At 46.8% G+C, this 111,251-nt stretch overlaps 3 protein-coding genes across 3 annotated transcripts in view; 2 read left to right on the forward strand and 1 right to left on the reverse strand.

The window, feature by feature from the left end:
• MIF4GD (MIF4G domain containing) overlaps positions 1 to 8,202 on the forward strand; it is an 11,680-nt gene extending 3,478 nt beyond the window's left edge. Inside the window, exons 4-6 of the mRNA XM_077251720.1 lie at positions 1 to 129; positions 207 to 299; positions 6,246 to 8,202. The exon at positions 1 to 129 is cut by the window's left edge and continues 27 nt beyond it. Coding sequence (XP_077107835.1) covers positions 1 to 129; positions 207 to 299; positions 6,246 to 6,473 — 450 coding nt within the window. The 3' untranslated portion in view covers positions 6,474 to 8,202. The remainder of the gene's footprint in view (positions 130 to 206; positions 300 to 6,245) is intronic.
• A 22,071-nt stretch (positions 8,203 to 30,273) lies between these two features.
• Positions 30,274 to 39,225, reverse strand: MRPS7 (mitochondrial ribosomal protein S7). Its single transcript, XM_077251722.1, has 5 exons — positions 39,087 to 39,225; positions 33,456 to 33,647; positions 31,773 to 31,836; positions 30,709 to 30,876; positions 30,274 to 30,629 (listed from the first exon to the last, which is right to left on the reverse strand). The coding sequence occupies exons 1-5, from the start codon at positions 39,140 to 39,142 to the stop codon at positions 30,408 to 30,410; spliced, it is 702 nt and encodes a 233-aa protein (XP_077107837.1). The 5' UTR covers positions 39,143 to 39,225; the 3' UTR covers positions 30,274 to 30,407.
• On the forward strand, positions 39,149 to 86,617 carry GGA3 (golgi associated, gamma adaptin ear containing, ARF binding protein 3). Its single transcript, XM_077251721.1, has 17 exons — positions 39,149 to 39,281; positions 43,315 to 43,399; positions 45,847 to 45,922; positions 46,163 to 46,261; positions 46,384 to 46,507; positions 60,001 to 60,104; positions 60,188 to 60,268; positions 63,250 to 63,387; positions 64,419 to 64,500; positions 66,263 to 66,379; positions 79,708 to 79,956; positions 80,171 to 80,223; positions 80,324 to 80,571; positions 80,673 to 80,893; positions 82,830 to 82,999; positions 83,288 to 83,398; positions 84,269 to 86,617. Exons 1-17 carry the CDS (start codon positions 39,242 to 39,244, stop codon positions 84,377 to 84,379), a joined length of 2,109 nt encoding a protein of 702 aa, XP_077107836.1. The 5' UTR covers positions 39,149 to 39,241; the 3' UTR covers positions 84,380 to 86,617.
• Positions 86,618 to 111,251: the final 24,634 nt, after the last annotated feature.

Consider the following 111,251-nt stretch of genomic DNA (forward strand, 5'->3'; position numbering starts at 1 on the left):
ATCTTCCGATCCTCACTCTTGAACCGACTACAAAGTGAATATCAGAACCGGGAAGAGCTGAGGGCTCGCTCCGTGCAGGAATGGGTCTGCTATGTCAGCTTCATCTGCAATATTTTTGACTATTTAAGAGTAAGTATTACAGAATCCTGTTAGTATTCTCTCCATTTTCTGATATGGTTTTTATCTCTGTATATCTCTCCCCGTAGGTCAATAACATGCCAATGCTGGCCTTGGTTAATCCTGTATATGACTGCCTCTTCCAGCTGGCACAGCCTGACAGCTTACAGAGGGAGGAGGAGGTATGAAGTCAAATAATTCACATAACTTGTGAGAGTAAATTTTCAGATTTGCCTGCCATTTTTGATGATGCTGCGTTTGGGGTGTGAAGGAGTTGCGTGCAAATTGTTAAAATTTGCCATAAAAAATGTATTAAAGGTTAGAGAGTGTAAGCATCTGACGGGGATGGGCATTCCATAGTTTTGCTACTCTGTAGAGACCCTTTTCCTACAATAACCCTGTAGCATAAAATTGCTTACATGTACATAGTTGTAAGGGTTCCTATGTGTAGAGGTGAGCTAAGTGCTCTCCACACGAGGTAGATGCTGGATATATTATGTAGCCGGTATCTGTGCTGCTCTCCATTTCTCACAGTGGTGTGGAAATGCTGTAATAGTTGGTGCTTATGCATACCAGGTCACCATCAGCCTCTCAATGCGATTGAGGGGCAGCGATGGCTTACCATGGCAGTCAGGGGCCTGCTGATGCACTCATCTCTGCCTGTCGCCAGAAGTGTGGTTTGTTAAATATTAATTGAATTATTCTTACTCTCAATTCTGTACTGAGCACATTGCTTCTTGCTGACATTACAAAAAGCTATTTCTGTGTAACTCAGAATATAAGTCAACAGCATATAAAGGGGAACACGTGGTCTGTGGGACATATAAATAACGTCTCTTATGAGGGTGTGGGGGCTGTCACCTCCTGCCTTCACCATCATTCTCCATGGACATCAGACAAGTCACACAAGGAAGGAAAAGCTGGTAGCCATGATGACTTCAGATTTCACACAGACAGACGGCTTTTACCATTCAGAACTTTGGGAAAGATGAGTAACAAGCGCTGATATTTACACATGGACAATCTGTTCGTAACTATTTCATCTACTTTTATGTTTTGCTGCAATTTGGTTTTTCTGTGGACAATTCAATAAACCACTACATTTTTTTAATGAGAATATCATGACATTTTTCTTTAAGAGTAATGCACCTGGTAAAGTCCTGATTAAATAAATGTGCGAAATCAGCATATTTAACATGGTTTCACACTTTCCTGGAAAAAATGCATTATAAAATAATTGAAAGATCATAAGTACCCCATATTGGTGTAAAGCTTCAGCTCAGGACCCAAAAAGTCCTCATACAACTCCATGGATGGTAAAATAAAAACATTACTTGTCTTGGAAAATGGCGACACAAACCAAAATTGTATCCATTTTTCAGCACTTTTTTTTGTGTGTTGAAAACGCCCCCCTCCTTCCTGGCTTATACTCGAGTGAGGGTCTCAGAAGATGGAGGGGGAGCAGCGGGTCACAGGAGGCAATAGCCGGCTGCTGCGGCTAAAGCCTTTGCCCACTGCTAAAGAGAAATGAATATTCACTTCGTTGGCAGTGAATATTCATTTTTCTGTAATATCGGGCACAGTAGTCGCATCTGCCGGCTTCCTGCAGCCGCCAGGCGGTAACGTATGCCCTCTACTTAAAGGGAAGGTGCCACCAGTTTTCTTGTAGTTTGTTTTTTTTGTGAAATTAAGCTTAAAATAGTAAATAAAATGTATTAATGCAATGTTTGCACTGTTTGCAAACATTTCTATATGAAAAATATTATATATTTTCTTACAAATATATATATTGACCACTAGGGGGAGCATTTTCCGTTCTAGACCTCAAGCAGCTATAGTAAGACTTACCAGCTTTACTGTTAGCTGGAAAATCTGGGCAGTAACTGCTGACATCAGCATTTCCCTCCCCTTTTGGGTGGTCTAATATCCCTGGGGCAGAATGAAGAGCAGCATCACAGGGCAGAGCCATTTTGTGTGTGACTGCCCTGTGATCTGCTATCACCAGCAGTTAGTGCATCAGAAGCACAGTTAGTTTATGTGGTGTGTATGGAGCAGCATTGTCTGTGCAGAGCTGTCTGTGACTCATCCCTCAGTAAGATAAGAAGGAGCTCCAGGTCTGCAGTGAATGGCCAGGCATTGTGGAGGGAGGGGAGAGATACATTGTATGGCTGAGAGGTGTCAGGTGTCACCGCTCTCTGCAGGCTGGGAATGGAGCTCCTGTGATAGAGAGTAAGTGGAGCTGGGCAGAGAGCACTGGGCTATAATAAAATGGCTGCTAGTCACACCTACAGCAGTGAGTTGTGCAGCCCACAGAGGCGTGCCCAGCTCACTGCTAACACCTCTCCAATGTTAAAGATAGGGTCAGCACCGGTCTATTATCTCCTATGTCCATGGGGTGCTGTAAAATGACACTGTTAGTGCCCTGCTACTGCTGCAAAACCAAGATGTCAGCCCCCAGTTCCTTCTTTAAACACATATAACACACGAAATCTGTTTCACATGCATTTAAGACTTGGTTATAGCAGCATGTTATGCTACATTACAGTGATTTATTAATGATCTACAAACGCGGTACCTTACCTTTAAGAGAAATTAATATTCACTTCTCTTAAGTAGAGGGCACATGTGACCGCCCGGCCTCTGCAGGAAGCCAGCAGCTGACACTGCGCACTAGTAAATATCAATGAATATTCACTGCCCTCCATGCACATAGTCCCGGCGTGGAGTGCAGTGAGTATTCTGGCAGCTGTGCTCTGCTTGTAAGCAGTGCATGACATCACTGCCATGCGCTGCTTACAATCCTAAATCAGCTGCTGGCACCGGAAGAAAAAGGACAAAGGTTTTGTTTTGTTTTTTATGAGGGCCATCCATACAAGGATAGGGATGAGGAGCCATGCATACAACTATAGGAATGAGGAGCCATGCATACTGGGATAGGGATAAGGAGTAGTGATGAGCGAGTATGCTCGTTACTTGGGTTTTCCGAGCATGCTCGGGTGTTCTCCGAATATCTTAGGCGTGCTCGTAGATTGTTTGTGTCCCCACAGCTGCATGATTTGCGGCTGCTTGACAGCGTGAACACATGCATGGACTGCCTGTTTGTTAGGGAATTCCCACATTTATTCAGGCTGTCTAGCAGTCGCAAATCATGCAACTGCGGGGACACAAAACATAATCTATGAGCACACCCAAGATACTCGGAGAACACCCGAGCATGCTCGGAAAACCCAAGTAACGCGCACACTCGCTCATCACTAATGAGGAGCCATGATTAGGAGTATCTGGATGAGGAGCCATGCATACCAGGATAGGGATGAGGAGCCATGCATACAAGGTTAGGGATGAGGGGACCATGCATACCAGGATGGGGATGAGGAGGCCATGCGTAACAGGATGGGGATGAGAGGGCCATGCATACCAGGATGGGGATGAGGAGCCATGCATACCAGGATAGGGATGAGGAGGTCATGCATAACAGGATGGGGATGAGGGGACTATGCAGACCAGGATGGGGATGAGGAGCCATGCAGACCAGGATGGGGATGAGGGGGCCATGCATAACAGGATTGGGATGAGGAGCCATGCAGACCAGGATGGGGATGAGGGGGTCATGCATACCAGGATGGGGATGAGGGGACTATGCATGCCAGGATGGGGATGAGGAGGCCGTGCATACCAGGATAGGGATGAGGGAGCCATGCTTAACAGGATGGGGATGAGGGGGCTATGCATACCCGGCTTATACTGGAGTCAATACGTTTTCCCAGATTTTTGTGGTAAAATTAGGTGCCTCGGCTTATACTTGGGTCGGCCTATACTCGAATATATACTGTATACTACCTGATTATTTTTGCTATACAAGGAATACCTGGTCTCTATTGTTTTCATACACTGGCAGTATTTTTGGAATAGAAGAAGAACCATCAAATGGACATAAAAGATTAAGGGTATATATACATGGTGTCTTTTAACTTTTATGCATCATGACTATTTTCTGTTTTTGCATTTTAATTTTTTCCTCTCATTCCAAGATCCATTACTTTTTTATTTTTTCGTTCACATATTAGCCTTATTAGTGCTATTTTTTTTTTGTGGGACGAATTCTACTTTTAAATTACACCATTTATTTTATATTGTGATGTACAAAGCCAGAGAAAAAATTGCAAGTGCGGCAAAACTGTAAGGAAAGGAGAAATACGCAATTGTTTTTTGGGTTTATTTAAAGCTTTAAATATATGGTAAAAAAAAAGACCTGGTAATGTGATACTCCAGGTCAGTACGATCACAGGGATGCCAAACTTGCAGGTTTTTTTCAGTGTTTAAAAAAAATCAGAAATTAAGAAAAAAAAAAAAAAATTGCTTGCGTTGTTGTGACAGGCAAAAAACACAATTCATGTTTTTTGTTTTTTTTTTTTGTAATTTCAGAGTTTACAGGTTGGGTTAATTTTCATATTTTGATAGATTTGACTTTTACAGACTCTGGCATTCACGGTGCTGTTACGACAGGCACAGGTATCAGAATAGACTCCCAGCTGTCATGGCAGCTCATCGGTGACCTGTGATTGCGCTACAAAGCGGCCAATGAGCTGTTAGAACAGCCTCCCTGCCAGTGCTCAGTATATGTTGAACAAGTTAGGCCTCTTTCACATTTCCGTTTTTTGCAATCCGTCGTTTTGGTAAAAAAACGGATCCTGCAAATGTGCCCGCAGGATCCGTTTTTTTTGCCATACACTTTTATTGACGACGGATTGCGGCGAATGGGCACACGTCGCATTCGTCGTGTAACGGATGTGTCGTGATTTCGCGGGCCGTTGTGATGAAAATACGTTCAAGGGAACGTTTTTTCGTCCGTCGAATCCGCCATTTCCGACCGCACATGCGTGGCCGGAACTTCGCCCCAGAATTCATAATGGGCAGCGGATGCGTCTGAAAACTGCATCCGCTGCCCAGGTTGTACACAATCTGCACAACGTCTGTCGGGCCGACGGTTGCAACAGCCCCATACCAACGGAAATGTGAAAGAGGCCTTAAGCGGCAGATGATGACTGAATATTATTGCCATCATCTGCTGGGAAAGATGCGGATTCAGCTTGTGAGCCTGCATCAAAGTCTGGGAGCAAAAATAGCATGTAACTGTACACCCTATTGCGGCAAGAGGTTAATCTGTGGTGAACCCGCTTGAGTTTTTCAAGTGCAAGAGACTTTTTGGTCATTTGCTGAGCACTTGCTTCGTTGTTTTTGGCCACTGTTGGTTTTTTGTGTGTTTGTGTTTTTTTATGCAGGTGTTTTTCGGTGTATTTTTTTTTTCCTTCGTTCAACAGTGAGCATCTTTTGAGCCCTTACATTGACTTGTATTGTAAAGTATAGGGCGTCTCCTGATCAGAAGACACATGAAGAATGGACATGTCGCTTCTTTAAGCCGCTTGGTGTCTTTTGAAGCCTGAAGCAGATAAAACAATGCATATGTTCATTTTGTTTTCTGAGTACTTTTTCTGGTGAGTTCCTGAGCCGAACCCCCTGAAAAAGCCATTGTGTGCATACCCTAAGAAGTAACTTGGCTGATGTGTAGTTTATGAACTTTTAATCCATACATAGTTCACCTGTTTAAGGGTTTTCTAATTACATAATTTTGGCATGTGAGGTGTCTACTTTTATTGGTTGGCATTTCTACAGTAGTAACTGGAAGTATAAATAATTGATAAGGTAGCAGAAAATCTCACTTAAGCCACATTCACACTCTCAGTATTTGGTGAGTTTTTTACCTCAGTATTTGTAAGACAAAACCAGGAGTGGAACAACCAGAGGAAAAGTGTGATAGAAACACGTCACCACTCCTGTATTTATCACCCACTCCTGGTTTTGGCTTACAAATACTGAGGTAAAAAACTGACCAAATACTGATAGTGTGACTGTGGCCTTATAGTTGGTACCAGGACATGCTTATTCAAAACATAGCACAGGGTTTCACATAAACTTGATTTTTCTTGTCAATATTCATAGTATAACCATACTTTAAAGGCACTACATCAGTTTTTGCTAAAGCAAATTAGCCATGGCGTAATTCAGCATTGCTTGCAACAGGACTCATACTCGTGTACATACTCACTGATCCATGTATTTGTCGTCAGGTGGACTGCTTGGTTCTCCAGTTGCACAAGGTTGGCGAACAGTTGGAGAAGGTGAATGGCCAAAGAATGGATGAGCTGTTTTCTCTTCTACGGGATAGTTTTCTGCTTCAAGGTGGACTGGGCTCTCTCGCACAACTTCTGCTGCTGGAAATGATAGAATATCGAGCGGCAGGCTGGAAAATGACGGATGCTGCACAAAAGTATTACTACAGTGAGGTGTCGGACTGATCCCATCAGATGAGGGTCACTTCACAGGCCAATGGAGTTCAGAACACATTGCAATAATTCAACCCTATGATTCGGTACATTTGTGTATCAAAATGCTCAAGCTTAAAATGGTCACTCATCTTATATTTTACAGACTTGTATTTCCTATGGGTTTTAAGCTTTTTAATATTTTTAAGATATTACTCTTCTGACAGAAAAGGTTTGATGTAAGATGAAATCTTTACCTCTGAGAAGACACATTGGACGATTATTCGCCCGTATGAAAGAGACATAATGACCATTCATGCGTAGCGCCTTCCAAATCATTCACCCTTATGCGTTCACATGTTGCAGCCATATAGTATTTCTTGCTGCAAAAAATCATCAATTTGACACAATTTTCCAAAATTGCAGCAGTTCTACCTCAATTGTGGGGTAAAAAAAATGTAACATGCCCACAATGTGTAAATACAACCAATCAGCCGATGTAATTGGGTCTATACATTATCGTTGTCCGCAACACATTGCCCCGTATAAAAAGGCTGTGTGCTGTGTGTGTACAGAACGATCATATGGCCGATTGTCCCTATGACATTTGTATGAGTCCTGGTGAAAGGACCCCAAACATTTACCGATCAACTTACATAGTTACTGCCTGTTATGGACATAAATCTGCCTGTGGAAACGAGGGTCTTAGGTTGTAGTGTTTTTGAAGGAAGGTAGCACAGTTTGAATGTCTTCTTCTTTTTCACTTTGGCGTTGCAAGACTTTAAATTAAGTTTTAGAAGTCTTTCCACATAGTTCATAAAAGAGGGGCCTTTATGCATTCCCAAAATATTTAGAATCTCTCATTACTTAGAACAAGACTTCAGAATTTCTTTTAAGAAACTTGTCACTAGGATTTTGCCACCTAATCTGAGAACAACATAATGTAGTGATAGACACTCTGATTCCAACGATGTGTCACTTATGGGGTTGCTTGCTGTAATTTTTATGCTATCACCATTTCCTCAGCAGGAGATTTATCACTTCAGGACTAGTAAACCTGCTTTTATGTAGTCCTCCTTATTTATGAGCTCTTTAAAACCCTGTCCCCACCACTGATGGGCATATTTCTGCCTATGCACAGTGTACACAGAAAGCTGCCAATCACTTGTGTGGGCACGGTTATAGAGATCTCAGCTTTTAAAAAAACGAGTACATTTGCAGCAGATAATATAGTGATTTTATCAATACTACAGCAAGAAGTCCAATAAGTGACACATTGCTGGAATCAGAGTCTCTGCCCCTAAATCAAGCTGCTCACAGATGGTGTAGCAAAAACCTGGTGACAAATAATCTTTATAGTATCTTGACCTGAATCAAACCTACCTGGTGGGTTGTCTCCTAAATCCAGAACTTCCTGGTAACCGTGACATACAGTAAGCCCTAAGATGGACATTTTACGTCGCAGCCATGATGGGTTACTGTACTTCTTGTATTAAGTTATTGTGTTAGGGAGGTTTAAGACATGAGTGATTTTTGCAGAGTGTATGTTGTGTAAGTGAATGGAATCTGCACACACATCTGAAGTTTGTACACAAATATGCACAATACCATTGGAAAATGGTGCGCCTCATAGCAGACTTTGCTATTTTAACTTTTTATAAACTTTTTTGGGATATTGTATACTTTTCTGCATAACCATGATTATTACAATACAAGCAAACAAGGGTGCTTTTATGAATTTTAATTAAAATATTTTTCAGGATGGTGTTTTATGTATATGTAAATCTATGCTTTTACTTAACTGGACATAAATACATCTGGTGCTTAGAAGGTATTAAATTTAGGCAAATACAACCTAGGATGAACAGGCACACATGACCAATTACACCGTATCATTATTTATTAATTAAAAACAGTGCCAAAATTAAGAAGCAGTGTGTGAAAAACTAAGTACACTCCATGTATCATTAACTTGTAGAAGTAAGACCGCTCTGGACCTGCTCAGAGCAGTCATAGTCCTGTTCTGTCTCGCTGTGCTGGGACTTGTGGTACCACTGACTTTTTTAAGCCTGTGCCATCACTGCTGATCTTGCTGCTTCGATTCCTGAAAGAAGAAAGTAGACTTTCCTGATCACTGATTTTTCCTAATCCACCCCAATCCCACTTTTTCCCACTCTCATCCTCCTTGTAATCCCCCCCCCTTTCTGCCACTGAGTGCTGATCAGCACTTGATCTCTCAATTTTTGAGTTTTTTTTTTTTTGCTTCAGTGATCAGTGACGCAAATCATTGATCAACGCTTGTGCGCTCCGTTTTCAAGGACTTTTTTTAGTCCCTATCTATTCCCCCTTCCCTTTTTCACCAGCTCCGTGCGGGAGTCTTACAGACATCAAGCGCTGATCAGTGACACAAATTTCTAATTGGCTCCCGTTCTTTCGGTTTTCCAGGACTTTTTTTTTGTCCCTGTCTATTTTTTCTCCCCCAAACCCCTTTTGCACCATTTCGATGTGTGCGTCCTGCAGCTGCCAAGCAGCTGATCAGATTCGCATCACTGATTTGCACCTGTGCTCACTTTTGGCAATGACTTTTTTTTTTTTTTTTTGTTTTCCTGTCTATTTTTTTTTTTTAGCCCTTTTTGCATCACATCTGTACATGCATCCTACAGCTGTTGAGTGCTGGTCGCTGATGCACATCACTGATTGGCCTCCGCTTGATGTTTTTTGTTTTGTTTGTGAAAAAATAATAAAAAATAATCTAGATTAGGGACAGTAAAAATACTGTATATACTCGAGTATAAGCTGACCCGAGTATAAGCTCAGGCACCTAATTTTGCCACGGAAAACTGGGTAAGGTTACTGACTCGAGTATAAGCCGGGTATGTATTGTCCCCTCATCCCTGTCCTTGAATGCGTGGCTCCCCCGTCGCTGTCCTGGTATGCGTGTGACTCCCACAACCCCACCAGTCACTGTCCTGGTATGCGTGGCAACCCCCCCCCCTGTTGCTGTGCTGGTATGCGTTGCTCCCCCCCCCCCCGACACTGTCTTGGTACACGTGGCACCCCCATCGTAGCTGTCCCGGTATGCGTGGCCCCTTTTTCCCGTAGCTGTCCTAGTACGCGTGGCTCCCCCCATCGTAGCTGTCCTGATTTTTGTGGCCCTTTTCCCGTAGCTGTCCTGGTATGCGTGGCTCCCCCCTCCCGTCTTTGTATGCGTGCTTCCTATTACAAGCAAAAAACAAACATCTTACTCACCCTCCAGCGTGCCCTCGCAGCATCTCGTTGGTGCCGGCTTCAGGTTGCTCTTCCTGTGCGGAGCGATCACGTGGCCCCGCTCATTAAGATACTGAATATGTGCTCCACGCCTATGGGAATGGAGACGCATGCATATTCATTACCTTAATGAGTGGAGTGGAGGGGTGCGAGAGTGTTAGAAGGTAGGCCACAGAGGAGAATGTTGCAGTAGTCGAGGCAGGAGATGATTAGGGCATGTGCAAGAATTTGGTAGAGTGAGGGTTGAGGAAGGGACGGATTCTGGATATATTTTTGAGCTGGAGGCAACAGGAGGTGGTGAGAGCTTGGATGTGTGGTTTGAAGGACAGGGCAGAGTCGAGTGTTACTCCGAGGCAGCAGAAAGTGTGATTTCATTTATTTTGATCAGGTAGGGAAGATATGCTAGATGGAGGAAAGATAATTAGTTCAGATTTGTCCACAATGAGCTTAAAGGGCCACTGTCACCCCCCTCCAGCCGTTATAAACTAAAAAAGCCACCTTGTGCAGCTGTAATGCTGCATTCTAACAAGGTGGCTCTTTTAGTTTTAGGTTCAAGTATACCCCCAAAAAAGCGATTTGATACTTAGCCACAATTCCTGTCTCTAGCCAGGGAGGCGGCTCCTCACTCCCCAGCTCGAAACGCTCCTCTGCCGTCACTCACATTTACTTGGTCTTTCTGCACCGCCCCCTCAGCGCTGTTTACGTTTTTAAACCGGCGCCTGCGCTGTGTAGTAATGTTCTGCGCAGGCGCAGTAAGCTCTGGCCGTCTGCCGTCCAAGCCAGGCTTGCACACTGCGCCTGCGCGGCAGTGCGGCCACCCACCTTTGGAATCCCAGCCCCGCACTGTGCATAATGCATAACACAGTGCGGGGCTGGGATTCCAAAGGTGGGTGGCCGCACTGCCGCGCAGGAGCAGTGTGCAAGCCTGGCTTGGACGACAGACGGCCAGAACTTACTGCGCCTGCGCAGAACATTACTACACAGCGCAGGCGCCAGTTTGAAAACCTAAACAGCGCTGAGGGGGCGGCGCAGAAAGACCAAGAAGATGTGAGTGACGGCAGAGGAGCGTTTCGAGCTGGGGAGTGAGGACCCGCCTACCTGGCTAGAGACAGGAATTGTGGCTAAGTATAAAAACGTTTTATTTGGGGTATGCTTGAACCTAAAACTAAAAGAGCCACCTTGTTAGAATGCAGCATTACTGCTGCACAAGGTGGCTCTTTTAGTTTATAACGGCTGGAGGGGGGTGACAGTGGCCCTTTAAGGAAGCAAGAGGAGAAGGAGGATATGGCTGATAGACAATGGGATTCTGGAGAGCAGAGAGGTGACATCTGGGCCAGAGAAGTAGATGAGTGTCATCAGCATATAGATGGTACTGGAAGCCATAGGACTTTATGAGTTGTCCCAGGCCAAGGGTATAGATAGAGAAGAGAAGGGGTCCTAGGACAGAGCCTTGAGGGACACCAACAGAGAGGGGGCGAGATGAAGAGGTAGTATGGGAGTAGGAAACGCTAAATGTGCAGTTGGTAAGGTATGTGATGAGCGAGTATACTCGTTGCTCGGGTGGTCTCCGAGTATTTGTTAGTGCTCAGAGATTTAGTTTTCCTCGCCACAGCAGCATCATTTACAGCTGCTTGACAGGCTGAATACATGTGGGGGTTGCCTGTTAGGGAATTCTCACATGTATTCAGGCTGTCCAGCAGCCGTAAATCATGCAGCTGAGACGACGAAAACTAAATCTCCGAGCCCTAACAAATACTTGGAGATCACCAGAGCATGCTCGGGGAAACCCGAGCAACAATGCTATTCGCTCATCACTAAGGTAAGGTATGAGGAGATCCAAATAGGGCAAGGTCTTTGACACCAAAGGAAGAGAGGATCTGTAGTAGGAGGCAGTGGTCAACTGTGTCAAAGGCAGAGGACAAGTCTAGAAGGAGGAGTATAGAGAATTGTCTGTTGGCTTTGGCTGTAAGTAATCCATGGACGTGCTGCTCAATGAGTTTGGAAGCAAATGGGAGCACGGATATGGGGCGATAGCTGGGCATAGTGCTCGGGTCAAGGGATGGCTTTTTGAGGATAGGTGTGATTGTGGCATGTTTGAAAGCAGAGGGGAAGGTACCAGAAGTTTGTGATAGGTTGAAGAGATGGGATTAGTGTGGTTTGGGGAGGAGGTGGGATGGGATGTTGTCAAGTGCACAAGTGGTGAGGTGTGATTTAGAGAGATGACCAAGCTGTCCTTCAGTGATTTTGGAGAGGGAAGTTATGGGGTTTGGGCATTGGTCTGGTATACAAAGGGGTTGTGGTGGTTTGACAAACAAAGACTTACCTTGTTTGGTCTATTTTATTTTTGAAGTGAGTGGCAAAGTTTTCGGCAGAGATTAGGGAACTTGGAGGGGGCAGTGGTAGGCGGAGGACGAAGTTAAGTGTTGAACAACTGTTTGGGGTTGTGGGAGAAAGAAGATATAAGGGATGTGAAATAGGCCTGTTTAGCAGAGGTGAGAGCTGATTTGAATGTGAGTGTTGTTTGTTTGCAGTGAAGTCGTCTTGTGAATGCGTTTTCTTCCAACGCCGTTCTGCAATTCTGGATACTTGCCGAAGCTTTTTAGTGATGTTATTGTGACAGGGTTGTCTATTGGTTCGTCGCACTCTGCTATGCATGAGAGGGGTGACCTAGTCGATGGCTGATGCAAGAGTGGCATTGTAGAAACTAGTGGCAGTGTCTGTGTCATGGAGTGAGGATATGGATGCCAGTGGTAGGAACCAGTTCATGATTAGTGTCCTTAAGAGGGACACGGGTCTGGTTTCGGACCAATATCAAGTTTGGTACGCACACAAACAATGCTAAAAAATGTCCCTCTTCTCCCAATCACGGTATTCAGCAGAGATATTTGCATCTGATAGGGAGAGAATCCCACCTTCCTTTATCTCCATCTTCTTCAAGTGATACTGATCCGCAACACAGACACCCCCAGGACAGAAAATGAATTTTTAGTCCAAAACATTGAGCAGGGGTTTGGACACAATGACCCTGGAGGTCTCTTCCAACTCTAACATTCTATGATTCTATAATGGACACCCAGCCATGGGAAGTTACAGTTACGTCCATATATATTTGGACAGAGACAATATTTTTCTAGTTTTGGTTATAGACATTACCACAATGAATTTTAAACAAAACAATTCAGATGCAGTTGAAGTTCAGACTTTCAGCTTTCATTTGAGGGTATCCGCATTAAAATTGAATGAAGGATCTAGGAGTTTCAGCTCCTTAACATGTGCCACCCTGTTTTTAAAGGGACCAAAAGTAATTGGACAGATTCAATAATTTGAAATAAAATGTTTTTTTTGTTCTTGGTTGAAAACCCTTTGTTGGCAATGACTACCTGAAGTCTTGAACTCATGGACATCACCAGACGCTGTGTTTCCTCCTTTTTGATGCTCTGCCAGGCCTTCACTGCGGTGGTCTTCAGTTGCTGTTTGTTTGTGGGCCTTTCTGTCTGAAGTTTAGTCTTTAACAAGTGAAATGCATGCTCAATTGGGTTGAGATCAGGTGACTGACTTGGCCATTCAAGAATATTCCACTTCTTTGCTTTAATAAACTCCTGGGTTGCTTTGGCTTCATGTTTTGGGTCATTGTCCATCTGAAGTATGAAACGACGACCAATCAGTTTGGCTGCATTTGGCTGGATCTGAGCACACAGTATGGCTCTGAATACCTCAGAATTCATTCTGCTGCTTCTGTCCTGTGTCACATCATCAATAAACACTAGTGACCCAGTGCCACTGGCAGCCATGCATGCCCAAGCCATCACACTGCCTCCGCTGTGTTTTACAGATGATGTGGTATGCTTTGGATCATGAGCTGTACCACGCCATCGCCATACTTTTCTCTTTCCATCATTCTGGTAGAGGTTGATCTTGGTTTCATCTGTCCAAAGAATGTTCTTCCAGAACTGTGCTGGCTTTTTTAGATGTTTTTTAGCAAAGTCCAGTCTAGCCTTTTTATTCTTGATGCTTATGAGTGGCTTGCACCGTGCAGTGAACCCTCTATATTTACTGTCATGCAGTCTTCTCTTTATGGTAGATTTGGATATTGATACACCGACCTCCTGGAGAGTGTTGTTCACTTGGTTGGCTGTTGTGAAGGGGTTTCTCTTCACCATGGAGATTATTCTGCGATCACCCACCACTGTTGTCTTCCGTGGGCGCCCAGGTCTTTTTGCATTGATGAGTTCACCTTCAACTGCATCTGAATTGTTTTGTTTAAAATTAATTGTGGTAATGTGTCTAACCAAAATTAGAAAAATGTTGTCGCTGTCCAAATATATATGGACGTATGTCCATGGATGTATTGTGCCCTCTCCTAGTGTATCATCACCCATCCCCTGCAGACTGTGAGCCCTCGCGGGCAGGGTCCTCCCTCCTTATGTACCCGTGTGCCTTGTTTTTGCTCATGTTTAATGTATTTGTCTATATTTGCCCTGTATTTCACATGTAAAGCGCCATGGAATAAATGGCGCTATAAAAAAGAATAATAATAATAATAATAAATGTAATGTCCAGCAGAAGGAAATGGATGTCAACCTTGTTTTTTTTTCTGTTTAGTGGCCAGTGTGAAGATGCGCCTACACGTTGCATGCATACCAACTTATATTCCTGTTCATTTCTTTCGGTTTAGGTGATACTACCATATTTGGTAATTTACAGTCTTTTCTTTATGCACAGTAATAGTGTTCAATAAGTATTTCTGCTCCAACAGTTAGGTCCAGAAATATTTGGACAGTACCTGAATCTTTATAATTTGGGATCTGCTTCTGTCTTCAGTCGCATCATCAATAAACTCTAGTGACCCAGTGCCATTGGAAGCCATGCATGCCCTTGCCATCACACTGATTCCACCATGTTTTACAGAGTATGTGGTATGCTTTGGATCATAAACCGTTCCAAACCTTCTCCATACTTTCTTCTTCCCATCATTCTGGTAAAGGTTTATCTTAGATTAATCTGTAATGCTTTTCCAGAACTGGGCTGGCTTCTTTATCTGGCCTTTCTAATTTTTAAGGCTGACTAATGGTTTGCACTTTATGGTAAGCCTTCTGTATTTGCTCTCATGAAGTTTTCTCTTTATGGTGGATTTACATACTGAGACACTTCCCAGAAAGTGTTCTTCTCGGGTGGATGTTGTGAATGGGTTTTTCTTCACCATGGAAAGGATTCCAAAGACATACTGATAGGGAATTTAGACTGTGAGTCCCAACGGGGTTTAGTCATGATAATTTCTGTAAAGTGCTGTGGAATATGAAGGCGCTATATAAGCAAAGCATAATAAGGATTCTGCGATCATCCACCACTATTGCCTCCTGTTGACGTCCAGGCCTTTTTGAGTTCCTAAGCTCACACATTACAATTTTTTTTGCAGAATGTACAAAAGTGTTGATTTGGTCATTCCTAACATTTCTGCTATCTCTTTGATAGATTTCCTTTTTTACACCCTTATGATGGGTGCAGGGCTGGACTGGGACTAAAATTCAGCCCTGGCATTTGAAGTCACACAGGCCCACTTGTCACATGGTGACTGTATAATATCTTTGTACACTTGTAGGCTACAAGAAGTGAGGGGAGTGTAACACGACTATATAACATATAATTACAGCTGTATCCAGCATTACAGCTCAGCCCCCATAGACTGTAATACAGCACAGCCCCCATAGACTGTAATACAGCACAGCCCCCATAGAATTTAATGCAGCACAGTCCCCATAGAATGTAATACAGCACAGCCCCCATAGAATGTAATGCAGCACAGCCCCATAGAATGTAATACAGCACTGCCCCATAGAATATAATGCAGCACAGCCCCATAGAATGTAATACAGCACAGCCTCATAGAATATAATTCAGCACAGCCCCATACAATATAATGCAGCACAGCCACCATACAATGTAATGCAGCCAGCCCCATAGAATATAATGCAGCACAGGCCCATGGAATGGAATGCAGCCAGCCCCCATAGAATGTAATGCAGGCAGCCACCATACAATATAATGCAGCACAGCCCCCATAGAATGTAATGCAGGCAGGCAGCCCCCACAGGATATAATGCATGCAGGCAGCCCCCACAGAATGTAATGCAGGCAGGCAGCCCCCACAGAATGTAATGCATGCAGGCAGGCCCCATAGAATGTAATGCATGCAGGCAGGCCCCATAGAATGTAATGCAGGCAGGCAGCCCCCACAGAATGTAATGTAGGCAGGCAGCCCCCACAGAATGTAATGCAGGCAGGCAGCCCCCACAGAATGGAATACAGGCAGGCAGCCCCCACAGAATGTAATGCAGGCAGGCAGCCCCCACAGAATGTAATGTAGGCAGGCAGCCCCCACAGAATGTAATGCAGGCAGGCAGCCCCCACAGAATGTAATGCAGACAGGCAGCCCCCACAGAATGTAATGCAGGCAGGCAGCCCCCACAGAATGTAATGCATGCAGGCAGCCCCCACAGAATGGAATGCAGGCAGGCAGCCCCACAGAATATAATGCAGGCAGGCAGCCCCCACAGAATGTAATGCAGGCAGGCAGCCCCCACAGAATGTAATGCAGGCAGGCAGCCCCCACAGAATGTAATGCATGCAGGCAGCCCCCACAGAATGTAATGCAGGCAGGCAGCCCCACAGAATGTAATGCAGGCAGGCAGCCCCCACAGAATGTAATGCAGGCAGGCAGCCCCCACAGAATGTAATGCAGGCAGGCAGCCCCCATAGAATGTAATGCAGGCAGGCAGCCCCCACAGAATGTAATGCAGGCAGGGAGCCCCCACAGAATGTAATGCAGGCAGGCAGCCCCACAGAATGTAATGCAGGCAGGCAGCCCCCACAGAATGTAATGCAGGCAGGCAGCCCCCACAGAATGTAATGCAGGCAGGCAGCCCCCATAGAATGTAATGCAGGCAGGCAGCCCCCATAGAATGTAATGCAGGCAGGCAGCCCCCATAGAATGTAATGCATGCAGGCAGCCCCCACAGAATGTAATGCAGGCAGGCAGCCCCCACGGAATGTAATGCATGCAGGCAGCCCGCATAGAATGTAATGCAGGCAGGCAGCCCCCACAGAATGTAATGCAGGCAGGGAGCCCCCACAGAATGTAATGCAGGCAGGGAGCCCCCACAGAATGTAATGCAGGCAGGCAGCCCCCACAGAATGTAATGCAGGCAGGCAGCCCCCACAGAATGTAATGCATGCAGGCAGCCCCCATAGAATGTAATGCAGGCAGGCAGCCCCCACAGAATGTAATGCAGGCAGGCAGCCCCCATAGAATGTAATGCAGGCAGGCAGCCCCCATAGAATGTAATGCAGGCAGGCAGCCCCCATAGAATGTAATGCATGCAGGCAGCCCCCATAGAATGTAATGCATGCAGGCAGCCCCCATAGAATGTAATGCAGGCAGGCAGCCCCACAGAATGTAATGCAGGCAGGCAGCCCCCACAGAATGTAATGCAGGCAGGCAGCCCCCATAGAATGTAATGCATGCAGGCAGGCAGGCAGCCCCACCCCCAGCTCCACAATCCAGTCATCAATCATTGATAAAAAAACAAACAAACACACTACTCACCTCTCTCCTCGTGCCCCGCGCTGCTCCGGTCTCAGCAGATGCAGTCTGCCCGCCCGGTCACACAGCAGGTGCGCGATGATATGACGTCATCCCGCAGTGTCAGCGGCAGGCAGAGTGGGGAATGATGGGAGAGGGGGCGTCAGCGGACGCTCTCTCCTCCATCATTGCATTCAACCGTACCGGTGTCTATGACGCCGGTATAGTTGAATGCGGGGCCGGGAGTGTGCCGCGACAGCGTGGGGAGTGTGCCGACAGCGGCACACTCGAGCGGCCCACTACTGCCATCGGCCCTTCTGGCATTTGCCAGAACTGCCCGATGGCCAGTCCGGCCCTGGATGGGTGTGTTTCTCTTCCATTGAGAGTGCCTTTGACTGCATGTTGTGTGTTCAAAGCAACAGCTTCCAAATGGAAATTTCACATCTGGAGTCAGCTCTAGTCCCTTCACCTTCTTAATTGATGATTAATTAATGAGGGAATAACCCATGTATCCCAATAAAGAGCTTTTAAAATAATTATCCAATTACTTTTGGTCCCTTTAAAAGAGGCAATGTATAAAAGAGCTGGAATTCATAAACCCTTACTACAATTAGGACGTGAATACTGTCACCTTAAAGCTGAAGTCTTCACATTAAGCCCATATTGATTAGAAAAATATATTCAAGATAAGTTATATAAACAGCTAAAATGCCAAATGGTTGTCTGAGGAATCTTTTGCCACCTTGAATGCACTTGAGTACACAAATCATCAAAATCTGCTGCTGGCAGCTCTCTTTACAATTGCTAATCAATGAGATCTCAGATCTGCTTGACTGGAGACAAGTCCAGAGACTCTGCATACTAAGGTAGCATGTTTAGGCAATGCAGGCTGTCACAGTAGCATGAGAAACGTGTGGTGTTGAAAATGGCTCCTGGGACACTTTAGAGAAATGGCTATACCTTTGATTCAAAAATTGATCCATTCTGTATTGCAAGTGAAAGTAGACATCACATCAAGCTTAAGACTTCAAACACAAAGCATCACAAGGCATTTGCATGACATTGGGCTACCAGCTAGACGTTCATCTATAGGTGTTCATTGAACTCACACCACAGTTCGCAGAACCATGATGGTGCAAATCAAGATGGCAATGGAGGTCTTCAGCAACAAATCCCACTTTTGCCTTGAATACAATGATAACCGAAGATTGGTCTAGAGACAGATAATCTTCAATAGTTGTAGGGCCGCACCCTAAAATAACAAAGTCTCTCAGGACTCAGGAGCGCACGTCCTTACTAGGGGGTCCACCCAGTCCACAATACCAAATCCAAACGAAGAAAGGACAGCGCCACTCCAGGGTGTGAAGAAAGCAATCTACATTTTAATCTGCCTCCTGCGGGAGGCAGATTAAAATGTAGATTGCTTTCTTCACACCCTGGAGTGGCGCTGTCCTTTCTTCGTTTGGATTTGGTCTAGAGACAGGTCACTGAAAAAGCAGTGACTTGTCATTCAAAGACCGAATGTAGGCAGAGGGGCTGGTGAAACACAGACAGAAAGGAGAAGACCCAGCGCACAGCCTGGCCCATGTGCACCAAAATCCCCCAAAAATGTAAAAAGTGATTAAAGAAGAATCACAAATCGGATTTCTATACCAAAGGCATCAGTTTAATCAGTATTAAAGCTATGTCTTTACATACTATTTCTATAGCGCCAACATATTCCTCAGCACTTTACATTTTAGAAGGGACTTGTACAGACAATAACAAATGCATTACAAAATCATGCTATTTCAAACAAAAAAAGAAAGAAAAAAGCCAGCTCACCGATAGATGTCAGAGGCACGGAACTTCGTCCTGACACGACGTAGTGGAATCCCAAAAACAAAGAAAAGTTGTTCCAGCTTCTTGATAAAATTTAGTTTTTAATCCAACATATCAAAAAGGACACACTCCTGGGACAATGCCATAACACGTGAAGAAAGCTACGCGTTTCGACCTGACGGTCTTTGTCACAGCTGATCTATTAGGTAGCCCATCCGATATAAGAAGGACTACTGCACCAATGGAAAGGTGAGGAGAAGTCACCTGACCCGAAGGTCCTGTGCAATATAAAATATATGACATCAAATTGCTATATGCATGCAATAGAAAAATTCAATAAAATCCAACAGATGCAGAAATGAACAGAAAACAGAAATGAACAGAAAAAACAAAAAAAAAATAAATAAATATATACATCGAAATACTGCTATTATCCATGTCAATAGTTATTGTGTACACTGGGATCCTACTATTATTTATGTTAATAGTGAAACATGAGTTCACTTTTTTTGTTGAGACCAAACAGAAATCTTGTACCTAGATTAAAAATCCAAAAGGCTTCCCGTGTGAGCAGAGCCCTATGCATATCACCTCCTCGTGGAGATTTTTTTATTTTTTCAATACCTATTACTCTCAGGGAGTCCGTATTGCGTGAGTGTGCTTCGATGAAGTGTCTGGCTACAGAGGAAATGGTACGACTATTCTTAATTGTGCATTTAATATCGTATAAATGTTCTGATATTCGATTTTTTAGTTTTCTTATTGTGCAACCAATGTATGATTTCTCACATGAGATACAGTCTATTTTGTATACTATGAAGCGTGTATTGCAGTTGATGAAGGTTTGAATTTTATATTTGTTCTCCATGTCGCTCATACCAAAAAATTTTGTTATGTTTAACCCCTTTCTGCCATTGGACGTACTATTCCGTCCATGTGGGGTGGGCCCTAATTCCCAAGGACGGAATAGTACGTCCAGCACGATCGGCCGCGCTCACGGGGGGAGCGCGGACGATCGCGGCCGGGTGTCAGCTGCCTATCGCAGCTGACATCCGGCACTATGTGCCAGGAGCGGTCACGGACCGTCCCCGGCACATTAACCCCCGGCACACCGCGATCAAACATGATCGCGGTGTGCCGGCGGTACAGGGAAGCATTGCTCCGGGGGTTTCAGGGAAGCACGCAGGGAGCCCCCTCCCTGCGCGCTTCCCTGAGACCCCCGGAGCAACGCGATGTGATCGCGTTGCTGCGAGGGTCTCCTACCTCCTATCCCTGCAGGCCCCGGATCCAAAATGGCCGCGGGGCTGCATCCGGGTCCTGCAGGGATTACTTCCGGGTGCCGTGCAGGTGCTGGTAAGCCTGCACGGCTGTAAGTGAAATTGGTGATCTGACAGAGTGCTGTGCAAACTGTCAGATCACCGATCTGTAATGTCCCCCCCTGGGACAAAGTAAAAAAGTTAAAAAAAAAATTCCCACATGTGTAAAAAGAAAAAAAAATTCCTAAATAAAGAAAAAAAAAATAAATATTATTCCCATAAATACATTCCTTTATCTAAATAAAAAAAATCAAACAATAAAAGTACACATATTTAGTATCGCCGCGTCCGTAACGACCCCACCTATAAAACTATATCACTAGTTAACCCCTTCAGTGAACACCGTAAAAAAAAAAAACGAGGCTAAAAACAATGCTTTATTCTCATACCGCCAAACAAAAAGTAGAATAACACGCGATCAAAAAGACAGATATAAATAACCATGGTACCGCTGCAAACGTCATCTTGTCCCGCAAAACACGAGCCACCATAAAGCATCATCAGCGAAAAAATAAAGTTAGTCCTCAGAATAAAGCGATGCCAAAATAATTATTTTTTCTATAAAATAGTTTTTATCGTATAAAAGCGCCAAAACATAAAAAAATGATAGAAATGAGGTATCGCTGTAATCGTACTGACCCGAAGAATAAAACTGCTTTATCAATTTTACCAAACGCGGAACGGTATAAACGCCTCCCCCAAAAGAAATTCATGAATAGCTGGTTTTTTGTCATTCTGCCTCACAAAAATCGGAATAAAAAGCGATCAAAAAATCTCCCGTGCCCGAGCATGTTACCAATAAAAACGTCAACTCGTTCTGCAAAAAACAAGACCTCACATGACTCTGTGGACTCAAATATGGAAAAATTATAGCTCTCAAAATGTGGTAACGCAAAAAATATTTTTTGCAATAAAAAGCTTCTTTCAGTGTGTGACAGCTGCCAATCATAAAAATCCGCTAAAAAACCCGCTATAAAAGTAAATCAAACCCCCCTTCATCACCCCCTTAGTTAGGGAAAAATAAAAAAATTAAAAAAATGTATTTATTTCCATTTTACCATTAGGGTTAGGGCTAGGGTTAGGGCTAGAGTTAGGGTTAGGGTTGGGGCTAGGGTTAGGGTTGAGGCTAGGGTTAGGGCTAGGGTTAAGGCTACAGTTAGGGTTGGGGCTAAAGTTAGGGTTAGGGTTGGGGCTAAAGTTAGGGTTAGGGTTTGGATTACATCTACGGTTGGGAATAGGGTTGGGATTAGGGTTAGGGGTGTGTCTGGGTTAGAGGTGTGGTTAGGGTTACCATTGGGATTAGGGTTAGGGGTGTGTTTGGATTAGGGTTTCAGTTATAATTGGGGGGGTTTCCACTGTTTAGGCACATCAGCGACAACGCGACATGGCGTCCGATCTCAATTTCAGCCAATTCTGCGTTGAATAAGTAATACAGTGCTCCTTCCCTTCCGAGCTCTCCCGTGCGCCCAAACAGGGGTTAACCCCAACATATGGGGTATCAGCGTACTCGGAACACATTGGAGAACAACTTTTGGGGTCCAATTTCTCCTGTTACCCTTGGGAAAATACAAAACTGGGGGCTAAAAAATAATTTTTGTGGAAAAAAAAATATTTTTTATTTGCATGGCTCTGCGTTATAAACTGTAGTGAAACAATTGGGGGTTCAAAGCTCTCACAACACATCTAGATGAGTTCCTTAGGGGGTCTACTTTCCAAAATGGTGTCACTTGTGGGGGGTTTCTACTGTTTAGGTACATTAGGTCTCTGCAAACGCAATGTGACGCCTGCAGACCATTCCATCTAAGTCTGCATTCAAAATGGCGCTCCATCCCTTCCGAGCCCTCCCATGCGCTCAAACAGTGGTTCCCCCCCCCACATATGGGGTATCAGCGTACTCAGGACAAATTGGACAACAACTTTTGGGGTCCAATTTCTCCTGTTAACCTCGGGAAAATACAAAACTGGGGGCTAAAAAATAATTTTTGCGGGAAAAAAATGTTTGTTTTATTTTTACGGCTCTGCATTATAAACTTCTGTGAAGCACTTGGTGGGTCAAAGTGCTCACTACACCTCTAGATAAGTTCCTTAGGGGCTCTACTTTCCAAAATGGTGTCACTTGTGGGGGGTTTCAATGTTTAGGCACATCAGTGGCTCTCCAAACGCAACATGGCATCCCATCTCAATTCCTGTCAATTTTGCAGTGAAAAGTCAAATGGCGCTCCTTCGCTTCCGAGCTCTGTCATGCGCCCAAACAGTGGTTTACCCCCACATATGGGGTATCAGCGTACTCAGGACAAATTGTACAACAACTTTTGGGGTCCAATTTCTTCTCTTACCCTTGAAAATAAAAAATTGGGGGTGAAAAGAATTTTTGTGAAAAAATATGATTTTTTATTTTTACGGTTCTGCATTATAAACTTCTGTGAAGCACTTGGTGAGTCAAAGTGCTCACCACACCTCTAGATAAGCTCTTTAGGGGGGTCTACTTTCCAAAATGGTGTCACTTGTGGGGGGTTTCAATGTTTAGGCATATCAGGGGCTCTCCAAACGCAACATGGCGTCCCATCTCAATTCCAGTCAATTTTGCATTGAAAAGTCAAATGGCGCTCCTTCGCTTCCGAGCTCTGTCATGTGCCCAAACAGTGGTTTACCCCCACATATGGGGTATCGGCGTACTCAGGACAAATTGTACAACATCTTTTGGGGTCCATTTTCTCCTGTTACCCTTGGTAAAATAAAACAAATTGGAGCTGAAGTAAATTTTGTGTGAAAAAAAAGTTAAATGCTCATTTTTATTTAAACATTCCAAAAATTCCTGTGAAACACCTTAATGGTTAATAAACTTCTTGAATGTGGTTTTGAGCACCTTGAGGGGTGCAGTTTTTAGAATGGTGTCACACTTGGGTATTTTCTATCATATAGACCCCTCAAAATGACTTCAAATGAGATGTGGTCCCTAAAAAAAATGGTGTTGTGAAAATTAGAAATTGCTGGTCAAATTTTAACCCTTAACTCCCTAACAAAAAAAAATTTTGGTTCCAAAATTGTGCTGATGTAAAGTAGACATGTGGGAAATGTTACTTATTAAGTATTTTGTGTGACATATCACTGTGATTTAATTGCATAAAAATTCAAAGTTGGAAAATTGCAAAATTTTCAAAATTTTCGCCAAATTTCCGTTTTTTTCACAAATAAACGCAGGTAATATCAAAGAAATTTTACCACTATCATGAAGTACAATATGTCATGAGAAAACAGTGTCAGAATCACCGGGATCCGTTGAAGCGTTCCAGAGTTATAACCTCATAAAGGGACAGTGGTCAGAATTGTAAAAATTGGCCCGGTCCATAACGTGCAAACCACCCTTGGGGGTGAAGGGGTTAAGTGTTTACAGGTAGTGCAGTTGGTAACATTGCATTTGTAGCACCCTGTGCAACTCAGCCAGGTGCTATTTGGTTGTTGAGAGGAAAAACAATTAGGGGATAATATGTTACCTAGCGTGGGTGCCCTTCTGGCTATAATATTGCAACCATTGTTCAATAACACAGCAAGAATGGGATCTTCAAATAGAATTGGAATAGCTCGATTAATTATAGTTTTAATTTCGTTAAATTGCGGACTAAACTGTAAACAGACATATGGTTTATTAGAAATCTTTTAAATATTTTTATTTTTGTTGTTATTTTTGCTATTTGACTCTGCATAAATGAGATCTGATTGATTTTTCAAATTGACCACATTTGCCGCTCTATTGAGCATCCAGATAGGGTAACCCCGCTTAATAAATTTTTTTCGGGATTGAGATAAATCTTTATCTAAATCATTGTTATTGTTGCAGTTCCGCTTCAGTCTAGTAAATTCACCCACGGGGATGGCTTTGATCGTATGTCTGGGATGGCTGCTTTTAGCATGGAGAACCGTATTGCCTGCTGTTGGTTTTGTGAATGTGCGTGTGGACACTAATTCATTGGGAATACCTGTCAATTCTAGATCCAAAAATGAGATTTTGGATATCGCATGTACAAAAGTAAATTTTATGTTGCAATTATTATTGTTAATATAATCTACAAATTCCTGTATGGCAGATACATCGCCTCTCCATATAATCAACGTATTATATGGGCTTCCTAAAATTCACAAGCAGGCTGAATTTCCCCCAATGAGACCTATAGTCTCTAGTATAGGATCACTAAATGAATTTTTAGGTCAATGGTTGGACTCTTTGCTTCAACCATTAGTTGTAAGAACCCCAGGGCATATTAAGGATACCAAAGAGGTTCTGGGTATTATAACACAAAAACAATGGAAATCAGACTTTACATGGTTAAGCTGCGATGTAATATCGTTATATACCGTATTTTTCGGACTATAGGATGCACCGGACTATAAGGCGCACCCAGGTTTTAGAGGTGGAAAATAGGGAAAAAAATATTTGAAGCAAAAAAAAATGTGGTAAAATATTTAATAACATAAATAACATACTATTATATGTGGTGTTATTGTATATAATAGTACGTTATTATGTTGGAAGCTGCGGGACCAGTGTGGTGTCTGTATACTATAAGAAGACACTGGAGGGTGAGTATAAGAATGGGGGCACAGGGCTTATAGTGAAAGCACCACTCCAGCACTGCAAAATAACACTGGAGTGCTGCTTTAAAATCCCATGGGAGAACTATAACTCCCAGCATGTCCTGCAGATCCTATGACATGCTGGGAGTTATAGTTCACCAAAGGAGTGGCAGAGTGCTTTATTGTGTTTTGTAAAGACTAACCTCTTAATTGTGGCAGCCAGCCTGTGGTGAGGTAAAAGCTGGAGCATCCCATGGCTGCACAAACGCAGAGCCCTCCCTGTTGTTGTTGCCTCTCCACAGCACAGGACATAAGAGGAAGCTGCAGATTCTAGGTGGGAGTCTGAAGGACCTGTGATGATGTCAGAAGAGGGAGGGCTCTGAGCTGCCATGTGATGCTCCAGCCCGCCCACTTCTGACATCACACAGGTCCACCCTGTGCACCAGACAGCTCAGCGTCAAGCACAGGCAGGTAGACAGCGATCTCCTGGCCCCTGCTGCTGCTGCCTCCTCCCCCGGACACACAGATTCTCCCCAGAATCAGCTGCTGGGGAAACTGTGTGTCGCTGCTTAAGTGCAGTATTCATTTGCTGCTCACCCCTCGGCTGATTGGTGGGCGGGGAGCCGCTAATGAATATTCACTGCACTTAATCAGCAGGGCCATGTGCTTTCCCCAGCAGCTGATTCCGGCAGCGACATCCTGAAGTGGGATAACAGTGCGATCCCACTCGCTGCTGCCCCCCTCCCCACATGCTATATCCGTACTATAAGACGCACCCACACTTTCCTCCCAAATTTGGAGGAAAAAAAGTGCGTCTTATAGTCAGAAAAATACGGTACACGCATTCCGCATGATGTAGCTATGACAGCACTGCAATTTCATCTAAGGAAATACAGTACCTACTCAGAGGATCTGACTAATTTTATTTTACAGGTTCCTTTTTTTCTATTAACGCATAATTTTTTTTCTTTTGATGGAGATTATTATTTGCAGTGCACAGGTGTTTCTATGGGCGCAAAGTTTTCACCATCTCTGGCAAATTTAGTGATGGCCTATTGGGAATATTCATATTTGTTTTCATTATCTATTCCGTTTTCTTCATTTATTCACTGGTATGGCAGATACATCGACGATACGTTGATTATATGGAGAGGCGATGTATCTGCCATACAGGAATTTGTAGATTATATTAACAATAATAATTGCAACATAAAATTTACTTTTGTACATGCGATATCCAAAATTTCATTTTTGGATCTAGAATTGACAGGTATTCCCAATGAATTAGTGTCCACACGCACATTCACAAAACCAACAGCAGGCAATACGGTTCTCCATGCTAAAAGCAGCCATCCCAGACATACGATCAAAGCCATTCCCATGGGTGAATTTACTAGACTGAAGCGGAACTGCAACAATAACAATGATTTAGATAAAGATTTATCTCAATCCCGAAAAAAATTTATTAAGCGGGGTTACCCTATCTGGATGCTCAATAGAGCGGCAAATGTGGTCAATTTGAAAAATCAATCAGATCTCATTTATGCAGAGTCAAATAGCAAAAATAACAACAAAAATAAAAATATTTAAAACATTTCTAATAAACCATATGTCTGTTTACAGTTTAGTCCGCAATTTAACGAAATTAAAACTATAATTAATCGAGCTATTCCAATTCTATTTGAAGATCCCATTCTTGCTGTGTTATTGAACAATGGTTGCAATATTATAGCCAGAAGGGCACCCACGCTAGGTAACATATTATCCCCTAATTGTTTTTCCTCTCAACAACCAAATAGCACCTGGCTGAGTTGCACAGGGTGCTACAAATGCAATGTTACCAACTGCACCACGTGTGACCATTTAAACATAACCAAATTTTTTGGTATGAGCGACATGGAGAACAAATATAAAATTCAAACCTTCATCAACTGCAATTCACGCTTCATAGTATACAAAATAGACTGTATCTCATGTGAGAAATCATACATTGGTTGCACAATAAGAAAACTAAAAAATCGAATATCAGAACATTTATACGATATTAAATGCACAATTAAGAATAGTCGTACCATCTCCTCTGTAGCCAGACACTTCATCGAAGCACACTCACGCAATACGGACTCCCTGAGAGTAACAGGCATTGAAAAAATAAAAAAATCTCCACGAGGAGGTGATATGCATAGGGCTCTGCTCACACGGGAAGCCTTTTGGATTTTTAATCTAGGTACAAGATTTCCGTTTGGTCTCAACAAAAAAAGTGAACTCATGTTTCACTATTAACAAATAATAGTAGGATCCCAGTGTACACAATAACTATTGACATGGATAATAGCAGTATTTCGATGTATATATTTGTTTATTTATTTATTTTTTTGTTTTTTCTGTTCATTTCTGCATCTGTTGGATTTTATTGAATTTTTCTATTGTATGCATATAGCAATTTGATAATGTCTTATATATTTTATATTGCACAGGACCTTCGGGTCAGGTGACTTCTCCTCACCTTTCCATTGGTGCAGTAGTCCTTCTTATACCGGATGGGCTACCTAATAGATCAGCTGTGACAAAGACCATCAGGTCGAAACGCGTAGCTCTCTTCACATGTGTTATGGCATTGTCCCAGGAGTGTGTCCTTTTTGATTTTAATATGTTGGATTAAAAACTAAATTTTATCAAGAAGCTGGAACAACTTTTCTTTGTTTTTACAAAATCATGCTGACAGGTTCTCTTTAACTGCTTACCTTACATTGATTTGGTCATAGGACCACTATTCCAAATGCCGGGCTGCATGTTTCTTGTACTACCATGGACCAGAGTATCTCCGCAATTGTCTCCCATCAAGCACATATGGGACATCATTTGTTGTAAATTGCAAAGGAGCTGCCAGCAGCGGATGTTGATGGTTCATGTACCGAGTACATTCAGTGTGGTAGAACAATCCTCAGACAACCATTAATAACCTTATTCATAGCAGCAAAGGCGTGTAAGTGCAGCTATTTCTGCACGTGTCACTCGGACTCAGTACTGAATAAATCAAAGCATTTCAAAAATTGTGTTTCCTTTTTTCATTATTTGCATATGATTGACATGTCCGTCCATCCTGTGATAATGCCGTGACTTTACGTTCTTGGTTGTTGCAATTTCAATGGCGAGGAGTATTGGTTGATTTTTGTGACTTAACTTCCATCCTTCTGGACTGAGTTTTTTCCTGCAGCATGTTACGTGGATTTCTTCAAACGTTTTTCGATGAATAGGACAGACACCGCAATATCTTCATCAAATATGAGGCATAGGATCAACAATTGAGGACAGGGAGCTCCACCGCTTGTGCTAAATAAGTCCATGTGTAGAAGTCCTAAGCTTCTGTTCCTTTTAGACTAACTAGACAGACATCAATACCCCATAGACTGGCTGCCATGGTTTAAAGGGGCTGTCTATTTTCATATAAAGAGAAAATATTGGGGAAAATACTGCTAAATAACAAAATACACCTTATTTACCCATTAGAGCACCCTGCCACTCTTTAATCCTTTAAAGACAAGCACCATACAAGTATGGTCCATGATGGGAGCATAAGAAATGAGCGGGCTCGGGAGATAACCAGCAGATGATGGCTGTTATTCAGACATCATCTGCTTCTCAACAGCTGTGGGTGGAGCGCATGTCTATTTGTGGCTGTTAACCCATTAAATGCTGCTGCCAATCTCTGACAGCAGAATTTACAGTTTACAGCCTGGAGACACACTGTTCTAACAACCTAATCGGCGCCCCCGCGACGTGATCATGGGGCTCTGACGGGTTGCCATCATAACTAGGTATCTGCTGAAAATCACAGCGTTTGTCATGACGGTGCTTCTACGAATGCGAGCCAGAATTACTGTATATAATACAATTGACTGGACCCTTAAGGGAACAATACTTCCAATTAAAAATGTAGTATAGTTCTTCTAATTCGCTACGTCACTACCCCACATTCAGGGCACTGCAGTAGCTTAGGTAACCGTGGCTACTGCCACGAGTGGTCATTACCAAGGATACCTATTAGTGATGAGCGAACGTGCTCGGATAAGGGGTTATCCAAACATGCTCGGGTGCTAACCGAGTGTCTTTGGTGTGCGTGAAAAATATGTTTGAGTTCCTGCACCTGCATGTCTCACAGCTGTTAGGCAATCCCTGCATGTGTTGTGGCTCTCACAGCTGTGAGACATGCAGCTGCAGGGACTATTTTCTAAACACGTTCGCTCATCACTAATACCTAAGCCACTGCAACGCCCTACACATGGGGTAAGCAGCATAGCTCATGAGAAGAACTATACTGCATTTCTAATTGGAAGTATATACTAATATAATCTAACCTACTAAGTTTTGGGATAGGATCTTGGATCCCTTTAAATGTCTGATTAAAATATTATATTAACCGGATTTGTAAAAACTGTAAAATGAGAAGAAAAAAAAAATGAGATGCCATAATTGCTGTTTTTTAGTCACCGTAACTTTGCAAATGCAATAAGAAGCGATCAAAATGTATCAATAAAAAGGTTAGCTCACCATGCAAAAAACAAGCCTTGCAAAACCCCCCCCAAAAAAAGTTATGGCTCTTTAAAGAAGGGAACAAAAAGACAAAATTGTTTGGCCCTTAAGGGATTAAAAGGCTGTTGTGGTGATGTCCCATCTACAAGGTGAGACTGCTGCAGCCAATTACTGTGCTCAGATGCCGCATGCTCTTATAACCTGATATTGATGTAGCCAAGGGAACAGGGGAGAGGCGGTGCTGGAGCAGCAGGGACGGAATGGTTATTTTAATCCCTCCCCCAAAATAAACAAAAAATAAACAAAACATGGAACTTTAGACGACACCTTTCAATCTATTCATATTTATTGTTTACATGAACAAGACCCACCTACTAAGCACCTCTGCAATGGCCGGATTCCCAATGCCCACATCAGTGTTTTGCATCCCTAGTATGGGCCGCGATGCACTCTGGCTATGGACCTCCTTGCCCCAAAGCATAGCCTATAGCTTATGAGGCTGTCTAGTCCAGAAGTCCTGCAGCCGCTCCATGCACTGTGGGCCATACCTGGAGAGCAGCACATGAACATATGACTCCGGCTAAAGACTGAATATGCAAGAAGAAGTTGCTTATTTCCCTGTAGCAGGCACTACATAGGGATGGTGCATGTACTGAAGTAGATGATAGTCCATGTAATACCAAGAGAGCAAGTCAGAAAGGGCGACAATAGACAACTGCCTCTAGTAGGAAGAACTCATCACACATTTAGAAATACAACTTTTTTGTTTATTAATGAAAACATTATTTACATCACAATGGAGAAAAGTTACAATTTATATACATGAAGCTCTTCCCTGTGTGGTCAGAAGTCTGCTGTGATAACACTAAAGCCTTCCATCTACCACCATCGGAAATGAGCAAAGGCTCGATTAGCCTCTGCCATTTTATGGAGGTCATTTTTTCTTTTGATAATATTCCCCTCACCTCGAAAGGCTTCTAGCAATATATCTGCAAGCCGGTCATACATTAACGTGCGGCGAGCTTTCTTCTCTCGGCCTTCAGTGATAATCCACTTCATAGCCATAAATCGGCGCTTTTGTTCTGTGAGCGGTACAGGGACCTACACCAAAAAAAAAATTAAAAAAATTACATAACAAATTATTATAAACACCCTCCATCAGGTTCCCATTTATAAATACCTGATAGGATTTCCCTCCTTTCAAGATATTTGTGAGGCCAATGATAGGGGTGCATTTCTCCACTGCCTGATGAAATATGGCATAAGGGTTGCACTCAATGTTCTCCCTGTCCTCCGGACTCGCCTTGTAATATTGATCCAACTGTATTCGCTTGATTTTCTCTAAAGTCTGAAATAAATATGGAAAACAACATGTGAGTGTCAGATTAAGGGAGACAAGTGGCTGGTGGTGCGGGCGCCCTGCTGATCTATAAGAATTCTATGGCATAGACTCATCTTGGGCTCTTCAGTGCCATAAACCAGTAAAAGAGCGGCACTCTATTCAACCACATGGACCGAAAACCAAAGCGATCGAACATTTAGCACCTACCGAGTGTTAATAATTATGTTGGACAAGAAGACTCCTTTTAAGTAGACTGGTCAGCTTCCCCAGGCCCCCAAACCGCCACCATGTATTTACTGCTGCCATTATTCCCTTTCTAACAAGCCCATTTCATTGTCTCATTATTCTCTTTATATGCCAAAAATGGTTTTTATAACTGCAGTGGTAATATGCTAATAAGCAGGTGATTAGTCGGTGGGGGTTGTTGCTTTCACCAGACTGGTCATGTTAATCAGCCAGCAATTACCCCTGACTCTTGCGCCTGGCTATGTCCTACGTCACTGCTGCCTCCCTGGGCATGTACAGCGCGACAAAGCTGGGGTGTGTACAATGTGCAATAGTCTGGGAGACGTGTAAATAGCCAGTGGGACACCGCTTCTGCAAATCATATTACTCACAACCTTAGGGGCATTATAACATGGTAATGAGATGAGTTCTATGTGGGAATTAGCGCCCCCATGACTAGTCACTTACAGATTAGCTTATCACATTTACAAAAACAATTTTTGCCATATGCCGTAATCAATCAGACAATAAAACGTCCCGGTTAGGAAGGGAACAATGGTAGCAATAAAAAAATGGTGATGGTTTTAGGCGGTCTGGGGAAGCTGTCAAGTTCCCTTTAACCTTTTCATATTCCAATTTAATTAAAAGAGGGAACACTATTATTGAATCTAACTCACCTTGTTCATGATCTGCCTTGACAAAATCTTATCACCGCCTTTCATCATCATGTTTGTGAATTTACTGCGAAGAACAATGGAAATGTAATGTAAGATATCCTGTTGGCGATAATGCAATACGAGAAGGACAAATTGCAAGTCATTCAAGCGGATATGTCACCAGATTTCACAATACAAACTGCATAGATTATTAGTTATCTTAAGGTACCTTCACACGAAACGACATCGCTAGTGATCCGTGACGTTGCAGCGTCCTGGCTAGCGATATCGTTTCGTTTGACACGCAGCAGCGATCAGGATCCTGCTGTGATGTCGCTGGTCGCTGAATAAAGTCCAGAACTTTATTTGGTCGTCCGATCGCCGTGTATCGTTGTGTTTGAAAGCAAAAGCAACGATACCAGCGATGTTTTACACTGGTAACCAGGGTAAACATCGGGTTACCAAGCGCAGGGCCGCGCTTAGTAACCTGATGTTTACCCTGGTTACCAGCGTAAAAGTAAAAAAAACAAACAGCACATACTTACATGCGTCCCCCAGCGTCTGCTTCCTGACACTTACTGAGCGCCGGCCCTAAAGTGAAAGTGAAAGCAGAGCGGTGACGTCACCGCTGTGCTGTTAGGGCCGGAGCTCAGTCAGTGTCAGGAAGCAGACGCTGGGGGACGCATGTAAGTATGTGCTGTTTGTTTTTTTTACTTTTACGCTGGTAACCAGGGTAAACATCGGGTTACTAAGCGCGGCCCTGTGCTTAGCAACCCGATGTTTACCCTGGTTACCCGGGGACCTCGGCATCGTTGGTCGCTGGAGAGCGGTCTGTGTGACAGCTCTCCAGCGATCAAACAGCGACGCTGCAGCGATCGGCATCGTTGTCGCTATCGCTGCAGCGTCGCTTCGTGTGAAGGTACCTTTAGACAAGATGAAGTCTGTTTACTTATTCGACTTGACCCCCTCTCCAAAGTAAGTACAACAATCTAACCAGGTCTAAGAGATTGATCTACTGTATGCACTTTAGGGACAGAATTATGGCACGGACAGCAGTGGTTGTAGTTATGGTGCCACTTATGTGCCAAATATCAGTAAGTCATGCACAGTGCACGGCAGTTTTGTGCAAAAACCCTACACCCACACAGTGGCAGTGATATTACTTCTTAGAGGACACCACCGATGTCATATACAGGGGGCCTGCAAACTCAAATGACAATAAGACCATAAGCAGATATTTATTAAAGGGGGTTGTTCCCCTATAGAAAAGCTTTTCCTATCAAGCACTATTAGTAGTTAAAAAAATGGAATTAATATGCACCTAACCTTGGTCCAGCACTGAGTCTCTGCCGCTGTCTCTTGCGGTCTGTCTGGCTGAGCTGCTGAGTCAACCCATTGGCTGCCAAGCTGTCGACGCAACATCAGTGCTGCAGACAACAGATCAATGGCGAAAACTCAGTGCTGGACCTAGGGAGGGTGAGTAAAGCAGAGTTTTTTTATACTAATATCTCATGTAAAACAGTTTTCTGAAGAGGGACAAACCCATTAAGTGCTGAATACTACCGATGCAGTGGGAATTATGAGGCAATACTGCAGGAGCCATAAGAGTGAAGATAAAGGTAGCCCTTCCTTCCACTAGGATGAAGGAAAGTGATTGTGAAGCACATCCTGTACATCAGTTCTTCTTGCATTTTTGATAAATACCTTACAGCAGGGTCAGTGAAGACGGAGCTGGTCAGCCCGGGGGGACATGCCTTGATTGGCCTGACAACCTTAAGTTCCCATTCCGCCTGATCTTCCTTACTGAGTTCGTCAAAGGGACGGAGATATTTCTCTTTATCCGTGACCGGGTCCAAATACTGCGGGTTGTACCTGCTCCATCGTACCTGCATTAAACTGAAATAAATAAAAAAAAAATCTCACTACAATGTCCACATGTAATAACTGGCCATTTAATGTACATTGGACGTGTAAAAGGTTTTATTTCATACTGTATCAGTGACATCAGTTATTTAAAGGGAATCTGTCACCCCCTGGGATGTATATGACCTATTACTATGGGCATACAGGTAAAAGAAATGTTACACTAGTCCTACCTGTATGCATACTTATCTAGATGTGTATTGAGCACCTTGAACCCCAAGGTACTTCACAGAAGTTTATAACGTTAAGCCATGAAAATAAAAAAACAAACATTTTTCCCACAAAAAATTTTTTTAGCCCCAAATTTTGTATTTTTCACAAGGGTATCAGGAGAAAATGGACCCCAACATTTATTGTGCAATTTCTCCTGAGTACGCCGATAATCCATATGCGGTCGAAAACTACTTTTGAGGCACAGTGCAAAGCTCAGAATGGAAGGAGCGCCATATTACAGTGCAGATTTTACTGTTATGGTTTGCAGGTGCCATGATCCACTGGGAGAGCCCATGACGTGCCAACACAACAGAACCTCCATAAGTGACCCCATTTTACAAACTACACCTCTCAATTAATTAATCTAGGGGTGCAGTGATCATACTGACACCACAGGTGTGTCACAGACAGAATTTTATACCATTGGGCAGTGAAGAAAAAATTATTATTTTTACCATCAAAATTTTGTTTTAATCCCAATTTTACATTTTCACAAGGGAAAATGGGTAAAAATGGCCCCAAAATTTGTCCCACAATTTCCACTGAACATTAAAATACCCCATATGTGGATGTACAGTACTGCTTACCATACGGAGAGACTCGGGAGGGACGGAGCGTTATTTCCCTTCTGGAGCACAGATTTTCCTAGAATAGTTTGTGGATTCCATATACAGAGCCCCTAAGTGCTAAAAAAGCAGAATCCCCCTCAAATGACCCCATTTTGAAAATTATACCCATTTGGGAATTTACAGATGTAAGTGACGATTTTGACTCCATGGGTATTTTCCTGAAACAAGCAGTAGTGGATGTTGCTGAGTGACAATGGCATCAGAAGGGTTAAAAACCCAGCGTGAGCCCCCGTGATTGCGGCGCCGTACATGTACTGCGATTTATGGGAACGCAGTGCTGTACATGTACGGCGCATGTTGGGAAGGGGTGCAGATACAAGTTTGAGTCAATACTTTCTAGTCCTCATGACAACCCTTACTTTAACACCTGATTGTATGTAAACTAGCTGGCCTGGTTTGTCATTCCCAGCGCTCCACTTTTAAAACTTAAAGGGAACCTGTCACCAGGTTTGGCCGATATAAGTTACAGCCATCAACTTTCAGGGCTTATACACAGAATTCTATAATGCTGTATATCAGCCCCAACCTAGAACTGAAAAATAAGTTCTTATACTTACCTGCGGGGTGGTCCGCTCCGATGGGTGTTGCTGGTCTTGGTCCAGTGCCTCCCATCTTCTTGCAATGCAGCCGTCCTGCTTGTTTCTTGCGGATGATGCGACCCGGCATCACGCTCCTGTGCAGTCCCTGTTGAGGGCAGAGCAAAGTACCAATCCGATGGGCGACCAGCGACACCCATCGGACCGGACTGCCCCACAGGTGAGTATAATAAAACTTATTTTTCAGTTCTTCAAGGTCTGGTTGGGGAAGATATACAGCATTATAGAATGCTGTAGATAAGACCTGAAAGGTGATGGCCATATCTTATATCGGTCAAAACTGCTGACAGGTTCCCTTTAAAACCCAAGCTCAATTGCTACACTTTCACTAACAAGTACCCTACCACACTACACACAGATGTCCGACATTGGATCCAAATGTACACCAGACAAGTGACATGAGTCTGGCTATATGGCAGGCCATTAACATTTCTTGATTTCCCTCAGCGATTCCCCACTGAAAAATAGGCAATCATAACGTACATGCTGATCATGGTGCTAAATGTCACTTTAAACTTTATCCACATAATCAGGATGCAAATACATTTGAGCCCTGTGGAGGAGCTCAGAACAAGCCGGCCGTGTCTCCACAGCTCCTCTTAGGGTATGTGTCTCCACAGCTCCTCTTAGGGTATGTGTCTCCACAGCTCCTCTTAGGGTATGTGTCTCCACAGCTCCTCTTAGGGTATGTGTCTCCACAGCTCCTCTTAGGGTATGTGTCTCCACAGCTCCTCTTAGGGTATGTGTCTCCACAGCTCCTCTTAGGGTATGTGTCTCCACAGCTCCTCTTAGGGTATGTGTCTCCACAGCTCCTCTTAGGGTATGTGTCTCCACAGCTCCTCTTAGGGTATGTGTCTCCACAGCTCCTCTTAGGGTATGTGTCTCCACAGCTCCTCTTAGGGTATGTGTCTCCACAGCTCCTCTTAGGGAATGTGTCTCCACAGCTCCTCTTAGGGTATGTGTCTCCACAGCTCCTCTTAGGGTATGTGTCTCCACAGCTCCTCTTAGGGTATGTGTCTCCACAGCTCCTCTTAGGGTATGTGTCTCCACAGCTCCTCTTAGGCTATGTGTCTCCACAGCTCCTCTTAGGCTATGTGCACACGATGCGGATTTGCTGCGGATCCGCAGCGGATTTCTCTGTGCAGAAACACTGCAGATCCGCACTGTGATGTACAGTACAATGTTAGTTATGGGAAAAAAAAAAAGCTGTGCCCATGGTGTGGAAAAATCAGTGCGGAATTGCTGTGGATTTCAAAGAAGTGCATGTCACTTCTTTTGTGCGGATCTGCAGCGTTTCTGCACCCCTCCATGTTAAAATTCCGCAGTGGCAAAAACCGCACAAAATCTGCATCAATTCCACATAAAAACCGCGGCTGCAGATTCTGCCAGGAGCTGCGGATTTTGTGCACAAAATTCTGCACCTCTTTTCTTACGTGTGCACATAGCCTTAGCCACACTGCTGTGCTGCCAGTAAGAAAGGATCATGCTGAAGAGCAAGGCTGAGAGTCATCTGTGCTCTACTCACAGCACTGTCTAATCATGGAGGAGGTTTGACCAGGAGATCAGGGATGTGCAATCTCACACAATGAGAAACTTAAAGTGTAACAGTCATTGTAATTTTTATTCTATAAATCAATAGTACAAGTGAAATAAGAAACTTTATAATACATCTTACCATATATTAAACCAGAGAAAATTACTTCTTTCTCCTGAACAGATCATTTATTCTCAAAATTCTCAATTCACAGATAAAATCTGTATTGAGGGAAGACATTTTACAATTACTGAAGTAGCATCTTAGTAGCCACTCATCTCCTCCACCTCCTCCTCCCATCCCCCATCTGTACAGAAGCTTACTAGTAATAACCGCCATCTCCTATCTCAGTAATGGAACATTCCATCTTCCCTGAATACAGATTTCACCTGTAAAATGAACATTTTGAGAATGAATGATCGAGCCACGAGGAGAAAGATGCAGACTCCTCAGATAAGATCTATTACATACTCTGTTAAGGTACCGTTACACTAAACGACATACCAGCGATCACGACCAGCGATACGACCTGGCCGTTGTGTGGTCGCTGGGGAGCTGTCACACAGACAGCTCTCTCCAGCGACCAACGATCAGGGGAACGACTTCGGCATCGTTGAAACTGTCTTCCACGATGCCGAAGTCCCCCTGCAGCACCCAGGTAACCAGGGTAAACATCGGGTTACTAAGTGCAGGGCCGCGCTTAGTAACCCGATATTTACCCTGGTTACCATTGTAAAAGTTAAAAAAAAAAACACTACATACTCACATTCTGATGTCTGTCACGTCCCCTGGCGTCCACAGGGTTAAAACTGCTTTCGGCAAGAGCGCTGCCAAGAGCTTCCCTGCACTGAATGTGTCAGCGCCAGCAGTAACAGCGGTGACGTCACCGCTGTGCTCTGCTTTACGGCCGGCGCTGACACAGTCAGTGCAGGGAAGCTCTCGGCAGCAGCGCGTGCATTAGCAGCGCTCCTGCCGAAAGCAGGTTTAACCCTGTGGACGCCGGGGGACGTGACAGACATCAGAATGTATGTACTGTTTTATTTTTAACTTTTACAATGGTAACCAGGGTAAATATCGGGTTACTAAGCGCGGCCCTGAGCTTAGTAACCCGATATTTACCCTGGTTACAAGTGAACACATCGCTGGATCGGCGTCACACACGCCGATCCAGCGATGACAGCGGGTGATCAGCGACGAAATAAAGGTCCTGATCATTCCCATCGACCAACGATCTCCCAGCAGGGGCCTGATCGTTGGTCACTGTCACACATAACGAGATCGTTAGCGGGATCGTTGCTTACGTCACCAAAAGCGTGACGTTGCAACGATATCGTTAACGATATTGTTATGTGTGACTCAGCCTTTACTTTCATGTCTACTAGTGATTTATGAAATCTAAATTGAAGTGATGCATGAAACACACATGAGATTGTTACATTCGGAAAACATAAAATCATCCCAATCAGTACACAGCATAACCAGAAAGATACATAAATCTAAACGCCAGAATTACGTTTTTTCATCCACCACAATACTGTAAAAAAAATGCAATAAAAGGCAAATAATCACTGTATATAACCCAAAATAGTATCAAGAAATCCGACGCCTGCGATTACGTAGGGGGGTGGCCGGGAGCGATTACGCAGGGGGGGTGGCCGGGAGCGATTACACAGGGGGGTGGCCGGGAGCGATTACGCAGGGGGGGTACCCCGGCCGGGAGCGATTACGCAGGGGGGGTGGCCGGGAGCGATTACGCAGGGGGGGTGGCCAGCGGCGATTATGCAGGGGGGTGGCCGGGAGCGATTACGCAGGGGGGGTGGCTGGCGGCGATTACGCAGGGGGGTGGCCGGGAGCGATTGCGCAGGGGGGGTGGCCGGGAGCGATTGCGCAGGGGGGGTGGCCGGGAGCGATTGCGCAGGGGGGGTGGCCGGGAGCGATTGCGCAGGGGGGGGTGGCCAGCGGCGATTATGCAGGGGGGGTGGCCGGGAGCGATTACGCAGGAGGGTGGCCGGGAGCGATTACGCAGGGGGGTGGCCGGGAGCGATTACGCAGGGGGGTGGCCGGGAGCGATTATGCAGGGGGGGTGGCCGGGAGCGATTACGCAGGGGGGGTGGCCGGGAGCGATTATGCAGGGGGGGTGGCCGGGAGCGATTGCGCAGGGGGGGTGGCCGGGAGCGATTACGCAGGAGGGTGGCCGGGAGCGATTACGCAGGGGGGTGGCCGGGAGCGATTACGCAGGGGGGTGGCCGGGAGCGATTACGCAGGGGGGTGGCCAGTAGTGACCACCATGTGATGCACCAGCAGCTCTTCTCTGCCCTTCACCCGTGTCACAGGACTGACGAGCAGCGCAGCCCTTGCACACACGCAATACCATGGCAACACTTCCTGCTGTGCCGCACCTCTCACACTCACTTTACGGTTATTACTCTAGGACACGCACCTCGGTAACCCGGCCCGGATCCGCTGTACGAGTAGCTTACACCCGGGCGCCGCCATCTTTACTTGACCTCTCACGAGATCCCGATCCTGTACAGGAGATCAGTGAAGTCTCGCGAGATAGCAGCTGTACGGTTCATACAAGTCTCCGCTGCCATCATGGCGGACAGTGACGGGGAGACCCTGGAGTCCTGGCTTAGTGAGTGACAGACTGCGACACCCGCCGGGTCACCTGTCAGCGCTCTGATCGCGGCTGTTTGCCCTGCACATGCGCACTGACGTCCTGTTATGTTCTGGGCATGACAGGGGGCATCTGGCTACATGGCTAAGCTGTGCCAGGCTGACAAGTCCACAAACACTGACCGTGATAGTCACCCCGGGTGGCATGCAGTAGTGGGCACCTGCCCCATTACACATGGTGACCCGGTATTGGGATGCCTGCTATGCCCTATCCTAGAAGTGTGCCAGTGTGTGCCCACAGCGTCGGGTGACAGGTCCATATTAGTGGGTGGTCAGATTGGTAGTGATCATTGATTTCCATCTATTATTGTTGCCTTTCTCCAGCTGCTGATAATGTGCTGCGTGCCCAGTGCAGGACCCCGGAGCGTGGGGCGCTGCATGCCCAGTCCAGGACCCCGGAGCGTGGGGCGCTGCGTGCCCAGTCCAGGACCCCGGAGCGTGGGGCGCTGCGTGCCCAGTCCAGGACCCCGGAGCGTGGGGCGCTGCGTGCCCAGTCCAGGACCCCGGAGCGTGGGGCGCTGCGTGCCCAGTGCAGGACCCCGGAGCACTCTCCTGGCCCTGCACCAGGTGTAACTATCTCAGAGCCTCCCGGAAGCCACACTAGGCAGTGCTGACATCACATTGACAGCGCTGCAGTCAATCAGTGATATCAGCAGCTTTGCACGAATTGACAGCACAAGCTTCTTAGAGGCACTGATTGGCTGCTGGCACTGTCAATGTGATGTCAGACACTCCCAGCTGGACCTGGGGAGGGTGAGTAAACAACAGTTTGATTTAGAAATCAAACCTCAACCGGAGGACAGAGGTCTTCTGAAACTAAAAAATACTTTTAAAGCGATATTTGTGACTTAGTAAATGATGGCGTTTCATTGGCCATTACCATCACTTAAAGGGTTATTCTCCAGATAGCAAGTTCTCATTTATCCATAGAGGAGCCCCGTCTAGAATGGAGCAAAGGTGCACATGAGCGACCTCTGCTCAATTTATCATCTATGGGACTACCAAGTCCAGATCTCAGCTATTTCCTTCCATCCCATAGACAATGTCTGGCGCAGAGGTTGAGCTTGTGGACCACCACTTCATTAAAGACGGAGCTCTCCTATGGGTATAGCTTGCTATTTTGATAATGACCCTTTAATAATCGCTGGGAGTCTGACCTCCGCCAATCCCCGCACGTCCCTGCACAACAGCTATCCGGGGCACCCAGAGAATCTGCACACAGCCCTTATCTCAGGATCAGTGGGGCTCACAAATAGTGGGACCCCAGCGCAGTGTGATATCACTTATTCAGGTGGGCTTAGCCATTTAGACTTGTGGCCAGTAGAATGGCGTAACATTGTAGGGATACTTCATGTACATGGATGTTATTTGTGGGATTGCCCTCATACTGTGGTAATAGTCTGTACCATGCAGCGGCAGCTTTGGACCAGTAGGTTGTCACAAATGTCTAGTGGCTCCATTTGGCGGACTAGAAACTGCATCTATCACAAGGTGAACACTGACATACGACAAGGGAACCTGTGATAGCTCAGGGGTTGCGTCATGTACTCCAAATGGCCAATGCTGCGTACAGTTGACACTGGTGTAAGGGCTCGCGGACATAACTGTATTATCAGTCTGTGAGCGATCCGACAAAACATCAGATTGCATTCAGACCAATGTTATTCTCTGGCGCTGTGCATACGTGTAATTTTTTTCCTGGATAGCGTTTATTTGATGGATAACGCCCAAGTTTGATCTAATAGTCGGATTGTACTCAGCCTTGCAAATTGGATGACAGAATGAAGAAGGTTTTTCCCATCTTCTCCTGGTCCAAGAAAAGTGGACCTCGCCCCATTCATGCCCAATCACGCTTTGATCACTCCCCGATCACGCTCCGGTCACTCCCCGATCACGCTCCGGTCACTCCCCGATCACGCTCCGCTCACTCCCCGATCACGCTCTGCTCACTCCCCGATCACGCTCCGCTCACTCCCCGATCACGCTCCGCTCACGCTCCGATCACTCCCCGTTCACGCTCCGATCACTCCCCGATCACGCTCCGATCACTCCCCGATCACGCTCCGATCACTCCCCGATCACGCTCCGATCACTCCCCGATCACGCTCCGATCACTCCCCGATCACGCCCCGATCACGCTCCGATCACTCCCCGATCACGCTCCGGTCACTCCCCGATCACGCTCCGGTCACTCCCCGATCACGCTCCGGTCACTCCCCGATCACGCTCCGGTCACTCCCCGATCACGCTCCGGTCACTCCCCGACCACGCTCCGGTCACTCCCCGACCACGCTCCGGTCACTCCCCGACCACGCTCCGGTCACTCCCCGACCACGCTCCGGTCACTCCCCGACCACGCTCCGGTCACTCCCCGACCACGCTCCGGTCACTCCCCGACCACGCTCCGGTCACTCCCCGACCACGCTCCGGTCACTCCCCGACCACGCTCCGGTCACTCCCCGACCACGCTCCGGTCACTCCCCGACCACGCTCCGGTCACTCCCCGACCACGCTCCAATCACAGTGTGAGTAGCATAATCGGCCGATTCTTGTGGATGAGAAAAAAATACTCTGGTGTGACCCTATCCTAAAGCAATGATATTATGGTGGGCTGCACTAAATGATGTTTATTTTTAAGATCTATGGTAAGCCTGTTGGTAATGGCAAATGGGCATGGTTTAAAATTTCAGCACCGGCCTCAGACAATGCTGCAATGCTTTGGCACAAATTTTTTTTGAAAATGAAGCCAACTAATAGGTGTGGTGTAAAGTTATACTCGACAGTCTAGAAATGCGCCAAATTTATGTAAGGGCGTGGGGTAAAGTGATAAATTTGCCACATTTTTATATTATCTGTAATGACACGATCTTACATGAATCCCTGTTACTAAAGTGCTGCAGTTTTTCCCTTCTACAGATTTGGTTCTATTTAAAGTAAAATGTAATACAGAAGACATTATTTCTAAAAAGTTGTAAGTGGTCATTATGCTGAAAGAGGAACAGGATGACGTTCGGCCAGTCAGAGGCCTCAAGTGTGAGCGCCTTTCAGCTTGGGTAGACTTGTTCATATAAGTAGAAAATACTTGGCACTGAGACTGGAGACCATAGTAAAAAGTAAGCAGATATAACCATGCGCTGGTTTAGGAATCAGCAATGGAGCAGGAGCGCAGGACGTCTTATAGCAGGTGAAGATATGTGGCCAATACGCTGAATAGGCTGAACAGGGCAAGAGGCTGGCCGGGACAGTAGCGCTGTAACCGCCAGTATAGAAGACGCCGTGCTGCGAGGGAGAATGCGCTCCAGGGCTGCGCATGGTTATATCTGCTTACTTTTTACTATGGTCTCCAGTCTCACAACTATTTCTGATGAAGGTCTGATTGTATAAGACCGAAAACGTTTAAAAATATTGAACTGGATGCACCGAATAAAAATCGTTTTCTCAAATTTGCAAAAAAACCCTTCTGAGTGCCAAGTATTTTCTACTTATATTTGACGGGTTGGATACCTAACTTGAGCACCTCCAAGATACCCTGAGTGCCGTGGTTTATATATTTCTAGACTTGTTCATATGTCTGGTGTGCAAGGCTGTGGTCACATATTTAATCTAAAGATTAGTGTAGGATGCAGCAATGTCCTTATCAAATGGACAGATACTATGATTGAACCCAGGCTGGAAATACCATTGGTGCATAGGGGCCCAAGAGGTAAGGGGGCCACTTCTGCCTCCAAAGCAGGAGGAATTGTGCATTATGATGGGCTTTTGGACTGCAAAGGGCCCATATATTGTTCTTGCACAGGCGCACTCTTATGTCCGGGTCCGCTCCTGAACCCATGGACCCCATATGTGATTGTAGTCTGCCGTATAAGTGGGGTATGTCTGATCCATCAGCGTTTCGTAGATTTTGTTTATAATGTAAAACCAAGTCGCATAAATAAATGGAGACCACAGAAATGCATCACATATATTTATTCTCCTTTTCTTTCTCTCTGCAGATAAAGCCACAAACCCCTGTAATCGTCAAGAGGATTGGGAATATATCATTAGTTTCTGTGACCAAATCAACAAGGAACTTGAAGGGTATGTCAGGGAACAGACAGTGCTGTAATTAGAGTCCGATGGGCCCTGGTTCAAAATTTCGACCTGCCCCCCTTTCCTCCACACACACAACTATCCCCCCTCCCCCTCGCATGTTGGTCAGATGTATGGGCCCTTGTGGCTTTTAAAATTCTGTAAAAAGACTTATGAGTTGCCCTCCCCCATTATATAGTAATGGCTCTCATTCTGGGCTCCTTCCTGGTACATATGTTCCTCATCCTGGGTGCCATCCTGGTATATATGTCCCCCATCCTGGTATATATGTCCCTTATCCTTGGCCCCTTTCTGGTATATATATCCCCCATACTGGTATATACAGTACCTTGCGAAAGTATTCGGCTCCCTGGAACTTTTCAGCCTTTTCCCACATATCATGCTTCAAACATAAAGATACCAAATGTAAAATTTTGGTGGAGAATTAGCAACAAGTGGAACACAATTGTGAAGTTGAACGAAATTTATTGGTTATTTTAAATTTTTGTGGAAAATCAAAAACTGAAAAGTGGGGCGTGCAATATTATTCGGCCCCTTTAACTTAATGCTTTGCTGCGATTACAGCTGCAAGTCGCTTGGGGTATGTCTCTATCAGTTTTGTACATCGAGAGACTGAAATTCTTGCCCATTCTTCCCTGGCAAACAGCTCGAACTCAGTGAGGTTTGATGGAGATTGTTTGTGAACAGCAGTTTTCAGCTCTTTCCACAGATTCTCGATTGGATTGAGGTTTGGACTGTGACTTGGCCATTTTAACACCTCGATACGTTTATTTGTGAACCATTCCATTGTAGATTTTGCTTTACGTTTGGGATCATTGTCTTGTTGGAAGACAAATCTCTGTCCAAGTCTCAGGTCTTTTGCAAACTCCAACAGGTTTTCTTCAAGAATGGTCCTGTATTTGGCTCCATCCATCTTCCCATCAATTTTAACCATCTTCCCTGTCCCTGCTGAGGAAAAGCAGGCCCAAACCATGATGCTGCCACCACCATGTTTGACAGTGGGGATGGTGTGTTCAGAGTGATGAGCTGTTGCCTTTACGCCAAACATATCGTTTGGCATTGTTGCCAAAAAGTTCGATTTTGGTTTCATCTGACCAGAGCACCTTCTTCCACATTTGGTGTGTCTCCTAGGTGTCTTGTTGCAAACTTTAAACACTTTTTATGCATATCTTTGAGAAATGGCTTTCTTCTTGCCACTCTTCCATTGTTGTCCTATGGACAGACTGTCCCACCTCAGCTGTAGATCTCTGCAGTTCATCCAGAGTGATCATGGTCCTCTTGGCTGCATCTCTGATCAGTCTTCTCCTTGTTTGAGATGAAAGTTTAGAGGGACGGCCGGGTCTTGGTAGATTTGCAGTGGTATGATACTCCTTCCATTTCAATATGATCGCTTGCACAGTGCTCCTTGGGATGTTTAACGTTTTGGAAATCATTTTGTATCCAAATCCGGCTTTAAACTTCTCCACAACAGTATCATGGACCTGCCTGTTGTGTTCCTTGGTCTTCATGATGCTCTCTGTGCTTCAAACAGAACCCTGAGACTATCACAGAGCAGGTGCATTTATACGGAGACTTGATTACACACAGGTGGATTATATTTATCATCATTAGGCATTTAGGACAACAATGGATCATTCTGAGATCCACAATGAACTTCTGGAGTGAGTTTGCTGCACTGAAAGTAAAGGGGCCGAATAATATTGCACGCCCCACTTTTAAATTTTTGAGGAAATTCAAAAACTGAAAATAACCAATAAATTTTGTTCAACGTCACAATTGTGTTCCACTTGTTGTTGATTCTTCACCAAAAAATTACATTCGGTATCTTTATGTTTGAAGCATGATATGTGGGAAAAGGTTGAAAAGTTCCATGGGGTCGAATACTTTCGCAAGGCACTCTATGTCCCTTATCCTTGGCCCCTTTCTGGTATATATGTCTCTCTTCCTGGTATATACAGTATATGACCCCCATCCTGTTACATATGTCCCTTATCCTTGGCCCCGTCCTGGTAAATATACCCTCCATCCTGGTATATACGTCACCCATTGTGCTGCTGTTCTTTAGTGCATAGAAAAAAATAAACTATTATACTCCCCTCCCACGTCGCGCAGCGTCCGCTTCTAAAGCCAGCACTGACTTCAGCGTGCAAGTGATGGGAGCACATGATGTCACTGACATGCATCCCTAGTCACAATGACTAATGTCAGGTGCTGGCCTCTGATTGGCCATCAGCGTGTACCCCTGCGCTGCAATGCACTTCAGCTGAATGTGCGTCCAAGGAGGCACAGCCAGTTGAAGTTTGCTCTGGTGTCAACAGGCCCTTATCCACACAGGCTTAGTTGTGGTCGCGACCTCTGCAGCTGTGATTATTATGCCCCTGGGAACAGATACTTGATGTATTAGAAGTCTTGTCATCTTTCTGTTGTCCTCTTAGTCCACAGATCGCGGTCAGACTTCTGGCTCATAAAATCCAGTCCCCGCAAGAATGGGAGGCACTGCAGGCCCTCACGGTGAGTACATTGCACTCCCTTGTCCCAGATTTCTGCTCCTGTGGCCACGCTGTGAGGACATCAAATAGCTGTAGTGATTTTACTTGTTATTAATGTCAATAATTATGAGTTGATATTCATTTATTTTCACATTTCACGGCATGAAAAAAATGCCAGTTAGAAGAGATGACCAGAAGGCCATTAGGATGGGACTGTACAATGGAGTGTTGGGTGTTTATTGCTGCGCTTCTTTCTCCTCAGGTTCTGGAAGCCTGCATGAAGAACTGCGGAAGAAGATTTCATGGCGAAGTTGGCAAATTTCGCTTTTTGAATGAACTGATAAAGGTTGTGTCTCCAAAGGTAAGTGTGATCTCACCTAATCTGCAACAGGGGATTAATTGCTGGTCCTTGGTTGTCACTCTACTTTTTAAGTTGGAATATTACTTGCACTATTACATCCAATGGGAACATTTTCTTTACAGTACCTGGGAGACAGGGTGTCGGAGAAGGTAAAGAGCAAAGTGGTAGGCTTGTTATACAGCTGGACGGTAGCTCTGCCCGAGGAGAATAAGATAAAGGATGCTTACCAGATGCTGAAGAGACAAGGTACAGTCTCCTCTATACTGCTACTACTCTATCTGCTGAGTATAGGCTGCTCATGTGTGATCAGTGGAGGCCGCCTTTGGTACCCTCTGCCAATAATGGGTACTGATAGGCAACTGTACTGTCAGTGTTATGTAAATGGGACTGAGCCCATACAGCCAGGCACAAGGTCTATCCCATGAATGGTTGCCTGCATTTTACGATCCCATTTTGTTAGAAGGGAAGCTGAGATGTCATGTTGCTGGGATCCTAGGAACTAGCTATATTTCCAGGGAAATCTGCAGCTTCACTTAATTACATTATGAAATGTGCCCTCCTGTCAAGATTTCAGTGCCATACCAGAGTCCTTTCATCTTTCTCACGCATTGAGTTTGGCACTCTAGATGGAGTTGGTGCAGATCAATTCCCATGTCTCATTCCATCATCCACGACAGTGGTCTGTGGCCGCTAGAGGGGAGAGGGTGTACTGGCATCCGCGGCTTTTCTTTTGAATCAGATAATTCAAAAGAAAAGTCTCACCCCAAATACTTTCTCCAAAAGATCCAATACTCCCTTCCAAAAAGCTTCTATGGAAACACATTCTCACATCATGTGCATTAATTGACCATTCTCGCCTCCACACCTAGGGCAATCTTAAAAAGGAAGCTTCGGGTTCTATACACCCTGTGGACAAGATATATTTGCGATAATCTTTGGGATTCACAAGGAGATAACTTTGGGATTAGATCAAAGATCTATCTCCATTGTTCTAAAGAAATATTTTGTAGCTCTACTTCCCATTTAAATTTAACCTCCATTGTATTTCTCAGTTTGAATCAACAATAATTGTTTCTAAATGTGTGAAATTAGCCCCGTAGTGGAGTCCGAGGTTCCCCGTAGTGGAGTCCGAGGTTCCCCGTAGTGGAGTCCGAGGTTCCCCGTAGTGGAGTCCGAGGATCCCCGTAGTGGAGTCCGAGGATCCCCGTAGTGGAGTCCGAGGATCCCCGTAGTGGAGTCCGAGGATCCCCGTAGTGGAGTCCGAGGATCCCCGTAGTGGAGTCCGAGGATCCCCGTAGTGGAGTCCGAGGATCCCCGTAGTGGAGTCCGAGGATCCCCGTAGTGGAGTCCGAGGATCCCCGTAGTGGAGTCCGAGGATCCCCGTAGTGGAGTCCGAGGATCCCCGTAGTGGAGTCCGAGGATCCCCGTAGTGGAGTCCGAGGATCCCCGTAGTGGAGTCCGAGGATCCCCGTAGTGGAGTCCGAGGATCCCCGTAGTGGAGTCCGAGGATCCCCGTAGTGGAGTCCGAGGATCCCCGTAGTGGAGTCCGAGGATCCCCGTAGTGGAGTCCGAGGATCCCCGTAGTGGAGTCCGAGGATGCAATGTTGTCAATGACTGGGTGTTCACAAACTATTATAGGTGATCGTTTTTTGAGAGTTAAAGGCGTACCTTAATTGCCTTTATTGATAGAAACGTTTGTGGGATAGACCAAACGCTAATTGAAATTGTTCAAAACTTTTAAAGACTTTATCCTGAAACAACTTCTGAAGTCTGCTAATCGCTTTTTTCATGAAAAACACCAAAAAAGGAAAAATTCAAGAAAACACACCAAAAACAGGCAAAGATGCTTACCTGTCTAAATGGGCCTCAATACAAATGCACAAGCAGGGTGCAGCGGACCCAAATAAAATAGCAAATGCACAGGTGCAATACCTAATGAAACAGCCGGCCTTAAATAAGGGATTGGCCGTGTGTACACCAGTGCACTAAGATACTCCGTATGTGGCGTGTTCACACAGGGAATGCAAGCATCTGGCTCCAGCCTATTAATAACGCCCTATGGAGGGCTGCCCAGTGCTAAAATGCATCCTGTGTGAACAGAGGCCTCAAGTGTACAGAACCATTTGGGCCCAACTGCACCCTGCAAAAAATATACGTGCAAAACAAAACATATAAATATATGTAAGGTATTGGTTGATATTCTGGCCATAATATGTAAGCTGGCAACCCGCGGCAAGGGTCCTTACGTCTTGCCAGTCCTACTCTAACATGAAAAACACCAAAAAGGAAAAATTCAAGAAAACACACCAAAAACAGGCAGAGATGCTTACCTGTCTGAATGGGCCTCAAATACAAATGCACAAGCAGGGTGCGTGAAGTATTTTAATTTAAAGAATTCAAGTAAAAGGGGTTTCTCCTACGCCTCATTGGGGGACACAGACCGTGGGTGTTATGCTGCTTGCCACTAGGAGGACACTAAGTGATACAAAGAAAGTGATCTCCTCCCCTGCAGTATACACCCTCCTGCTGGCCCTCAGCTAACCAGTTTTTGCTTAGTGTCTGTAGGAGGCACTTGGGTCTGTTTTCAGACCCCAACTTTCTTATTTTAATTTTAATTTTTATTTTTCTGTAAATTTTTATTTTTTATTCAACGGAGTGAAGGGGGCGACGGATCCTTTTTTATGGGACCCGCTCTCCCCCGAACCAGCAACAGGCGAGCACGGCGAGTATACCTCCCCGTCCCTCTCCTGCGACGTTGGAGCACGCCAATTTTTACTGGGGCAACGGGTTTCCATCTTTGGTCCCGATTTCCCTTCCCCCTGCAAGACGGCGAGCACATAGAGCCTGGCTCTCATGTTCCTCTCCGGGGGCCCGACATACAAGGCCCACATTACATGGCGTTGCATACTTGCGGCTAGAGCCCAAAGGGATTACAGAAGAGGATGGAGAGCGCAGGTACAGGGGGACCTGCATTACAGGACTGTGAGTATATCAGGAGTTCCCCTCCTGCGCTCCAGATCGCTTTGCGGCCGCGCCGCCGCACACCGCCGGGCAGGCCGGAAATTTAGTCCCCGGCTTTTCAGCCGGAGTAGGCCGCAGTGGCCTCTATGGGGCAGGCGCCGGCGGTACTTGCGGCAGAGCCCCTGGGGACAGGCGCCGGCGGTCGGGAAACTGCGGCGGTTAGCGTCGCTCCGTTGCGGCCGCCGCGCATCGCCAGGCAGGCCGAAAATTTAGTCCCCGGCTTCTCAGCTGGAGTAGGCCGCAGTGGGCAGATCCCTCCCACGGCCGTAACCCCGCCCCCTATATCGGCGCTTCTCGTCTGGGACGAGAGGCGCCCTGCAGATCTCGGGGGCCATTCTTCCTCACGCTGCCTGCGTGGAAGATGCGGTCCTGGGGGTGCCACTGGCCGGTACGCCAGCGGCAATCATTCGGCGCGCGGCCCGCCGACGCGCTCCACCGGCAGGCTCCAAAAATTTAGTCCCCGGCTTTTGCAGCCGGACTAGGCCGCAGTTGAAATCCCTTTTCAGGGGCGAAGGTGCCTTCATGGTCCCGATGGGCTGAACTTCGTGGATGTACAGAAGCCCCCCTCCATGGTCCGGGCAGCCCCCACTATCCCACCACTGTGAAAGCGGATGGCACAAGGAGGCGGACGGTTCCTCTCCACCTCCCTAACAAAGGGATGATGGATTGAGGTTTATCTCTCTATCCCTGCACCGTCCACGCTGCAATACCCGACATCCGCGGCGGCTCCATGCCGGGACGCGCACCGTTGGTAAGTGGATCCTGCCAGCAATGGGCTTCTGCAGCGGGATATTGACAGGCAGTCTCAGACTTCCCTGTGGCCACCTCCCTGAGGTAACGCTCCAGCCGGCTAACAAATTTAGCTCCCGGCTTCGGCCGATGTGTAGTCCGCACCCCAGAAGCGCACCGTGTCGTTTCCTGGCGCTTAGCGCCTGACGCGGAAGCGCTCAATTTTCTCGAGCAACGGGTGACCACCCCTAACTTCTACGCTGACGCCGGCTGCAGAAATTTACGCCCCGGCTGGGGCCTATTCATGGAAGTTTCGAGGCTCCGCCCACGTTGTGCCTGTGGCTCCGCCCCCTGAATTGGCGCTTCTCGCCCGCTGCGAGATTTTACCTAAACCCGCATGACCAGTATTCCTGGTCTTAAGGTCACACGACCAGTATTCTCTGGTCTTAAAGGCACGTGACCAGTATTCCCTGGTCTTAAAGGCACGTGACCAGTATTTCCTGGTCTAAAGGCACGTGACCAGTATTCCCTGGTCTTAAAGGCACGTGACCAGTATTCCCTGGTCTTAAGGGTACGTGACCAGTATCCCCTGGTCTTAAAGGCACGTGACCAGTATTCCCTGGTCTTAAAGGCGCGTGACCAGTATTCCCTGGTCTTAAGGGCGCGGGACCAGAATTCCCGGGTTTTAAAGACACGGGACCAGTATTCCCTGGTCTTAAAGGCACACGTCCAGTATTCCCTGGTCTTAAAGGCACACGACCAGTATTCCCTGGTCTTAAAGGCGCACGACCAGTATTCCCTGGTCTTAAAGGCACACGACCAGCATTCTCTGGTCTTAAAGCCACACGACCAGTAATCCCTGGTCTTAAAGGCACACGACCAGTATTCCCTGGTCTTAAAGGCACATGACCAGTATTCCCTGGTCTTAAAGGCACACGACCAGTATTCCCTGGTCTTAAAGGCACACGACCAGTATTCCCTGGTCTTAAAGGCACACGACCAGTATTCCCTGGTCTTAAAGGCACACGACCAGTTTTCCCTGGTCTTAAAGGCACACGACCAGTATTCCCTGGTCTTGAGGGCACCATGACCAATCCGAAACTGGTCATAAATGAGGAGCCCTCTGCCGCTGATCCCAGTTTATCCCAGTGTAACTAGTTCCCTCAGCCTAAACTCCCTCGTAGAGCTTTTGCCATCCAGTCCGGATATGCGATTCACTGGACAGAAGCCTCTACGTGGGACTCTATGCCTGGTCTGATTTTTAAGGGCGACAGGCACTTTAAAGGGCGCCGGTCTCCCCACACCATCAACAGACGGGCACTCGAAGGTCCAGGCCTAACGCCAGACAACCTGTCCTGTCCACCCGGAGACCTGCACTCTGTGGATGTACAGAGGCATCCTTTTTTCGGGCGTCTGAGCACCCCCCTCTGCATCACCAAGGCGAATTTCCCTCTCCACTTCCTTGTTAAGAGGATGGTGGATCGAGGCTCCTAATTTTTAACTCTGCAATGACCTGCTGGAAGCAGCGGCGCATTCTGCCACTCGGTAGATTAACCGGGTACAATCTCCTGTGGTTTACCTACCAGTATCCCTGCCCGATATGTCCTCAATTAAAAATGCCACGATCTGTCAAATAGCACATCTGGTTTGTTCCGTTTGGCAGCTACGGGTCCAGCCCTTTAACCTCCCTATCCGCCGCATGGATTGCTAGAGCAACGGTCTCCTGCTTGGAGTCCTTAACTACTTTGATTCACACCAGTATCCCTTTCCTGAAGACAGTTCAGCTGGTCAATCATATTTTTGAGCGGGAGACTAACGAAGAATCGTACGTTTCCGCAGCCCCGACCAACAGTAAAAGGGTTGTCCAGGACAGTCTAGATCTAAGGGATCTTGGTTCCTAAAAGGGGGAACGATAAGTAGGACCGATCCCAGACCTCAAACTTCTAACAATCTTTTCACAAGGTTCTTCTTCTTCTTCGAATGGAGTCTCCTCCGCTCAGCCATTACTTCAACAAAAAAGGTGCAGTTTCTGGCATCCATCGACATTCGGGATACCTAACCTCTTCAAAAATTCCTTTGCTTTTCCATTCGTGAACAGCATTTAAGTCACGACCTTGTTCTTCGGGCTTGCTACAGCATCCAGGGTGTTCGCAAGGGTCATGGCGGCTGTCATCTTGCACCTAGAGGTGTGGTCGTCTTACCCTGTTTGACCGACTGTTTACCCACCCTTGCAGGACTATGCTAAGTCGTCTATATCACTTGCGATACCCTCTCACCTGGGCTGGTGGCTAGACTTAGACAACTCCTCATTTCCAGCCCAACAGATATCCTTTTTGAGGATGATCCAGTATTCTTCCAGAAGGGTGGTAAATCTCCCTCCAGACAAGGTCATGGTTTCTCAACAGGGAGCTCGCGCTCTTGCTCACTCATCCCCTCATTTCATTCGATTTGCTGGGAGGGTTCCAAAAAAAAAAAAAAAAGAAACGGAGACGACAATGGAAGCAGTTTCCTTTGCTCCGTTAGTTTTCAGCAAGTCAAGCAGCCTTTCAGACGATAGTCTCTGAGCTCCTTCTTCATCCGGAGTTTTTTCTCCCGGTTCCATGGTTACTAGTAACTTCCAATGCCAGTCCTCTTCTCCCGATCATTGCTCTGGAGATCTCAAGGGTAGTCCTATAGTAGGTCCACTCCTTATGGCGGGTCAACCCATCCGAATTCAATTGGACAACGCCACGGCTGTGTCATACGTCAATCATCTAGCGAGTACCCACGTTCAAGCACCATGGCCAAAGTACCTCACATGGGCCGAGATCTATCACTCGGTGATCTTGGCAGTACATATCCCAGGAGTAGAACTCTGGGCTGCGAACATATTTAGCCGTCAGGGTTTCACCTCAAGGGAACTTCACCGGAAGTATTCCATCAGACCCGCCTTCACTGGAGCTCTACAGTTGTAGCTCGGATGGCGTCCTGACTGATCGCCTGTGTACTGGAGTTTGTTGTTCGGCCTCGAGATCCAGGAGCCTTCGCACTGCATGCTCCGGTTATTCCGTGGTACCAGTTTCCACTTCCGAAAGCTTTTCAGAAGCAGAAAGGGCCCCAGTGATCCTCGGAAATCCGCACTGACCACGTCAGTTCGCTTGCGGAGCTGGTAGCTTTCTGTCTTTCTGCAACAAAACTGCAAGTAGGGACCACCTCGCAGGATGTTTTTCACATGTAGTTCTTCCCTATTGCATACCGTTAGATCATTGGGATCTATTCTATTAGGGAAGGTTGCCCCCTTTTCTCTCGGCGATATCCTCATCCTGACGAGTCTTCGGTGCTAACGGGTCCTTTCAGACTTTTTTCTCTTATTTCCTTCAAGGCAAGGTTGTCCTCAAGCCTTCCCTGTCCCTAGTTACCAAGGTGGTATTGTATTACTACTGTCATGAGGGCATAGTTCTTCCCTCATCTCTTTTGGCACCACTCCACAAAATGGAATGAGGTCCCCATATTCCGGACAGAGCAAGTGCTCTGAGTAGGTATGTCTTGAGGACGGCGTCCTTCCGAAGGTTGGACACTGTATCTTGGGTTTCCTACCGGTAAGAGGAAGGCTTCCTGACTTTTACAGGAAGGGTTTGGCCGTCTCCATCGGCCATTTAGCCTGGTGTATTCTTTCACCATCCAGGAGTCCTTCCGTGTTAGATGACAGCCTATTTTCCCGTCTATCGTGGGTTCCAGGCACCAGGCGTCAACAAGACACGCCTGCAAGCTTGCGGATTCGTCCAGTCCGCATGCATTCTTGAAGCATTATAATTCCCAGACTTCCACAGATGTGACTCTGGGCAGGCGGACTCTGCAGGCCGCGGTGGCGCACTTGTAAGTAGCAGTTACACAGAGCCTGATCTGACGTTGTCCCCACCCAGGGACTGCTTTGGTACGTCCCACGGTCTGTGTCCCCCAATGAGGCGTAGGAGAAAAGGAGATTTTTGTTTACTTACCGTAAAATCTTTTTCTCCGAGCCAATCATTGGGGGACACAGCTCCCACCCTAGTATTGGCTTATGCTTGTTTTTACAATCCGATATGCTATACTCTCATATATAATATGACATGCTGTAAGCTAATATGTTGTTACTGATCTCCTACTGCTTTTTGCACCGAACTGGTTAGCTGAGGGCCAGCAGGAGGGTGTATACTGCAGGGGAGGAGCTAACTTTCTTTGTATCACTTAGTGTCCTCCTAGTGGCAAGCAGCATAACACCCACGGTCTGTGTCCCCCAATGATTGGCTCGGAGAAAAAGATTTTACGGTAAGTAAACAAAAATCTCCTTTTATTCCAGCTGGAGTGTATTTGGTATAACCTTTCACTCCCAGTATACCTTTTCCTCTGAGAAAAAATGAATAGTTCATCAGCTCACCGGTGTAGAAAATATATTGAAGCAGGGGGCGGTGCACGGAGGAATCAGGCTGGCTTCTGAGCTGAAATCAGAGACAAAGACGAGGGCTCGAAATGCGTAGACCTGGCGTCCACCATGTTATTTTATACTATCTTCATTTTTTTCTTTGTTTTTAGCCATATCCAAAAAAATGTGATGTTTTATATCTAAAAAAAATATTTGTTTGTGGTTATATATACTGTATGTGTGTGTGTGTGTATATATGTATATATATATATATATATATATATATATATATATATATATATATATATATATATATATATGTATATATATATATATATATATATATATATATATATATATATATATATATATATATATATATATATAGCATGAGAACTATTTTAATTAGGATAGCAATAACCGACAGGGGGAGATGGCACCATGCATTTATTTTACTCCGAAGGAGTAAGTTGAGATCTATAAATTCTTCTGCCCTGCCACTGTCTGTAATCCCTAAATATTTAGCCTTGTAATTAGGTCAACCCAACATTGCGGGATGACGGTAATGGGTCCAGAGGTAATAGGACAGATGTACCCCAATTTATTAGGCGGCCAGACCATTTACCAATGACTTTAACATTATCTGTAGCTGGTTCAAGAGCAGATTCTATATCACTGAGAAACAGTCATATAGCCTGTATATAAAGAGATATGCTCTTCAATAGGTCCACATTTAAAGCCAGTAATCTCATCAGAAACCCTCACCCTACATGCCAATGGTTCAATTGCCAGGGCAAAAAGGAGGGGTGACAAGGGTCAGCCTTGTCTTGTGCCCCTTCCCAATGTGAATCCCTTTGACAAAATCCCAGTTTACTCGAAGTTTACCATTTGGTAAATGATATACTGTAATAATTTGACCCAAGCGATAAAATTGGGAGCAAATCCCACTTTCCCCATGATGGCCCACAAATAACACTCGACACTGTCGGCACTGCCCTGCGCCCTTCTTCCTTTGTGCTTAACTGGAAATTCAAGAAAAGTCGCCTTAAATTTCTAGCGGTAGATTTATTCGGCATGAAGCCTGATTGATCTTCATGTATTACATCAGTGATGACTTTTATCAGTCTGTTAGCAAGTATTTTAGCCAGCAACATCTACCGGTGATGGGATACAGGACAATGGGAATCTTAGTTGGGTCTTGCCAGGTTGTAATATTAAAACTATTTTTTGCTTCAGTCATTGATCCTGACAAATAACCCACCTCTATCTCCTCCTTAAACACAGTCAGTAATCTAAGGAACAGGAGTTCACTATATAATTTATAGAATTCGCTCCGAAGGCCATCTAGCCCAGGGGCTTTTCCATATTACATTGTCTGTATTTCTTGTAAGGATAGCGGAGAGTCCGTCCAGGATCTCCCTTACCTCATCCGACTCATGTGGAAGGGGAATTTCATCTATATACAGGAATGGTTCAGGTTATTCATCTGTACTGATAGCTTAGAGCAGGGGTGGCCAATTAATTTTATTAAGGGGCCATATAAGAGACCGTGACTGTTGTAGAGGCTGAACCAATAGGCTAAAATTAATTTTGCTCAAAGGGGTCCTAGATAACTATATGTAAATGCTGTGATTCTCTGTATTTTGGCGCAGTACACGAGCAGTCAGATGGCATTCATTTATATTTGTATTCGTTTATGTAAACAGTAGTAAGCAAATGATACCTACGATGAATGTTAATGTGAACCGTTTTATATTTGGTTTGTAATGACGTATATGTTTTTTTAATTTGTGTGTTTGTTCCATTTAGTTTTGATTGTTTCTAAAAACAAAATCAAAATGTGAATATATCTTGACAAGCTATTGAACCCGTTCTACGCCCGGGTGGCGAGCATTTATATTGGTATATGGTCTCCATCCTGTCATGTGGTGCTCCCATCTTGCTCTCCCATCCTGTCATGTGCTGCTCCATCCTGCATCCCCATCCTGTCATGTGCTCCCATCCTGCGCCCCCATCCTGTCATGTGCTGTTCCATCCTGCGCCCCCATCCTGTCATGTGCTGTTCCATCCTGCGCCCCCATCCTGTCATGTGCTGTTCCATCCTGCGCCCCCATCCTGTCATGTGCTGCTCCATCCTGCGTCTCCATCCTGTCATGTGCTCCCATCCTGCACCCCCATCCTGTCATGTGTGCGCCCTTATTCTGTCATGTGCTGCTGCCATCGTGCGCAATCATTCTTTCATGTGCTGCTCCCATCCTGCGCCCCCATTCTGTCATGTGGTGCTCCCATCCTGCGCCCCCATTCTGTCATGTGCTGCTCCCATCCTGTGCCCCCATTCTTTTGTAATGTGCTGCACCCATTCTGCCTGTTCCTGTTTCCATTCTGCCATATGTTGCTCTCATCTTTCTCTCTCCGGCTCTACTGCCCGAGTGCGGCTGTGCTGAGTGCGGGCGGCTGTGCGTGGCTGTGCTGAGTGCGGGCGGCTGTGCGTGGCTGTGCTGAGTGCGGGCGGCTGTGCGTGGCTGTGCTGAGTGCGGGCGGCTGTGCGTGGCTGTGCTGAGTGCGGGCGGCTGTGCTGAGTGCGGGCGGCTGTGCTGAGTGCGGGCGGCTGTGCTGAGTGCGGGCGGCTGTGCTGAGTGCGGGCGGCTGTGCTGAGTGCGGGCGGCTGTGCTGAGTGCGGGCGGCTGTGCTGAGTGCGGGCGGCTGTGCTGAGTGCGGGCGGCTGTGCTGAGTGCGGGCGGCTGTGCTGAGTGCGGGCGGCTGTGCTGAGTGCGGGCGGCTGTGCTGAGTGCGGGCGGCTGTGCTGAGTGCGGGCGGCTGTGCTGAGTGCGGGCGGCTGTGCTGAGTGCGGGCGGCTGTGCTGAGTGCGGGCGGCTGTGCGTGGCGGTGCTGAGTGCGGGCGGCTGTGCGTGGCGGTGCTGAGTGCGGGCGGCTGTGCGTGGCGGGGCTGAGTGCGGGCGGCTGTGCGTGGCGGGGCTGAGTGCGGGCGGCTGTGCGTGGCGGCGCTGAGTGCGGGCGGCTGTGCGTGGCGGCGCTGAGTGCGGGCGGCTGTGCGTGGCGGCGCTGAGTGCGGGCGGGGACACCGGCGCGCTGTGGGGGTCAGGTGCCGGAGTCGCCGCTAGCTCAGGCCCCCGGCACTTGCTATATTTACCTGTCCCCTGTTCCACTGCTGCGCACCTCTCTGTCTTCCGGGGTCTTCTGCCTGTGACTGTTCAGTCAGAGGGCGGCGCGCATTAAGCGCGTCATCGCGCCCTCTGAACTGAACGTCGCAGGCAGAGGAGGAGGTGGAGGACGGAGTAGCACGCATCGGTGGAACGGAGGACAGGTAAATATTGCATACTCACCCTCCTGGCTCGTCCCTGCTTCTCCGTTGGAGATCGCGGTGTGCGTTCAGTGCTTACGCACACCGCGATCTCCTGGGAGCGTCGCTCTATGGGGTCCAGACTGCGCCGGCGCTTGCGCAGTCTATAGAGGCTTTGGACAGAGTGACGCTCCCAGCGTTATATTATAGATATTTTTCACAATAAAAAATGATTTGATTGAAAATTAATTCTGGTCAATATTAATAACATATAGTGATGAGCGAGTATACTCGTTGCTCGGGTGGTCTCCGAGTATTTGTAGTGCTCGGAGATTGTTTTCACACATAGCCTCCTATATGCAGTACGAGCCCCCACATAGCCTCTTATATACAGTACAAGCCCCCACATAGCCTCCTATATACAGTACGAGCCCCACACAGCCTCCTATATACAGTATGAGCCCCCACATAGCCTCCTATATACAGTATGAGCCCTCACATAGCCTCCCATGTACAGTATGAGCCCGCACATACAGTAGCTTCCTATACACAGTATGAGCCCACATACAGCCTCCTATATACTGTAAGAGCCCCCACATAACCTCCTATATACAGTATGAGCCCTCACATAGCCTCCCATGTACAGTATGAGCCCCCAGATATCCTCCTATATACAGTATGAGCCCCCACGTACCCTCCTATATACAGTATGAGCCCGCACATATCTTCCTATATACAATATGAGCCCACACAGAGTCCTATATACAGTACGAGCCCCCACATAGCCTCCTCTATACAGTATGCGCCTGTACACAGCCTCCTATATACAGTATGAGCCCCCACACAGCCTCCTATATGTAGTAGGAGCCTAGGAGCCCTCACATTGTATATAGGAGGCTGTGAGCCCCCAAACAGCCTCCTATATACAGTATGAGCCCCCACATAGCCTCCTATATACAGTACGAGCCCCCACATCGCCTCCTATATACAGTATGAGCCCCCACGTACCCTCCTATATACAGTATGAGCCCTCACATAGCCTCCTATATACAGTATGAGCCCACACATATCTTCCTATATACAATATGAGCCCACACACAGAGTCCTATATACAGTACGATCCCCCACATAGGCTCCTATATACAGTACGAGCCCCCACATAGGCTCCTATATACAGTACGAGCCCCCACACAGCCTCCTATATACAGTATGAGCCTGCACACAGCCTCCTATATGTAGTAGGAGCCCTCACATAGCCTCCTATATACAATATGAGCCCACACACAGAGTCCTATATACAGTACGAGCCCCCACATAGGCTCCTATATACAGTACGAGCCCCCACACAGCCTCCTATATACAGTATGAGCCTGCACACAGCCTCCTATATGTAGTAGGAGCCTAGGAGCCCTCACATAGCCTCCTATATACAGTATGAGCCCCCAAACCGCCTCCTATATACAGTATGAGCCCCCACATAGCCTCCTATATACAGTACGAGCCCCCACATAGCCTCCTATATACAGTATGAGCCACCACACAGCCTCCTATGTACAATATGAGCACCACGTAACATCTGATGATCCTTGTTGTGTTGTAATAATTGTTGCAATCATATGTCTTGCACTTTCTCCTTCAATTAAGTATTTTTATATTGTAAATTACTGTTTTGCGGTGGCTACCGATAGAAGATAAGAGAAAATTCCCTGTGCATCTTGCGTTGCCTGAGTTAGTTCTTTGGTATTCGACTCCCCTTGCTTATTTCAGTTATATACAGTATATATAGGCCTTGGACATAAGCCTTCATGGTTTGCTGCTCATCTTTTGATTAGTCTGCCTGGTGCACCGTCATCGTCTGGCTAATGAAAAGAAGAGCTGTGGACACCGCCAGGAATGAGGTGGTACTGCCTCTCCCGTCTAGCAGCCACAGAGCACTGTCATGGCTGACTGAAAGGGATGTGCGAATACATTTGCACCAACGCTGGTGGCAGACTCTGCTTTACTGCTCTGTGGTTGTGAGGTCCTTGACTGACTGCCTCTACTCACTAAGCATCCACGGTAACAAAAGGGGATAGCTTAGCTATTGAAAATAGTCTGTCAGACGCTTTTTTAAAGCAGACCGGTGATAAATTGAGAGGGAGCTGGACATGTCTCTTGTGAAGGGCGTTGACCAGACCCTGGTAACAGCTCTAAAACAACTTTTTGTTGAGCTGGGAAATGACCACCTAATCACACTGTAAATAAAGCCTCTCCCCCCTGGGAATCCCTTTATAGGATGTCTAACCTCAATGTAAATCCCTTGCCCAGGAATTGTGCTTTCTGATCCCGTGATCCCGGTGGATCGAACCTTAATCCCTTCACCTCCAGTTCGACCCAAAAATCCAATTTTTGATGATGAAGAAAGATCTAAGGTAGGTAGAGGGTTGGTGCCAGGCTACGTCTGTCTTTTCCTCTGACACCTTGTCTTTATATATTATGTCTTGTTTCCTTTCAGTTGTTAGCCAAACTGTTGAAAAGTAAGAACCCAGATGATCTACAGGAAGCAAACAAGCTTATTAAATCCATGGTGAAGGAGGTGAGCATATACGGTACTCAGAAGAAATGGAACGTGACCAAAAGGAGATGTGTGGGCATTGTCTGTAAATTTAAATCAAAATAAACAGGGCCTGCACAATCAACCAGCCAAGGGTGGTGCAGAAATTACCAGAAAAGGTGCCAGAGTAAATAGAAGATCATATAAAAAATGGAACACCATAACAAAATAGCATACAAAATAGCAAAAGTTTATTTAGAAAGAATATTACATAATAATAACCAAATTAAAATAAAACAGGGATATGACAAGGTAGACCAATAGTAGATGGCACCACAGAACAAAGAACCAGAACCCAGTCAGGTAAATACCAAGTTGTGAGAAATAAGCTCCAAAACTACATACCAACATCAGTGCAAAGTCACAAAGGTATCAAGAGTAATGCAAAGGGGGCTGTAAACCACCCTTAAGGTTTAGAGCAGAATGAGCCAGAATAAAAAAGTACTGAATTACCTGGGTAGGTTCTGGAGTTCTGAGGTGCCACCGTCCCCAACGCGCGTTTCGGCGCTATAAGCCTTCTTCCGGGGGAAATTGTAAATTGTAAGCCATTATCACCATACTGGTGGGGTCCCAACCATGTGGTCCCAGCCGATCAGTGGCAGAGCAGGTAAGATACCTGTCTGATTGGATATTGGCAGTTCTTCGCAGCTTTTTTTGTAGGCTGCTCTGCCAAATGGACTGCTATAATAAATATATATACTAGATGGTGGCCCGATTCTAACGCATCGGGTATTTTAGAATATGTATGTAGTTTATTTATGAAGTTTTCAGAATAATGCAATTTATACACAGGATTATTCGGCCAGCCGGGCACGACCAATTAGTGAAGCGTGGTTCAAATTCCGCGCCAATTCGCGGCCGTACTGCGCCTGTCGCTGATTGTTCGCGGCCGGGCGTGACCAATCAGTGAAGCCAGGGCCGGCTCCAGGTTTTTGAGGGCTCCGGGCAAAAGAGTCTCAGTGGGCCCCCCTCTTTAACACATACCACGATTCATGATGCACATGTGCTATATACTACGTGGCTGGGCAATATACTACGTGGGCTGTGTTATATACTACGTGGGCTGTGTTATATACTACGTGGGCTGTGTTATATACTACGTGGGCTGTGTTATACGCTACGTGGGCTATGCTATATTTCTCTGCTGTATCTCTGCATCATGAATCGTGGTATGTGTTAAAGAGGGGGGCCCACTGAGACTCTTTCGCCCGGGCCCTCAAAAACCTGGAGCCGGCCCTGGCTTCACTGATTGGTCACGCCCGGCCGCGAACAATCAGCAACAGTCGCAGTCTGCCCCTGAATTGGCGCGGAATTTGAACCATGCTTCGCTAATTGGTCGCGGACGGCCGAATCCTTTGTATAAATTGCATTATTCTGAAAACTTCATAAATAAACTACATACATATTCTAGAATACCCGATGCGTTAGAATCGGGCCACCATCTAGTATATATATCAGTAAAAAAAAACTTTTATTGTAAATGTTTTTTTGATGCAGTATAGGATTAGTATTAACAAGTTTGGTAGCTGAATTATAAAATATTATACCATTTTCTATTAATAGAATCTCATCTTGCTGTCAGGGAATAGAAAGTTTTTGTGTGGAAACCAGACCTGAAACTGTACTTGGATGCACAGCCATGATATTCGTAGACTCTGTTCTCACAGCCATCGTGGTCCTCGGTCACGTTTCTTCTGTACCCCTAATTTTGTGCACTATTTTTCTTCTTCCAAAATTAAAACTTACGGTATTTATAGAGGTTTTCATTATGGACCAAGACACATTATAGGTTAGTACAAATGTTTCCGTTCACCTTGAGACAGAAATATTGCAAATACGTTTTTACTATAGGATATTAGAAAGTAGATTTTAGAAGAGAGAACTGATTAGTTTTGATTCTTTAACAACTTAGGACCACTAATTATTAAAGCATTCTCTATGGTATAAAAACCTATAAATCCCAAACCCAATATAATCTTATCTATCTGGAATATTGGAGAGCACAAAAGTTGAATTGTTGATGAACAGATCAACTATACCATTACAACCACCTGCCTAATATTGTATGGACCCCTTGTTGCAAATCAGCTCTGACCTATCAAGGAACTTCAGAAGATCTCTGAAGGTGTTGGCACCAAGACTCTTGTGCAGATCCTTTAAGTCCTGTAAGTTGTGAAGTGCAGCTTCTATAGATCGGATTTTGTTTAGCTCATCCCATTGATGCTTAATTGAAAATTTTGGAGCCAACACAGTCTTCTCAAATCATTCCCAAACATTGTTTTGCAAGACCAACCACCAGAACTATGGACCACTTCAAAGAAATTACTAGCAAGGATATAAATTTAAAATTGTACTTTATTTGCAGCAGTTACAATATACATTGTGTGCACATGTTTCAGGACAGAAAAAATACTAGCAAACATACATAAAATCACTAATATATAAAAACCTAGATAGGCATAAGGGGCACCATGAAAGGATATAGATGATATACAGGTCTCCTGTGAAACTAAATATATTTGAAAAAACCTCCGCAAGTGACCCCAAAAATCTGGGGGTTAACTAGAATATCGTATATGTTAGCTTCAACGTGACCAAGTACATCAGGCAACAAAAACCTGTATGAAGCAACAATGTGCAAAGAAGGAAGGGAATAAATAGGAGTTCCTGTACCTTGCGGGTGCCACCAGGTCCAACCAATGCGCACACCCTGAAGCGCGTTTCGGATTGAGAATCCTTCGTCAGGGGGTCAGAATTCTTCCAGCCCAGGCCATTATACTTCCTCCGGGGACCAGCCTTTTTTGCTTAGCTTATCGTGATCCCATCTCTTACATCCAGCCATCCACATATGGAGTTTTGGATCTGATACGTCTACTTTGCGATGTGGCTGGGATTCCACTTTTCATTTTTGCATTTTTCTGTCTGATGTGTTTGTTTTTCCCTTCTGCTCCTGTAATCCTCAGGATGAGGTGAGAATGCAGAGGGTGAGTAAGAGAGTGCACACGCTGGAGGAAGTGAATAACAATGTGAAGCTGCTGCAGGAAATGCTGACACATTACAGCAAAGAAGACTCTTCGGAGGCGGACAAGGAGCTTATGAAGGTACGTGATACTACAGCAGCAGTGAAGAATAGAAGACGCGATTGTCACATTTTGTGCAAACATTTTCATGTTACCAAATCAAACTCATCCTGACGTAATGGGTTTTTTGGCATCTCTTGTGATGACTTGTAAGATGGGAGAAGAAAAATATGGGCGATTTATAGGTAGTCGACAGCCCAAACCGACTGTATAAACTAAGCACATAGCTCTGTAAGTGATATAGTCCCTATAAAAATCCCACCTTTAGTGATCTAATGAAACTGAGGCTTATTTCTAGTGCTAATTAAGAGCCCAGTGGTCACAAGATTCCCCCCAATGGTTTTGCATGCCCCACCTCCATCGCTGGTGATTGACAATACTGGCTTTTCAGAGTCCATTGAAGTGAGATCTGTGGGTGACATGGAGGGAATACAAAAGCATTGGGCGGAACGGTGCCCTGAGCCTCTTGGGCTGGTCAAGGGTGCGCCAAGCAATCTAATGAGCATATTGGGTTAAACTTCAGAACGGAGGCAGCAATTAGAACAGTAAAGGAGGGATTTTTTACACGAGATGTCTCCCCACAAGGCTATGTGCTTAGTTTATGCTGTCCGTTTAGGACGACAGACTCCCATTGAAATCGTACCGCCCGTTTCCTTTCTCTCATTACAGTATCTGTCAAGGGAGAGCTGTTTTTTTCCAAAGTCTGTGGATTCAAGCAACTTTAACCTAACTTTTATGCGTTTTCTAAAATCTCAAAAAAAGCGCATAATGTTTCTGCTGTAATTTTTGTAAGTGTCTCAGAACCGCTCTATTTTTGCTGCAATTTTCCTAAATGACTTGTGGCCACAGCACATTAACATGGTGTTACAAGAATCGCAGGGGCTCCTGGCCCCATGATGGGGGTGAGCGAGTGATTATGGCCCGGGCCCTCTTTCCTGGCGTACAATGGCGCGCGTCCCGGCTGCCCAGCCATCCGGTTATTCCTACCGTCTGTCTCCTGCCTGGTTATTGCTTCCACAGTTGTGTCTAATACAAGTCTCTATTGCTTGTAGGAGCTATTTGAGAGATGCGAGAGCAAGAGGCTCACCTTGTTCAAAATGGCCAGCGAGACTGAGGATAATGATAGCAGCCTCGGTAGGAGACTCGATTCTGTGCATTGCCTATATGTCTTATGTGTTCATAACTTGGCTATTTTCTGTGGGTTTTTTTTTATTATTTTTTGTTTTTTTCTCCTCTTCTTCCAAGAGCCATAACTTTTTTTTATTTTTCCATCCACCTAGCTGTATAAGGGCTTGTTTTTTGCAGGACGAGTTGTATTTTTTAATGACACCATTGATTGTACCATATAGTGTACTGGGAAAAAAAAGTCAACTGCATTGAAATTGCAAAAAAAAACTGTGCAATTCCACTGTTGCTCATGTCGCCATTTTTTTTTTTTTTTTTAATTGCTTTATTTTTAATCGGTCAAAAGGGGTGACTTTTTCTATGTTATCTGTTTTTGAAACTAGTGGTAGGACTCGCAAGTGTGAGGACCCTTGACGTTGGGTTGCGAGCTTATCTATTTTGGCCAAAAATATTAACCAATACCTCATTTTTTTTTTTTTTTTTATAAAAAACGAGGGGGTAAGGGGAAGGAGCGCCCACCCGGCCAAGCCCACCACTCTGCCTGTAGTTTTCAGTTAACTACAGAGGGGGTTTGCTTCCAGCATTAAACCAATACCTCATTTAATGTATTTATCATATGCATTAATTTTTTCATCTTTATTGCACTTTTTATCATTTTTTTGTAGGATGCAGCTAGGCCCCTTTTTGTTGGCTTGATGCACTGGAGCGTCTGTCTCTGAGGGGTGCATATATATAGTGCTAGGCAGCCCACCTGCTAATTTTATGGGCGTCATCAATAGGCTGTTAGCCAGACAACTTGCACCACACGTACCTGTGTGACTGGTGCTCTACTCAAGCCCTATTTGGGTACAACAAATACCACACATGTATAGCTATTTTTTTAATTTAAGAAGTGAAAACAAATTTGTAAAAAAAAAAAATAGCTCATGTCGTCATTTTATGTGTATTTTTTTTTAATTGCTTTATTTATTTTTAATGGGTCAAAAGGGATGTGATTTGAACTTTTATTTTTTTAACACATTTTCTTTTCACTTTATACTGTATTTAATAGTCCCCTTAGGGGACTGCAAACTGTGCTATACATAAAAATGCATCAGCACTGCTAGGTACAACTGCAATCATGATCTCCTATGATCACCAGATAAACGCTGGCTTTCACAGGAGAATCGTAGTGACAGGCACAGTGGTATTCAGCAGACCCCTGGCTGTCATGGCAACCTATCGGCGCCCAGCAATCACGTTACACGCTCCTCCTACCCCCGTCAGTGTGTTATAAATGCCGCCGTCAGAACATTTAACAGGTTAACAGCCGCAAGCAGAGCTCCACTCCACCCTTGGCTGTTAAACGCATATTGTGGCTGGCAGCCATCATCTGCCAGAAAAGATGCGGGTTTGGCTTGCGAGCCCGCATCAAAGGCAGGGACGTGACATATGACGTACGTTTACGTTATGTGTCGTGAAGGGGTTAAAGGATCTGCAGCTCTGCTGATATTTTTATTCTAGTAAATTCTTTAAAATAACATATTAATTCCAGAGCATCTCTGTGCAGTTCCTTTAATTATTCTTCCTGGAAATGTATGAACAAATTTACCACTCGGTGTTACCATTGTCCCTTGTCCATAAGTTGGTCCTTTACAACCTCTGATACGGCCAGCACCGACTAGGCATTGTCAGTGTGTCTGAGAGCCTTGCCCAGTCTTATGACAAGGGCAGTAGTAACACCCAGTTTTGGTCGTCTGTTACACTGATTTTTTTAATTTTTGTAATTCAGGGGACATTCTCCAAGCCAGTGACAATGTGTCTCGTGCCATCAATATGTACAAGGTTGTTGTAGAAGGTCAAGAAATGAATGGCGAATTGGACCTTCCAGAATCCACAAACAATAACGGTCAGTGGCATTTTATCACGAAGCTTGCTAAAAGGTAGTATTCCGGCTATGCTCACTTCTGCAACGAGAGGTGAACTGAGTGGTTGACATTATGCCTACCAATATCTGGAATACCTGGCAGAATGCGCGTGCAATCATCAGGAATCGAGCCCATTAACTTAATATATGAGGAACTTTTTGTCTAGATTTCGTTGCTACAGAGCAGTTTCTTAGGTAAATTAAGCTATTTGGATCCCAAATCAAGTGTTCAAAAACTGACATCAGAATGGATGCCTTAAATACATTTTGTATTGCCATATCATATGGATAAAATCTGCATCTAATGAGTGACATCGCAAACATTCTGGCGAGTGGAGACGACCCATTTTAAAAAGTCGCGTCGGTGTCAAATAGGATTGATATATTATATACAACTGGGTCATCCTATTATTGATTGATGGGGAGACCTTAGTTGGAGATTCTAGGATATCTTCCCATTCTTCTCCTAGTACATCAGGAAGAAGTCCCTCCCATTTCCCCTTAATGGACTGTATAGTAGACCCAACTCCCACAGACAGCAGATAGGTATATAAAGAGGAGATAAGGCCTTGAGGACCTTGCGAATTGAGGATTCCTATTGAAGGTAGAGATGAAATAGCTCGACCTGTATCCATATTCCTCATGTGTGATTGAAAGGCTGATCTTAGCTGTAAATAACGAAAGAATTGAGATCTCGGGATATCATATTTGTTCTGTAATTGTTCAAAAGACATAAAGGTCCCCTGGTTATGTAGATCGCCTACCGAGAGGACACCATGCGAGATCCAAACGTCAGTGGACGGGTGGTTCAATAGTACTGAAAAATAATTATTGTTCCACAAGGGCATTTCAGCTACAGTATCTACAAATCTAAAGACTTTTTAATTTGCCTCCATATTGATCGTGCCAGCCGGAGCAAGGGCAACAGACGAGGAACACTAACTTTCTCCCACTCCAAAAAACCTAGTGGGCAATCAATCCGGGCAGAATGGAGCAGATGGCTCTCAGAGAATTATTGGGCATCCATTTATTTATTGCCTGAGCCTGCCCAGCCAAGTAATATAAATAAAAATCTGGTAGAGCCGCTCCACCCCCCTGCTTTGGTCTTTGTAGAGCAGATAGCTTGAGTTTAGGCCTAGCTTTCCCCCATTATAAAGGACGTAATTTGGAGGTTTAGAAGGATTTAGGTATTGGCACAGCACTGTGTTGAAAGCAGTAGCTGAGTTTGGGGAGCAATATCATTTTAATTAGATTAATACGACCAGCAACAGAGAGCGGGAGTTTATTCCAGGTTACAAATTTAGATTTGACCAAATCTAGTAATGGGTAGATATTAAGTTGTAAATCAAATTGCCTATGTTGAGACATGTGGATGCCTAGATATTTGAAATTAGAGACAATAGGCAGCAACGAGAGAGTTTTAAGATGGGGCATTGGGGTGTGAGAAAGAGGGAACAGAGTAGATTTGTCCCAGTTTATATATAGGCCGGAGAATTTACTACATTTATCTATAGTGACTATTACTTGTGGTAGTGTTTCCTCCGCTTTATCCATAAATATCACCATGTCATCAGCATAAAGGCCAATGGTGTCTACACGACCCGCTACATCTATATCTATTCCCATATTGTCAGTGGAAGACCTTATGCGTATTGCCAATGCCTCTGTCGCCAGGGCAAAAAGAGCCGGGGACAGAGGACACCCCTGACGAGTTCCCCTGTGTAATGAAAAGGGCTCAGAAATGGAATTATTTACAATTATACGTGCCTTAGGTTTCATATACAGTGTACCAATCCATCTTAAGAATTTGTCCCCAAATCCATATTTTTGCAAACATGCAGATAGAAAGGACCACTCAAGGGAGTCAAAAGCCTTGGCCTCGTCGAGCGATGCTAGTGCCCAGTTATTATCTGATACCAGAGAGTTATATTGAATCACTGACTGAACCCACCTAATATTGATAGAAGTACTTTTACCAGGCATAAAGCCAGTTTGGTCTGGGTGTATAAGATCTAATATGATCGTGTTCAGTCTAGTTGCCAAGATTTTAGTGAAAATTTTATAATCTACATTTACTAGTGATTTGGGGCTATTAGATCCACATTCCAAAGGGTCCTTCCCCTCTTTGCTGAGCATAATAATGTTTGCCTCATAAAATGTTTCAGGCATAAGTCCTCCCTCCCAACCCCCCGAAACACTTTCAATAGGAGTGGTGCCAGCCTATCTCTATATTTCCTATATAGCTCAATGGGAAACCCATCTGGTCCAGGGGCCTTCCCAGAAGCCATGTCCGTTATAGCGTGTTCTATCTCCTCCAGGGTAAACTCAGCATCCATAAAGGCCCGTTGGGCTGAACTCAATGTGGGAAATGTTACATCTGATAGATAATCTAAACATTCCAAAATATCAAGGCCGCAACTAGATTTATATAACGACTTATAGTAATCATAAAAACAATAGAGTATTTCATCCGTTGAAGATACTAATGAGCCATCCGATGCACGAATCTGCAATATTGTGTTAGAAGTATTATGTTGACGCACTAAGAAAGCCAAGAATTTACTTGCTTGATTTCACAGTTCAAAATAGGATTGACGAGTAAAGAATAATATGCGTTTAGACTTAGTATCTGCATGCTGAGTATATAACCTTTGAGAAGCTAGCCACTCAACCCTATTACCATTAGTTTGATTAGATATATGCGGCCTCCGAGTCAGTCTTTCAACCGTTGTTCTATCTCATCATCCTCTCTCGCGGTCACCCTCTTGATATAAGAAATTGTATAAGACAAGCACCCCCTTAATTATGCCTTTAGGGTGTACCAAAATAGACTGGTATTCTGGGGTTCTGGGTGAGCTGAGGTGAAACAATTCAACTGATCAACCGTCCTATCATTAGAATCTATTAGTTTCAGCCAGAATAGGTTCAATTTCCAGAACATGCCATTATTTGATTTCCCATATTTAAGTTTAAGGATAACTGGACTATGGTCCGAGATCCCCCTATTGCCATGCTCAACACTGTCCACCCACAATGCTAACCCATTGGATGCAAATATATAGTCTATACAAGATAGAGATCGCCTAGTGGATGAGTGGCAAGTAATCCCCTAGTCTCAGGGTGATGTATTCTCCATAAATCCAACCATCCGCTACCTCCCATAAATAGCCAGTTGGGACGGAGCGTGAGACAGCGGTTTCCTAGATATCGCGTCGTCCAATCTCAGTCTATCAAGATGATTATCCATGACTAAGTTAAAATCTCCCATAGAAATAACACTTGCATCTGGATAATTTAAGGAGAAACTCATAGCCATATGAAGAACCAATGTGTTAGCCGGGGGGGTTATAGACACATACTATCACATATTCACGTTGATTAATGCATGCACAAAGACAAAGCGACCCTCAGGATCCCTCCGAGCCTCCCTGGCTTCCCATCTGACATCTCTATGTATTAACAGAGAAACCCCTATCCAATAGCTAGTATGGAATGCGTGGATAAACCACTGTACCCATGGCTTTTGTACACATCGGGCTGTATCCCTAGTCAGGTGTGTCTCCACCAGTGCTATAACGTGAGGATGATAATGTTTAATCTGTGAAAATACCTTAATTACTTCTCGGGGAGTTTTAATACCATACCCCGTATTTTCCAGGTCATACATATAATCTCAGATCCCATACTTATATTTAAAAGAAAGAATAATGTGCATTATTACTTGGGCAAAGTTCAGAGACATCACAGAGAGTACAAGAATGCTGTTGGCGGTGACTTTACATACATAACAGACAAAACTAATATAAAGAACAAAACAGAGCAAAAACCGAACAGTATAGGAGTGAAGTCCTGTATTCCTACAATCAGATAGAAAAGGGGATACCCTCACTGAATCCAGCGTCCGGTATTGTTGATAAACTCGGCGCCCGTATAGAGAGCTCCGCTTGTATAGCCATTAGCCAAGAAAGATTTTGTTGGATTATGAGTATATTGGGATTCTTTTGCATTAGACACCTTGTGGGACCGTAATCATTCAGTTACTTCCGCTGGGTCTGTAAAGAATATGGAAGAACCTTCATGGACAATTCGGAGTCGAGCTGGATAGAGCATAGAGTAGATCACCTTTTTGTCTCTTAAGTTACTTCTTGATTTCCATAAACCGTGCCCGCTGTTTTTGGAGCTCCATTGAAAAGTCTGGAAAAATCAAAATTGTAGCATTGTTGAATTTGATAGGGCCTTTTTGCCGTGCCAAACGAAGATTAGCATCCCCATCACTACAGTTAAGGAGACGCGCCAGAAAAGGTCGAGGTGGAGTTCCAGGGGGTAGAGGTCTTGTAGGGACCCTGTGGAACCTCTCCACCGAGAATGTTGAGGAAAATTCATCTCCCAGAGAGGCCCTGAGCCAGTCTTCCAGAAATTGCTCAGGTTGTTGACCCTCCGAACGTTCCGGCAGGCCAATAATTCGGATATTATTTCGATGTAGTCTGTTCTCCAAGTCGTCTGCCTTTTGTTTCCAGGTGTTTATAGAGCCAGCCACTTTCGTCAGTTTAGCCTGCATAGGGGTGATGGTATCTTCTATATGGGACACTCTTGTTTCCACCTCTGTAATGCGCCCCCTCATGGCCTGCATATCATGCTGCAGACTACCCACCTCAGTATGCACATCCTCTATTTTTTCAGTAAGAGATGATCTAGTTGGGGATATAGCCTGCATTAATTGCTCAGATGCCTGTTTAAGAGTCACCCTCCTCAGTACTATCAGAGAGGCGGTTTTTACGCTGGGCCTGTGAGGGGTTGTTTCTAAGAGTTCGTACACTATCAGGGGGATCATCCCTGGCGTATCTTTTTAATTTGTCAGCAGCTCCTGCTCCCTTGGAATGGTGCATGGCTAACGGCAACAAGGTTCCACAAAATGATTACAATTGTATTTATGGAGAATCCACGTTCCAGTCGCGGACACAGCAGGGTTAAATTCAAAGTTTATAACCTAAAGTGACTCTGGATAGACAGATGGGATATTAAGAATTTGAAATGTAGCAGCTTTAAGTCTTCACCAGGGCTCTATGCACCAGAGCGGGTTCACAGTCTCGACAGGGCAGCAGCAGGGAGGGGGTTAATCCCTCCAAAGTAATGGCGCTGGCAGGTTGAGTGTCTATCTAATAGGGGAGGGCGGGGCCCAATTTTCCAGAGCACACGCCGCACGTCTGTTTATTGTCTCAGGATGTATGCTCCCCTCCTGAGCAGCACCGCAAGGATGGCAAGTAGCGTTGCTTCCCCTCCTGTCAGGGCGCGTGCTTTAGAAATGGTCGCTGTCCCACGCAGTCTCCGCCGCCCGCCCAGGTCCTCTGACTCTCGGTGCACCCGAGCTCCACAGCACTCACCCGCAGATGTCGGGAGACTCCCGGAGCCCAAGGGGAGAGCCCCGCTGCCGATGGAGGTTGGCACCGCTTCCTGTCCCGTCGGGGCGCGCGCTTAGAAAATGGCCGCCACTACACGTGGATTCCACTGTCCCTCCAGGTCTCCTCGGCACCCAACGTCCCGGAGCTTCACAGCACCCTTCCGCAGAGGTCACAAGCCTCCCAAGGTCCAGGAGTTCTAATACCAGCAGGTATAACTTGTGAAAAAGGGGTCTTAATGGCAGGATAAGTTCAGGATTCCAGGAGCTCTCTCAGGGTGCGTCCTCTCTCCTCTGCTACATAGCCACGCCCCCCCAGGACACTGTCTTTATAACAGAGAAACATGGCATGGTCTCACCCTGGGGGGGAAGGTTTAGGTTTCCAACATATTGGTACCTAAGAGTATATAAGTGAAAGGAGATGGGTGTCTGATGTAGGGAAAAGTGAGCGTAGAAACTTTTATAAACTGTGTCACACCCTTTCTGAAGAAGCCAGGGGGTTCCTCCTGTGGCAACTACCATGTCTATTTTTCTCTCATGACTAACTTTATTTTCTAAGTGGTTCTTAAGTGTCTAACATTTGGTTTACATACACTGTGTGCAGAATTATTAGGCAAGTTGTATTTTAGAGGATTATTTTTATTATGATCAACAACTATGTTCTCAATCAACCCAAAAGACTCATAAATATCAAAGCTTAATATTTTTGGAAGTTGGAGTGGGTTTTTTTTAGATTTGGCTATCTTAGGAGGATATCTGTTTGTGCAGGTAACTATTACTGTGCAGAATTATTAGGCAACTTAATAAAAAACAAATATATTCCCATCTCACTTGTTTATTTTCACCAGGTAAACCAATATAACTGCACAAAATTTAGAAATAAACATTTCTGACATGCAAAAACAAAACCACCTTTCTTTATGATGACACTCAGCAGCCTTCCATCCTTAGATTCTGTCAGTTGCTTGATCTGTTTACGATCAGCATTGCGTTCAGCAGCCACCACAGCCTCCCAGACACTGTTCCGAGAGGTGTACTGTTTTCCCTCCCTGTAGATCTCACATTTTATGAGGGACCATAGGTTCTCTATGGGGTTCAGATCAGGTGAACAAGGGGGCCATGTCACTATTTCTCAGTCGCCCATGACAGCACTACCAGAGAGATGGAGTCCGCCCTTCAGGGACAGGAAACCCTACAGGATAAAAGGGCGGTACCTCTCTCCTGCCTCAGTTTTGTTTCCTGTCCCTGACAGGCGAACCCTCAGGATCGGTACCTGTGATCCGGAGCCGACCAGTGGGGGTATGACGGCGGGGAGGCCCCTGTCACCGCTGGTTCGGTGTCCGACGCCGCCGCTTCTGGGTCCGATGGGGCTACAGAGCGGGCGGAGGGAAGCGCCGCTGCCTCCCCAGATTGGGGTAGGGGCTTTGGGACCCGGCGTGCCTCTGCAGAGAGGCCTGCTCCGGAGCGGTGGCCTGGTGTGTGAGAGCACCAAGATGGCCGCCGCACCGGATATAGATGCAGTCTACTTCCGGGTCCCGGGGAACGCGCATGCGCACTGGGGACCAGCGCTTCCCTGCAGACGCAGCCTGGAGGAGGAGTGTTCGGCGCGCATTTTAAAAAGACAGCTGTGAGAGCGCTCGTCGCTGCATACAGTCCCATTATGGCGGACAGCGATGAGCAGCTCCAGTCAGCACAGCCCTTGCAGCCACCAGTGCAGCAACAACAGCGTCACCACCAGCGCAAGTCGGGCGGAAGGACCTCTGCAGGCACCCGAAGTTCCCGTTCCAGGAGCCATTCTACGCCGCAGAGTAAAGCCTCCAATATATCCAGCCAGCCGGCACCTTCTACTTCGGGTCTCATTCAAGATCCCGTGCCTCCTCCAGAACTGGTACTTGTAGCTGCGCAAGATGGGTGAGTGATCTTCGTGAAAGTTCACTAAATAATTAGGGTCCCCCTTTTCCGTTTGTTTTTTAGGCGAGAAAAAAAACGGAAAAAACCAAACATAGAGACTGTCCCTTATGTGGAGAACCCCTAGCACAGAGCTGGGATAAAAAACTATGCGGTTCCTGTATAGGTCAAGTCCTCTGTGAAGAAACCCCTAGTTTTGCCTCTGAATTACGCTCGGTAATTAGATCAGAGGTAGAAACAGCATTTAAATCCCTTAAAGGGGAGGGGGTTAAGGAGAGATCACCTGTTCCCCTGTCTCATTCTGATCCTTCTAGTTCTGATGAGGATGTGTCAGACAAGGAAGGTTCCTCCTTCTCCTCAGACACTGAGAGTGGAGGCCGCCATTGCTTCCCCTTAGATGAAGTTGATGCCCTCGTAAAGACTGTAAGATCTACAATGGGGGTTCTAGACCCACGTCCTGATAAAACGGTACAGGACATTATGTTTGGCGGCCTGGGCCAGAAAAAACGCAGAGTTTTTCCACTTAATGAAAACGTGCAAGCCCTGATTAAAAAGGAGTGGGAGAAGCCAGAAAGGAAAAATTCATCTGTACCCTCCCTTAAAAGGAAATATCCTTTTGCGGAAGATGACTCTATAGCATGGGATAAAGCCCCTAAACTAGACGTGGCAGTCGCTAAGGCGTCAAAGAAATTTGCACTGCCCTTTGAGGACATGGGTACGCTAAAAGACCCCCTTGATAAAAGAGCCGACACCTTCCTAAAAGGAGCCTGGGAGTCAGCAGGGGGATGTTTAAGACCCGCCATAGCGGCCGCATGTACTTCCAGATCTCTGATGATTTGGTTAGATAATCTGGAGAAACAGTTAAGGGATGGAGTATCCCGGCAAAAAATAATCGAGTCAATTCCCATGATTAGAGGAGCGGCAGCCTTCTTGGCTGATTCTTCGGCGGATTCCATTAAGCTAACTTCAAAATCGGCAGCCCTATCCAATGCAGCGCGTAGAACGCTGTGGCTGAAAAACTGGCCAGGGGATTTACAAACAAAACAAAAACTTTGCTCAATCCCATGTGAGGGGAAATTTCTGTTTGGAGAAACCCTAGATGACATCTTACAAAAAGCTGGGGATAAGAAGAAGGGATTCCCTAACTTGGCTGCTCCATATGTCAGGCGGCCCTTTCGGAACAGAAAATTCTTCCGCAGGCGCCCCCCTAGAGAACAGAACAGGTGGGAGGAGGGGAGAAATAGAGACAGGGGCTTCCTCTTTGGCAACTCCCCTAGAAATAAGAAAACCCCTAAATGACACCTCACCCAGGGTGGGAGGGAGACTGTCTCAATACCTTCCGGCCTGGGAAAAAATCTCCTCGAGTTCTTGGATTCTAAATCTAATAAAAATGGGACTTCAATTAAACTTTACCACCCTTCCTCCCCAACACTATGTCGTCACTCCATTGAAACCTTCAGGACGACAACAACAGGCCTTGGAACAAGAAATCTCAAAACTCATATCCAAGGATGTGATCCGAGAAGTTCCGTTACTGGAAAGAGGGAGAGGATTCTTTTCCCCACTGTTCCTGATTCCAAAGCCGGACGGTTCTTTCCGCACAATAATAAATCTCCGGAAATTGAACAGCTATGTAAGGAATCAAACATTCAAAATGGAATCGATAAGATCCACAATAAAAAACCTGTTTCCAAGTTGTTTCATGGTAGTGTTGGATCTCAGCGACGCGTAGTATCACGTCCCCATCCACAAAAACTCACAAAAATTCCTCAGACTGGCAGTAGTCATGGAGGGAGTAGTGAGAGAATATCAGTACAAGGCCCTCCCGTTTGGCATTTCAGTAGCGCCCCGTGTTTTTACCAAGGTAGTGGCAGAAATGATGGCCCACATAAGGGAGGAAGATGTTATTATAATACCATACCTAGACGACTTCCTGATTGTCAGCGACTCAGCCCAACGTTGTCGCCAACAGTGCAGCAGAGTAATAAAAACTCTAACAGAATTAGGTTGGCTCCTAAATCTCCAGAAATCAAAACTGGAACCGACCATGGTACAAGAGTTTCTGGGCCTAACTCTGGACTCGGGTTTACAGGAATGTCGCCTTCCAAACTTAAAGATACAAAAAATACTAAGCATTGTGTCCGCAGCTCGCTCAAACCCTCATATGACCTTAAGGGGAGCGATGTCACTGCTGGGGTCCCTTTCTGCCTGTCTCCCGGCAGTACAGTGGGCTCAGATCCACACGAGAGACCTCCAGTGGGATGTCCTAAAAAATCAGCTTACACTGAAGGGATGCCTGGAAGGTCGCATGACTCTAAGTTCAGACACTATTCGTTCCCTAGACTGGTGGCTAGATTCCAACAATCTATCGAAGGGAGTCCCGTGGGTGATAGATACACATCGAATAGTTACCACGGACGCCAGTCCCACAGGGTGGGGAGCTCACCTGGGAAACAGTGTTACTCAGGGGGTCTGGACAGATCGAGAATACCAGGTATCCTCAAACCAAAAAGAACTTTGCGCAGTAAGCCACGCTCTGTCAGTTTTTCTTCCCAAACTACGGGGACAGCATGTCCGGGTTTTCTCGGACAATCAAGTAGTAGTGGCCTACCTGAACCACCAGGGGGGAACCAGATCACGAGCCCTGATGGATACTACCTCCCAGATCTTCACCTTAGCCGAACATCACTTCCTATCCCTCTCGGCATTACACATAAGAGGCGTAGTGAACAAAAAGGCAGACTTCCTAAGTCGTACCCAGCTGAAACAGGGGGAATGGGCTCTGAACCAAAGGGTCTTCGATCAGATCACAAAAATCTGGGGGGTACCAGTAATAGACCTTTTCGCCAGTCTAGAGAACAGGAAGGTAAAACAGTTTTGTTCCCTAGACCACAGAGGGAACCCCCGAGCTCTGGATGCATTCTCGATTCCCTGGACTCACGGTCTGACATATGCCTTTCCCCCTTATATACTGATACCGGCAGTCCTACGGAAGATAAGACAGGACAGGGCGAGAATCATTCTAATAGCCCCGTTCTGGCCCAAAAGAGCTTGGTTTTCTTGGCTGAGAATTCTATCGGTCACAGATCCCTGGATCCTCCCGGATCTTCCAGACCTCTTATCACAGGGGCCGGTGTTCCACCCTCAGTCGGCAAATCTACACTTGACAGCGTGGAACTTGAGAGGTCACTGCTAAGGGCAAAGGGCTTCTCAGATAAGGTAGTGTCCACACTATTAAAAAGTAGGAAGACAATAACAACTAGAATCTATGGTAAAACTTGGAAAAAGTTTTTGTCCACCTCAGGCGTAACACTACAAGATGAGGTTCCAATAAATAAAATATTAGAGTTCCTACAGAAAGGCTTGGATATGGGCCTCTCGGTAAGCACCCTAAAGGTGCAAGTAGCGGCCTTAGGGGCATTATACAATCATAGTGTTGCCACTAATCCATGGGTAGCAAGGTTTATTAAAGCCGCGGCACGTTCTAGGCCAATAAAAATCAGAAGCCCTCCATCTTGGGACTTAAACTTAGTTCTTTCGGCTATGACAGAACCCCCATTCGAACCCATAGATTCGATACCACTTAAAGTGTTATCTCTTAAAATGGCCCTTCTTACAGCCCTAACATCTGCCCGTAGGATTAGTGACCTTCAGGCTCTATCTGCAAACCCTCCCTTCACACAGATAATGGATGATAGGGTAGTATTGAGGACAGATCCTGCTTATCTACCCAAAATGGCTTCCAATTTCCATAGATCCCAGGAAATAATCCTTCCGTCCTTCTGCCCAAATCCAAAAAATCAAAAAGAGGAAAAATTCCACACCTTAGACGTAAGAAGGTGTCTAATACACTACCTAGAGTCCTCCCGTCAGTATAGGAAGGAAGGATGTCTTTTTATCTGTTTTCAGGGGCCTAGGAAAGGACTCAAAGCCTCAAAAAGCACTATAGCTCGTTGGGTCACTGATGCGATAGCCTTGGCATACTCGTCCACGGGAAATGCAGTTCCTGAAGGACTCAAGGCACACTCTACAAGGGCTATGGCGACCTCCTGGGCCGAAAGGTCGGAGGTACCAATAGATAAAATCTGTAAAGCGGCCACCTGGTCAACACCTTCAACCTTCTTTAGGCACTATCGCTTAGACTTAACCTCTTCGTCGGACTTAACCTTCGGAAGAAGGGTCTTACAGGCTGTGGTCCCGCCCTAAAGCAATAATCTCTGCAATTCTCTCTGGTAGTGCTGTCATGGGCGACTGAGAAAGTCGTAGTTACTCACCGATAACGGTGTTTCTCAGAGCCCATGACAGCACCTGCTTATTCCCCCCGTTATCACGTGTGCGGTGAGCACCTTATACAAAGTGTGTGTTTTGATTTAGACACGGTGTAATCTTCATAAGTATTTTGCTAAAAATGTGTATTTCTTGTTGTCACTAACCTGGAGGACCTCTGATGCTCTGTAAACAAAACTGAGGCAGGAGAGAGGTACCGCCCTTTTATCCTGTAGGGTTTCCTGTCCCTGAAGGGCGGACTCCATCTCTCTGGTAGTGCTGTCATGGGCTCTGAGAAACACCGTTATCGGTGAGTAACTACGACTTTTCTCCTCTTTGAGACTTTTACTGGCCAGCCACTTTGTGGAGTAGTTGGAGGCATGTGATGGAGCATTGTCCTGCATGAAAATCATGTTTTTCTTGAACGATACCGACTTCTTCCTGTACCACTGCTTGAAGAAGTTGTCTTTCAGAAACTGGCAGTAGGTCTGGGAGTTGAGCTTCACTCCATCCTCAACCTGAAAAGGTCCCACAAGTTCATCTTTGATGATACCAGCTCATACCAGTACCCCACCTCCACCTTGCTGGCGTCTGAGTCGGAGTGGAGCTCTCTGCCCTTTACTGATCCAGCCTCTGGCCCATCCATCTGACCCATCAAGAGTCACATATTTCTTGGCCCAGTCTTGACGTTTTATCTTATGTTTCTTGTTCTAAGGTGGTCATTTTTCAGCCTTCCTTACCTTGGCCATGTCCCTGAGTATCGCACACCTTGTGCTTTTTGTTACTCCAGTAACGTTGCAGCTCTGAAATATGGCAAAACTGGTGGCAAATCGCATATTGGCAACTTCACTCTTGATTTTCCTCAATTCATGGGCAGTTGTTTTGCGCCTTTTTGCCCAAAACGCTTCTTGCGACCCTGTTGGCTATTTGCCATGAAACGCTTGATTGTTCGGTGATCACGCATCAAATGTTTGGCAATTTCAAGACTGCTGCATCCCTCTGCAAGACATCTCACAATTTTGGACTTATCAGAGCCAGTCAAATCTCTCTTCTGACCCATTTTTTCAAAGGAAAGGAAGTTGCCTAATAATTAAGCACTCCTTATATAGGGTTTTGATGTCATTAGACAACACCCCTCCTCATTACAGAGATGCACATCACCTGATTTACTTAATTGGTAGTTGGCTCTCAAGCCTGAACAGCTTGGAGTAGGACAACATGTATAAAAAGTATCATGTGATCAAAATACAAATTGCCTAATAATTCTGCACACAGTGTATAACCAAGATTTTGGAACTTAGAACTATGTTCACTTTAAAGACAATAGGTGTCTGATCTAAATTAAAGAAGCACTCCTCCCTTCCAAGTTTTTAGCCTCTGAATATATTGCAATCATATTATGTAGCACTGTGTACTTACAATTGCTCATTTTGACTTTCTACCCAGTTATCTCAGTTGTTTCATTTGAAATAAAAGAAAATAGTGTCATGCAGAGACCTAATCACGAAGATTCAGTCCTGTAATTAGGAATTAGAGCCCCCAACAGTAAAAATACCCTAACCATTTCCTAATCTAGAAAAAAAACCTAAAGCTTAAACAAGAGCAGAGCGGGAGAGTTACTGGAGTTTTATTAGAACATCTTACTGGTTTTATTTTACCTTGCAGTCTGACTTTTTTTTTTTTTTTTTACTTCTGTTCATATTGGATTCTAATTTCTTTTATCTCTTTATTTGATAATCAGAGGTGACAGAGTCAAGCACGAGTTTACCCACTCTAATCGATCTGGCAGGATTTGAGCCTACAAGCCCACCTGAAGGCCCAAAGCTCCTCTCTGATGTAGCAGAGCAACCATCAGCACTGATCCCCATCCTTCCTCCACCTCCACTGATACCAGCACAGTCCAGACATTGCTCGTCCTTGGACAGTCTTGCTCACATGAACAGTGCCACCAACTCGCTGTACTTATTAGATGAGGAGTTGCTGCATCTAGGTACTCTGCTCACTGCTGGAAATGGAAGTCATGGCGTAATGTATTATGATTTGTGTTGTCCCCAGCTACCCGAAATGGTGACATTACTATTATTATAGGGCATAAATTATTTAACGCTCATTGTGCAAGATAAATCTGCAAATAATATTTTACTTCTTTATGGGCAAAGAAAGGATCATGTCGTATGTCTAATGTTACTAACCTTTCTTCTAAGGTATTGATGATCCACCATCAAATACAGCAAAGGAATTGTGTCCAAGCTCCAAGGTATGGCCCTTTGAACACTTGTTGTTCTTTTAATTTACAGTACTTCTTGTGAATTGTGTATTTGGAGATTCTCTTAACATGAGCCCTGACTGTCTTTCAGGTGGAGGACAAAGAAATAGATTTTTTCACTGGACCCTCAATGGATCCACTTACCTCAACAGTCCCCCCATTATTGGCGCATCCAGTAATCCCCATGGGTTCTATTAACTCCTACTCCTCAGCCGCTACCTACACTACTGTATTTAGTACTGCGCCTACAACGGTGCCCATGACTGCCCCTCCTACAGGAGGCATTAAACTTCATGAGCTTGAAGTGCTTGGACAGCAACTTTTGGAGGAAGCAAAAGGGTGAGTTTGGCAAGAAAATGTATTGTTATACAGGGTTCTAGAATTGACTTTTTTTTAACCCAAATTGCTTAACTTATCTACTTTTTGTTTTTCCATGTTAGAGCGTCAGCTAAGTCTGCCACTGTTCCCAGCACAATGACAACTCTGGCAGCACTGCAGCCGGCAAATGCCTTTGGAGCTGTGGTTTCTGCATCATCGCTTGGCTCCTTGCCTGTTGCCCCTAGTAGCCCACTCTTCTTACCACATCATCAGGAAAGTCCTCAGAAAGCCTCCTACATATCCCTTACAAATGTGACTGTACCCTTGGAATCCATAAGACCCAGTAAGTTGTCTATCTCTTCTTTTATCGGCGCCACTCCGATCAGTCTTCTGTACCTGCCGGGTTCGCTCCAGTGTTTGCTAGACGATCTGGAAGTCATTACTCAATACAAGTCTATGCGAGCAAGAATGAGACTCTCTTAGACTTGCAGTGAGACCTTGTGACTGTTACCTCTGATTGGTGTATGATTTTCTATTATAGCAAAACCCTTTTAAACAGGACATTTCACCAAATTATTCATATTGAATTGGACACATGATGGAATAGTGGCCACAGAGCAAAATAAAATGTGTTTTTTTTAGAAAAACAAAAATTGCCTCACTTTTATATAGATATATTAGTAATCAAAGTTTTTGATTGCTAATGAGTTTGTGTTAGTTAGCAGAGAGTTTTCACTGGGGGGCATGTACGTATCCCCCCTGTATGACATTGACCAGTTGTAACCTGACAACAGCAAAGAAGAGCAAGAAGCACACGCCCCCGCCATAGCTTAGAACAGGCTACTCCTGTATGAGATATGACTGACAGCCCTGATCTCACTGCGGAATGAGTACAAGCACAACATACATATGTCATTATTGATGCCTTTTAAGCCCTAATCTCTGGACAGTGTGGACAGAATGGGCAGTACAGCAGAGGAGGTGCAGTGCTATGAGAGGATGAGAGATAATACAAGGGTTTGTAATGTGAAACAAGTAAATTCAGCTGTGCTGTGCTGACCCTCTCCTCCCATTGACTACCAGAAGATGAGAGATCAGTAATCACTTATGTCTACTGTGCTCACAGCGACTTGTAATGGCTCTGCAGTGAGATCAAGCTGTCTGTTATTATATACCTCACACAGGAGTAGCCTGGACTAAGCTATGGTGGGGGGGTGTTCTTCTTTCCCTTGATTGTTGCTGCCTTACTATGATTGGTCAATTCCATACAAGGGGAAGATGCACATGCCCCCAATAAAAAACATTTGGAATTAAAGGGCATTCCCATCTCCAATATCCTATTCTAATATGTTGTGGGTGTAATAATATTAGAAAATGCCTCTAATTAGAAATGTAGGATAGTTCTTCTGATTCGCTATGTCTCTTACCCCATGTGCAGGGTATTGCAGTAGCTTAGGTATCCATGGTTACAACGACTCATATAGTGATAGTTAGCTGTTAGTGGTTGTAACCATAGATACCTAAGCTACTGCAATGCCCTCCACATGGGGTAAGTGACATAGCGAATCATACGAACAATTCTTCATTTCTAATTGGAGGTATTTGCTAATATTATCATTATTATTATTATTATCTACTACATATTGGGATAGGATCTTGAAGATGCGGATACCCCTTAATGAAAATTAACTCACAAGCTACTAAATACTTTGATTGCTAGTATCACCGCAATCCAGAGGCAAAAAAAGAAAAAAAAAAGTTTTTTTTTCTCCTCTGCAACCATTGTGTGTCCAGATCAATGTGAAAAATTTGGTGAAAGGTCCTCCTTAACAAAGGATTATCAGTTCTTTAGGGGTGCACCGAGTAGGGGATATTATGCCTGCTGCACATTAGAATTGCATAGAAGTGAGTGGGCTACAATTTTAGCTCTTGTTAACCGCGTAAGGCCTCGTCTACACTGTGCCTTTTTGTAGCGCTGCTGATGAACGATTTAGCGACTGCTGCAGCACATTGAGTTGTGTAGAGTAGTGTGCACTGCAGCTGCCACATAAGTTAAAATAAATCCGTAATACTAGAAAACGTTGCAGTGTAACCCAAGCCTTAATCTTTGTGATGTTCAGGCGATATTATTGAGAACAATGTAATTTGTAGATATTCTATTTGATTCTATGTCTATTTTGTAATCCATTATTGATTTATGCAGTTATATGAGGTTATTCTAATTGTCTTACTGAAAACTTTGAAATGGAGGAAAGCTAGCTGATATAATTGTGCTCCAGGTTCCCTTCTCCCTCTGACGGCTTACGATAAGAATGGCTTTCGTATATTGCTGCACTTTGCTAAGGATTGTCCACCTGATCGTCCCGATGTCCTGGTGGTAATCATCTCTATGATTAATACGGCTCCCTTGCCAATCCAAAAAATTCTTTTTCAGGCCGCCGTTCCGAAGGTGAGTAAACAATGTCTGTACCACAATGTACTTATGTACCTACGTTCTAATGCTTTATATTCACGAGAAATAACAGGTCGGAACACATACGGGTGAATCAGAGTTTTACTAAGGGAGATTTCTTCCTTCTGCTATTTGGACTTTGATGATATATACTAGCACTATGCAGGGAGTGTCTCATCTTAAAAAATAAATTAATGACTAAAAAAATAGATATAGGGAAAGTTGGGGTATAATTAATGTTATAGACACTTCTGAAAATGATTGTAACTGTCACTTTAAATGTAGACAATGAAGGTGAAGCTGCAGCCTGCATCTGGGACAGACCTGGCAGCATTCAATCCCATCTTACCCCCAGCATCAATTACACAAGTCATGTTACTGGCCAATCCTCTGAAGGTAAGCGGGACGCGCTGCGGATGTTGGCAGTGTATGGAGCTGTGCTGTTCTGCTCTCCGATTACATCCAGCCTCCAAAATTGCTGGTAACTGTTTGGTAAGGTTCCGGAGACCACACCAATCTGATATGTGACCTATCCAAAAGGGTTGTCCCCTACTTTGATATCGATGACCTATTGTTAAAGGGGTTGCCAGTCTGTAGTCACTCTGTGACCGCAAACTCGTGAATCCTCACATCACGTGCACTGTGATAATTCTCCCGTGCTGGTGGCAGATGTGTATGTAATTTTCATACATGCGATCACAAGCCGACTAGATGGGCACAACCTCGCTCAAGGCAAATGTATCCAGCGATTCCGGACAAGTCTAGTCCGAATGTGGCTGGGAGTATGCAAATAGCACAATTACCGTCACATGACGGCTCACTCCCTGCGCTGGAGAATTTTCACAGCGTGCAGTGACTGTGATATGAGAATTCACATCGTGACTGCAGACTTGTACCCTAAAGAGAATCTGTCAGCGCAAAATTACTATTCAAATTAGGCACAGGCACTTGGTGCACCCTTACCATGGCCAGACAGATAAGTGAAACTTTCCACCTACCTGGTGTAAAATATGAGCTGTCAATCCTCGAAGAGAAGGGCTGCAATATGTGCGAAATAAGTAATTGGGAAGGTTTGCTGACCTGTTATGGTTCGGTATGGTAATGCCTAGGATGCACCAGGAGTCTGTGCTTGGTTTGAACAGTCATTTTCTGCTGACAGATTCCTGTTACACTTTGAATATTGCATTCATATAACTCCTCTGCTTGGAGAACCTTCTGGTCAGATAGGCATTTTATATGCACATTTTGTATTTCTTTTTCCTGCAGGATAAAGTGCGGCTCAGGTATAAATTGTCCTTTGCGCTCGGAGAGGAGTGCAGCACTGAGGTGGGGGAAGTGGACCAATTTCCAGACTCCGATCAGTGGGGAAAGTTATGACCAGAGATTTCTATATATTTTTTTTTTTAATTCAGACTGTGATACTGAATGTGAGGTGACGTTGCTTCAGAATTCAGGTTGTTTACAAGACTCGATGCAGCAAGTAACGGGGACCCTTCAGCACTTTATTCCGATTTCCCAAATGGATGCCTTCATTACCATTAAGGCTCTCATTCGTTTACTGCATTCGTTATCATACTTCTGTTTATGAGACCCCCACATGAACCTGTGTCCTGTAAACATTATCTGCTGGAGAGATTAGGGCTAGGTTTTCAGATAGTTTGTATTTTTTTCTGTATACAGTATTAAGCTTATTTATTATAGAAACAAACTACAGTTGTGTCCAGATCAATACAGAAAATCCACTACCTCCCCCCATCTCTTCCATAGATTAATGGTCAGCTAATAGTACAAGTGCAAAACAAGCAACATGTACTTCCCAGGGACCAAAGATTGTCTTTAGCTGGAAGAATTCTGTTATTTGGATTTTTAAACCTTGTTTGATCCATTTATTTGCATCATCCAGAAAAAAAAAGTCTCGTATCTTATAGTAGAAACTGGAATTGTGCAAAAGAATGCGGCTGTAATACATAAATATGCCCAATAAAGGCCGATGTCCACTAAATGAGCGAGTGTGTAAAACAACTGTATGGGGAAGAACGATCGTGAATAAGATTTCCCTGCCCTCATGCAGGGTGCAGCAATGTGCTGCCGAAAACAATGGTTAGCCTGCCAGCATGCACAATCCAATCACCTGATGAATGAACATTTTGCTCACTTGTCGGCTGCTTGCTTACACTGCCCAATTGCTCCCTCATACGCTATACTGTCTCTGCACCAGTGGGCTTAACCGCACCAAGGCTTTGCTCTTACGAGGGGCTGGAAGGGATCACATCTTCCGTATTGCTCAGAACTTAGAGACTGGCGTTTTTGAACAGTCAGCCAGTAGTTAGTGTTTAGCTGACTTGTGCCCTGCTGCACTCCCCTGCCTGGTACAGGCGTCCTAATTTAGGCTATGTTCGCCTGTCCGTTTTACTGTTCCATGTAGGGACAAATGGGAATGCACAGGATGCCAGTTCTGTTTCAATCAGAAGCAGGGGGGCTTACATGGGGTCTATTTCCATTTATTTTTCGTAGGTAAGAAAAAGTTCTGCATGTAGGACTTTTTTTTTCCTAAAAACAAAACAAAACCCCTTCTCAAATAGAAACTAGACAGCTCCCATATAGATCAATGGGGCCGATGTGCTTCTATATGAAACTGGAGGGCACAGTATCCTAATTCCATTTGTCTGTTGTAAATGATAAAGTGGAATAGTAAAACAGTCATGTTAACGCTGCCTAAAAGAAGTGTCATCGGGAAAGATCACCTTTAGACATAAGAGATTAAGGTCGGCAGGTTGACCGCTCATCTATTTCAAATACATGGGGAGAACGTTTAATTTCTATGTTAAATCCGAAGGGGAGTCAGCATTTCACTTAACAAACCCATCCAGCGTGAGATCCCAAATATAGATTTATGCTCCTTGCTTCTGTCTACACTTTAGGCACCTTGAGTATTTTACGCAGTAAAATCATTGAGCAAGAGACATCTGTCATGTTTGTTTTAAAGGTTGTCCCTTTTCAAGAAATCTTGCTCCCCAGGTGCAGTTTGCTGTGTGTTTGTGTGTATATATAGAACTGTTCCTTAACTCACCATCCCCAGGTCCATCAGTGAGTCTCTGCTTCCGGTGTCTGGCACTGGCCACTATTCTGACATCACCGACAGCCAACTAGTGAGCTCAGCAGCTCTGCCACCGTAGACAATACATTCTGCTAAGAGCTCACGGTTTGGCCGCCATGCTATCGATGCCAGACTGCGGCGGCGGAGATTCGACGTAGAGTAAAACGTTTGTTTGTTTTTTTTTTAAATCAAACTGCGCAAGAAGAACAAGGTTTCATGAAAGGAGGCCAGCCTCTATCCTTAAGTGAGAAACATTCCTGTCTCTGCTGTACCGCAAAAGGAAGAAAACGCAATCTTTATTTTACACCCTCCTTTTTATCCAGATGATTGTACTGTAGAGAATGAAACAGATGGATGTCTCCAACATGGACTCTATAAATCCCCGAAGCCCTCCCATTGTAAGACTGAGAAGTACTGTAATATTTGTTGTGTGAACATGTTGTCACCAAGTACAGATCTAATGTGCGACTGTCACTTTAACCCTTGAGCATGCATGTTTAATAAAGCTTTTGTTTGTTCTCAAGTTGTCATTTCTTTTGTTTTACACAAAGTGAAGAAGTAGAATACATGTACTTTCTTTCACTTCTGCATGGGAACTTGTCACTGGAGAAGCCTACTAAGAACTTTTCAGCCTTTTCCATTTTTGGTGAATTTCCTCTGTGGAATCTGCAGCAAAGTATAGTGCAATGTAATGGGACTTAAAAATGTGCAGAGTGTGTACAGTATTTCTGTGGCAGATTTTCTAGTGCATATTTTCAGCAATAGTTATTATAGGGAATTTCTCGGGCGCTTCTTTGGGAGAGCCAGGAACCAGGGGTGTAAGCTTCTGCCACCAGGAGGCGGAAACTAGGGCTAGAGTCACACTAGTGTATACAAAATCGGTCTGAGGTTGATCCAGAAAAGTAGGACAAGCAGTGGTGTGACAACCACGGTTTCCACTGCGACCAGGCCCGGCGGGTCAGGGGCCTGCTGATGCCAACAGAAACTTCAACTGGATGTGTGTCCTCTGACTCACATCCAGTTTAGGTGTATTGCGGTGCACAGACACATCAGGTCTGTGCGTGACAAGGCACACGGCCAGCCAATCAGGCCAGCAGCTGACGGCATGCATGTGACAGGGCACGTGGCAGTGATGTCGTACACTCCCGTCGCACTCTCAAGTCAGCTGCTGGCTTCACAAGAGGATGCTGCGTGGTGGGGGAACAAAGGGAAGGTGAGTGTTTATTTAAAATCAGTGGCTATACTAGTACATGGATGACTATGGGCTGCAGTGCATTATACTATATGGATGACTATGGGCTGTGCATTATACTTTATGGATGACTATGGGGGTGCATTATACTTTATGGATAACTATGGGCTGTGCATTATACTATATGGATGACTGGGCTGTGCATTATACTACATGGATGACTATGGGCTGTGCAGTATATTATATGGAGGACTATCCGGGTGCATTATACATCTGCTATGGAGCACCATGACTTCTATATATGCCCCTGGTGAATATAATGGTTTATTTTTTTCTATATATTAAGAGAACAGAACAGGCAAAACAGGGGTTATATATACCAGGATAGGGCATATGATTAAGGACATATACCAGAATGGGAGATGTATATACAGCTCTGGCAAAAATGAAGACCACTGCAAAATGTTCAGTTTGTCTGATTTTTCTCTTTATAGATATATTTTTGAGTAAAATGTAAATTGTTCTTTTATTCTATAAACTTCTGACAACATGTCTCTGAATTTCCAAGCAATACATTTTGTATTTTTTTTTCTGAAAAAGAAAAATGGTCAAAATGTAAAAATAAACCCCAGTGCTTTCAGACCTCAAATAATGTAAAACAAGTTCATAATCATTTAGAAACAACAATACTAATGTTTTAACTCAGGAAGAGTTCAGAAATCAGTATTTTGTGGAATAACCATGATTTTTAATCACAGCTTTCATGCGTCTTGGCATGCTTTCCACCAGTCTTTCACACTGTTCCTGGGGCAAAAATGTAAGCAGTTCTTTGTTTGATGGCTGGTGACTATCCAACATCCTCTTGATTACATTCTAGAGGTGTTCAATGGGGTTCAGGTCTGGAGATTGGGCTGCCCATGACAGGGTTATGATGTGGTCTCTTAATTTTTGTTAGAGCTGTATATCAGGATGAGGGATGTGTGTGTATATATAAATTTGTTTAGGATGGGGGGGGGGGGCGGAACCCTATCCAAATCTTTCATCTTAGCACATCAGACTCTAGTTACGCCACTGAGGACTAGCGAGACATGCGAGAAACAATGAGTTTTCTCAACTAGCATCCATATAACATGTGTTTTTAGCAATCTTTTACATGCTGTAATTGTCTATGTAATTTAAAGGGGTTGTCCACTACTAGGACAACCCTTTCTTAAACTAAGTGTTCGGCCCTGATAAACTAATAGCCTATACTCACCTCTCGTGTTGGCACTCTCTCTCGCCATCGCTGTGATGTAGTGTTGTAACATGTGACACCAGCGCCCAATCAGCGGACAAACTGAACATGAAGAAAAAGCCAAGGCTGCAGCTCATCCCGGACTTCCTCTTCATGTTCAGTTTGTCCGAAGGCGGAGACAGTGACAGCAGCACTGATTGGGCGACAGGTATCACGTGTCATTCCACCGCATCACAGCCCCGCAACCGCGAGTGCCGACACCACTGGAACGGAGCTGGCACGGGAGGCGAGTATAGGCTTTACTATTTTATCGGGTCGAACATTTAGTTTAAGAAGGGGTTGTCCAAGTAGTGGACAACCCCTTTAACCCCTTAATGACCCCAGCTTTTTTCGGTTTTGTGTTTTCATTTTTCGCTCCCCTTCTTCCCAGAGCCATAACTTTTATATTTTTCCGTCAATATGGCCATGTGAGGTCTTATTTTTTGCGGGACGAGTTGTACTTTTGAATGACACCATTGTTTTTACCATGTCATGTACTAGAAAACGGGAGATAAATTCCAAGTGCGGTGAAATTGCAAAAAAAAGTGAAATCCCACACTGGTTTTTTGTTTGGCTTTTTTGCTAGGTTCACTAAAAACTAAAACTGACCTGCCATTATGATTCTCCAGGTCATTACGAGTTCATAGACACCAAACATGACTAGGTTCTTTTTTATCTAAGTGGTAAAAAAAAATTCCAAACTTTGCTAAAAAAAAAAAATTGCGCAATTTTCCGTTACCCATAGCGTCTCCATTTTTTTGTGATCTGGGGTTTGATGAGGGTTTATTTTTTGCGAGCCGAGCTGAAGTTTTTAATGGTACCATTTTGGTGCAGATATGTTCTTTTGATCGCCCGTTATTGCATTTTAATGCAATGTTGCGGCAACAAAAAAAAACAATTCTGGCGTTTTGATTTTTTTTTTCTCGCTACGCCGTTTAGCGATCAGGTTAATTCTTTTTTTTTAATTGATAGATCGGATGATTCTGAATGCGGCGATACCAAATATGTGCATGTTTGAGGTTATTTTGTTTTATTTTGAATGGGGCGAAAGGGGGGTGAGTTAAACTTTTATATATTTTTTTTTTCCCAAACTTTTTTTTTTTTCTTTTTACGTTTGCCATGCTTCAATAGCCTCCATAGGAGGCTAGAAGCTGGTATAGCATGATCAGCTCAGCTACATAGGGATGATGTTCAGATCACGCCTATGTAGCAAAATTACAGCATTGCCATGAGCGCCGATCACAGGGTGGTGCTCACAGCAATCTGGCATCAACAACCATAGAGCTCTTCAGGAGACCTCTAGTTGTCATGCTGACGCACTGATGACCCCTGATCACGTGACGGGGTCAGCAATGCGCGCATTTACGGAAATGTGATGTTTTCTCACATTGCACTCTCCCGATTTATACGCTCGTGTGAGAGCCCTTTGCATTACAACAAAAAGAAAAAAAAGTATAATTTTACACCCGCTTGCTGGCATTAAAGGGGTTTTCACCACAAACAAAAATTCATTTTAATCACTAGCTCTTGTAATAATAAGTCCCACAATTGGATGTGTTTAAATAACATGTTTCTGTGCAGAGATTATCTTGTAAATGTGCCCCTGCTGTGTAATGGCTTGGTCTGACTGTACCAAACCTCCTGAGAAGAGGTGGTGGACCCCTTTGTGGTCTCAACCCAAAAGACTGAGAGCACAATCTGCCAGGGGTCAGGCCATATCCTCCTCTCATCTGGACGGCAGAACAAGTGTGAATGGTTCTTGCCCGCACCATAAAATGGATCAAGCCTCTTCAGGACAGATGAGTAGATCTTCTCCCCACCACCGATTGAATTGTGCTACCACCTGGCTCACTTCCTCCCGTTTGTCCATCCTTTTTTTTCTCCCTCTCTGTGGTCTTCATTGTTCTTTTTTCTGACTTCTATCCTTCTCCTGGGTTCTCCTTGGCTCCGCCCATCTCTCCAGTCTTCACCACAGCTTCCATAGCTACCTGGTGCCTCTGCTGGGACCAAGGCTCAAGTTTTGTTCCTGCTTCTGATGTGACCAAATTATCCCCTTTCTCTTAACCAATCAGGCTCTGGTCTCGGCTTTCTTCCTGCTCTGTAGTGTCCACACCCCTCTTCTCCTTCCTGGGCACCACCATTTTCTCACTCTGCAACATCCCCTTGCCATGCAGTCTCAGCATGATACCATGTGGATTTCACAATTTTTGTGGTTGGGGATATCCATCCACCACTCCTCAGACCAAGACTCAAGGACCGGTTGGCTGCCTCCCCCTGGGAACAGACACTATGGTATCTCAGCAAGGCTCTCCTTCTCCTAGCCTCTATTAATCCCTTCCATCCCAGTCACTCCATTTCTTCTCTTTTTCCCCCACTATATCTGGCCCACAGATAATCGTGCACACAAATTCCTGTGAGGCCAACCCAGTTGTAACTTCCATCCCATCACCCTTGCCCTCTGGACCTCCCTGTAGCTTGCAACCAGAACGTGCCCACCACCCTAGCTAAGGAGATTAACCTCAGTCTTTTGCAGACTTTGCTAAGGTATCCCAAACATTTATCACTACCAATGTCTAGTACTACGACCACAACCCAGTGAGTCAAACCCATCAACTACTCCGCACCATCATGGCAGATGGTGTCAGTGGTGTAAGTAGTTTGGAGTGAGCTTTTCATTCCTCTCTGCGAGTCATCATCACTCTCCCTGGAGGCTCAGTCACTTAAGATATAAGACCACAATTCTTCTCAAGCTGAGAGACATGGTTGACAGCCTGGTCTATGCTGTGAAACAATCCCTCAACCTGCAGTAAGCATATCCCTCACCTACAGACTCTCCTTCTGGAGAGTCAAACGTACAGTCAAATGTTTATCTAATCACTCAGCATTAGGCCGGGGACACACTTGCGAGAAACTCGCATGAGTCTCGCACCTCAACACTCGGCACTCGAACCGGAGCATTCAGTTGCATAGAAATACATGCAGCCGCACACTCCAGTCCCAAGTGCTGGCAGCACTGCCGGGTATTGAGGTGCGAGTTTCTCGCAAGTGTGACCCCAGCCTTAGTGACATACTGGACAAGGAGATGGTTTATTCTGACAAACATTTGCAGCGCCCCAGAGTCCTGGTCATTGCAGTATTGTCGCTCCACCGCTAAGGGGAGTGATGGTACGTCTGATGGCACTAAAGGAGTTCACCTGACCAGGTATCACAGTCACACATTACACTTCACACTCTGGCCACCAGGGGGAGCAAAAGGTTCTATGTATTAGGCCACTCCTCACACTCTGGTAAAACTGGGGGTTGGATAGGAAGTTAGTGAGAAGCTGACTGGGTTTTGCCCAGGTAACACCTAGTGAGAGAAGAGGTTGCTTGGCAAGACACAGGGAGGCCCCTGTCAGGGGTGGGATCCTGACAGTGGCCTAGCACAGGACAGATCGTTACGGAGCCGTGCCTGCACCTCATTGTGGCGGCATCTTAAGAAAGGACACGAAGCGAAGTATATTGTGGAGAAACGAGATCACAGCACAAAGGCGATAGAACCAGTAGGAGTCGTGCCCCGAGATCGGCAACATCCTTCTGAGGCGCGTAGCCTGCTGCCGGAACGCCTAGGAAGTAATAGACTCTACGCATTACTTTGAACTACGGCAGGGCAGTTAACTCTAGGTTGGCTGTCCCACCTTTTTGCCTAATGAAGACAATGGAGGCAATTGTGGGAGAGGGGCGTCTCTAGGGTCCCTATAAAATAACTCCAGGCCTACCCCGTCATACGGGTGCGTCCTATCCATATCATCTGGGGGACGGAGAGAAAGAACAGAAACATACACGACAGTTGTGAGGACTATCCCGTGGTGCTCAGCGGGGAAGTACTACAACACCCAGGCACTAGTAGGTAGGCTACTGATTTCCACCTGCAAAGGGAACTCTGGATGTGCCTTCGGACCGGCCGGTCTCAGCCAGCCCTGTTAGCAGTGCTCTGGATTTCGGATGCCGAAGCCTTCAGTAAAAAGGTAAAGAGACTGCAACCCTGTGTCCTCGTTATTTACTGCGACCTACACCGTCACCTACATCTTTAATTGGGCGCCCCTTAGCAGGGCCACGGACCGGGTCAGGCCACCGTGACATCCCCAGAACCGAGAGACCCGGTACCGAGTACCCCGCTGCCCTGCGTCTGGGGGCCGCTCCACATTCTTAAAGACGAAGAACACATGGAGGTTGTTTCATTTTTCAATTTATCGCGTTGTCACCTTGCGTTCCTTTGATGCAGTGGACCCTCCATTATCTAGGTTATCAAGCCCAAATTCTACCACTCTGGCATAGTCTCTCAACAGGACCCCAAGCACCGTCTAGTGGAATCCATCTCCAAGTCTGCGTTTGATGCCACAGGGGTCGGCCATGTGCCCAGCCTTTGTTGCTACCTGGCTTGCCAAAGCAGATACTGCCTAGGCAAAACACCTGCATTAAGGCATCTTATTCGGGTCCCCTACATTCAGGTTGGCAGACCTTGCAGATCAGATTACTGAGGTGGTATGTATATTTGCTATGCCTCTCTTCAGCTTGTTCTGCTCAAACAATACTGTAGCGATCAGCTGTATCATCTGCCTAAAGTCATGGAACACAGACTGTGCATCCAAATGCCTTTTGGGGAAAGATGTCACAAGATCATTTTGGATGCCAGAGGTGGGAAGAGCACCCTGTTCCCACAGCTGAGACCTGCTTGATCTTTTTTTCTAGCCCATACCCCACGGACACGCTCCCTGGCAGACATTTTTTCCCCCAAGCCCTTTCCTCCCTTCTCCAGTCAGGCATCATTGTTCCGGTTCCCTCAAGAACAATTCAAAGTTTTATTCAAATCCATTTGCTTCAATGGGACCTTAACCTAGTGTTAATGCTTTACAGTGTCTTCTTTTTGAACCAATTCATAGCATTTTCATGCTCTGCCTTTCCTGGAAAGTGGCATTCTCACTTGATATTGCCATCAGGCGAGTATCAGAACTAGTGGCTCTCTCCTACTGTTCCCTAGTTCTTGTCTTTCACTTGGACAAGGTGTTGTTTTTTTTTCTTCATCTGGTACCTTTACTCCTTCCTCCTATTTTAATGAAGAGATCGTTCTGCATTCTCCCTCTAATCCAGAGAAGAAAAAAAAAACTTGGGCTATTGGGACTTGGTCAGAGCCGTGACAGCCTCCCTCAAATTCCCGTTTGTCATTGCATAAGAATCTCCAAGGTTTCTCTGCCTCCAAGGCAACCATTGCTTTCTAGATATGGTCTGCCAATTTGGAAGCTTATATAAAACTAATAAAACATCTCTGGGTTGGGGGCGGCATTGAGGGGCTTCCTAGGCTGTGCACCATTAGGTTTTAACTTCGCAGCTTTGGACTTCCGACCACACCTTCTCAAAAATTTTCATGATTACTTTTACCTCAATAGTCTGGGCAGAAAAGTGCAGCAAATGGCAGTCGCACAGGTCAAATTATTTCCATGAGGGCACTTTCATATCATACATATTAGCATTCACATTGGCTGCAGGATTTGGTTACATTATAGCCATATTAACTTATTTAGCCTCACTGTCATGTTTGTTTTTCTCTCTCGCTGCACTGTCACTTTAAATCTGAACTGAATACATTATGCACGTGTTTCCTGCAGTTTAAACAGTATTGTCACCAATAAGGTTAAATATGAAGACATACACTTGTTATTTTATGATTAATGTTTAGTGCACTGTCAATATCTTTCATTTTACCTTTATACTCACCGTTCAGTGTTCGCTATATCCAATGCACTTATCCCTGGAATTACTAGTTTTCTCCATATTACTATACTATCAGAAATACTGTTAGTCCTTTCTTATGATTATTTAATGTCCCTAGTTCCTCATATCCATATCCGCATGACCTTTACATTTCTTCCTTCTATGTCATTGCTGACTCCTGCTGTCATCCGGACAGTGCGCATGCGCTGCCTCCCTAGCCTCCAGAACTTCTGGTGATGTTCACACACCGACATGCTTATGTGCCAGTGAGTATCTCCAGGAAATCCTGTTCAGAGGAGGGCGGTTGCGACATGTGCTGCATAAGTCATGGATAACGCTGGCCCCAAAGGACCGTGGATTGGTTGGAACATCATTTAGGCCGGCATCACACTCAGCGTATGAAAATACGGTCCGTATTTTACGGCCGTAATACACAGAAATGTTCCAAAAATAGTGATCCATATGTCATCCGTAGGCAGGGTGTGTCAGCGTATTTTGCGCATGGCATCCTCCGTATGGCATCCGTACTGCAATATTTTCTCGCAGGCTTGCAAAACAGACATCTAATGGATTTATGTGCTCAAATGTTCGTTAAAACATATCTACAGTATATATATATATATGTATATATATATGTCATTGAGACACATATAAATATTCTGTATTTATATTTAATTCAGCGCGAGATATGTGAAAAGCCGGTAATTCAATTGACGGCTTTTCATTTCTCCTTCCCAAACCCGACAGGATATGAGACATGGTTAACATACAGTAAACCATCTCATATCCCTTTTTTTTTTTTTGCATATTCCACACTACTGTTAGTAGTGTGTATGTGCAAAATGTGGGAGATATTACTCCTTATCTGGAGTGGCGATGTGTCTGCCATACCAGAGTTTCTTGTCCATCTCAATTCTAATGATTTCAATCTTCGCTTCACATGCAGTCATAATGCGCATATGATTTCTTTCTTGGACTTGACACTGTGCAGTACTGTGGGCCATGTTATTACCACCTCCACATTTCACAAACCCCTTTCTGGTAATAGCATTTTACATGCGTCCAGCAACCATCCTGGACATACAATAAAGTCCATACCAGTGGGCGAGCTTACCAGAATAACCAGGAATTGTAATGATGCTAGTATTTTAAAGCAAGAGACCGATCTGTGTTGTAAAAAATTAGAAAAAAAAGGCTATTCTAATTGGTCTCTTGATAGAGCTAAAAACATAGTACAACAAAAAAAACGCAGCGATATGCTGTTATCAAAGAACTAGATGGCAGCCCGATTCTAAAGAATCGGGAGTCTAGAATCCATATATACTTTATTTATTCAAATGTAAGAATAATTTGGTGGGCGGGGACCCTCTGCCTCCGCTTTGGTGGGCGGGGCCGCTCGGCCTTCGATTTGGTGGGCGGGGCTCTTCGGCCTCCGATTTGGTTGGTGGGGCCCCTCGGCCTCCGATTTGGTGGGCGGGGCCCCTTATCCTCCGATTTGGTGGGCGGGGACCCTCGGCCTCCAATTTGGTGGGCGGGGACCCTCGGCCTCCGATTTGGTGGGCGGGGCCCATCAGCCTCCGATGTGGTGGGCGGGGCCCCTCGGCCTCCGATTTGGTGGGCGGGGACCCCCGGCCTCCGATTTGGTGGGCGGGGCCCCTCGGCCTCCGATTTGGTGGGCGGGGTCCCTCGGCCTCCGATTTGGTGGGCGGGGCCCCTCGGCCTCCGATTTGGTGGGCGGGGCCCCTCGGCCTCCGATTTGGTGGGCGGGGCCCCTCGGCCTCCGCTTTGGTGGGCGGGGCCGGGCCCCTCGGCCTCCGCTTTGGTGAGCCGGGCCCCTCGGCCTCCGCTTTGGTGAGCCGGGCCGCTCGGCCTTCGATTTGGTGGGCGGGGCCCCTCGGCCTCCGATTTGGTGGGCGGGGACCCTCGGCCTCCGATTTGGTGGGCGGGGACCCCCGGCCTCCGATTTGGTGGGCGGGGACCCTCGGCCTCCGATTTGGTGGGCGGGGCCCCTCGGCCTCCGATTTGGTGGGCGGGGCCCCTCGGCCTCCGATTTGGTGGGCGGGGCCCCTCGGCCTCCGCTTTGGTGGGCGGGGCCGGGCCCCTCGGCCTCCGCTTTGGTGGGCGGGGCCCCTCGGCCTCCGATTTGGTGGGCGGGGCCCCTCGGCCTCCGATTTGGTGGGCGGGGCCCCTCGGCCTCCGATTTGGTGGGCGGGGCCCCTCGGCCTCCGATTTGGTGGGCGGGGCCGGGCCCCTCGGCCTCCGCTTTGGTGAGCAAGGCCGCTCGGCCTTCGATTTGTTGGGCGGGGCTCCTCGGCATCCGATTTGGTTGGCGGGGCCCCTCGGCCTCCGATTTGGTTGGCGGGGCCCCTTATCCTCCGATTTGGTGGGCGGGGACTCTCGGCCTCCGATTTGGTGGGCGGGGACCCTCGGCCTCCGATTTGGTGGGCGGGGCCCCTCGGCCTCCGATTTGGTTGGCGGGGCCCCTCGGCCTCCGATTTGGTGGGCGGGGACCCTCGGCCTCCGATTTGGTGGGCGGGGACCCTCGGCCTCCGATTTGGTTGGTGGGGCCCCTCGGCCTCCGATTTGGTGGGCGGGGACCCTCGGCCTCCGATTTGGTGGGCGGGGACCCTCGGCCTCCGATTTGGTGGGCGGGGACCCTCGGCCTCCGATTTGGTGGGCGGGGACCCTCGGCCTCCGATTTGGTGGGCGGGGCCCCTCGGCCTCCGATGTGGTGGGCGGGGCCCCTTGGCCTCCGATGTGGTGGGCGGGGCCAGGCCCCTTGGCCTCCGCTTTGGTGGGCGGGGCCGCTCGGCCTTCGATTTGGTGGGCGGGGCTCCTCGGCCTCCGATTTGGTTGGCGAAGCCCCTCGGCCTCCGATTTGGTTGGCGGGGGCCCCTCGGCCTCCGATTTGGTGGGCGGGGACTCTCGGCCTCCGATTTGGTGGGCGGGGACCCTCGGCCTCCGCTTTGGTGGGCGGGGCCCCTCGGCCTCCGATTTGGTGGGCGGGGTCCCTCTGCCTCCGATTTGGTGTGTGGGGACCCTCGGCCTCCGCTTTCGTGGGCGCGGCCCCTCGACCTTCGATTTGGTGGGCGGGGCTCCTCGGCCTCCGATTTGGTTGGTGGGGCCCCTCGGCCTCCGATTTGGTGGGCGGGGACCCTCGGCCTCCGATTTGGTGGGCGGGGCCCCTTATCCTCCGATTTGGTGGGCGGGGACCCTCGGCCTCCAATTTGGTGGGCGGGGACCCTCGGCCTCCGATGTGGTGGGCGGGGCCCATCAGCCTCCGATGTGGTGGGCGGGGCCCCTCGGCCTCCGATTTGGTGGGCGGGGACCCCCGGCCTCCGATTTGGTGGGCGGGGCCCCTCGGCCTCCGATTTGGTGGGCGGGGCCCCTCGGCCTCCGATTTGGTGGGCGGGGCCGGCCCCTCGGCCTCCGCTTTGGTGAGCCGGGCCGCTCGGCCTTCGATTTGGTGGGCGGGGCCCCTCGGCCTCCGATTTGGTGGGCGGGGCCCCTCGGCCTCCGATTTGGTGGGCGGGGACCCCCGGCCTCCGATTTGGTGGGCGGGGACCCTCGGCCTCCGATTTGGTGGGCGGGGACCCTCGGCCTCCGATTTGGTGGGCGGGGACCCTCGGCCTCCGATTTGGTGGGCGGGGACCCTCGGCCTCCGATTTGGTGGGCGGGGACCCTCGGCCTCCGATTTGGTGGGCGGGGCCGGGCCCCTCGGCCTCCGCTTTGGTGGGCGGGGACCCTCGGCCTCCGATTTGGTGGTCGGGGCCCCTCGGCCTCCGATTTGGTGGGCGGGGCCCCTCGGCCTCCGATTTGGTGGGCGGGGCCGGGCCCCTCGGCCTCCGCTTTGGTGAGCGGGGCCGCTCGGCCTTCGATTTGTTGGGCGGGGCTCCTCGGCATCCGATTTGGTTGGCGGGGCCCCTCGGCCTCCGATTTGGTTGGCGGGGCCCCTTATCCTCCGATTTGGTGGGCGGGGACTCTCGGCCTCCGATTTGGTGGGCGGGGACCCTCGGCCTCCGATTTGGTGGGCGGGGACCCTCGGCCTCCGATTTGGTGGGCGGGGACCCTCGGCCTCCGATTTGGTGGGCGGGGCCCCTCGGCCTCCGATTTGGTTGGTGGGGCCCCTCGGCCTCCGATTTGGTGGGCGGGGACCCTCGGCCTCCGATTTGGTGGGCGGGGACCCTCGGCCTCCGATTTGGTGGGCGGGGACCCTCGGCCTCCGATTTGGTGGGCGGGGACCCTCGGCCTCCGATTTGGTGGGCGGGGCCCCTCGGCCTCCGATGTGGTGGGCGGGGCCCCTTGGCCTCCGCTTTGGTGGGCGGGGCCAGGCCCCTCGGCCTCCGCTTTGGTGGGCGGGGCCGCTCGGCCTTCGATTTGGTGGGCGGGGCTCCTCGGCCTCCGATTTGGTTGGCGAAGCCCCTCGGCCTCCGATTTGGTTGGCGGGGGCCCCTCGGCCTCCGATTTGGTGGGCCGGGACTCTCGGCCTCCGATTTGGTTGGCGAAGCCCCTCGGCCTCCGATTTGGTTGGCGGGGGCCCCTCGGCCTCCGATTTGGTGGGCGGGGACTCTCGGCCTCCGATTTGGTGGGCGGGGCCACTCGGCCTCCGATTTGGTGGGCGGGGACCCTCGGCCTCCGATTTGGTGGGCGGGGACCCTCGGCCTCCGATTTGGTGGGCGGGGACCCTCGGCCTCCGCTTTGGTGGGCGGGGCCCCTCGGCCTCCGATTTGGTGGGCGGGGTCCCTCTGCCTCCGATTTGGTGTGTGGGGACCCTCGGCCTCCGCTTTCGTGGGCGCGGCCCCTCGACCTTCGATTTGGTGGGCGGGGCTCCTCGGCCTCCGATTTGGTTGGGGGGGCCCCTCGGCCTCCGATTTGGTGGGCGGCCTCCGATTTGGTGGGCGGGGACCCTCGGCCTCCGATTTGGTGGGCGGGGACCCTCGGCCTCCGCTTTGGTGGGTGGGGCCCGTCGGCCTCCGATTTGGTGGGCGGGGCCCCTCGGCCTCCGATTTGGATGGTGTGGACCCTCGGCCTCCGATTTGGTGGGCGGGGACCCTCGGCCTCCGATTTGGTGGGCGGGGACCCTCGGCCTCTGATTTGGTGGGCGGGGCCCCTCGGGCTCCGATGTGGTGGGCGGGGCCCCTCAGCCTCCGATGTGGTGGGCGGGGCCCCTCGGCCTCCGATTTGGAGGGCGGGGACCCCCGGCCTCCGATTTGGTGGGCGGGGACCCTCGGCCTCCGATTTGGTAGGCGGGGCCCCTCGGCCTCCGATTTGGTGGGCGGGGACCCTCGGCCTCCGATTTGGTGGGCGGGGACCCTCGGCCTCCGATTTGGTGGGCGGGGATCCTCGGCCTCCGATTTGGTGGGCGGGGCCCCTCGGCCTCCGATTTGGTGGGCGGGGCCGGGCCCCTCGGCCTCCGATTTGGTGGGCGGGGCCGGGCCCCTCGGCCTCCGCTTTGGTGAGCCGGGCCGCTCGGCCTTCGATTTGGTGGGCGGGGCCCCTCGGCCTCCGATTTGGTGGGCGGGGCCCCTCGGCCTCCGATTTGGTGGGCGGGGACCCCCGGCCTCCGATTTGGTGGGCGGGGACCCCCGGCCTCCGATTTGGTGGGCGGGGACCCTCGGCCTCCGATTTGGTGGGCGGGGACCCTCGGCCTCCGATTTGGTGGGCGGGGACCCTCGGCCTCCGATTTGGTGGGCGGGGACCCTCGGCCTCCGATTTGGTGGGCGGGGCCCCTCGGCCTCCGATTTGGTGGGCGGGGCCGGGCCCCTCGGCCTCCGCTTTGGTGGGCGGGGCCCCTCGGCCTCCGATTTGGTGGGCGGGGCCCCTCGGCCTCCGCTTTGGTGGGCGGGGCCCCTCGGCCTCCGATTTGGTGGGCGGGGCCCCTCGGCCTCCGATTTGGTGGGCGGGGCCCCTCGGCCTCCGATTTGGTGGGCGGGGCCCCTCGGCCTCCGATTTGGTGGGCGGGGATCCTCGGCCTCCGATTTGGTGGGCGGGGCCCCTCGGCCTCCGATGTGGTGGTCGGGGCCCCTCGGCCTCCGCTTTGGTGGGTGGGGCCGGGCCCCTCGGCCTCCGCTTTGGTGGGCGGGGACCCTCGGCCTTTGATTTGGTGGGCGGGGCTCCTCGGCCTCCGATTTGGTTGGGGGGGCCCCTCGGCCTCCGATTTGGTGGGCGGGGACCCTCGGCCTCCGATTTGGTGGGCGGGGACCCTCGGCCTCCGATTTGGTGGGCGGGGACCCTCGGCCTCCGATTTGGTTGGGGGGGCCCCTCGGCCTCCGATTTGGTGGGCGGGGACCCTCGGCCTCCGATTTGGTGGGCGGGGACCCTCGGCCTCCGATTTGGTGGGCGGGGACCCTCGGCCTCCGCTTTGGTGGGTGGGGCCCGTCGGCCTCCGATTTGGTGGGCGGGGCCCCTCGGCCTCCGATTTGGATGGTGTGGACCCTCGGCCTCCGATTTGGTGGGCGGGGACCCTCGGCCTCCGATTTGGTGGGCGGGGCCCCTCGGCCTCCGATTTGGTGGGCGGGGCCCCTCGGCCTCCGATGTGGTGGGCGGGGCCCCTCAACCTCCGATGTGGTGGGCGGGGCCCCTCGGCCTCCGATTTGGAGGGCGGGGACCCCCGGCCTCCGATTTGGTGGGCGGGGACCCTCGGCCTCCGATTTGGTGGGCGGGGCCCCTCGGCCTCCGATTTGGTGGGCGGGGACCCTCGGCCTCCGATTTGGTGGGCGGGGACCCTCGGCCTCCGATTTGGTGGGCGGGGATCCTCGGCCTCCGATTTGGTGGGCGGGGCCCCTCGGCCTCCGATGTGGTGGTCGGGGCCCCTCGGCCTCCGCTTTGGTGGGTGGGGCCGGGCCCCTCGGCCTCCGCTTTGGTGGGCGGGGCCGCTCGGCCTTTGATTTGGTGGGCGGGGCTCCTCGGCCTCCGATTTGGTTGGCGGGGCCCCTCGGCCTCCGATTTGGTTGGCGGGGCCCCTCGGCCTCCGATTTGGTGTGTGCTCTGCCTGGGGCCACTGTGCTCTGCCTGGGGCCCCATATGCTGCCTGGGGCCCCTGTGCTCTGCCTGGGGCCCCATATGCTGCCTGGGGCCCCTGTGCTCTGCCTGGGGCCCGTGCTCTGCCTGGGGCCCCATGTTCTGCCTGGGGCCCCTGTGCTCTGCCTGGGGCTACTGTGCTCTGCCTGGGGCCCCATGTTCTGCCTGGGGCCACTGTGCTCTGCCTGGGGCCCCATAAGCTGCCTGGGGCCCCTGTGCTCTGCCTGGGACCACTGTACTCTGCCTGGGGCCCCATATGCTGCCTGGGGCCCCTGTGCTCTGCCTGGGACCACTGTACTCTGCCTGGGGCCCCATATGCTGCCTGGGGCCCCTGTGCTCTGCCTGGGGCCACTGTGCTCTGCCTGGGGCCCCATATGCTGCCTGGGGCCACTGTGCTCTGCCTGGGGCCCCTGTGCTCTGCCTGGGGCCCCATATGCTGCCTGGGGCCCCTGTGCTCTGCCTGGGGCCCCATGTTCTGCCTGGGGCCCCTGTGCTCTGCCTGGGGCCCCTGTGCTCTGCCTGGGGCCCCATATGCTGCCTGGGGCCCCTGTGCTCTGCCTGGGGCCCCATATGCTGCCTGGGGCCCCTGTGCTCTGCCTGGGGCCCCTGTGCTCTGCCTGGGGCCCCATATGCTGCCTGGGGCCCCTGTGCTCTGCCTGGGGCCCCTGTGCTCTGCCTGGGTCCCCATATGCTGCCTGGGGCCCCTGTGCTCTGCCTGGGGCCCCTGTGCTCTGCCTGGGGCCCCATGTTCTGCCTGGGGCCCCTGTGCTCTGCCTGGGGCCACTGTGCTCTGCCTGGGGCCCCATATGCTGCCTGGGGCCCCTGTGCTCTGCCTGGGGCCCCATATGCTGCCTGGGGCCCCTGTGCTCTGCCTGGGGCCCCATAGGCTGCCTGGGGCCCCTGTGCTCTGCCTGGGACCACTGTGCTCTGCCTGGGGCCCCATATGCTGCCTGGGGCCACTGTGCTCTGCCTGGGGCCCCTGTGCTCTGCCTGCGTGTAGGACACTGGTGACGTCACTTATCTCCGGACATTAGCTCCGGACATTAGCTCCGGACAAAGCCACGGAAGTTGGCACAAATTGCAGGAAAGGGAGATGGGCCATAAAGACCCAAAAAAGGCGACCAAAAGAGTCCGTATATCAAAATATATAAATCTTTATTCATCACAATACCAAAATATTAAACATATGAACAAAAATTTAGAGCAAATGACGAGGGATACCACATGATATCTACACCTCACCGGTGCGTGATCTCATTTTTGTATTCATACGGGTGTTTTCTTTCCCTGGCTCTGTGCGCCTGTGGTGAGATCACGCACCGGTGAGGTGTAGATATCATGTGGTATCCCTCGTCATTTGCTCTAAATTTTTGTTCATATGTTTAATATTTTGGTATTGTGATGAATAAAGATTTATATATTTTGATATACGGACTCTTTTGGTCGCCTTTTTTGGGTCTTTATGGCCCATCTCCCTTTTATGTCTACTAGTGACCAGTCTCGCTTACATGTCCGACCTTGCAGATCTAGTTGCAATATATTTATATAGGTTTTTGTAATTACTATTTTTCTAAATTATGCTGAGGTTTTTTGTGTTCTTGACTAATTGACAAATTGCAGGAAGTAGTATTCTAGGCAATTATATATTAGATAAGGAGAATAAATTGTATCAAAATCAAAAAACCTTTTGCTCTATTAAATATAGTCCTCAATACAACGATATTAAATCTCTTATCTTGAAAAACATTCCTATTTTATATGAGGATGAGATTCTTTCCGAAATTCTGTCTTCAGGCTGTCAGGTGATTGCAAAAAAGGCTACTACTTTGTCTGACATTCTCTCACCCAGCCTATTTAAATCCAGTAAAGTCTCCCATACATGGTTACACCATATAGGCTTTTATCACTGTGGTGCTTCTAAATGTCGCACATGTGCCCATTCCGTTGTCACGCATTCTTTTACTGATAGCAGTGATAAACAAGAACATAAAATCCAGCAATTTATTAACTGCAATAGGCAGAATGTGGTTTATATGATAACATGCATTAAATGCAAATTAAGTTACATAGATTGTACCACTCGCATGTTAAAGACGCGTATCTCTGAACATATCACTGATATTGTTGTGTCTACTAATAATAATCGTTCTGTGTCTCATGCCTCTAAGCATTTTATTACCAGTCATCAAAGAAATACTGCATTCCTTCGGGTTGTCGGCATTGAGAAGCTTGGGATGACAGCCAGAGGAGGAGACTTGAAGAGACGTCTAATGACGCGTGAAGCTTATTGGATGTTTTACCTTAACACTTGCTATCCCATGGGTTTAAATGCTCGCAAGGAAATTATGTTTCATTACTGAGAGATCCACATTGTCTAGTTGTACTATATGTTTTACATATGTATATTATATATTTCTTTGTTTTTTTGTGATATTTTTGCGTTTTTATTGTACAGGTCCTTCTCAAAAAATTAGCATATAGTGTTAAATTTCATTATTTACCATAATGTAATGATTACAATTAAACTTTCATATATTATAGATTCATTATCCACCAACTGAAATTTGTCAGGTCTTTTATTGTTTTAATACTGATGATTTTGGCCTACAACTCCTGATAACCCAAAAAACCTGTCTCAATAAATTAGCATATCAAGAAAAGGTTCTCTAAACGACCTATTACCCTAATCTTCTGAATCAACTAATTAACTCTAAACACATGCAAAAGATACCTGAGGCTTTTAAAAACTCCCTGCCTGGTTCATTACTCAAAACCCCCATCATGGGTAAGACTAGCGACCTGACAGATGTCAAGAAGGCCATCATTGACACCCTCAAGCAAGAGGGTAAGACCCAGAAAGAAATTTCTCAACAAATAGGCTGTTCCCAGAGTGCTGTATCAAGGCACCTCAATGGTAAGTCTGTTGGAAGGAAACAATGTGGCAGAAAACGCTGTACAACGAGAAGAGGTGACCGGACCCTGAGGAAGATTGTGGAGAAGGACCGATTCCAGACCTTGGGGAACCTGAGGAAGCAGTGGACTGAGTCTGGTGTGGAAACATCCAGAGCCACTGTGCACAGGCGTGTGCAGGAAATGGGCTACAGGTGCCGCATTCCCCAGGTAAAGCCACTTTTGAACCATAAACAGCGGCAGAAGCGCCTGACCTGGGCTACAGAGAAGCAGCACTGGACTGTTGCTAAGTGGTCCCAAGTACTTTTTTCTGATGAAAGCAAATTTTGCATGTCATTCGGAAATCAAGGTGCCAGAGTCTGGAGGAAGACTGGGGAGAAGGAAATGCCAAAATGCCTGAAGTCCAGTGTCAAGTACCCGCAGTCAGTGATGGTGTGGGGTGCCATGTCAGCTGCTGGTGTTGGTCCACTGTGTTTCATCAAGGGCAGGGTCAATGCAGCTAGCTATCAGGAGATTTTGGAGCACTTCATGCTTCCATCGGCTGAAATGCTTTATGGAGATGAAGATTTCATTTTTCAGCACGACCTGGCACCTGCTCACAGTGCCAAAACCACTGGTAAATGGTTTACTGACCATGGTATTACTGTGCTCAATTGGCCTGCCAACTCTCCTGACCTGAACCCCATAGAGAATCTGTGGGATATTGTGAAGAGAAAGTTGAGAGACGCAAGACCCAACACTCTGGATGAGCTTAAGGCCGCTATTGAAGCATCCTGGGCCTCCATAACATCTCAGCAGTGTCACAGGCTGATTGCCTCCATGCCACGCCGCATTGAAGCAGTCATTTCTGCCAAAGGATTCCCGACTAAGTATTGAGTGCACAACTGAACATTATTATTTGATGGTTTTTTTGTTTGTTATTAAAAAACACTTTTATTTGATTGGACGGGTGAAATATGCTAATTTATTGAGACAGGTTTTTTGGGTTATCAGGAGTTGTAGGCCAAAATCATCAGTATTAAAAACAATAAAAGACCTGACAAATTTCAGTTGGTGGATAATGAATCTATAATATATGAAAGTTTAATTGTAATCATTACATTATGGTAAATAATGAAATTTAACACTATATGCTAATTTTTTGAGAAGGACCTGTATATAATCACTGCTGCATCAGGTGGTGGAGTGATTCACTGTGATTTTCACAGCTGCTATTTAAACCTCACTCTGGTGCATGGTGAGCAGCTTTGAAAAAGAACTTATTGTTCGAAACATGTAGCTTGCTGCTATTTCTTCTCCTGTGAACCATGTTTTTGGACTCTGGATTTTATCTTCAATAAATTTTGATATTTTTGGAAGCTGGATTTTCTCCTCTATTTGTTCTATTGCTTCACGTGAAGACTGCACGTTATCCGGGCTTCCCCACAACAAATGCCTAGTAGGTGAGCTGGTTTTGTCACATTTTTTTTTTTTCTTATGGAATATTGTTGTTTGTTTTTTTTTTACTTTATTTCAGGTGACAAGGGTCTTCAGGTGGATTACCAGTATAATAAAATATTACAACACCGTGTCTTTATTTCGTTAAAATACTTTTAAATCATGTGTGTTTTATTAACCATTTCGTACTATTGGATTAATAATGGATAGGTGTCATAATTGACGCCTCTCCATTATTAATCTGGCTTAATGTCACCTTACAATAGCAAGGTGACATTAACCCTTCATTACCCCATATCCCACCGCTACACGGGAATGGGAAGAGAGTGGCCAAGTGCCAGAATAGGCGCATCTTCCAGATGTGCCTTTTCTGGGGTGGCTGTGGGCAGATGTTTGTAGCCAGGGGGGGGGGGGGGGGGGCAATAACCATGGACCCTCTCTAGGCTATTAATATCTGCCCTCAGTCACTGGCTTTACCACTCTGGCAGAAAAAATTGCACGGGAGCCCATGCCAATTTTTTCCGCGATTTAACCCTTTATTTTACAAGCTACAGTGCCCAAATTTTGCACATACACAATACTAACATTAGTAGTGTGGAATATGGGGGAAAAAAAAAAAAAAAGGGATATGAGATGGTTTACTGTATATAAACCATGTCTCATATCATGTCGGGTTTGTGAAGGAGAAATGAAAAGCCAGCAATTGAATTACCGGCTTTTCTATAGAACACCGCTGCATATTTCTCGCAAGTCACACTGCTGGTCCATGTGTAATCCGTATTTTTCTCGCCCCATAGACTTTCATTGGCGATTTTTTTGCACAATACGGTGACAAACGCAGCATGCTGCGATTTTGTACGGCCATAGAAGACCGTATAATACGGATCCGTAAAATACGGCTGATAGGAGCTGGGACATAGAGAATCATTGGGCCGTGTGTTATGCGTATTTTACGGGTGTATTTTCTGCGCTCATACGTCCGTAAAACTCGCCAGTGTGACGCCGGCCTTAAAAATACACTGCTCAAAAAAAAAAAGAAGGGAACACTAAAATACGACATCCTACATATCACTGAATGAAATATTTCAGTTGCAAATCTTTATTCATTACACAGGGGAATGTGTTGAGAACAAAAAAACATAAAAATCTAACCTTATACCCATTCGCCCAGCCCCCACCTGCCCAGTCCCACTAATAGGAGCTCTGTGGAACGCTCGCTGTCTGCAACAAGCTTTCCTTCATCCATGATCTCTTTGTTACTAACAAACTTTCCTTCCTCGCCATCACCAAAACCTGGCTCACCCCTTCCGACTCAGCCTCCCCTGCTGCACTCTCTTACGGTGGCTTCCACCTTTCTCACACACCCCGCTGCAGCAGCAAACATGGCGGAGGAGTTGGTTTTCTCCTGTCAGATTACTGCTCCTTCACCCCAATCCCACTTCCACCCTGTTACCCTCCCTTCCTTTGAGGTGCACTCTGTGCGCATCTACTCCCCCACCAACCTCCAACTGGCTGTCATTTACCGCCCCCCAGGGCCAGCCACCACCTTCTTTGACCACTTCACCACCTGGCTACTTCATTTCCTTTCCGCGGACATCCCCACTATCATCATGGGCGACTTCAACATACCCATTGACACTTCCCTCTCAGCTGCCACTAAACTTCTATCTCTCACTTCCTCCTTCGGCCTCACTCAATGGTCTTCTGCAACCACTCACAAAGATGGTCACACACTGGACCTCATCTTCACCCGCCTCTGCTCCCTATCTAACCTCTCTAACTCACCTCTTCCTCTCTCTGACCACAACCTTCTCACATTCTCTTCCCTCTCCACTCCATGTCTACAATCCCCACCCCACAAACTTTCACACCCTCCCAGAAATCTTAAACATCTTGACCTACATTCATTCTCTGAATCCCTCCTCCCTCTCACAGACATACCGTATATACTCGAGTATAAGCCGAGATTTTCAGCCCAAATTTTTGGGCTGAAAGTGCGCCCTCGGCTTATACTCGAGTCATGATCGGTGGTGGGGTCGGCGGGTGAGCACTGTCATATACTTACCTGCTTCCGGGGCTCCTGGCGCTCCCCCTGCACGTCCCACTGTCTCCGGGTGCCGCAGCCTCTTCTCCTGAGCGGTCACGTGGGACCGCTCATTAGAGAAATGAATAGGCTGCTCCACCCCCCCATAGGGGCGGAGCCGCCTATTCATTTCTCTAATGAAGCGGTGCCAGTGACCGCTGACAGAGGAAGAGGCTGCGGCACCGAAGACCAGCTGTCCGGGGGAAGGAGCGGGACGCCGGGAGCAGGTAAGTATGACATATTCACCTGTCCTCGTTCCACACGCCGGGTGTCGCGCCATCTTCCCGACGTCTCTCTGCACTGACTGCAGGCAGAGGGCGCGATGACGCATATAGGGTACGTTCACACAGGACTTTTTTGCTGCTTTTTTTTTGCTGCTTTTTTTTATGCTAATTTTCAGCTGTTTATAGGTGCGTTTTTTGGGTGCGTTTTTTGTGCGTTTTTGGTGCGTTTTTTTTCATGCTTTTTTTGTGGTATATGGTGAATCAAACATGTTTGATGACTACACCAAAGACACTCAGTTAGTACTCAAGCACGCAGGTATTTACCTACTACCTGGTCATTTAATTTGTTAGAAAAGGACACCTCACAATGGCTCTTCACACCTGACAATGGCTCACAATGGCTCTTCACACCTCACTACCAGGAACTCCCTCACAATAGATCACAATCAGGACACCTCACAATGGCTCTCCACACCTGACAATGGCTCACAATGGCTCTTCACACCTCACTACCAGGAACTCCCTCACAATAGATCACAATCAGGACACCTCACAATGGCTCTTCACACCTCACAATGGCTCACAATGGCTCTTCACACCTCACTAACCACACCCCTAAGCTCTTGGCTGTGAGATCCCTTCCTGCTGGCCATGATTTTCTGCACAAAAAAAGCAGCAAATAATGCTACATGCGTTTTTTCAGCGTTTTTGCAGCGTTTTTTTCATCACCCATTCAAGTCAATGGGTGAAAAAACGCTGCAAAAACGCAGCAAAAACGCTGAAAGAAGTGACATGCCCTATGTCCAAAAAAAGCAGCAAAGCAGAAAAAACTGATCAAACAAAAAACCAACGTGTGTGCATGAGATTTCTGAAATCTCATAGGCTTTACTGGTACTGTAAAAAGCAGCTGAAAATTAGCATAAAAAAAAGCAGCAAAAAAAAGCAGCAAAAAAGTCCTGTGTGAACGTACCCATAGTGTGCGCGCCGCCCTCTGCCTGATCAGTCAGTGCGGAGAGACGCCGGGAAGATGGCGCCGAGGAGCTGCAAGCAAGACAGGTGAGTATGTGTTTTTTTTTTTCTTATTGCAGCAGCAGCAGCACAGATTTATGTGGAGCATCTATGGGGCAATGGTGCAGAGCACTATATGGCACAGCTATGGGGCAACAGTGCAGAGCACTATATGGCACAGCTATGGGGCAATGGTGCAGAGCACTATATGGCACAGCTATGGGGCAACGGTGCAGAGCACTATATGGCACAGCTATGGGACAACGGTGCAGAGCACTATATGGCACAGCTATGGGGCAACGGTGCAGAGCACTATATGGCACAGCTATGGGGCAACGGTGCAGAGCACTATATGGCACAGCTATGGGGCAACGGTGCAGAGCACTATATGGCACAGCTATGGGGCAACGGTGCAGAGCACTATATGGCACAGCTATGGGGCAACGGTGCAGAGCACTATATGGCACAGCTATGGGGCAACGGTGCAGAGCACTATATGGCACAGCTATGGGGCAACGGTGCAGAGCACTATATGGCACAGCTATGGGGCAACGGTGCAGAGCACTATATGGCACAGCTATGGGACAACGGTGCAGAGCACTATATGGCAGAGCTATGGGGCAACGGTGCAGAGCACTATATGGCACAGCTATGGGGCAATGGTGCAGAGCACTATATGGCACAGCTATGGGACAACGGTGCAGAGCACTATATGGCACAGCTATGGGGCAACGGTGCAGAGCCCTATATGGCAGAGCTATGGGGCAACGGTGCAGAGCACTATATATATGGCACAGCTATGGGGCAACGGTGCAGAGCACTATATGGCACAGCTATGGGGCAACGGTGCAGAGCACTATATGGCAGATCTATGGGGCAACAGTGCAGAGCACTATATATATGGCACAGCTATGGGGCAACGGTGCAGAGCACTATATGGCACAGCTATGGGGCAACGGTGCAGAGCACTATATGGCACAGCTATGGGGCAACGGTGCAGAGCACTATATGGCACAGCTATGGGGCAATGGTGCAGAGCATTATATATATGGCACAGCTATCTATGGGGCAACGGTGCAGAGCATTGTATATATGGCACAGCTTTATGTGGAGTATCTATGGGGCAACGGTGCAGAGCATTGTATATATGGCACAGCTTTATGTGGAGTATCTATGGGGCCATAATGAACGGTGCAGAGCATTATATATGGCACAGCTTTATGTGGAGCATCTATGGGGCCATAATGAATGATATGGAGTATCTATTTCTAATTTTGAAATTCACCGGTACCTGCTGCATTTTCCACCCTAGGCTTATACTCGAGTCAATAAGTTTTCCCAGTTTTTTGTGGCAAAATTAGGGGGGTCGGCTTATACTCGGGTCGGCTTATACTCGAGTATATACGGTAAGTTCTTTACACAATGCGGATGACGCTGCTGCTCTATATAACACCACAATAGCTGTAGCTCTGGAATCTGCTGCCCCACTTACACATACCAAAGCTCGCAAAATCAACAGACAGCCCTGGCACACCAGCCAGACCAAAGAACTGAGGCGAGCTTCCAGGGCTGCTGAGCGCAGATGGAAAAGATCCCACTCCAACAAGCACTTCATCGCATTCAAACAGTCCCTCACTACTTTCAAGACCACACTCGCCACAGCTAAACAAACCTACTTCTCATCTCTCATATCCTCCGTCTCACAACCCTAAACAGTTATTCAACACTTTCAATTCTCTCCTCCGTCCCCCAGCACCTCCTCCCTCCCCACTTATCTCAGCTGAAGACTTTGCCTCATTTTTCACGCAGAAGATTGATAACATCAGAGACAGTTTTGGTGAACAACCCCCAGAGCCCTTCCTCCCGACTTCCCAGCCCTCCACCTCCAAAACTAACTTCTCCACCATTACAGAAGATCAACTCTCCACTCTACTCTCAAGATCGCATCTCACCACCTGTGCACTTGACCCGCTCCCATCCCACACCTCACCAGTCTTCATCCCAACCCTAACCCATCTCTTCAACCTATCACTAACAACTGGTGTTTTCCCCTCAAGCTTTAAACATGCCTCAATCACACCTATCCTCAAAAAGCCTTCTCTTGACCCATCCTCTGTATCTAGCTATCGCCCTATATCACTTCTCCCTTATGCCTCCAAACTACTGGAACAACACGTCTACCTTGAACTGTCCTCCCAGCTCTCTTCTTGCTCCCTCTTTGACCGCTTACAATCTGGCTTCCGGTCACACCACT

This window comes from Ranitomeya variabilis, chromosome 4 (genome assembly GCF_051348905.1).
Source record: "Ranitomeya variabilis isolate aRanVar5 chromosome 4, aRanVar5.hap1, whole genome shotgun sequence".
Lineage (NCBI taxonomy): Eukaryota > Metazoa > Chordata > Amphibia > Anura > Dendrobatidae > Ranitomeya > Ranitomeya variabilis.

Bases quoted from the DNA above. Each gene is read 5' to 3' on its own strand.
- MRPS7 (XM_077251722.1), bottom strand. From the start codon at position 39,142: ATGGCGGCGCCCGGGTGTAAGCTACTCGTACAGCGGATCCGGGCCGGG. The intron at 33,648-39,086 runs GTGCGTGTCCTA...TATTTATTTCAG, and splicing joins ATCCGGGCCGGGTTACCGAG to TTTAATGCAGGTACGATGGA. The intron at 31,837-33,455 runs GTATTTATCAAA...TGTTCTTCGCAG, and splicing joins TTCACTGACCCTGCTGTAAG to TAAATTCACAAACATGATGA.
- GGA3 (XM_077251721.1), top strand. From the start codon at position 39,242: ATGGCGGACAGTGACGGGGAGACCCTGGAGTCCTGGCTTA. The intron at 43,400-45,846 runs GTATGTCAGGGA...TTGTCCTCTTAG, and splicing joins ATCAACAAGGAACTTGAAGG to TCCACAGATCGCGGTCAGAC. The intron at 79,957-80,170 runs GTACTCTGCTCA...CTTTCTTCTAAG, and splicing joins TGAGGAGTTGCTGCATCTAG to GTATTGATGATCCACCATCA.